We start from the raw sequence: 144179 nt of genomic DNA, 5'->3' as shown, positions 1-144179 counted from the left end.
TTAAAATATGTTAAGAGGATAGATCTCACGAGAACACATGTTAACCGTTCTTAAAAACAAAACAACGAAACAAAAACCTACAAAAGGACATTTTTGGAGGTGACATATATGTTTAGAACTTTAGTTAGGGTGATAGTATTTATCATGGTTGTCCAAATGTATGTCCAAACTCATAAAGATATATGCATTAAATGTGTGCATTTTTTAAAAGATTTATTTATTTGTTAGAGAGAGAGAGGGAGTGGAGGGAAGGGCAGAGGGAATCTCCAAGCAGACTCCTCACTGAGTGCAGAGCCCATTGCAGGACTCCATCTCACAGCCTATGGGATCATGACCTGAGGCAAAACGAAGAATCCGAGGCTCAACCAGCTGAGCCACCCAGGTGCCCCTAAATGTGTGCATTAAAAAAATATATCTATTATACCTCAAATAAAGCTCAAAAAAGGGTGATAATCTTGACATGTGGAAATTAGAGAAGTTGCAACTCATGCAGATAATAGAAGGCCACAGTCAAGACTAAAGCTTTAAATATTAGCAGAAGCAACTGAGTGGGGATACTTAATACATCCCAAAATTGGTACTTTTATAAACTTTTGCCAATGTGTTTGATGTGAAAGAATAATCTGAAGAAGAATATATTTAAACGTTTGCATCATCATAGATATCCATAGGTATTAGTAGATGGATTCACATATGTTCGATTCTTATATGTAAAGCATGAAAGATGATGTTTTAAAATAATTTAAAATCCTATCAAGTAATAACATATGAAGTAAAATACTATAGTGAAGTTCAAATTCTAAACTCTTTGGCACAAACTAGCAGAGGTACTATCTATTCTACCTAAGGTTAGTCCCTCCACTTCCACAGGAAACTTAAACCACCCACTAGCCCTTCTCTTTCTCTAATCTTTAATTGCTTACGTTTACTGCATCTTTTTAAACAGCTCTTAGATGTATTCAAGGGCTTCTCATGTTTAAAATAAAACAAAACAATAAACTGACCTTAAATACAAATACATTCATCTTGCTAAACCAAATTGTAATTATTTGTCAGATGTCATCTTAAATATTCCCTGCTTGTAAAATAGTTTCTGACTACCTACCTATATGTAATCACTCTATAGCTACGTAAAGCTTTTTCTTTATCCTTTGAAGCACTTAGCATAAATATTATTAATTGGCAATTTGTGAAATAATTTGCTTATTGAATGCTTCCTCTCCTGGGCTGTAACCTCAAATCAGCTGTTTATGGGTATAGCACTGAATTCTCAGTGCCTAGAACAGTGACTGGCACAAAATGGCCCTCAGTGGTTTTTGTTGCATAAGGGAATAAGCTACAGGGCCTAGTCTTTCTAACATGTGAAATTAATACATAGAATTCTGGACCTTTAAGATGCACCTGGTGCACAGAAGACTTAAACATTCTATACATGTCTTCAAACCTTATCTCTCTCATCTTTTCTCTTTTCTTTTTTGGTCCTGTTTGAATTCTGGATTTTGTATGTCCAGTTTGAAGAAAAAGAATGGCGAATAAAATATAAGAGAAACAAAAATAAGAATCTGGGAAAAAAAATGATGAAGAATGTGCCAGAATTCTTACTCAACTCCAACACAGACTCGGAGAAGTATTTCCTAATTACCTAGCGTGGTAGTTTGTACATGTGTTTGTAGCTTTATCAACTTTTAATAGTCCAGTCCTGTGACAGAATATAAGCACTAAAAATATAACTTGAGTGATCATTATTATAAGAGTATTTAGATTACTATATGATTGCTTCTGAACTCCCAGGCTCTAATAATTGCTAGATCTGTATGGTAGAATGATCTAATTGGGGGCATAAATAATTTAGCAGTTTTGGCTTTTCCATCATCATCCTGTTCTACCATGGTTGGTTGTAGGCCAAAGACTCTCCAGAATGTATGACTTGTTTCTCTCACAGACAATCTACTCACATCAGTTAGACACAGAAAGACACCAGACAAATATTTAAGTGGACATGGACTACATTATAAATAAAGGAAAAAATCTGTTGAAATTTCCCAGCCTCCATTTCTAGGCAACAGTCCTGCAATCACTGGGGCAGTTAGAATGAATTTGTTGACTCTCTTTTTAAGGGGTGCTGTGGTGTACAGTTAAAATAGAAAGTAAACTTTAGTGCAATTAAGATATGTAGTTTCAGCAGCTTTATATAGAGATTTAAAATAATTTTTAATTTTTGCTGATAGTTACAAAACTAAAATTTAGAATTTTATCTTAGTGATGGAGAGGATGCTCAGATTACTGAGGATAAAAACATACAATTATAGTCACCATAGTTATTCTTTCATAGTTTATGCCCACACAAAGGATAAAATAGAGCTTGGAATTCTACACAAATGAAAATAGTAGTTGGACCATTTAATATGGTCATTTAAATTTTAAAAAGCAAATTTGATATAGTCATGTACGAATGCATCTCTGTACATCTTATTTCTGATGTCTTCTGATGTGTACTGTCTAATTTCAGAAGTTGAGTGACTTGTTCTGTATGGTTGTGTTCTGCAAATTAGCATGAAACATAAAATATTTCTAATGAATTTAAACCCTTATTTGTTTGTGCTTAAATGCAATTTAAAAACTCCACCTCAAATTCCTGTGCAAGTTCATTGCTTTCAGTGGGTTATGATGCAGAGGCAATATGATGATCTGTTTTGCTTTCCAAAAAGTTTGAAAATGATCTGCTGTAAATTGTGGTACATTTGTCTTCCCTGCTTGATTACAGCCTGCTTTTTTCAGTTAAACCAAAATTACCTAGCTTATCAATGGAATTAGGGTTTGTTACCCACTTTGTTGGAATGACCAAAAGTACTTTTAAGAATATATTGTCTCTACAGAACTAAAGTAAATGATAAAAATGTATGAGAATTTCCTCCCTTTTCTAAAGAAGTTAATATCAAGGAGATGCTGAGTCACTTAAAGCATTTGAAGCATATTTTCATCTGAAGATCAAAATTAATGTAAAACATGATTTTACATGGCTTAAGAATGTGGACTATTCAATTCGTGTAGTAATACTCCTGTGCATAAAACCACACAGAGTACTTGGTGACATGCAAAAGATGTCAGTCTTATACCTGTAAGGTTTGACTTTCATGAACAGGAAGAAAAGCAATGTATATAAAGAGATTAATATGAGATGATATATGTTAAAACATCAAAAAGGGGGTACAGATAGGTAGTAAATACCGTAAAAGTTCCAAAGAGAAAAAAAACAGGTGGGTGGAGACTTCAAAGAAACTTTATTGAGATTGAAGGTCTTGGGCTGGGCTCTGAAGGATGAGTAAGATTTGGGTGGACGAAAGAGAGATTGGTTGAATACTCCAGGCCATAGCCCACTATAAGCAAACGCATAAAGACTGGAAAATGTATGAGAAACAGTAGAATCACACAGTGAGAGAAGAGGCTAGAAATACTTGGTTTCAAAACCCGGTCCATCATTTATTATTTGTGTGACCTTAGGCACTTTAATTTAATTTAATTTAATTTAATTTAATTTTTTTAGTCTCAGATTCTTCATATGCAAGTTGGGGTTATAAACCCACAGTTAGGGGTGCCTGGGTGGCTCAGTCCTTAAGCGTCTGCCTTCAGCTCAGGTCATGATCCCAGGGTCCTGGGATCAAGGCCCACATCAGGCTCCCTGCTCAGAGGGAAGCCTGCTTCTCCCTCTCCCACTCCCCCTGCTTGTGTTCCCTCTCTTGCTCTCTCTCTCTCTCTCTGTCAAATAAATAAATCTTAAAAAAAAAAAAAATAAACTCACAATTATGTGTATGGTCAGAAACAGTGTTTATTAACAAGTTTTTCAAAATGTCATGATGCTGAATAAATTTTGATTGCTCCATTTAATTCCTTTATTTTGAAGAAAGAGAAGATTTATATTGGAAGATAGAGTACATTTACTTTAGATTTTAGAAGACTTAAATGGCACACAAAAGGCATTCAAACTTTACCCTGTAGGCTATAGATAGATTTGGAAAGTTTTGGATCAATTTTGAAACAAATGAACCTGGTGAATATATGCAGGATTTATTAGTAATGTGTGAAGTTGAGTCAGATAGACTGGATAAAAGATTCATTTGATAAGGCCCAAATTAGGGTGCGTATAGTTACCTTTTTAGAATTGATGAAAGCAAGAAAAAGGAAAATAGTTTTGTGAGGTGAATATTAGTAATTGATAAGTTCTGACCAATGTCTTTTGTCATTGTCATATACCTCAGTTGGAACAAAGTTTCATGTAGGTCTCTCTACAATTCAGGGTATCAGCTTAGGTCCTTAACTGCAAACAAAAAATAAAAACAGACTCAATTTAGATGAAAGAAATTTAGGAAGAATATAAGGTAACTCACAGATTCTCTGAGGGGTTTGAAAACCTTAGTTGTAGAGACTTTTTCTTCAGACTCTATGCCCCAAATTGTACCCTAATCCCTTTCTAGCAGAGACACCACTGATACCATGGCTGGACACTAGATGTAAAGCTAGAATCTTGATACTGCTGCCTCTGGAAACAAGATGTACCTGCCTTGTTCTCCTGAGATTGGATTGCCCAGAGTCCCTCATTCTTTGTGTCACCAGCTTATCCATGAGCTCAAGTCACATTTAAGAGAACCTGGGAATTTGGCTTCAATGGCAGTAGGAAAAGATTCATAATGTAGGAAATTCCCCAAATACAAGAAGAGTGCTATTATGGACTGAATTGTGTCCCCTCAAAATTCATATGTTGAAGTACTGACCCGCAGTACCTCAGAATGTGGCAGTATTTGAAGAAAGAAACTTTAAAGAGGCAATTAATGCAAAATAACATCACTGGGTGTGGGCCCTAATCCAGTTTGACTGGTGTCCTTACAACAGGAGGAGATCAGGACACAGATGTGCAGGGAGGGAAGACCATGTGAAGATACAAGGAAAACATGGCCATCAACAAGGCTAAGAGCGAAGTCTCAAAAGAAATAACCCTGCTGACACCTTGATCTAGGATTTCTAGCCTCCACAATTGTGAGAAAATAAATTTCTGTTGTTTAAGCCACCCAGTCTGTGCTATGGCATCCCTAGCAAACTAATACAAGTATTCATAGATACTGAAAAGTCAAAAGTAATGGCATATGACAAATGTAAACTATGTTTATAAGAGGGGAATTTCCCAGGTGGGGAAACAAAAAGTAAGAAACATTAAAGAAAGCTGAGAAAGAACATCTTGGCTTGTTACATATAAAAGACAGGGAGTCAGAAAACCTTAGTACAGAGTGTTATTTGGGATATAAAAATATGAGTTTGAGACATTTTGAGTTTGAAGTGGTGGTGAAATCCAAGTGAACATGTTCAGTAAGCGGGTGGAGATACAGACCTAGAACACAGAAAGAGGTTCAAGCTTGATACATGAGCATAGGATCCTTCATGAAGAGGTCATTGAAGTCTAGAGAAAGAATCCATTGTAAGTGTATCTGGATGAAATGGGAGAGCTTCTCTAAGGACTAAAAAATGCCAAAGTTAGGGGAAGGAAGAGTCAGAGGAATTTCAGTGCCTGTGTGTTTCTCTCATAGCTCAGTGTCATATAACTGTGTGCCAATATTTGCATTTAAAAGAGTGAGTTCAGAGTGGCAAGGGACTGCAGACTTGGGTAAAGAGAGTACAGTGTTGGCAAAGGAAACAGTGAATCAGGGGAAAGTATGATTAGGGTGATAGGCTGGACAGTTTCAGTAAAACCAAAATTGATTACCTGGGAGAAGGGGCAATATAGCAGGAATTTTTGTGGTAGGAGCTTATTGTTTCAGAGATAAATGATTAATATGACAGGAAATAAGATAGACCAGCTCCCTCCTGCTGGATCTTGCTTTCTCAAAGCATTGTAGACAAGTAACCTGATAGTTACCGTGTCATGTGCCATGACACAGAACAAACATAGTGCCCGGGATGCTACAGGTGCCTCTGAGAGACAACCTGCCTGAGATTTCAGAAAGTGACATCTAAACTAAGATTATAAGAATGAGAAGGAGATAGCAGCCTAAGAGGTTACAGGGAGATGGGCATATTATGTAGTTTGGATTTGAACACACTATATGTAGTTTGGATTTCAAGTAGGGGAGTGACATAGTCAGATTTATGTTTTAGAAGGGATGGGACTGAAGGCACAGGGTCTAAATACATCATGCTGAATATATCATGGTAATGGATGATCATGCAGTGAAGTAGAAAGGTGATAGAGAGAAATAAATTCCCATTGCATGTAGGAAATACAGGCAACAGAATTTGGTTAATTGGATGTGGAAAGTAAAGGAAGAAATTAAAGAGCAGTTCAAAGTTTACCTCTTGTACAAGGGGGTGGACTGGATACTGTTCACTGAGCTAAGGAGCATAATAGGAGGAGAAATAAGCGTTGAAGGGGAGAAGATGAGTAAACTTCTGAACGGTTTAATTTAAGGTAGATGTGAAAACCAAGTTTCAAACTCATGCTAAAGAGAAAGATTTGGGCTAGAAAGAGAAGTTTGGAAGTCATCGTATGCTATCGCTATTACTACTAATATTACTACAAAGAATGCAATAGCAATTGCAGTCTGTGATGACCCAGTGGAAAGTGGTAGAAAGGAGAATATTTCAAGATAGTGCAAGTTGACTATACTGGAGAAGGAGGCTATAGATGGCCAAGCCAGATTCATAACACAACAAAAGGTTAGGACAAGGTCATGGGTAGAAGGATGCACATTATATCCAGATACAACATTAATTTCATGGTAATAAGGAAAAGGTAGCTATAAGTATATCTGTTAGTTTGGAAGTTGGGAATTAATGGTATTCATTTCTGGTAGCTCCTATGTTTATTTGTTGGAAGGTGCAGGGCTGTGGTGTAGGGGAGCTACAGTAGTACATTCAGGTGCAGAAAAATGTCTTTTGGTGAAGGTTAGCCTTATGAACTTATTTGCTCTAGCCCATGGTAGGGTTCTGTTTGGCTAAGGTTTCTAAGCACTGCACTGTAGGAATATACTGTTTGCATAATGGAGTTATTGTATAAGAGAAGGCTTGATATTCATGAATGTAAACAAGCCTATAAGGGTGTTAGATTAAAGCATTTGACCTCTAGTAATCTCGTAAAGCATCTCCCAAAAAATGGCAGTGCCAACACAATGTGAATTGAATTATATGTTATTTGATCCCACCTGTCTTTTCTCAGCCTTCATGAAGAACACAGATGTAAGGGACAGAAATGCAAGTATGTGAGAGAGCCATAGTAGTGCATAACGTTCTGAATCTTTGCATTCTTTAGAATATCTGTATCAGTACAGATTAGTACCTGTTTCGATTAGTACCTTTGACATTCTGGGTTCTCAATGAGAGGGAAAAAGAAGTCAAGAAGAAGTGGTGCAGTGTGGAGGAAGGTAAAAAAACTCTTTTCTTCCAGTGGGTTGACTTTATCACTAACTAGCTGTGGAATTTGAGGAAGATGACTTAATCTCACTAATTTGCAGTTTTCTAAGTTACAGGCAGCTAGGAATCTAATTTGTGAATGCTTCTGAATGTCATCATCTTTTTATAAGTTGTATATTTAAACTTCAAATGTATATTATTATTTCCATTTCCTAGATAAGAATATGGAAGCTCGGTTAAATTAAAACACAACTTCAAGTTTGAATAGCTTGGTCCTAAACCTAGGTCTTATCTGAATTCAAAGTCTCTGCATTTTCTATTACACTGACTAATATTCCACATGCCCTTCAGCCCAGAAGTCCTACATAGTATGAAGAATTAAGGAAGAGCTTTTTTTAATGTTGGTGACACTTTCTTCAGTTTATCTCTCCCTTTATCTATTCTTTGCACTTCCACATTCCTCTGTTTATTTTATAGTTCAATAAACGGGCCCCTTGGCCCACCTCTGTTTTCTTTACACCCTCTACCACTCTCCTAATTTTTCCTCTCTTTCCCTACTTTTAAATTAGCAGAGGATTCTGATTACCTGAGAAGGTAGCAGGCCATGGTCATAAAAGTACATGCCCAGTATTAAGGGCAGAATTGTACTATAAAAGAAAATTGTGTCATAGAATGAGTTCCTTTTTCACTGACCCCATTACCATGGTAAACTACTCTGCTTTATCTATATTCTTAGCTGTAAATGGACAGGCCATATTTCATAGGTTGCTTAAGCTAAAAATCTTGCTGGGCCCATCTGTTATGTAGAACCAATTTCCATCAGGAAATCTAAAATTCTACAGCTGGAAGGGACTCAAAGATCAGCTAATCATACGAGGTCATTTTAGAATTGGGAAATTGGGTTTCTGCAAGAATAAGTGCTTTCCCCAAGGTTACCATGAGGAGCAAAATTCATACCTGCCCAATGGAGGGTTTTGAATAAGCATGTTTGACTTGGAGTCTCCACATTTGATCAATTATTTAACTAGGAAGGGATGTGAAAGTCTTTGTATGTTCCCTCATGGGATAAATGGTTAAGGCCATACATCTTCGTGGTTGAGAGGATGTAAGGTTAAAGTTACAACTCTGCTGCTTTATATGTTAAACTCATGTACTCTACGAGTTCTGTAAAGGCAGTGATCATATATCTTTTGGTTATCATAGTATATGCTGTGCCTAGCATGAAACTGCTAAGTCAGGGATACTTGGCTTCATTCATTTGGAAGAATAAATGAATGCATCAGTAGTTTCTACCTCTTAAATTGTTGTGAGGTTTCAAAGAGAATTTAGCACACCAGACCAGAAGAAACACTAAGTGAATATTAGTTATTATTATTGCTAAAAACAAAGCTTAGTGTCCTCTTGCTTTATATTCAACATTTCTAAACATTGAGGATACTTCTGATCATGTTTAGTAAGTTCTTTAATCTTAAAGATTTTCCTGGGAGCCAAAGAATGCCTATAGGGCCCTTTGAAACCATCATTAGGCAAGCAGGACAAAAGAATAGACTATGTACTTGTTATAACATATGTGTATACAGATGGTACAAAGGGAGGTAACAAAAGGGTCTGTATGTTGGAAGGTTGTAGAGAGAAGGCCAACAATCAAGTTTCAACTGTGTGGAGACTGTTTTTGCCAGGCTTTTCCTGTCCTTCTTTCTTCTCTTAATGCTGAGCAGGAACAAATCTTGTATCAACATGAAGTGCTGGCAACTTGGTTTTCTGTAGTTCTTTGAAACTTCCAGTGAAACTACAAAAATTTAAGTTTAAGAGACTCATTTATTTGGCAGAAAAGTATAACTCCCTTGTTTTGAAAAAAGTGAAATCTGTTCCATTAATACCCAAGTCTATGTAAGCAGGCTGTCAACTATGGAGTGAAGGAAGTATACTGTGTTTATGTTGGCATTTAGTTTCTCAGTAATTTTGGGGGCATACATATATTGCATTAATAAATGATAGTAGTCTGGCACAGGGGTTGTGAAATTGTAGGTCTATATCATAAATGTCACATTTGTTTTTAGTATTTGTATTTGTATAGTTCTAAAATGTTTTCAGATTCTTAATAAAATTAGTCATAATTCTTCAAAATATATTGGTTTTAGCAGTTGACTATATTACGACTTTTTTTTTTTTTTTTTTTTTTTTTTTTTTTTTTTTTACAGTGTAGCAACAAGTTATTGGTTTCTATGAGGGCTTGGATCATATGTAATTGTAGAAAAATGGTGAGATGATGTCAGTGGCCAGTGAATTACTGTATTTCCCATAATCTAAACTCTTAATATGGCATTTACAAAGCTATCTATGGATCTTTAAAATATTGCTCTTGGGAGAGAATCTTCACTGGGGACAATGCCCTTTCAAATCCATTGCCTGTAAGTGTCCATAGAGAAAATATTTGAGGTCAAGAATAACCAAATCCTAGACAGTAAGTACAGTCTGTCAAAAACCAGGGCATCTGGAATCCTTATCTAGGTACTAGTGATGCCTGTTGCTACTTGACCCACTTTTTTCTCTCCTTATAAAATAATTCACGTTTGTTTCAGTGATATGAAAAGGAAGCAGGCTACAAAACATTTATTTTATTTTGAAATGTCTTAAAATAATCACAAAATCCGTTTTTAAATGTCAGAATTTATTCGGAATATATAACCTTATACAGGTAATTCAAATAGTAACTATACATATGGAAGACAGCCTCATTAAATTGGATTTTAAATGGATGGGGACACATGATCGCATCTGACACACAGAATTTCTCTTTCCACAAGAATTCACAAAATCTCCATCAGCCATGGTGAAATTCACGTGGGCTGTTGAGTCATTGATTAAGATCTGAAAATAGTTCCTGTATAACACAAACATTTTTCCAAGGACTTACTCATCTATAACATTTTATAATATATACACTTATATTTTAGTGACAGTGTTTTTGAAAATTAGTAATGCCATCTTATTTTTCACAAGTTACACCTTTTTCATAAGCTACACCTGTTTAATCGTACACGTTTATTGATGATCTTGATTTTTAAGAAACATGTAGTTATATTGGAGGCCTACTTCAGTGGTGTGGGAAAGATATGGCCTTTGGGGCATAGTGTTAGCACGAAGTAGACCTATCTCTGACAAACTAATTTAGAGAGAAAAAAGTCCAGAGAGTCCAAAGCATGATCAGGTCGGTCCAGGCAGAGGATATACATTAAGCCTGGCTTGTTTCTTCAATGTGGCAAAAATTAATTAAGTGGGAACTGTGGGGGAAAGAAGCTATTGCAGTCCTCTTTTGTGTATGTTCCTTCTCTATCGATGGATTAATTCTGTGGCCAACAGAATGAGGTGTTCCCTTCCTCAGCACCATTTTTCTGGTCTCACCTTTCTCTGGAAGCATTGATTACAGCTGTGGGACACCTGCCAAGAGTCCTGGCCAATACTGGTCTCCTTCAGTTTTAAGTGGACACATGGCATAAACATTCGTAAGGACTGTGCCTGGGCAGCTCGGTGAAACCAGAAAATTCAAGCCCAAACTCTGGAGCAGCTGCCCCTCAAGGGCAATCGATGCTGTGAGCTTCTAGATTGCCGCCTTGGCTTGTTTATGGTGTTCCATGAGGAGCACCTCAACACTCTTCAGAGTCTGTCTGCTGCTGTCTGCTTATTGAAAAGTTCCTAGAATTACCACTTAACCAGTAAAACTACTTAAAAAAATACTAACCTGGTCAATGGAGACACTTAATCTCTTAGAATTTCATTACCTATGTGAAATGCTTGACATAGTAACATGGATAATTTTCACTGAAGTTCTTGTATAGAAACAGTGTCTTAGGGTTTATAAGTATACTTCCTTGCAGTTTGTTTTCATAGAATTAAACATTAAATATTCTATTTTCAAGAGTTAAGAAACTGAGGAAAAAAGAGGAAGGATACACAATAGAGTTTAAAAACATCTCTCCCAGAAGCTTCTTTCATACGTATCAGTCCCTTAGAGTGAAATATATTTTATGGTGTCATAAGTGCAATGTATAAACCTATCTTTATAGATAGCATCAGATTCGCACTGGTCTATATTTCTCTTCGAATGGGAAATCTACTGGCCAATCTCCTCTGTTTCGAGTATACCAGTAGAATCCTTCATTAGATTAATTGGGTTTAGTAACAGGGCCACATTTTACAACCCATGTTTTCAGGCAGGTTTGTTTGTTTTGTTTGTGTTCGTTAGTTTGTGTGGCTAACGTATGAGACCGACTATACTGCTCAGTTAAATCAGTATCTCCTTGCCCCAGGACTGCCATTTGCTGCGAAATAGTGCAATGTGCGTGCTCTACTGCATACCTTATAGACCTAACATCCTTCATTTCTGCTGCATCATCCAGCATAAGCAGTTGTTGCTGTGAACGTCTTTACAAAGAATTACTCAGCAGAGGCCTCCTAAGAAGAAAAACTAATATTAGTGCAAATTTTTTTTCTGCCCCTAAGCTCATCTTTTGATCCAGCGTCTTTTAATCAGCGTTGTCACAAATGTACGTGAAGCGTGCATGAGCTGTATATACTATGATATAGCGATACAGGTTACAGAGGAAAGAGTGACGGAAGTTGTATTCAGTTTAAAGATATGTTCACTACTCTGCCTTGTCTGAAGACATCATATATGGCATAGTGGATGTACTGCATAATTAAAATATTTATGTTTGTAAATATAATGAAAGCCAAAAAACAAAACTTCATCAACATGATTGTGCAACCTCCCACACATGAAGCAGAACGATTCCACCCTGGGACTAGTAGGTTCTCTGGTGGTTTGAGTGAGTCAGCCTACGTATACACATGTGCTGAATTGTACCAAACTGACAAAATATTGACCATGTCTTCTGTATGAGTCATTCATTCTTTTGAATATTTACTGGATGCCAGGCATTGTACAGCAGAGTACAAGGCAGATGAAGTTTCTTCCTGCTTGATGTTTGCATAAGACTGGCAGGGGAATGCGGGACAAGAGAAATAGATACATACAAATAATGTTGTGGAGAGTGATGAGTGCTAAGAATGAGTAAGTGGAAGCTGCCATAGAGAATCACAAGGTGACTTCTTTCATATAGAAGGAAGTGCAGGGTGTAGGGTGACAGCAGAGAGGCAGTCTGTCTGCCTTCAAATGCTGACATCCCAGGGGGTGGCTGAGATGTGTACACTGGGAGCCATTACTCACTAGTGTGCTATTTCTCAACAGAGTTCTGCCAAACCCTCATTTTGCAAGAGAGATGTTAATAGGTATTTTATGAAAACAATGAAAAGTTCTGTGGTCATATATATCTAGAGAGCACTGCATAGCAACGTAGCTCCTTTTGAAAATGCACAATGCACAGCACAAAGCAGTGTGGGCTCTGAGAAGTCCAATAGTAATGAAAGTTACACAGATTTGCTTAATCCTGTATTTCAAAAATTATTTTGATTTCAGTCCAGTAAGTTCTTTACCTTTCAATGAATTTGAATGATACTGAAGAGATAAAGGTGCATAAATATCATGAGGTTTGGTAGCATAGATGTGTATTTTGTGAGTAAAAATAATAGGTGTAGGAAATTTGGAGATCATCATTCCTTGGTGATGGCATCATTGTCCAATGATCCTCAGAAATGTTTTCCTAGCGGAAATGATTTTGGAATAGTGTTTAGTTATTAGGGATACTAACATATAGAATGCCAATCTAATAAAAAGGGAAAATAATGATTTTCTTTCTATTTTGGCTATTCTAGGATTATTATAAATGTACTGCATATCAGTGATATGTTACAAATAAGGCTACTCCATGAAACTTTTGTCTTTTGATTCTTGGCAAAGTAATTCTTAGTCACATTAGTGATTAGTCCAATGGTACATACACATACACTTGATAGTTTGAGGTAATTTGCCAGAGGTGTTAGTGTAGATTAAAGAAACCTACAAGGGATTGAAATGCCCTGAGAAGAGTGACAGAATTGTCCTTACCATCGCTAGTTCTAACCCAAATGGGAAGCTGTATGGGGAGAGCTGCCTTAGATGAATGGTGCCTTCACTGTAGGGCTTCCCCCAACTCATAAACACCTGGCAGAAAGAGAGCTGGCGGGAAAAATATCCCAGCTTACACTCCTGTGCCCTCAAATTGCCAATGTGTGCCTCCTAATGGCTAAAAACAGCTAGAAGAGAAAGGGCAAAGGGGCCTGTTGATGACTTTCATATAGGTCAACCTTTGAGGCCAGAACAGAGTGAAGAAGAGTCTAAATTGATTTTGGGGAGGAAAATGGACTATATTCAGCACAGGGTCATTTTTATGTCCTTTATGAAAGAAAATTTAGATGCCAGGTGTGAATCATTTAATCTATTTCCACTGTTTATTAAACAGGAGTATTATATATGCATATAATATATATATGCATATATACACTGGCCCATTTATATTAAACAAGAAGAGTGTTCCCTATATGTGTGTGTGCGTGTGTGCGTGTGTGTGTGTGTGTGTGTGTGTGTATACCCATTATACATACAAGCCCGGTTGTGCTAAGTATTGATATGACTGAGTTTTAAAAATCTTGGTTTTTAGGTTAATGCCCAAACCCTGAAAAGTTTCCTACAACTTTGTGAACTATGAAATCATTATATTACATTATATTTCAGATAGCCATTATCATTTTACTAGTGGGGTCCATATCCCACTGTTTCTTTAAAATAAAGGTGGTGGCTAGTCTGTCTTCTTCCTGCATTGAAAGACAGCTATAAAGAAGGCTTTCTGGATAATCACTCAGAATAATTTGCTTCCTACTTAATTCTTCTTGCTTCCTAACTCTAGTAGGAGGATTCAGTTGGAGTTCTGCTCAGACCCCCTTGGATCTCTTTCTCTGAATAATGATTATTCACTCACAGAATAAGTCTTTGACAGACCATGGCAGGTTTTTTTTGTTTATTAGTTTGTTTTGTTTTGTTTTAGTTCAAACAAAATATTTTAGAATGGAATAAAAGTCACTTTTCCCTTCACAACATAATCTGTATGCATAAATTATATCCAATTTGAATCCTAATTCATATATTTAATAACAATAGTTTGACATGTTGGTGTGGTACCTTCCTGGAGCTGTAGAATTGATTCATTTATTGACAAATCAAACACAATTTTTATACAACCCTATATATAAAACATGTTAAGAGTCTGTCAAAATAACATTTTTTATCCACTAAGCCCATTAAATGTGTGTAGTATAGGGTATAACTAGTATCTTTGACATTTTCTAATGATCAATATAAGATAACCTGTCTTTTTAAAAAGAAGTAAAACATATTTGTTAATACTCATGTCACTGATACTGTAACTACATCAAAATTGGTTTTTAAGTATGTATTATACACACTGAAGACTCTAGCTTGATAAGCTAAATATATGTGACTTTATGTAAGAAGAGCTTTATAAGCTAAATAGTGAAGACAGATTTCTCCATATTTTCAAAACTAACATCATCATCCATTTAGATTCTCAGGATTATAACTTTTGAAAGCTACTGTGTCTTCTTATGGATGATGCTTTGTGCATCCATCACCTGTTTGGCTAATTCTGCAGCAAACTTCATCACTTCTACCAGGCAGCCCAGATTGTTATCAGCGAGTGTCTTAACCAGGAGTGAATCCCCAGCATCTAACAGTGCTGGGCTCATTGCAGACACTTCGCAAATATTTGTTGATTGAATGGTGAATTGTTTTGTTAATTAAATGATCCCCCAAGGAATCAAAATTAACTTTGACCAATCTATTCTTTATGGATTTTCCACTTCCAGGCTTAAAAACAATTTGCCCTATAGACATGTGAAGAGAAAACAATCTTTATTTTTCTATGGCGTGTAGAACTCCCACCTGTCAGTTTTTGCAAGTCTTTTCTCTAGGCTAAAGATTTGGAAACTATATATATTCTTTTTTTCTTTAGCATTAAAATGAGTAGGTTTCAAACTATTGGAAAAAGAAGTCAATTGCAGAAAATTTCAGCTTAGCCAGTGATTAATGTAACAGCAGGTAGATTACTTTCCTACTTTGTCAATCAGTTTCTATAGCATGAAAATAATGATATTTGCTCCTTTACTTTTCATAGATATGATGGGGAGATTAAAGGGGAAGCACTGGTCATGGATTTCATCTCTTGTGAAGCAAAGCTGCCATGACAATTTAGCTCCACGTGGAGCTATTTTATGCTCAAAATACTTCAACCTAGTCCTTAGCTACCTAATGCCCTTTACACTTCTGCTGCCAGTGTAAAGTGCTGGTCAGAGCTTTTATGTTTAAAATGACCACTATCTGGGGACAGAGAATTTCGGTAGAACCACTTGAAGCACCGTTGGCTCTCTACCTTCAGTAGAACCATAAATGGCCAGAAAAACCAGCCATCTCACTTTCACGTAGTTAAGGACGGCACTAGAGCTTCTCTTAGAGTTAGTGACGCAGCGTCCACTGCCACGGAATATGCTTGTGTTCAGGCGAAAACTGGCTCAGTGGTTCAGTCATTCCATTTGAAGTTCCTGTTCTCACACTGCATAGGGTAGTGCTGGTGTTAACGTAGAGGTCGATTAATAATTCTTTATTGGAAGGTGGCAACAGAAACGAGAAATGGCAAGAAGCGCAGAGAGATGAAATCAGATAGAAAGCAAAACTTAGAAATGTAAGAATCTGTCAAGAATGGGGAAGAGTTAGAGATGTTACTCAAATTGCAAGTTAAAAACTTGGTCTGCCACAACTTCATGGATGCTGGCAGAAGATACAGACTTTTGGGTTAGAGACAAAGGACTTTACAACTCCCAGAAGAGCCAGTGGCCCGAGCTTCAGTTTGCATTAGTTCTCCTGTCCAACAGTCCTGACGGGTGATGCATGGGGATGCTTTGAATTCAGTGGGTGTGTGTCACAGCTGAGGAATCCTGAGTTTAAAGAAATCCTAGTATTATGAAGTGGAACAAGCCAAGTTGCCCACTTTTGCCCTAGGGAGAGATGCTATCTTTCTTATTCTGGTCAGGAACAAAACTGCCTCGTGTATTAGATGAAGATCCTTCACCATCCAGGGTTCTTTGCTATAAAAACATCCTTGAAAAAATATAGTCAAGAACAAAAGCTATCAATGCCTCTGCGCAGAAGACATGCAGAAATGTGAAAGACCAATGGACGGTTGCCTCCCCCAAGTGTCATGAGATCCTGAGCTGGCTCTCCACTGTCCTTAGTTGCCAATGTTCTACCCTTTCTCGGGAGCAGCACCTCTCCACTGGTTGTGCTTTTGTACATATCTGTATTCTGGTAAAGTGCTCTGCATGATATAAAATATTTTTGATAAATGACTTTAAACAGTTAACCAAAGGTCTCATTTTCTGATGCATGTGTAAGTCACTATTTTCCCCTCAGGAATTCAGTTCTGCTCAGCCATCAATCACTCAACGGGAAACTTTGCAAAGGTGGCATATCAGATAAATTCATTAACCAATTTAATCCATTTTATGTATATACTAGAAATTTCAGGGGGATATTTTATTATATTTCCAGCCAAGAGAAACAATTTAATAATAAATTACATCTGTCATTTCCTACAGACTTCTGTATTTACCTTTTTTTGGGTCACTTTTGTTAGACTATTGATTCCCAAATCTTCTTGTATATCAAAATCTTTTGAGATCTTTTATCATAATCAGGTTCCCTGGCCACTCCCTTAGAAATTCCTACTCAGGATGTCTGGCATGTATTCTTGGAATACCTGATTTAGAGTGTTTTTCTGGGTGTTTTTAGCTATAGCTTGGTGTGGGCACTTGCAGATTTTAACTATAATTTCACAGTTATTAACACTTACTATTTATGACTTAAGAGGAAAACATTTAGAATCTAAAATTTTGTATTTTTGGTTTCATTGCTACCCACTCTAATCTTTATAGTTTCTTCCGCTTACTTTGGATTACGTTTTCTGTTCTTCGTCTAGTTTTTTAAGGTGGAAACTGACATCATTGATTTGACATTTCTTTTCCAGTAATTTACTATTTTAACAGCATCCCATAGATTTTTATACATTTTGTTATCATTTTCATTCATCAGAATACTTTCTGATTTCTCTTTTAATTTCTTCTTTAACCCATAGATTGTGATTGTTTACTTTTCAAATATATGGATATTTTCCAGAAATTTTTGTCTTATTTATTTCTATTATAATTACATTGGTCAAAGAACATACTTTGTAAAGAACATAATTTGTATGACTTGAATCCTTAAAATAAATGAGACTTGTTTGTGATAAAAAAAATCTAAAATGTAAGGAGCTAAGTTGTGATATTCTAATCACAACTGTATAATTTTAACTGGGAAAACAATACATGTTCTGAAGAAGTGTGGGAATAAATTATTTTACACTTTGAGCACCTTTGGTGTTTTGAGGACGTTTCTGGTCCAAGAATTATTAGAGCAAATTGAAAACTGTGAAAAAGCTGGCGATTTTAAAAGGCTGGAATTACCCACATTTCGATCAACACAGGGCTGTGGGTTTGGAAAGGACTGTGATAGGAGCACAGTGGCAGAGGGATGCCATTATAGCACCTTCTGGACAGGTGACTGGAGCTCGTGCTGAGAGTGTTGGTGGAAGGGACTAACCATGCAAAAGAAACAAGAGGAAGACTGAACAGAAATTTAGTATTTTGGCAGACTTTTGAAGAATAGTGCCAAATTTCAGAAGATTAAATATGGGACATTTCTAGATTCTAATTTTCAATTTAATCACTTTTGGCAGCTGCTGGGTGTACTACTACTGCTACTGCTGCTGCTGCTGTTGGTATTACTATTTTGATTATTCTCACCCAAGTCTCTGGCTATTTGGTTGAAATGAGGGGACGATGAACCCAATTGAGTTTGCAACAAGTTATGGTCCTGGTTCTATATCTCTAAGTAGCCTTGTGATCTCTGAGAAATGTGTTAGTCTCTCCTGGCCTTTGCTTCTAATTTAAAACAGGAGTTGTGTTCAGTTAGATCAGTGGTTTAGAAATGTCACCTCACGGACTAATGCCTGGCTCCAACAAGATTTTCAATAATCTAAAACAAAACCAAAAAAGAGAAAATAATAAAATTTGAAATACATATTTAAAAGAACAAAAAAGAGAAACTTTAAACTCTGCTTCTTTATTCTGAGATCATGTTTTTCCTGCCTTTCTGATGGCAGCACTTTGTTTTATATGTAATAGAAGAGACAATTTTTATTTATTCATTTTTAACGTCTTTGCTTCTCGGCAAAATTAGGAACAACCCTATGCTGATTTTAATGTGTGTGTGTGTTTGTTTGTTTATTATTTCCTGGTTTATTAAATTCAAAAGCCTGGGAATACTGTGGAAAACAGTTTGGTAGTTTCTCAGAAGGCTAACCATAGAATTACCATAAGACCAAGCAATTCTACACACATATATATATATATATATATGTATATATATATATATATCAGTGGAAAACAGGGACTCAAACAGATATTTGTATACCCATTTCATAGCAACAGTCTTTACAATAGCAGAAAGATGGAAACAGTCTAAGGTTCCATCAACAAATGAATGGAAAAACAAAATGTGTATATGTATACGATGGAATATTATTCAGTCATAAAAAAGGAATGAAATTTTGATATGGATACAATATGGTTTGACTTGAAAACATTATGTTTAGTGAAATGTCAGACTCACAGGGAGAAATATTATACAATTCCACTTATATGAAGCACCTAAAATAGTCAAATTCGTAGTGACAGAAAGTAGAATAGAGTTTACCTGGAGCTAGGGGAAGTGGAGCAGGGAGAGTTTTTGTTTAATGGGTATAAAGTTTTTGTTGAGGATCATGAAAAAGTTGTGGGTATAAATAGTACTGAAAGTTGCACAGCATTGTGAATATATTTAATACCATTGAATTTTATACTTATGAATAGTTAAAATGACAAATGTAATCTTAAGGATATTTTACCACAATAAAAAAAAAAGGCTTGAAAACTACTAGACCACATGGCCTTCCAATTTTTATGTCCTTCTAGTATTTCATTGTTAACCTGCCCTCGTGTAGTAATATGCCAAGGATTTTTGCCGATAGCAGATTATATGTAAAGATCAAGAAGAACTACTGTTCAATTATGATAAAGTCTATGGTTAATATTATATTTTATAGTATAGTCCCGACTCCCTAAAAAGTAATAAGGATTATTAAAAGTGTTTTCTGTAAATTATGGAATTTTGGTAGCTTTCTGTGTTTTCTAAATCTTAAGTAAACAATGATTTTTAAGTAAAATAAAAGCTATTAATACAAAGTTTATAAATAAGAATTTTTGAATTGGGGTAATATGGTAGGCAGACTTCTGAGATGGCCCCCTATTATCCTGTTTCCTGGTATTCATGGGTTTGTATATTCTCTTCCCTTTGAGCTTGGGTTGGACCTAGTGACTTGCTTCTAACCAATAGAATATGGCAAAATTTCTGCAATTAGATTATGAAAACTCTTACTCCAAATTTTCCAGCAGATTCTTTATTGACTTCTTGGTTTTCAGGTTTTGATGAAGGAAACTTACGTTGGAAATTGTGGTGGTTAATTTTATGTGTCAGCGTGCCTAGGCTATGGTGCCCAATTGTTTGGCTTAACATCAGTCTAGTATTGCTCTGAAGGTATTTTTTGGATGTGATTAACATTTAAATCAGTAGACTTTGAGTAAAGCAGATTAAGTAAAGTAGATAATGTGGGTGGGCCTTGTCCAATCAATTGAAGGCCTTAAGAGAAAAGACTAAGGTCGCCTATGGAAAAGGAAGTTCTACCAGCAGACAGTCTTCAGACTGGAGCTTAAACATCAACTCTTCTTTGGGTCTCCAGTCTGCCTAGTCTGCCCTGCAGATTTTGAATTTGCCAGTCTCCACAATGGCATGAGCCAATTCCTTAAAATAAAACTCTCTATAGTTGTATAAATCCTATGTGTTCTGTTTTTCTGGAGAACCCTGACTAATTCAGAGAAGTCTACATGGCAAGGAACTGAAGACAGCCTCAGTCCAATCACCACTGAGGAACTGAATCCCTCAATTCAACAGACTGAGAAGTACTGAATCCTCACAATAACCATTCAGTGAGCTTGGAAGCAGACCTTGCTCAGTTGAATCACGATTGCAGCCTTCTGAGAGACCCTTAAACAGAGGACCTGCTGAGCTGCAGTCTGGATTTCCTATCCAAAGGAACTGTAAGAAATAGATGTGTGCTGTTTTAAGCTGCTCTGTTTTGGGATAATTTATTATGCAATAATAGAGAACTGATATAGTTTTCTTTAAAAGAAAATATTTGTTAGCAAAATGAAAACATCTGGAAAAGATCTTGACTTTCTTGTATTTTCTGAAAAAGAAGTTTGCTCATAATTTGTTTACCTGCCACTAGTCACCGATCTCCTTTCCTTCAAATTTGCACTTCCAATCTGCTGTAAAACAGGACATTGATAGCTGGACTTTTTTAGCATTAATATTAAATAAGTTGTAAATAGTGAGGGTTTAAAAATTCTTAAAAAATAAAATAAAAACCCTTTGTGAGAGAGAGGGTGCATGATTTTGTTCCTAAACTTCATGTCATTTATTTTGGTACCTAGGTGCCATTTTATTTTCTTGAAGTTTCTTCACTGTGTTTTTGGGAAAGAAATATTCCAGGGTATCGTTAGAGTGTTTTTTTTTTCCTCTTTTATTAAAAAATTCAAAATGTAAGAGAGAGAGACAGAAAGAGAAAGAAATAACAAGTGAATTTCCTACATGAATTAGGAAAAAATGCTCACACTTCAGATTTGAGAACACATGAACCCTGAAGTAGTATTTTGGGCATCCTTAAATAGTTGCAGTATTTTTGTTTTCTTTTGTCTTCAGCTTCAATATTTTACTTTCACGTATTTTCTATCTTTGAGGCTATATCGTCTCCTAATATTTGAAGAAACCAGTGATTCAAAATGAGGGCAGAGATGTCAAATCGTGTTTTGAACAGAGCACAGTCAGCAGAAGGTCTTGGGAGTTATTTCTGCGTCCACAAGTGACTTGCGGTGCAGTAGGTCACAGTTCTGCTAAATCTCTCCAAAGATCACCAGTCAACAACATGGGCAGATTCACAGAGTTTTGTAGGGGCAATTCATGTTTGTAAATACTCCAGGACCCTTGACCTAAAGATGCTATTGAGGTGCAAAGTATTATTTTCAAGTGACTGAACATCTGGAACCTATGAACTCTACAGAATAAAGTGGTTTGAGTAGTTTACTTAACACTTCTTGTGTTTGGCTTTACTGATTGCTGGGCGTGAAAGAAATAGAGAAGATCCAAAACAAATGAGCAAAGGGAAAGACAAAAGAGAGAGGGAGGCAAATCAAGAAACAGACTTCTTAACTGCAGAGAACAAACTGGTGGTTCCAAGGGAGCGGGGAATGGGTGGAATAGGCGATGGGGATTTAGGAGGGCACTTCTTGTGATGAACACCAGGTGATGTATGTAAATGTTGAATCACTGTATTGTACTCCTGAAACTAATATTACACTGTATGTTAACTGTTACTGGAATTTAAATAAAAACTTCAAAGATAAAAAACAAATAAAGGAGAAGATCTGAATAAAGTTTTTCCATTCTTTTGTTTTAAAGAACATCATGCCACATAGTAGATTTCATACCTAATTTGAGGATATTCCTCTTGGTATTCTTCAGTTGTTCCTTCACTTTTCATGAATCTGTTTAGTTTTATGAATCTCTAGATATAGCTACAATTAAAAAAAAAAAAGTCGATGCACTAGAGATAGCCTCAGAATCACTTATTTCGCTGTGTGAGGCCACCAGGAGATTCCAGTATCAATCAGTGCAGCCTGTCATTGCCTTCCATTTGAAGCACACTGAAGAGAAGGGTGATGCTGAGGGCAGCATCTTCAGTGGTATTACACATTCCTGTCGTCTAGCTTCTCCTTGAATATGACTCTTTCAAAGGTATCCTCATCCCCTCAACTTTGCAAAAAGTGAGAAAGTGTGGCCAAGTGGCTTTCACCTAGCAGCGGGAAGGGAGGGGGCACATGTGTTGAACTTGTGACTGATCTAAGCTCCCTTTTTCTGTAGAATGTCTTACACATGGAGGCGAGATAGAAGGGGTTTTAGCACATATACTTCAGTAGGTGTTGAATTGCCTGCATAATTACCTTTCTCTGTATCTCTCATTGTTGAGAAAAACCTTACTTGTTGGCTTTTTAGCATATACTGTGAGTGTATTTTATGATTTTTTCCCCACTAGTGTCAGGTACTGTGGTTAGTTATTTGCTATACCTCACAGCCATTTGATTAGCCTGTATAAATGTCAGTCTGAGTGAATGGTTTCACTTTGTGTAGTGTCTGGAAGTCTAACTAATGGTACCATTATAAAGTGAGGAAAGGAAACAACTATAAGAATCACAGTCCTTCGTGGAAATTGTCTTGTTCCTTCTGATTTGTGAAGTCTACCAAGTGTTAAGAGCTCCTTGATTGAGCCTAACAGTCCTTGAACATAGGGATGGAGTTGAGTTTTAATGCTACTGAATCGCAAACTATACAGTATTTTGTAGACACATCGATTGGCAGGCTAGAAAATGAGGACTGGCAAAAAACTCACACCCATAAAACCTCTCTTAGGCTCATCTACCTCAAATGCTTTTTCTATCAGTGTTAGCACGTTTGTCCCAGCTCCCTGGACTCAAGTCCTTGTGAGGAATTACAACTGAATTTTTTAAGATCACCTCTGAATCACATCAGTCACTACTTTCTCTTATATCTTGTGCACAAGGTTTCTCTTTGTTGATCTTCTGGTGGTTCTCTACTCTTCTGACTTCTATTTTATCACTTCTAACCAGTTTTCATCCTACAATTCTGCCAGTTTCTTCTCTGCCTCCTTCTGCATTTCTTCTTCTTTATCCCTTAACTGCTCTGTTGCCTTATTCCTTCTGCTCTCTTCAGGCTACATTCCTTTTCTTAGAAATCTCATCCTCACTCATCATTTTATAATTGCTTAAATGCTAATGATTCCCAAATGTTTATATCTTGTCTTGACCACTCCACTGATGTTCAGATTTATTACAGCCTGCTCTATTTATCCATGTAAGTTGTGTAGGTGCCTCAGATGAGACATGTTCAAGACTGAATCTCCTTCGTTACTTTTCTTATCCCATAAACCCCACAATCCTTTCCATTTGATCTCTGAAATATTTCTAGAGTCTTTCCTTAGTTTTTCATCACTGTTATTCTGCACAGGTTAATGGTGTTTCACATCAGGATTATGTTAACAGTATCCCAACTAGGTTTCTTCTTCCTAGCCTCACCTTGTCCTAATTTATGCCTTAGAGGAAACTTCTGAAACACAAATCTGACCATAACACTCTTAAAATTAGAATGGTATTCTTTCATCTGTATAATCAATACCAAGCCCCATAAGATGACCCAAAAGACTGCATTTGTTCTTTGTATTATATTATGGTTTTCCTCCTCCACACTTATTCCTCCCTCCAGCCATTGTAATTCTCCCACAACCTTTAAGACTTAAGTTCAAGTATAACCTACTCAAGAGACCTTCCTTTTTCTCACCTAGGATGGGCTAAATGCCTCTTCTCTCACCTCCACAACAGCATATCCCCAACATTCTCATTGCACGTGTGAAGCTGGAAGAGTCCAGTGTAGTGCCTAGACCGAACTTGTGAACTGAGCCAGGATATTCCAGGTTCTTACGTTGTCAAACAAATGCTGCAGTAGCTTTATAACCAGTATCCTTGCCTCCAGTGCATTCTTGCTGCAATCCACCTTGCACACAGTTGAAAGGTGAATATAAATAGAGCACTGCTCTTATAATCTTCCTTCCTACTTAAGATCTACAAAAGCTTCCTAATGTTTTATGAAGATTTATGATCAAATTTATTTGTTTTTTCTCATGTGACTCGTCCTACTTTATCTATTCAAATACATCAACTGCTGCTTCTCAGCTGTCTCTTCCTAACTCACACTGGTCTCCTTTGCTATCACCACTCAGTTCAATCCTCATAAACCTTCAACTTTAAGTAAACTTTTGGCATTTAAAAAGAACTTTCATAGTGCATGCTTATTCCCTAATTTTTGATCTTCTTTCTGAGGATTTTGCTTTCTTTGTGTCCTAATTGAAATTCTGTTTTCTTGAAGGTTCAAATCACAATTATCACTCCTCTGATATCCACAAGGAAGAAATAGTCTTTTCCTCAGTCTGTATTTTTCTAATAAAAACAGGTAGTTATGCTTTTTACCATAGGGTTTCTTCTGCTATAAATATCTCTCCAAGTTTCCCTAATATTTAAAGCTGCATATTGTATCTTTCTAACTAGCATCAGAGTTTCTCAAAGGTAAAGACTAAAACTTCTCTCTATATATGTATTTTCATACATGGTCCTTGGAACAGAATAGATTCCCTCCGTGGGTGGCATTTACTAAGATTTTCTTCTCCTTCTGTGAAATAGTTTATTTTCTCCTCATACTTAAATTCATTCCTGGAAGATAGTTGATGTATCCTTAAGTTTCTTTTCTTGTAGTATCCTTGTAGTATTTTTGGACAGTCCTTCAAATAATGAGGAAAAATGATTTTTTCTGTATCATGACATTGATCTTGACCCGGTCCCCAAAATGAGATTTTGCTCTATAATCAGTGAGACTGCTATTCCATGCACAAATAATAATCTGTAACATAATACACCATATCAGCATGACAACAGGCTAATAAACTACCTGAAATAAAGGATAAGGTGTGTTGTTTTTGTTTTTTAATCCAGTTCAGTGAGGTGATAGAAACATATTTTGAAGAAAGGATGTTAGTTTACAGGTTTACTTTCTTTGGTTGCCTACCATGGATTTCTTTTTATTTTCACACAGCAGTATTATGTAGAAATAATAGGTGTTTATATCATGGAGACTAGGTCTTTGCCTTAAAAAAATAAAGCAAGTTTTAAATCGAACACAGTTGGGGAAAACAATGATAGTAATACAAAGATAAAGTACCATGTTCTGTGTAATGAGATCTACTGTTTAGCTAACAACCACTTTTTCACATGTTATAATTGGGTAGGATTTATGTTTCAGGTTAAAGCTTCACAAGCAAGCAAATTCTAGAGATTTTTAAAATGTAAATTTAGTGGTAACAATAAATCCCCCCAGGGAGTCCAGCATTATTTACAAAGTCAATTGGGCTATGACAGTGATCCTTCTTTTTATCTCTTATATAGCTCCAACTCCATTTTCCAGCTTTTTCTCAGACCTCTACAACCTATAACTTAAACAGCATATATCAGGCATACTAAAGTCTGCTCTTCTCATCAGGGGACTTCTGCAATTGACTCGCTGTCCTGGTGAGAAGAAGAGCAAATTGGTATGGGGCAAAAGGTCAATCTGCATTCATGGTGTGCTAATGTCTTTGTAGATGAAAAAATTATAATAACCCTCCTGGATATACCACACTATATGCATATCTCTCTCTCTTTTTTTAATAAAACACTTGTGCAAATTCTTTGAAGATATTTTAAGTGAAATTGAACTGGCAATTTTATCAGGGTACTACTTACTGATGGCCTTCTGCCTCTAATTTGAGAGGTACTTCCATGGGAAAGAATGTTATTCTGGAACTCTCCATTCAGACAGGACCCTTGTCAGATGTGGGCAGGCAGCTGTCACCATCTCTTTCATATTAATCTCATATCCAATGGGTAATAACTTAATAAGAGGGCTCACTGTTATTTAATTTTTAATGAACATAGCACATCTGAATTTCAAAACATTAAATCTTAGTGTTTGTTTCAATGTTCCATGTCCTGCCATATTGAAGGGATGTTTCTGGTAAAATCACTTAATTAACAGGCAGTCACGACAAGGGGCCTGTCATTCCGAGTTGAGTCAACATGCACCATATAAACATGATTAATAAAAGAACACCCTGGAGTAAAAGAGGTCAGTCTCTGCATCATGACATTAAAAATTGGACTGTGGCATGTCAACAACTTTAATTGAGTTAAGTGTTCCATGAAAAGAGTTGAAAAAGTCAGAATGAGAAACAGGAGCTTTCATTATTTCCAAAATTGTTGATGCAGGACTTTTTTTTTTTTTTTCAAGTGAAGGAATCTTGCATCCCTAGAAGAAATATCAAAGTGTTAGTTGATCTCTCTGAAAAAGAATATTAAATACCTCCATCAATAGAAAGGCTATAAAACATGATGTGATATCTATTGGATATCCAGTAATTCTTGTTCTTTTAATTTTAAAAGGATAGTAGTAATACAACAAGAGAATTTCAGAAGATAGTTATTTACAAATTCTAAAGAGGACTTTTAATAAGTATGGACTACTTTGCCTTTTATCAATCTGTCCCAAGCATTCTTTTTTTAGGTTACTAAAAAAGTAACTTTTGATTGCTTTAAAAAACTATGAATAATTTATACACAAAAAATGTATAGTTTTGAAGTGTTCCAATTTGTTGAGTTTTGATAATTGCATACACTTGTATAAAAGGTCGAGAATGTTACACCATTTCAGGAAGTTTTCTCATGACCTTTCTGTTAATCCTATAGTGAGGTGCAACCACTTATTTCTATCATCACAGTTTCGCTTTACCTGACCTAGAACTTTATAAAAACGGAATCACACCATAGGTACTCTCTCAGTGTTCTCAGATTCATCCATGTAGCAGTAGAAATACGGTCTGTATTGGTAGTTTGCTCCTTTTTATTGCTGATTATTATTCCATTGTGTGGGAATAATACAATTTGTTTTTCTGTTTTCCTGTTGTTTACAGATGTCTTACACTTTCAGAAATTGCTCTATTATTTTTCTTTGTAGAAATGCCCAGCCTCTCTACTTTGCTCTCTTACTGCCTGGGTGGCTAACGCTAGTTTCTTCGTTGTTCTGGGTGGAGGGGGGGGGGTAATTTTAAATCAGTAATGGGAGAAATATGTTTGTAATTGATTAAGAATTTAGCTATGACTATTAATGCCTTAGAACAGATGTACTTTTCTTAAATGGAACATAATTCATTAGGATTGTTATTTAGAATGTAAATACAGGCATATTTGAAAAACTATAAAGATAATTTATAAGATGTTGTAGTTTATACAAATGATGGGTATTTGGATAATACTTTGAAAAATACCTATTCCATGCAATAAAATGTTTCTGTTCTACTTAATTGAATTAAAATTTTTTCATTTATTAATGTGCTTTAATCTTTCTTTGTTCTAGAAGTTTAAGTAAATCAGGGTATGCAAAGATACAGATTTGTGTGCATGTATTTTTAGCTATCAAGAAAATGCATGTTCTAAAATCCCGTAATTATGTATAGAGCAATACCTCTGTCCAAAAGACTGTAATTATTTAGAATACAGTGGGCACACTGTTAACATAATTTACCTCATTGTTCAAAATAGCCATAGAAATGGTCCTACTTCAGATGACTGACAACTGCTTTGAAAGTCTCAAGGGATGGGCCCAAGTATCAAATTAAAGGCATGCCATAACACATTTTTTAGCTTGTCATTTGCTGCATCCAGTTTTACATTATGATTCTGATATGAAATTACATTTTCCATAATGGATGATTTTTTTCTTTCCCCCTTCAAACTGTTAGCTCTTGTGAATAAGGTTTGCTTTTTGTTCACCTTTGGATCCTAAAGTCAACTCCATTCCCCAGAATATGGTAAGTAATAAACATAATTATCCTTATCTGTCTACTTAAGTAAATGAAAACTATTTACCTTCTTATTCAAACTAGATTCCTATAAGTCATTATGGACCCTTCGTTCCTCCTATTCTTTTAACTTGTTAGCAAATCCTGTGAATTCTGCCTTCAAAATGTACCTTGAAATCGTCTACTTCTTTCCATTTTTCATCTGTTTCTATCTTGTTGGGGCCACCCTCATCTACCTTCTGGATTATAGCCATTCTCCTCACCTGGCCTCTTTTCCTTCTTTTTCCCCTTTAAATCTCTTCTCCACACAGCAGCATGAAGAATGAGATTTTTAAAACATAAGTTATTAAACTATATCATATTATTTAAAATCTCCCAATGAGTTGGGGGGGGGGATTCGTGAAATCGGTGAAGGGGATTAAGAGTACACTTATCATTGGGGCACCTGGGTGGCGCAGTCGTTAAGCGTCTGCCTTCGGCTCAGGGCGTGATCCTGGCATCCCGGGATCGAGTCCCACATCGGGCTCCTCCACTGGGAGCCTGCTTCTTCCTCTCCCACTCCCCTGCTGTGTTCCCTCTCTCGCTGGCTCTCTGTCACATAAATAAATAGAAAAATCTTAAAAAAAAAAAAAAGAGTACACTTATCATGATGAGCACTGAGTAATATATAGAATTGTTGGATCACTATAATGTACACCTGAAACTAATTTAACACTGTATGTTAACTACACTGGAATTAAAAATACATAAATAAAATCCCCCAATGACTTCTCAGTACACTTAGAAAAAGTCCAACTTTGTTGCCCAATCTATAAAACCATCCAAAATCTGGTCTCAATTTGTTTGTCTAGTTTTAGGTTTTGACTCTATTCCCCCTAATCAGATCATCAGGATTTCTTAAAACACATCAGCTTCTTTCCAATATCATGGTCTCCTTGCCATAGAGGGAATATAGTGTGATGCTTATATTCCTGTACTTTGCAGCCAGGATTTGCCTTCTGATCACACCACTTGCCAGCTGGTGGCTTTGGGCAAATCACTTAAGCTCCCTGTGATGACATTCATTTCCTCATCCATATGGAAAATGAGGGAAATAATAGTGTCAGTGTCAGAGAGTTGTCCTGAAAATCGGATGTAAAATATTTAGAAGAGCGCCCAGCAAATCCTAAGTGTTCAGTAAAACTTAGCTGTGAATATCAGGTACTGTATTTTGCCCAGCACTCACTTCCACCTCTTCTTCTTCTTCAGCTCTCACCTTTAAACATTATCTGCCTCAAAGAGGTTTTGAACACCTTAGCTGAAACTAGCCCTTTTAAAAATATTTCCATATTTCATTTTTTTCGTTCATGTCTATTATAGACACTTATAACACTCTGTATTTATTGTATTTGCTTGTTTGCTCTCTTCTCTATCTTCCTTCTTTTTGGTTGCTAGAATGCAAGCTCTTGGAAGACAAGGATCATGCAGCTAACTCAGTGCCTGGCACATGATAGGTGTTTAATAAGTATTTTTCTGAATGAATCAATGAATGAAATTCTAGCAGCTGAGAATTCACATCCACTTCCCAGTCATAATGGTAGTTACTCGTATATATTTATCACTTTCTCTTGGTGACAGTTGCCAACACCAGGGCAGAGATGAGAAAAGAGAGGCAAGTTCTCTAAGCATCCCAATTTGAGAGAACCTGTGACTCAAGAACCTCTTGATATCTACCTAGTTACAATGGAAATGCCTTAATGTTTATATCAGTATAGTAGGGATGTTTGTCTACATACTTCAACTTAAATTTATATGACTTACATTTAGTTTTATAATTCTCCTATATATGAGTATATATTTTCATTAGATTATTAGTTCTCAGCTTCTGTTGGAGATCATTATTCCCTCTTAAAGTGAAAAAAAATTAAACAATTTTTTAAACTCACTGATAATCTAATGATAAACTTGTATATGGAGAAACTGAAATAAGTCAAGTGAAGAAAGTCCATTTCCTGAAGATTTTCCTGTTTGTTTGTTTTTTAAAACAGATGCTCTGGTTTTAGATCTATGTATCTAGGACAAGAGAAAGGGTTTTCTGATACAGATACTTTCTGTGTTGGTTAATAATTGACTGTGATTTTTGTGATGCAAGTAAAAAATGATAGCCAACCCCATGTAAGACCATACCATATATTTATTCCACAAATATGGATATTTCACCTAAATATTCTCACTTTTAAAAACTAAATTTATTCATGTAACTATAACATACATAAAGAGAAGGTCACAAATATTAAATGTACCTGTTGGAAAGATTTCTCAAAGTGAATGCTTCCATGAAACTATCATCTGATTAATAAGTAGAATATTACAAACATTGCAATCTCATCTCTCCTCCCCCTTCCCCTTCCCAGTCATGCTCCCTGCCCCCATAGGTAAACACAATCCTGAGTTCTGAAATTATAGAAAAGTTTGCTCTGTTTTTGAATTTTATGTAAGTGGAATCATACACTGTGTGCTTTTTTTGTGTCTGGCCTCTTTTAGTCAATATTTCCTTCATGAGATTAATCCATATTGTTGAATGTAACAGTAGTTATTTCTTTTAAATTGATGTATATGTTTCCATTTTATTGATATTTTATACATTAGAGCTTATTTCAGAGATTTTATAGAGATACCATAATTTATCTATTTTGCTGTTGATGGGAAATTTCTTTCAGTTTTTGGTTACTATGAACAATGATGCTATAAGCTTCCATGTTCATGTTTTTAGGGCATGTAGGTACTCTTTTCTGGGTATATACCAGGAATAGAAATGTTGTCTCATACGATACAATTTAGAAGACTTTGCCAAAGGGATTTTCAAAGTCATTATACTAATTTGAGCTTCTATCAGCATGTTGAAGTGTACATTGATATTTAAGTTGGGAGTTTTCATCAATACTCAGTATTGTAAGTGTTTTTAATTTCATCCATATAAGTGGAAGTATACTGAAATGTCATTGTGTTTTTACTTCATTTTATGTTTTATTTATTTTTTTTAAAGTTTTTATTTTAATTCTAGTTAGTTAGCATACAGTATTATATCAGTTTCAAGTGTACAATGCAGTGATTCAACACTTCCATACAACACCTGGTGCTCATCATGACACCGGCAGTCCTTAATACCCATCACCTAATTTATGCATCCCCCTGCCCACCTCCCCTCTGGTAACCATCAGTTTATTCTCTACAGATAAGAGCCTGTTTCTTGCTTTGTTTCACTCTCTCTTTTTTTCCCACTGGCTCATTTATTTTGTTTCTTAAATTCCACATCTGAGTGAAATCATATGGTATTTGTCTTCCTGTGACTGAGTTATTTCACTTACAATATACTCTCTAGCTCCATCCTTGTTGTTGCAAATGGCAAGATTTTGTTCTTTTTTATGGCTGAATAATATTCCATTGTATATATACACCTCATCTTCTTTATCAACTCATCAATCAGTGGACACTTGGGCTACTTCCATATCTTGGCTATAGCAAATAATATTGCTGTAAACATAGGGGTGCATATATCCCTTTGAGTTAGTGTTTTTTGTATTCTTTGGGTAAATACCCAGTAGTGAGATTACCACATGGTAGGGTAGTTCTATTTTTAACTTTTTGAGGAAACGCCATACTGTTTTCCACAGTGAGTGCACCAGTTTGCATTCACACCAATAGTGCAAGAAGGTTTCCCTTTCTCCATATCCTTGTCAACACCTGTTGTTTCTTGTGTTGTTGATTTTAACTATTATGATAGGTATAAGGTCATACCTCAGTGAAGTTTTGATTTGCGTTTGCCTGATGATAAGCGATGTTAAGTATCTTTTCTTGTATCTTTTGACCATCTGTATGTCTTCTTTGGAAAAATGCCTATTTATGTCTTCTGCCCATTTTTTAACTGAATTATTTGTTTTTTGGATACTAACCCTTTATGAGATATGTCATTTGCAAATATCTAGGTTGTCTTTTAGTTTTATTGATTTGTTTCCTTCCCTATGCAGAAGCTTTTTATCTTGATGTAGTCCTAATAGTTTATTTTTGCTTTTGTTTCTCTTGCCTCAGAAGACATATCTAGAAAGAAGTTGCTATGGCTGATGTCAAAGAAGTTATTGCCTGTGTTCTCTCCTAGGATTTTTATGGTTTCAGGTCTCACTTTTAGGCTTTTATTTTATTTTATTTTATTTTATTTTATTTTATTTTAAAAGATTTTATTTATTTATTCGACAGAGATAGACAGCCAGCGAGAGAGGGAACACAAGCAGGGGGAGTGGGAGAGGAAGAAGCAGGCTCCCAGCGGAGCAGGGAGCCTGATGTGGGGCTCGATCCCATAACGCTGGGATCACGCCCTGAGCCGAAGGCAGACGCCCAACCACTGTGCCACCCAGGCGTCCCTCACTTTTAGGCTTTTAATTCATTATGAATTTATTATTGTATATGGTGTCAGAAAGTGGTCCAGTTTCATTCTTTTGCATGTTGCTGTCCAATTTTCTCAACACCATTTGTTGAAGAGACAGTATTTTTCCCGTTGGATATTCTTTCCTGATTTGTCAAAGATTAATTCACCATATCATCGTGGGTTCATTTTAGAGTTTTCTATTCTGTTCTCTTGATCTTTGTGTCTATTTTTGTGCCAGTACCATACTGTTTTGATTACTGTAGCTTTGCAATATAACTTGAAGTCCAAAATTGTGATGCCTCCAGCTTTGCTTTTTTTTCTTTTCAAGATTGCTTTGGCTATTCAGGGTCTTTTGTGGTTCCATACAAATGTTGAGATTGTTTGTTCTAGCTCTGTGAAAATTGCTGGTGGTATTTTGATAGGGATTGCTTTAAATGTGTAGATTGCTTTGGGTAGTATAGACATTTTAACAATGTTAGTTCTTCCAATCCATGAGCATAGAAAGTCTTTCCACTTCTCTGTGTCATCTTCAGTTTCTTTCATCAGTGTTTTATAATTTTCAGAGTACAACTCTTTCACTTCTTTGATTAGGTTTATTCCTAGGTATGTTAAAATCTCAGGATCATGAGATCAAGCCCCATGTCAAGCTCCATGCTCTGTGGGGAGTCTGCTTGAGATTTTCTCTCCCTCTCCCACCGCGCCCCCTCCCTCCCAGTAAATAAACAAATTTTAGAAGTGGTGAGAGTGGACATCCCTGTCTTCTTCCTGAATTTAGGGGAAAAGCTCTCAGGTTTTCCCCATTAAGGATGAAGTTAGCTGTGAATTTTTCATTGGTGGTTTTTATTATGTTGAGGTCTGTTCCCTCTAAACCTACTTTGTTGAGGGTTTTATCATGAATGGATGTTGTACTTTGTCAAATGCTTTTTCTGCATCTATTAAAATGATCATATGGTTCTTATTCTTTCTTACTGTTGTGATTTATCATGTTGATTGATTTGTGAACCACCCTTGCAACCCAAGAATAAAGCCCATTTGATCGTGGTGAATGATTTTTTAAATGTATTGTTGGATTTGGTTTCCTAGTATTTTGTTGCGGATTTTTATGTCTGTGTTCATCAGAGATATTGGCTTGTAGTTCTCTCTCTCTCTTTCTTTTCTCTCTTTTCTTTCTCTCTTTTCTTTCTTTCTTTCTTTCTTTCTTTCTTTCTTTCTTTCTTTCTTTCTTTCTCTTTCTTTCTTTCTTTCTTTCTTTCTTTCTTTCTTTCTTTCTTTCTTTTGTGGTGTCTTTATCTGGTTTTGGTATCAGGTTAAGGCTGGCCTCATAGAATGAATTTTCCTTCCTTTTCTATTTCTTGGAATAGTTTGAGAAGAATAGGTATTAACTCTTCTTTAAATGTTTGGTAGAATTCACCTGTGAAGCCATCTGGTCCTGGAATTTTGTTTGTTGGGAGTTTTTTGATTACTGAGTCAATTTCTTTGCTGGTAGTCAGTCTGTTCAATTTTCTATTTCTTTCTGTTTCAGTTTTGGTAGGTTATATGTTTCTAGGAATTTATCCATTTCTTCTAGGTTTTCCGATTTGTTGGCATACAGTTTTCATATTATTCTTTTATAATGTATTTCTATGGTGTTGTTTGTTATTTCTCCTCTCTCATTGTAATTTTATTTTTTTGAGTCCTTTCTCTTTTTTTCTTGTTAAGTTTGGCTGGAAGTTTATCAATTTTACTGAGTTTTTCAAAGAGTCAGCTCCAGGTATCATTGATCTGTTTTTTGGTTTTGTTTTGTTTTTGATTTCTATGTTATTTATTTCTGCTCTAATCTTTATTATTTCTTTCCCTCTGCTGGTTTTATGTTTTGTTTGTTCTTCTTTTTCTAGCTCCTTTAAGTTTAAGTTTAGCTTGTTTATTTGAGATTTTTCTTGCTTCTTGAAGTAGGCCTGTGTTGCTATAAACTTCCCTCTTAGAATTGCTTTTGCTGCATCCCAAAGGTTTTGAACCATTGTGTTTTCATTTTCATTTGTTTCATGTACTTTTTAATTTCTTCTTTTTTTATTTCCTGGTTGACCCATTCATTATTTAGTGACCTATTAATTAACCTCCATTTATTTGTGATCTTTCTAGATTTTTTTCTTGTGGTTGTGAAACATTGTAATTTTATGAACACTTGTCTGATGGCTAATGAAGTTGAGTGTCTTTGCATGTAATCATTGATCATTTGGATATCCTCTTTTGTGAACTGCTTCCCCAAGTTTTTTGTTCATTTTTCTAATGGGGGTTCTGTCTTTTTCTTGTTGACATTTTAGAAGTTCTTTGTATATTCTGCACGTAAATCCTTTGTGAGCTAAATGTATTATACATATTTCTCACTCTTCAGTTTGTTTTTTGACTCTTGATAGGCTGTTTTGGTAAAAGGAAGTTCTTATTTTCAATGTAGTCTGATTTATCAGTCTTTCTATTTTTAATACTTTTTATGTTCCATTTAAAATTTTTTGACTATCTCAAAGTTGTGAAGATATTCTTCTATGTTTATCATATAAAATTTTCCTATCTTTTAGATTTAGATTTATAATTTACTTGAGTTGATTTTCAGATATGGTTAAGATTTACTTTTGACTTTTTATCATACACACATATATATATATATGTATATATACATAATATCTTGTTTACTTTACACAATTTGCTGGAAAGACCATCTTATTCTGCTAATCTGTGGTGCCCATTTTTAAGAAACCAAGTGTTTATATTTTTCAAATAATGTCAGGAACATATTTTAAAGAGACAATATCATCATTAACATCATCAGCCACATTTAGTACTCTAGAACAGTAAATGTTAAAATGTTCGATAGTAAATGTTAAAAATGTTAAGCATACTAACATTTTTTTAACCTTTCTTATATCAAGGTGACAAACTGATGAAAACTTTGAACTCTATTTACAGGAAAATGCACATTACACAAAAAATTTTAATATTCTAAAACTGTTTGTTAACACCCACAGTCTATGTATTCTGATTTTTGAACCCCTGAGTTCTAATATCCCATGAAGAAACGATGCCATTCAGCTATGTAACATGAAAATTAAAGTGGAATCTTTAGGTAGAAAAGGAATGAATGGAATTTTTGAGCTTGCATTTATATTTTTTTCACAAAAATATTTAACTTTGTGATGGAAGTGTGTTATACCTATATTATGTACATTTATATTTTTCAACAAATAGTTATTGATATGTCCTATGCAACTAGAACAAAGGAAAGAGTGAAGAGTTTGGGTTCTAGTGTGAGAAACCAAACTTCAGTCAAATAGTAATTTATCTTTTGTAATAAAATGATATGAAAAAAGCAGTTGTTTTAAGAACATGTTATTAGTAACCTAAGCTAATTTGTGGGTATTAAGGGTGAGTGGTGGGCAAGAGTCATGGAAGCCTTGCATAAGAAAAGGACATTTTAGTTGAGTCTGAGTCGTGGATATGAATCATTAGTTAGAAGGTTGGGTGGAGCAGAAGAGCAAGCATCAAGAGAAGCAGCATCACATATGATGTCCATGTGGGAGGGGATAGCATGATCAGTTCAAGAAGAAAAAAATCCAACCTGAACTGTGCCCCCAAAGCAGGGAAGTGTGGCACCTGGCAAGGTTGGAGAGGTTGACAGGATTGTGGCCTTTCTCTAAGAGCCCTGGGAAGCAAGAGTGGACTGGGGAGACCAGCGTAGTCAAGAGAGATGATGGTGCTTGGCTTTGGGTGGTGTCATGTGAGACAATGAGAAGGGTGGGATATGAAACAGATTGACCTTGAGAAGAGAATATATAGAATGTGGTGACAAAGATTTGGGTATTTGGAGAGAGGGACTGGCTTCTAGGTTTTTGGTTTACACAACTAAATAAATGGATAATTAATTTATTGAGATAGGAGCAACTGTAAGACATGCCCAATGGATATCTTCTTTCCTTTTGGATAGGCAGAAATAGAGTACAGAGACGATGCATTTAGCTTTGGATTTGTTGAGTTCAAACTGATTTAAGGTGAGGTTGATTTGACAATATTTTGATTGTTTTGGAGGTCAGGGAGATGGCCTGGCCAGAGGGTTGACATTTGGAGGTTAGAGGAATTTAGGTGGCACTGAAGGCTAAGTGTGGAAGAGATTGTCAAGGAAGGCCTTGCAAGATATGTATTAAGAGAGTGGTCTTTATTTTTCTTGGTTCAGGTTGGCTCTATCTGAAATCAGCTAATGAAATATACTTTCACTTGAGAGCAAATATGTAACAGCTCTCTTGGTCACTGATAGTTTATCAAGTTTGTTTAGTAGGGTAAGAGGCCTAAGCAGAGTTGGTAGGCTTTCCATTAAGAAATTAAGAAATAACAACTTCGGGAGTATATTTTATTTAAACCATTAGAAAGAGAAATATCTTATTCCCCCCCCCCCAAAATCAGAATTTGACACCCTTAAGGGCTTATAATAAGCGTGGATTATTTGTGTAGGAAGATACGCATGTGTGTGTGAATTAAACTGAGTATTAAACACCTAAATATATATCTATACTACTTTGTGTTTATCCTTTCTCTACCAAAAATCTCACAATTTTATAAATACAGTTTAATGCAATAATATATATGTACTCAAAAGATTAGATTTTCTAGCTGTCTCCAGAACTAGAAAAATGAGTCCTGAGAAAATGAGCCATAGGATAAAATATGCTATTTCTTGGGTTGTTGTGAAAGAAGTTCAGAACAATGTTGGTTGGTTATCTGTGGAATGAGTTTACCACAGGACCCTGCAGTTGCTAAAAACATTAACATGGGACAGCATCAGTGTTTTGTCTCAGGTTAATCCTACACGTTCCAGTGTCTGGCTCAGATGGTTACATGTACCGGGCAAGCTTTACTACAAGCATCTCTCAACCCTGGCACTATTGACATATTGGCTGGATAGTTCTTTATTGTGTGCTGTCCTGTTCATTGTAAGATGTTTATCAGCATCACTAACTCATATGCTGTTAGATGCCAGTGACACCCCTACCCTAGTTATGACAACCAAATGTTTCCAGATATCGTGTAATGTCTTCTTGGGAAGGGGTAATTGGGGGAGGAAGCAAAACTACCTCTAGTTGAGAACCATTGATTTATTTAATGAGAAACCTTTTCTTTCCAACAGGGCTATTCTGAGTCCTTCTTGTCCTTTTCACCTATATCTGGGAGGGTGGAAAGGTCTTAATCTCTGGACAGTATGAGAGGAAGAGCCTGTCGGTCACCCTGTTGTTGGAGGCAGAGGTCTCAGATCAAGTCAGGTGCTGACAGGAACATTTAGTGAGGCAGGGTTCAAGGCTGTGGATTGTCTGTTCAGAAGCCAGGGTTCAATGGGGGGTGCACACGCATGCCTCTTTTATTTTCTCTATGCTTTATGAATGAAGGTTTTCACAAGATGACAGTGGAACCCTTGTGAGATATCTTAGCAGATAGGTCAGAGGCCGACTCTAGAGGTTAAAAGTTGCCTTTTAATTGACTCCTTTCTCTTTAGGTCAGATTGCTTACAAAGAACAGTCTGAGGAATAAGGGAGTGAAACTGCCATTTCATGAACATGAAGTTTCCTTTGAAAACGTACAATTTAATGACAGAATAAAAAGTAGTTATGAACCTTCAGTTCGAATTTGCTTATGTATGTGACTAGTAATATTATCTGACATATTTCTCTTCTGGCTAGCCTTAAATGCCAAACACATCAGCAGACGTCTGCTGTAGAGCACAAAAGGTTACACAGTACTGGATTGAGGCTGTAAGTCTTTATCGTCCCTCTGCTTTATACATATATATTCTTTCTGTAAGGGTTGCATTGAAGGAGACAGTGTATAGGCCTGGAAGTGCACGATAGTTTCTTAGAATATCTCTGTCTGGAGGAAGGAAACAATATGCTCTTCACCAGCATTTTTCTGGGTATCTTTGACCATAGATAATATCAGACTTCTTTGCATAATTCTAGAAAACACAGCCGAACTGGCTCCTAGTATGACATGCCTTGACATAGGATAGCAGCCAAGTGGAAATGTGTATTGTTATGACAATAGAGAGATACAAAATCATGCTGGCTGCCAGCAGGAGTGGAAACCTAGTAACCTAAATGAACTCAACCAGAAATCCATTAAAAGATTTAATTTTTGGTCCATTCAGCTATTGATTATAGTGTTGGAGCAGCAGCAGTAGCAATATCAAAAGCAGCAGTAAAAGCCTGAGTAGAATTATTAAGAGGAATTAACTACCGTATAAAGTGAGTTGGCTATGAAGGGGTTAGAACAACTAGAACAATAATTTTCTGAAAGGGCTGATTTATTCCCTGTGCAATGAAAAAAAATAGATTTCTACAGATTGTTCATGTCAAAACATCAGAATATAACAGGTGTCTCAACATCTGAATGCACTGTGATGTTCAACAATTTTTGCCTTTCAAGAAGAACGAAAAACAAATGAACAGTAAGTTCATGTACAGTAGACCATGAGATCATTCATGCTGGAGAGGCTGGGTAAGGTACAAATACTGCATGACATGGGAGTGACAATATGTAGTTATTGCAAGACTCGAATTTACATTCAGAATATTAAATGTAGTAGAACCTATTCCTGGTAAACTCAGCTGTGTTATATTATTTGTAGAGTAACAGAGAAACATGTCTTTTTTTCTTTCTTTTTCAGTGTTGTCCTATACGCAAGCTGTAACTAGCTTTAAAACAAAATCCACAGATAAGCAAACAAAGTTCAGGCCTTTTATTTCAGGAAATGGAAAAATAGGATTATGACAGAGTCTCACTATAATTTGAGGTATTGCAAGGAGAGAAGCATGGGTAGAATTCCATAAAAATCCTTTTCCAGATTTATGGAAGAAGTCTTAAAACATTCATAGAACTTATTTTTACATTTCTTTTCTTTTACTAAGAATAAAACACAGAGAGAATCCAACTGTTTTGGCTTTGTGAGGACCATGCTCTTGTTAGTATGGTAGAGAAGGATAGAAAAAAGGCTCATGTAATTGTGATATTTTATTTTCAATGACTCTTAGACAGGCAAAGTTTTGTCTTTGTCTTTCACTAGCTATAATTGGAGAGAAAGCAGAAACATGCAACCTGTGAGCCACTGAACTATGACAGAGACTTTATTTTTTTGTAAGCATAGGTTGATCAATCTTTGATCCAAATATAGGATAGATTTTTATAATCAACTATATCCCTTTTTCCATTTCAAAGAATGTTTTTAGCCACGAGATAAAAAGCACAATTAATTCTGAGGTTCGGCTCAGACTAGTTGGCCTTCCACAACACCTGCCTTGGTTCTGGAAGCAGAAATGACCCTGTTCTCTGGTAATACATTCTGGTGCAGATCTTCCTATTGGCCTTGGTTATGTTCTAATCGTTTAAGTAACAGCAATAGTCATCGTCACAGGGGGAATCTTTTCCTTTAGAGACTACAGATTTTCACATCGTTAATTATTCTTCCAAATAAAATCAGGACATTTATAGAAACAATGAAGTGAAAGCTTTTTAGTCTGGGTAGTAAGGAGTGAAACTGGCTATGGGTAGTGATTAAGAAGTATAGTGATTAAAGTTGAAGAGACAGATTTTCTGGATTCAAATGATGACTTTGCTGCTTTTAAGTCCTAAGATCATGGGACATTTTTTCTCTTTTTTGTCTCCTTTTTGTCCTTATCTGTAAAATGAAGATAATGCTTCACTCAGCTTTTGGGGTTATTGTGAGCATTAAATATGTGGTTTTTTTCCCCCCTGGCACATAGTAAATGCTCAATAGGAGCTAATTATTCATCATTGTTATGTTATTTGGTCACAATTTTAAAGAGAGCTGGATTTTAAATTCCTGGGTGGAAACATAATGGAAAGTTGTGATTCCTCTTGACTCTTGGAACCAAGATGAAGATATGAGAGAAAACTAAGATGTATCGAGGGTCTGCTATTCACCAGACATTTTGACATGTATTATTTCATTTAATCCTTACATAAAGGTTCTAAGGAAGATTTAATCACCCATGTATATAGATGAGAAGACTCAAAGTGAGAAAAGTTTTAAGTTATTAAAACTCACACATAGTAGCAGAAGGGGTTGAATCCAAGTATGCTGAGCAAAGTTTTTTCCACTTCACAGTGCCCTGTGGTCTTGGAATGTCAAGTCTCTCCAGAAGTGGTCTTCTACTCACAGAGCCACTGCAACAGGGATAGCCTCCAGCTGCGATAAACCATAGATACCCCAGGGATGAAATCGATAGGTGTGACTTAGACACAGTTGCTTCCTCTCCTGTCTTTCTCCCTTTCAAGTTCCCAGACCCTATCGGAATTCTTAGCAGAACTCTAAGGCAACAGTGCCCAATAGTTTTGGTGAACTGAAGTCAACCCCCAGAGTTCAGAGCTCAAGCGCTAGAGTTTCCAAGTCTCATTATTTAAAGTTCTTAGACCTAAATAAGTCTTAGAAGCTCTATCTAGTATGTTTTGCAAAAGATAGGAGGGTGTGACTTGGTTAGTTTAAGAAAAATGCAGGTAGTGCTAAACTAGATGGGACTGGTGAATAGGTTTCAAGTGCGCTCAAATCTGATGGCTTGGAGGTAGCTCCTTGCAATGCTATGATGAAGAAGGTTCTGAGGCTGCATTCAAGCATAGGAAGACTACTGTCATCAATTAGAATGTCTGCCAGGACCATGAACATGGGAATTGGTATCATGCAAACCGCTTCTTAGCCATCTCTGGGCTAGAAGAAGAAATAGAATATGCACTCAGTTTGATTGTGACTTTTATCATCCATGAATTAATTTTACAAATTCTCCTCACTGTTCAGGTGAGCCTTCTTTCCTCACTAATCTTTATGTACTCCTCCTGAAGATATATGCTCTCTTGAAATGATAAGTATCCTTTGGTCAAGTAGCTGCATTATTCTGCCAAAGGCAACAAAAACTAGCTTCTGAGAAGAAACTCCCACACACCGGTGTATTTATTTTAATCTGTTTTTGAGAGTGTTGGGAATTTCTCTTGGAATCTACAATGTATTACCAGTATAAATATCACATACTTAGGTAATGGCAGTAAATTATGAAAACAAAACAACAAGGAACATTTTAATAGTTTAGAACATGGGTTTGAAGAATGAGCCAATATTTCTACATTCTACAGGCAGAATCATCCTTTGAATATAGAGTTGTATAAAACTAATTTTTGCAATCAGGATCTTTCAAATATGTGTGTTTTATTTTGATTTTACTGTTCATGGATCATTTCCCAGGAATATATTAAATGATGGAAAGATTAATTCTGTGGAGAGTTTTTGAGGATTTTATTTCTGCATTGACTGATATGCTCTTATTCTTGAATGATATTGATCCATATTTAATAGCAAAGTGAGTATATTCTTTCTCAGAATACTCAAGTTGAGTATTAGCAATTGAAGGAAGCAAATATACAGATAATGTCCTTTACATCAACTGCAAGTGTATTGTTTCAGGTGTTAAATGATGGATTAAAGAAAGAAATCAGTAAAAGCAGGTGTGCATGCACCCTCTTTTTCATGAGCTAAGATGGCATTTCAGTTTAGAGACTTATTGAACATTTGAGGAAATACACGTGCCTTTTTTATGCTATTTTTTCCTTAAGTAAAAGCATCTTGGATTTGCTTACTTAAGCACTAAGTAAGTCCAAGGGAAATAAACAACTATTTTTATTTCCCAATGTTGCATCAAGTTATAGAGTGTTCATATCCCACAGAATTGTCTTTTAACAAATGAAGATTTGAAATTGATTAGAAGTGAATTGCTGTTTCAAACTACATTTATTATGGTCAAGCAAATTCAATACTTCTAAATCATAAAGCTTTCTTTTACATTTGGATCATCACATCTGCAGATAGAGAACTGCTCTGAAATAAATAAAGTTGGCTTCTTGTGCTAACGTGGCTGCAGAAGTCAGCATTTTCACCCCTCTCCTGCAAATCGTAAACAGAGCAATAAGAAGAATGGAAAACAAAGAAACACAGCCCTGCAAATTTCATCTTCAATTAAACCAGGAGACAGAAATAACACACATAGTTCAGAATATACATGGGAACTGCCACAAGCACCTGAGATGTGATGGAAGCTGTGAAGGAGGGATGAAAGGGAAGAAGCTACCCCAGAGTGGGGAGAGGACCAAGGAATTCAGGTTTCTGAAAATGGAAGCAAATATAACCTTCCTGAAGTGGGGAATGCTTTGTCCTCTGTTTTAACAATGTTACTGAACCTAGGGTGAGCAGGGCTGGAGGCAGAAGCCTTTCTGGGCTCAGTCCCAGAGGAGAGAGGTTTATGCAGAGGCTTATGCAGAGAGATGCAGTGCTTGCAGGAAGCAGGGGAACTGTGTTTGGGACAACAGAGGAGGGAATAGTGGCAGAATTGTCTGGCAGGTCAGTTGAGAGTCATCTGGGGCAATTTCAGCAAAAAGACTGCAAGTGAGCACTGAATATATTTGGCTCTAGAACAATGATTATAATAAATGTGGGTATGAGAAGGATGGTATAGAATCTAAGTCCCATTTGTTATCACAGGGGAAGAATGATTTCACTTAAAAGCATTGGGAGAGGAAGGGTGAAGACAGTGGGGAAACTGTGTTTGATAATGGCTTCATTTGTAATAACTGAGAGTCAAACTTTTATTGAAAGCTGGAAAATGTATTAGGTTGAACTATATGGAATTAGCATTTTATAATCCCCAAACAATTGAATATCAGAAATCTCATATAGTTCAAATCATATCTAAGGCGCTCTTAATTGTGAAATGCTCTATTTTGAGATCTACCGATGAGTAAGAAAAAATATACCTCCAATTATAGTTGTAACTTATCCTTGATTGTAAAGTGTATTTCAACTTTAGACACATTAATATATGAAAAAATGGGCTGCTTCTGTTCTGTAAAATGGGATAAGAGAAGAATAAATCATATGGAATAGCTGAAGGAAAATACATTGTACTATTGAAAATTACATGATAGAAGAGAAAAAAGAAAGAAAATGCTAATTTCTTCATTGCCCATAATACAAATACTATGTGCAAAAATAGAACTTGGTTATGCATAAATTATAAATAATTACAATCGTAACCACTCCATCAGAACTACTATACTTTCTAAATATCAGAAGAGCTAAACACACTATGTATTACTATAGTAACATACACAAAATGTAAAATGAATTAAATAACTACAAACCAAGGTACATGTTGTTGGCCATCAAGGGCTCTCCTAAATGCAGTAATTCAGGCACCCTGATTCCTTTAATTTTGTTGTTCTGTGATCTCTTCGAGCTCCATGATCACCTGCCAGCAGCCAGCAAATAGAGGACTGTGCAGGAGATGCAAACTTTTCTTCAAAGCCTAACCCAGAGGACCATCCCATGTTCTTTCATTTTCCGTTGGCTTGAAGTTGCACCATCAGGCATGCCTACCTGCACGGGAGCCTGGGAAGTGTATAGAATTGAATTATGTAGGTACTCAGGAAGAAGAGGAGGCAGGATTTGGTGAACATTTTATATTCTCTGCCACAGTCTTCAACTCAAAAAGCAGGGAAGGGGATAGCAAAATAATCTGAGGAAAATTAAAAGGAGAGAATAGAGAAAGACGAAAATCAGCAATTCATGAATTTGAAGAGAAAACGATTTTAGAACTAATTAATAAACCTCGGAAGCAAGGAAAGTTGTATGTTCTGCTACCATTTAGGTTAAAAAAAGAGTGAATAATGAAGGATATATGTTTGCATTCCTTGCATAAAAATACAGTCATGCTGGAAGGATAAATGCAAAACTAATGACAGTGCTTGCTGTGTGTATTTGAAAGGATTGGGATTAGGTGAGGGGACAAGGTGGCAGGTGGTCTTCTCACTGTATTTTTATATTCTTTTCATTTTTGAACCATGCTAATATACCACTTATTTTTTAAAATAACATTAATATAAACTAAAAGGAAATAAAGGGAAAAATTATTAATTAAGCAAAACTGAATTTGCAGACTTGAGTTTTGGGGTTACTTTCCATAATGGATTTTGAGGAGGAAACATTTTTACTAAGTACTTTCCAAACAATCACCTAATGAGGTACTGTTGTTATAAATAGCATAGATATTGCAGCTGTGAGACAATTCACATGAAAATTTGTAAGCAGAGATGATTTTCACACAGCGAAATGATGGTAACCAATGATATTTGGCACAGCAAATGGTGACTATGCTTCCATAGTCTGGTCTTTGGTGGATTGTCTCCCTAGAGCAGTGTTGAGAACTATTAGACTCCTATTTTCATATCTAGCTAATGCATTATGTGATGGGATTTTCATGCTTTGTGACAGTGAAAGTCCAGAAAATAGGAGTTCCTCATCTTGATATTTTATTCCCTGAAGTGATTATATTAAACTTCTTTGATGACACAAAATATACCTAATTAATTCTAGTTCCCCAGGATGTGAAAAATCTCAGGTTCTAAATTAATGCTAAATGACCATAGTGAAATGTGATTTCCTGGGGCAATAACTTAACCACAGGGTAAAACCAGCTCTGTCATTTTTTTGGAAGACAGTAGAGAAATCCTGGTGACTTATGAGAAACTTTGGGTACATTACTTCCATGTTCTTGTGGAAATCAAGGAAGAAAATGACTCAGTCAATATTAGAGCTCTCTGTGTCAGCTGGAGTTGCCTTGTTAACGGTCAAGAGGGAGTGATTGAAGACTGAAGACAGATATCAAAGAAGTAGTCAATGGGTAAAAAAGAGGCAAGTAGCAAGAAGTACTCTAAAAGTACATTCTAAATTGTTTCTTTTCTTTACACTGTATACTCATCTTTGACCCCATTTTGCCCTTTAAATATCTCAAGATACTGAAGGAAGAGAAGGAAGAGATACTTCAAATAATTCATTTTTGTTTTGGATTTGTTTTTCTCCCTCCACCTTTTGTTTTCTTTCTTATATAAGAAACAAGACTTTCTTCTGAACTTGAACATCTTTTTAAAAAAATGACCCAGCTGAGATGGGTTAGAGTGACAAATTAAAGAAAAATTTTTATGAGGGAAGTGAATAGCTCAGAGTCAATATTCTCCAACAGTTTGAGCAAAAGCAGCCCTCCACAGCATGGTTTTATATGACCTACTCAGGTGTGTCTATGCCTGTGGGGCTAATTTCCCCAGACTACCTTTTGTTGATTCTCATGAGCGGTTTAGTAGGTACAATCACAATGCATCCAACTTTGTGGTCATGACTCCCTCATTTGGGAAAACAGTACGTGGACAGACACTACTGAGATTCCATGCTGTTTGAGGCCAAAGCAGAAGAAAGACCAGTAATTGTGCACTTATCCATTCCCTTGGCTCTGATAAAACTGCATTGAAGTAGGGGAGGGAGAGCCAAGTTGAACTTTATCTTATTTTATTTTATTCTGGTGGCTGTTTGTTCCTTGGCCTTAGATTTAAATATGAGCTGTTGACTTTGAGGGCAAGGCAAAAGGAAATATCCTTTTGGTTCTAGGCCTCCTAGAGTGGTAATTTTGAGGAGGAAGTTTCCTTCATTTTTAAAAATGCTGCTGAGTTTCTCATAATTCTCAAATTTAGGAGAAGTACAAGAATGACTAGGGTAGCCATGCGTCCTGGATTGCCTGTGGCAGTCTTGGGTTATGCCTGTTGTTGCAGCAAAATTATCAGTAGTGCTTTCTTTTGTTCTCAAAAATGTTGTGGTTTGCATGGTCAATTCTATGGTGTCTCTAGGAATTACCAGTTTTGAGATTTGGAAATTCCGTCTGTGAGACTAGCAAACAACATATGCAAGTCCCTTTTTCTAACAATCCGATGAAAGAGTGGGTCTCCATAGACCTGATTGAGAATAAGACCCGTGGCATATATATTTATTTAAGACCATGACTGGAACAAAAAGAAATCCAGCATTTTGTGTCTCTATTTTCCAGTGAATTTAACAAACATATCACACATAAAATAAGTCATTTGAGAATTAACCAAATTCTATAATTCTGTTAAAATAGATTTTAAGCAGAAGACCCAAGATGGTGATAAAGTGTCTTCTTTCTGAGGCTCTGTAGCAGGGTGGGACAAGGAAGGTGGCCAGGGTTCAAAATTGAAGGCACTCACTTTCAGATGCATGCAGATGCCAACTGTGCACTTATGTTTGTTGGAGAACATTGACTTGTGCTTCAGGACAAGTCTCAAGCTTTATCTATTCTAGGAGGCTTTGTAAACTCTGTAGTATCTCCCTAGACTTACCTGAAGCTGGGTTATTGCCCCTCATATGTCCTCTGATTTTATCTTGTGCAAACAATTTTACTCATTTTTATATCCAGAATACCAGTGAGTGGGCCTAATGCATACCATGTGTTCAATGTTTATTGAACCATAACAAGAAAATGAATTATAAACAAGTAATTGATTCAATTATATTAATTAAAATTCTTCTAAAAGTTTTTTATTACACCCTCAAAGAATTTATTCCAATAACAATAATAATAAAAGCTAATATTTTCTGACCTTAATAATTAAATGGTTCAAGTCCAAGTTTTGAGATATTTAATACTTATATATAGAAGAAAGCCTGAAGAAATAATAAAATTTCAAGTGTTTTCATGAAACCTGCAGAGATGGATTCTCATTGGAATATCTTCTGAACACTTCTTCTGTTCCAGTGAAAAATAACATAAAGTAGTCTTTATTGTGGAGTGTTGACTTCTGACTCATTCAAAATGAATAGACTAGACTTTTATTCCTCTTTTGCTTTGCTGCTTCTTTTCCTGAGGAAAAATGCTAGGCTATTTTGGGGGAAAATTTTTAAGAACATGCCAAGTAAATGTGATAAAAGCCACATATATACAAGGTCAATAAATCATTTCTAAACTCAGTTTTTGAGGGTCTATGATGTCTATTGAATTAAAATATCTTTTCATTTCTATATTTGAAATATGACTAATTAGATGCATCAAAGCAGTATAAAATCAAGCTGGATATACTTGGTAGGGAGAATGGTTTGATTCAATTTTAAGTCCTTGATTAACATTTGAGTTTCTTCCTTAATATAGAGACAGACAAGACACAGTGTGAAACCATAAGCTTGGAAAGAAGAAAAAGAGATCACAAAGAAGTTAACTTTCAGGATCTCTATAATCATCTTATATTAATATAATCCCACACCCCTACTGCACATTTAGCAATGAATTCCTGACTAGGAGTTAAAGCAGTGAGTTGCATAATTACATATTATATTGAATGAGCTCCGGACAGTTCAAGTGGAAATGAATCACAAAGCCTCAATTATCCAGATTGATTCTCCTGATGAAGACCAATTCACTGGATAATTGTGCACTTCTCCATCCCTTTGGCCTGATAAACTCCCATTGAGTTAGGGGAGAGAGAGCCATATTAAACTTAAATTTCTTTTGGTGGCTGTTTGTTCCTTGGTCTTAGATTTAAATATGAACTCTTGGCTTCAAACGATGCCTCTCTGGACTTATAAGATGGTTGGAAACTTTTGGGTTTTGTTCACCAGAGGAATTTTTTTTGAGTCTTGTTCAAACCTGGTTGGAATGATTTCCATGGGTCTGTTGTTAGCTGGTGTATCACTCTGTTTTGCGTGATCCCTGGACTAACCGTTGTATGAAAAAGCTGTACAGTGCTCCATTAGTGATTTCTGGTTTGTGTTCAGTTTACAATTTTTCTATAATATTTCTACTCAACTATAATTTTTTTCATAATATTAATACCCAACATTCATGATAAGGTATCAAGGATGAATAACATATGTAATATAGTTGTGGATGTTTAAATATTTAAATTACCAAAAGTTAAAAAGTTGTATGGAAATCTTCCTTCATTGAAATTACTCAGTGGATATATTTTCTCGGTAATGTGAAGTTTTTATAACATAGATTTATTGCACCGAAAGTAAATGCAAAACTGGAACTTAGGAGAACAAGACCTTATACTAAATATTTATAGTTGGAAAATAAATATTCTCATTAGTTTTGCTGTTTGAAACATTAATTATATTGGGGAAGGATGAATTGGTTTTCATTCCTTATATATCACTAACTTCAGAAGACATAAAATCTTTATTTACCAATTCATTTGAGTAACACTGAGAATCCTTATTCTCAGCACGAGAATGTATAAACATATAAAAGTAAGACACGAGAGATATACAGTTCTCTGCATGCAACAGAAGCTATGTGTGTTAGGGAAGAGAGGATTAGAGGCAGGGATTTGAGAACTGACTTCTAGTTCCAACTCTGCTATTCCATCAGCCAAGCTAACTTAGTGATTTTACTCTACTCATTTATAATATGGTGATCATATCTGCCCTGCCTACCTCAAAGGCTTTTGTGATGATCAAATAAAGTTTGTAAAGGTGCTTTGCAAACTATCAAACACTGTATAAATTTGGACACCGTTATTTTATTAGATTTTGGCACTATACAGTTGAGCCCCCATTGATTGATTATGGAATCATAAATTTCTGGGTATTTACTGAGAAAGCCTCGAGTGAAAAAAGACAGTCTCATCCCTTTTCTTTGATATGATAAGATTAAGACTTGGGAGAAAACTTAGAAAACAAATTTAAAAAGTCATTGCCTCAAGAACATACATATTATAAAGGAAAAAAAAGATGGTTCTTGAAAGCTAGTTCACTAGGGTAGGAGAATAGCTGTGTGTCTGCTAACCAAATCATGTACACTAGATTGTAGCAATTCGGTCAAGTGCTCACAAAAATAGGTGTAATGACTATTTAGCTGAAGGGAACAAACAGATTCAATGAAGTACTATCAAGGCTGTGAGTTTCTGCACACCTTGGAGGGCAAGTGAGAAAAAAGTTCAGAATAGAACTTTTAGCCTTTTAGCCTATAGAGATTTAAGTAAAAAAATGAATGTCATAGATCAATTGATGATGTTATGAAAGAAGCATCTCTCCATATATTTTCCCCTCTCTGTCCTGAAATAAATTAAATTTCATATAGACCATTATTTTTAATATGTGAAAGTTCTAGTATTTTTAAATGCAGACTTAAAAAAATTTTTTTATTAACATAGTGCACCTCAACAGATTGCTGGAATGCTACCTGAAACAATTAGTAATACAAATGGGTTAAGATTTTTCTGTAATCATTATCTTTTTTGTATATACACTTTTAATAAATCTGATTTAACTACTGGATTTCTATAAAATTGTCTGTTAACATTTTGGTGCAGTGCTCTATATGCCAGATTCCATTGCTAACAGTTCTGAATAGTAAATATAAATTCAGAGTGACAGTAAGCATTACGAACATTTGTTAAACCTGGAAAATGGATTCTTGACTGGTGCTATTTAACTTTGATTTGAGGTGGTAATACTTCACAGGAAAATCTCACACATCTTTGCTACAATGGTGGAGGAAAAGTACTCTTAACACGAATACTGCATTACGAACCATCAGGGTATCTAGTGTGATAGAGTATATATGTCTAATCTTCACGGAGGTAATACTTGCAAGAAGTGTTGGGTTTAATGAGTTTTAATTATTTAATCTCATCAGATATAATGCAAATTTCATTAATCTATAAGGGGTCAATCAGCTTCTTCCCACAATCTTTTTCCTGGCATTTTACAGCACCCACTATTATGATAGTAGGAAACATGACAGGATGGTTTAGAAATGGATGAACTCTATTATTTCCCTTTAGCAAGTAATATCAGGGAGTGAGCCTTTCTAATTGGGTATCTAGTGTAGCTGAACCTCTATAGTAAATACTGAGGAGAGTGTGAAGAAAGCTATGAATCCTCTTTTTTACGAAGTTAGAATTGTAATGGACAAAAAACTACCCCTGGTTACAAGGGTAATGACATCTTAAAAAAAATTAGTGTGTGTGATTTGGAGTCATCCTTTTAACTTTCATAGAATAGCTTATTAAAACAAGAACAACTTCTTTTAATCTAGTGCTTCTTTATTCTCATTCAGGTCAACACTCACTGGTTCTTGTTCAATTCTCTCATATTTTGCTTTGTGGTGCCTTGATATGTTATTCAATTAATTTTTAGAATTTCCATTGTGCATTTCTGAAAATACACAAATCTCATTGTATTAAAAATTAAGTAATTTCCGATTTAACTTGAAATTGCAGGATTCAATTTGTATTTTTACCTGTATCAGTTTACTTTCTTCAATAGACCATGTTTAGTTGCAGATTATTAATAGAAATTTATAGTTTCAAGTAGAAACTGCCAACTCTGATGGCGGGAGAAGCAAGCAAATCACGCCTGAATTCATTGTAGTAGAACCCATGTTTAGGTATCATCAGAGATGGCAGAAGGGAAGGCATGAAGGAGATAGAACAGCTTGGAATGTGGGAGAATTAATTTAGTTAGTCGGCATTTAATTTTTTTTCCCCCTGAATGTCTCAGTATCTTTTTAACACAGCAATTTGTAATCTTAGTTTAAACACTTTCAATTTGAAGCTCTAATTATAGTTTATATAATTCATGTTTTCCAAAGAACGCGGTTTCTTTTTACATGGAAACATTTGCGTATTTCTTTCAGCTGTTTAAATATTTCAGCATTGGTAATAGGGAAAAAAATCCTTATAATAGCCTTATAATAGCCTTCTTGAATGGAATGGAAACCACATATTAGAAGTTAAAAAAACCTAATTTTGAAATTTGACTGCATCATTTTTAGTGGGTTTTCATAAATGTAAAATGTATGTTTAAGCAAAAATGTATAATGTTTGCAGGCAGAAAAGCAACAATAATCACAGCTACATTGTATTAAATTCAGAAATCATAGTGATTATGGATATTTGACAACCTGAAAATTGCCTATTGCTTATAATTTCATCTTACAGTTTTCAAGAAGAAAAGCTGCTAATCTATTCTTCGGCACTTTGCTAGGAGAGATTTTACCCTTTATCGTAGAGTTATTTTACATTTTTGCCTTTTTCACCATTTGCTTTAGAATCACCATGCTCTCAAGAGGAATGGAAGAGCTTCTAGAAATCACAAGAGTGGTAACTGACAGTGAAAGTAAAATACATATCTCATAATTTATGGGGTATCAAAGATAGGACTTTTGTCCTTTAGAAGGAATTATGGTTTATTTATAAGTTGATCCGTCAAGTGAGAAAGATATGGAATTTTATTCTCTAGAGCACTTCTCATGGATAAGTCATCTCAAAGTGTTAGTGAATTGATTTATAAGATCCCATACAAATAGAAAGGGACTTGTGCAAATCATTTGGATGTTTCAAGGAAAAATAAGTAGGTTACTGGAATTATTCATGTATATGCCACTTTTGATTGCAGACAGTGATAAGAGGTAATTGGTCCACTGGTAATATTTAAACTATCTTTAATCTCATTGATGCTATTTTTTAGGGGAGTGGGGCAGAGGGAGAGAGAGAGAATCTTAAGCAGACTCCCTACCCAGTGCAGAACCCATTGCAGGGCTTGATCTTATGACCCTGAGATCATGACCTGAGCCAAAGTCAAGAGTCGGATGCTTAACTGACTGGGCCACCCAGGCACCCTCATACTATTTTCAGTTTCACCATAGACAATAAACACTTATTGTTGTCTTATATGTATAAAGCAGGTGTATGTGTGTATAAAGAGCATATGCATGTGGAGATAGACACGTGTATAATGTACATAAAGCCCTGGCACCAAAAAGCTACATACGCAATCCCTAACCCCGAGAAGCAACTTAATGCCTGGCATGGAGTACTATATAAAGTGCTCAATAAATGTTTTAAAGTAAGATGATAGATTTTAGTAGATGGAGAGATCAGTTTGACACTTTGAGATGGTTCCAATGACATATGATACATGAAGAGACAAAACTTGAGTTACGTATCAAAGGCAGAAGAGAAGCAGAAAGATACAGGAGGATGTTCAGGTGTATAGGGTGGAACATATCCTACCAGTACAGGCTTGGTCCCAAGGCAAATGGGTTTTCAAGCAGCAAGCATATAAGGAGGGGGAGGTAGGATGCTGGGAGAGAAGCTGCAGAAACTGGCCTAGCAACAGGATTCGCCCCTAAGTGGAATCACCACCAATCAAACTCAAAGGGCTAAGGGATATGGATGGCATGGTGAATGTGAACACATTTGTAGTTGAGTTTCGATATCTACAGGGAAAGGTAACTGGGTTTTCCAGAAAGTTGTGATGTTCACTGATCACAAATATCAGTTTTTGTTTTTGGATGATCAATATATTTTGGAAGAAGACCTCTGGCAGTTGTTCGCCTCACACCCTCTGCTAAGTTACCAATGAGCTGTGAAGCTGGCACTCACCCACAGTCAGACTGGGTACACCAGTCCCCATGATGGCAGGGGTCTTGTTCCCTCTTGCTCTGTTTCCCCACATGAAGACCTCCTGGATCATGTCCTGGTACATAAGTACTTCCTGGATGCCTCCATTTTATTTGTTGGCAGTTTTTGGCCCCATTTATCATCAGCTTCATGGCTTCCTTCTTTACCCTTACTACTCTATTTTACATGACTTATATTTATTCATTTCAGGTAACAGCTCTGCCCAGTTCAGCTCTGGACTTTAGGGCCCCACTCCACAGGCTTATATCTGCCCCCCTTAGATGGAGTCAAAATCCAGCTGCGGTGGGTTAGAGAACTAGGGCCCACGAGCTCAGCCTGCTTTGGACAGAAGCTGACAAGAGCCAGGCAGGGCATCCAGAAAACCAGAGCTCAGAACAGAACTTCGATATTAACAAGGAGGAGAGTTCAAATAAAAGCACTGAGGTGGAAGCTCTCCACCACTGGGTCATCATGTCAAAAGGCTCAGGAAAGTTGTGATTTTGGAGCCCATGATAGATTTTCATTTTATAAGGAGGGGTTCCAACTTCCACATCATATAAAGTGATTCTCCAGTTTTAGTTCAGGCATTAGGAAGGACTGAGCTCCCAGACTGAGGCAGTTTTCTGTACAACCGAAAAAGCCTAGGAGAAGCCCAGGCTGAGGAGTGTTTAAAACAAAAATGTGGAGGCATATTCCTGTCTGTGTACTTCTGAGAAATAAACAGAGAGTCACAGCATAGAGTAGAGTTGACTAGTAATAGCAAATAAGGTGAGGGCCAGGAATAGCAGGCCTTTAAATGGCAGGAAAGGGGTTTGGATTGCTTTTTGGGTAGGGGAATTACTGAATATTTTAAGTACTGATGTGTGTAAAGATTAGCTGGCAGTTGTCTGTGAGCAGAAATATAGCAAGAGAACAAGACATGAGCCCAATTAGGATACTCTTTATTCACTGAGACAGCAGTATGAGTTTTAGCTTTTCAGTGCCTGACATTAAGTAGGTGCTTAATAAATATTTATGTAATGAAAGAATAAAGTAATTAATTATAGAGTTAGTAGATAAATTCAAGTTCAACTAATCTAACCCTTTGTTTGTTGTATTAACTGATCAGACAGCTAATCTGACTATCCCCCTCCCTCCCTTTTTTCCCCCAGAGGAATGTATTGAATACACTGAAAGGGAGCAGCAGGCAGACAGCAAAGGAGAGACTGTCTGCCAGGGCGGGGGTGGGGCGTGGGCAACGAAGAGGTATGGGAACTTATGGAATTTTCCTTTTTTGGTATCTGTGCCCGGGTGTAAGTAGCCCATTGGTCAGCTAGGGCCTATGGATAACTTGAGGTGGATTGCTTAATAAGCCTGTTTGCATTCTGCCTGGTGGTCATTGTGGTCCCCTTTACCTTACTCAGGTGTCCATTGCTCAAGCCTGTTGCCTAAAAATGACCTTTGCACTCCCCCCTGAGAGACAGACAGTGACAAATCTTTGGCATTTGGGTGAAGGTCTCATCTTCAGTAGCTGCTTCATGCTGGATGTGTGTGGGCTGGAGGGGGCGGCTATCCCTACCTAAACTTGTCGGTCCATCAGGGGTCCTATGTGGTTATAGATGAGAGCATGGTATTATATTAAAATGCTGATAAGCAATTTGAGCGAAATTCCTTGATGGCCAGGTCCATGGCATTTAGTGGGGGGACCCTCTGATGGTATGGGCTGAATCCTTGTTGAATCACTATTATATGTGGAATTGTTGGATTTACTCAGACACGTCGGAACATATTTTGCCTGTAGATCAAGATGGCAGTTGGATCCTCAGGAACAAAAGGAAAAGGGGGGTCTGAAAGAAACAAGGTAGCTGAGAGTCAGCCAGCTTCAAGAAAGGGTCCCAGCCAAGTCCTTACTGTTTGTGGATTTGCCCTGGATGAGCTGCCGCAGCCAATTGCACTGAATGTTGGGAAGGGAGGCCTCAGGGGGCACAGAGTGGGCAAGGAGAAGAAAGGGGTTCTTTGCCCTCACAGGCACAGGCAGTCAGCCAGCTTCCCTGGCCACACGTGTTCAGTTGTCTGAGGAGTACTAGGGTTAGCCTGACAAAGGGACAAAAAGAGAAAGGAGAGGGAGGGAAGGATCCCTTCAAAGGGCAAGAGTGGGAAATGGCTCACCCTTTCGGGCGATGGCCGTCTGGCGGATTCCCCCTGTGGCTTTGGATCTTCAAGGAGTAACCCCAGCCAGAGGTCTTCAGTTCCCCAAGGAGTACTAGAGTTGGTTCACCAAGGGAAAGTCCCGAGAAATTCCTGGAGAATCTGGGGAGAGTCCTGGACCAGGCTTCCCTGTGAGGGCCACCAAATATGGGGTGACCCAGTTGGGTGGAGGCTGGCTGCACGGGTGGTAAACAGTTATGAGAAGTTCTCTGCCTCATGCACGACTGAATCCCCAGAGCTTAGCATAGTCCTGACACAGAATGGGTGCTCTGTGAATATTTATTCACTCTGCAATTTGCTATTGATTGTCCACAGTGTAAAAGGCACTATTCTAGACATCATTGTTACAGTAATATAATAGATGGAGACCCCTGTCATGATGGAGTTTCCATTGGGAGCAGGGGGGACACAAACAATACACATATACAAAATAATATTAAATATGTCCGTGGTCATAAATGCAATGACAAAAACTAAAACCTTGTAAGGGGACAGGGCTGGAGAATTCTACTTTAGAAATGGTGTTTAGAGTATATTCTCCACGAAATGATATTTGAGCAGAGGGTGGCATGAAGTGAAGGAGCAAGACAAGTAGACTCTTGGATACCTGGGAGAAGAGATTCCAGACCCACAGAAACTCTTGAACTGAGTTAATTCTTTGCCTGAGGAGAGCGTGGTATCTATTAGGGATCACAATCTTTTTAAACTTTCCAAAACAACTCACAAAGAAGGTCGAAGAGCAACTTTGTTGTTTGGCTGATAAGATCGTGTTTTCTTTGAAATTGGAATGAAGTTGGCATAGGATGGGATACACATGGGGGCACATCTGGGTTTCATGGAGCCCAAAGCTTAAATGGTTTTGGAGGACTTACTTAAGGGTAAATGATCTGTTTTCATAAATTTTACAAAACATATGACAATGTGAATATCGCCGGGGCCATGGAAAGTGAGAGATCTGAAAACGTCAGCTCTTTTAGCTTCGTGGCACCTCTACCGCTGGAAAGACTATGCATCCGTGAGGAAAAGAAATCATTACTTTTTTTATTGTCTCTTCTGTTTATGTCCTAATAAGGAAATGGCAGTTTGAGGTTAACATAGTGGTTTTTCTAGGCAAGCACCTAATAAATAATTGTACAATTCCATTCTAGCATGAGGAAACCAGGCCATTTTGGTGATGGGGATAAAGCACTTGGGTGAGATTCAAAGGCTCTAATTTTAGTTCTGTCATTTGCTAGCTGTGGGAACAAAAGACAGACCAGCCAACCAGTCTGACACTTTTTCCCCTTTTATGTGAAAACGTTGCATTACAGTAGTGCTTCCCTAAGTAGATTTAAGGTATTTACTGTGTTAGAACACTACCTGTACTACACTGTATAGTTTTACAAAATCATTCACAATATTTACTTAAATTGATTTAAAGTAGACCTATCATATCACTATTAATACTAGAAAGAATTACTGATACTGGAAACCTGGCAAAGAGCTTTGATAAAAATAATAATAATATTATTAGATTCTAGCTGTATTTCTAGCTTGAAAACATGTTTGAAGGTAAAGACTTTCTGTGTATATTAAAAAGGGAGATTATCAAGTATCAGGTTGTTGGTAAATATCTGCACCAAACTGAGCCTTTTTAAATAATATAATCAATGAATTGATAGAGAATTACAAATAAATAATTTAACACTTTATTATTCAAAGGTATTAAATGCCATGTATGTGCTCTATTTAAGACAATTTTGGGTACCATTAGATTATACATCCACAATCTAAGAACTAAATTATATAATCGAGTCTGGGGTTCACCTTTTTTTTTCCTTAAATTTCCATTAAAGCAGGGATCAGCAGACTGCAGCCTGTAGGTCAAATCTGACTAGCTGCCTGTTTATTGACTTTTGCGTTAAAAAGGAGGCTTATTTCCTTAAGCCTTATGGCTATATGGTGGTTGTGTTTTGTGTGATTAATATTAGTACAGTTTCAAATTTTTTAAGACTAAAAGCAAATCGTCTACACTTGGATGTCTAATATACATCTCAGACTCAACATGTGTAATACAAAATACCTGATCTTCTCCATGCCAAAACCTTTTCCATCTGCCCTTGGTGGCGTCTCCATTTTTCTCATTGCTAAGGTGAGAAACTTTGGAGTCATCCTTTACTCCTTTTCTTTTCTTATACTCATATTCAGTCCATTGGGAGAGTCTTGCCACTCCCTTTCAAATAAATGCAGAATCTGAGCACTTCTCACATCATTTGATACCTCTGTCTTCACTAAAACCTTTGTTATGTCTCCATGGACTTACCAATATTGCCTACCGGTTTTGCCTGACTCTCCATAATCTAATTTCAACAAAACACCCAGCCAAATCATTCACTTGTGTCCTTAAAATCTTCAATTCTATTCAGAGTAAAATCCAAAGGCCTTATAAGGGTTTGTAGGGCCCAGTGTGATGTGGTCCCCGTTACCTCTCTTGTTGCATCCTCTGTTGACCTTCCCTCCCTCTGCCCATCCACACTGGCTCCCCTCTCCTCCAGCGCATCAGCATCACTCCTTTCCTCCTGGCTCTTTCTTCTACCTGAACTGCTTTACTCCCTTACACCCACTGTTCTCATTTTATTTTTGGGTTTTTGCTTAAATTTTACCTCTTCATTGAAGCCTACTCTGAACACTGACTTTAAATTTGCAGTCTTTTACCCCAGTAATCTGCAGTCAAATGGTCTACCACTGAGCTGTACCCTCTTATCCCAGTAATCTGGATCCCCACAGCTTCTTTCCTTTTTATTATTCCATAGAACTCATCCTCTTTTAACATATAATATGTAATATATTATATGCAATATAGAAGTATATAATTTATTTATTTGTGGTTATGGTATTAGTCTGTTTCTCCTCAGTACAATGTAAGCACCATGAACATAAGGATATTTGCTGTTTGATTTACTTACATATTTCAGGCATCTCAAAAAGTGCCTAGAATATAGTAGACTATTGATGTATCTTTGAATTCATCTTTTGAGTAAATGAGCAAATCTAAAAGCTTTTTTAAAAATTTTTTTTCTAAAAGATTTTAATATCTAATTTTTAAGTAATTTCTTATAAGTACCAACCAGAAATTTTTCAGTATTTATTCAGGTTTTTCAAATTTTGAAGTGGAATAGATGAGAGATAGCAAAGTTTTCTTAAGTATGAAAAGGAGAGCTAAATTTTATATATGTAGGGTTAGATAATTCAGTTATTAAATATAAACAGATCATTTTTCTTTTAAGTCTCTCAATTTTAACTTTTCTTAAATGTATTTATAATTAGCAATACCTAGTTAAATCATTTGTAATCTTTGGGTGTCTCTTTCTATAATCAGGAAAGTATCCTAGAACTTCAGCTTTGTCTCAGAAGTTTCTTTGTATCCTGGCTCTTAAAGAAAGTAGGAAATCCCAAAAGGAAACTGCTTCCCCAGCATCCATCTCTAGTGAAGATTGCATTTTCTCTCATATCTCAAGTAACCTTATAGCTATAGGTAGATGTGTCTTTTTAGCTCTCCATTTCTTCTCTTTTTTGCAAAATCCTGTATAATCGAGACTACTGCCATCATTCTATCCCTTATTCACTGCTTTCACCTCCAAACATTGTAGAAATTCCCACTATTACTTGAAGACCTTAGGCTCTGGATCGCCTCTTTCTACTTCAGCCCAACAGCTGTCATTTTTGTTGGCTTCTTAATTCCTGTGTATCATCACACTAAACCCAGGCCTCCAGATTCAGGACTTCTGCCTCTCTCATGACCATTTAGTTAATTTTGTTTTAGCTACTCATCTCTACATCCTCAATCCTGACCTCCAAAATCTCAAGTACAAATGTCACACCAGATGATCACCATCTTCTGTGTGCCACAGTCCTTTCTCAGTAATCTCACACAAAAACAGTTTCTCAATAACATCCTGATCTCATATCCAGTGGTCCTACAAGTTTCTCATTATTCTGTAGTCATACCTCATTCCCTCTTATTTTTTGCTACAGCTTATGTTTCAAAACACATTATTATAATCTCTCACTTTGCATTATCTTCTCACTATTCATGTTTTTACTTCCATTCTTGGGAATGGAAGTAAATAAAATAAAATAAAATAAAATAAAATAAAATAAAATAATGGGCCATTATTCTATCACTCTCTTGACATATATCCCAATGACCTTACACCTTTTTTAGTTTCTCCATAAAGTACCAGCCATGGGTGAATTCAGTCATTCATCTCCTTAGGGCCTGCACTCAAGCACCTGCATGAAGCTGTATGTTCACCAGAACATTCCCTTCACTTGAAATTAATTGTCCCAAACATTTGACTTGATTGACCACTTCCTCACCTTAAAACACTTCTCTTTCTTGATTTTAAGACACCATATTCTCCTAGTTTTCCTCTTACCTAGCTGGCCACTTTATCTTAGTCATAATTGTTGGCTACTTTTTTTTCACAATGCATCTGCAAATTAGTATTTTTTTTTCATGGATTTGTTCCAGGTCTTCTTTTATTTTCTTTCTAAATTCTCCACCTAGAAGATGTCATCTGGTTCCCCAAATGTCAGTACTATCTACATCACAAAACCTTCCAGGGGTGCCTGGGTGGCTCAGTCCTTTGAGTCTGTCTGTCTCGATTTTGGCTTAGGTCATGATCTCAGGGCCAGGAGATCCAGCCCCACGATGGGCTCAGTGCTCAGCACAAGGTCTGCTTGAGATTTGCATTTTTTCTCTCTCCCTCTTCCCCTCTCCCTGCTTTCTCTCTCTCTCTCTCTCTTTTTTTCTCTCTCAAATAAATAAGTAAATAAATCAAATCTTTTAAAAAAATTCCAATTATATGTCCTGTCCTCTTCTAAGCTTAGGCGGTTCTTACTGACATCTCCACATGTGTCTCATAGGCTTGCCAAACTTATATGGCCAAAAGAAAAAAAGAGGGTTTTTTTCTTCTTTCAGTTTTATTGAGATAAATTGACATATAGTACTGTACAAGTTTAAGGTAAATAATGACTTGACTTACATAATTGTGTAAGCTAACTCTTGATTTCTCCCAAATTGAATCTTTTGTAAATATTCCTCATCTCAGCAAATGGCACCACTGCCCTCTTATTTGTTCATTCCTTGCTTTCTTTCTCTTTCTTATCCCCCACATACAATCTGGGTGCCAGCCCTACTGACTTTGCTTTTCATGCATACCTTGTAAGATACTATCCCAGCTCTCATCTCCTCTTGCTTGGGTGACTGTGGCAACCTCTGACTTAACGTTTCTTTTGTGATTCCTCTATCAACTAGAGCATCTTTTTATGACACATATCTTATATTGCCGCTTTCCATTATTCAAAGCACCTCCAGTGGTTCTTAGACCTATATTATTGAAACTGAGGGCCCCTGCTAATCTCAACACCCTCACCTCCTGCTCTTTCCCCCTTTCAACTACACTGGCTTCATTTCTGTTCTGTAAATACATCAATGTCTATATGGCTTCAGGGCTTTGCAAAACCAGTACCTCCCGTCGGGCCTTTGCACAATCCCCAATTTAAGACCATTGTATACACAATCTGTCCTCTCTTTTTCAAAGTGATCTCCTTCTCATCTATTGCATCTTGACTAAATAGCTCTTTCTAAGACAGGTCTTTCTATTGTGTCTTAGGAAGTACTGCTCCTACTTCCAAACTTGCTTATCTTTTTATCACAAAAACCTGCTCATTTCTTTTCTAGCACTTGTACGTGTTTTCAGTAATTTATTTCTTATTTGCTGATTATTATTATTTTAAATATTTATTTATTTATTTATTATTTATTTATTTATTTTATTGATTTGAGAGAGAGAACGAAAGCATGAGCAGAAGGAGGGGCAGAGGAAGAGGGAGAGGGAAAGAATCCCCAGCTCCTGTCGAGCATGGAGTCCCACTCAGGGCTCGATCCCAGGATCCCAAGGTCATGACCTGAGCTGTAATCAAGAGTTGGTTGCTCAACCAACTGAGCTACCCAAGCACCCCTGTTGATTATTGTTATTATCATGAAAGTTTGCTCATTTCTTTTCTAGCACTTACACATGTTTTCAGTAATTTATTTATTATTTATTTGTTGATTATTATTATTACGTGCTTTCCTCATTGTGTTGAAAAATATCTATGAAGGCAGGGTCATATATTTTACTAACCATGGCATGCTGGTTCTTAAACATAGTGTTTGACATTCAGTATTTGTTAATTAACATAGTTTTGAATCTGAATGAATATGTGTGTTTTTATAGAAAAAACCATAATTGATTAGTTATAAGTAAGTGGTAAGATTCATCTGACTGCTGCTGGGCTTCACAGACTCACTATAGGGGACTTAATTTTCCTTAGTATCATTTACTTTAAATTTTAGACATCCTGTCTAGAATAAATTCATCCTGCTAGTGTTGACTTGAAAGCAAAGATTGTAGATACAAATTCCCTCTTTTATTGTAACTCTACTTTTTCTTCAATATCAAATGTCTATTTCCTCTACCCTCTGAAAACTTTTTGGCCACCTTCGTCTATACTCACCTCTACTCCTTCCAGCTCCTATAGCTTTCATTCTCCATAATGCTTCTTCGGGATTTATATTTTGTTTTGAATTGTTGATCATATTTTGATACACATATGCCTTGATTTTAAACATAGAGTGTACTCATTTTTAATTCCCACAATTACTTTAGCACCCAATAATTGCTGTGTAATAGTCAGAAAATTGCATCGTCCATCACTTTATTTATGCTATTTATAAATGCCATTTGCGATCACAATCATCAAGTTAAGTCAGTGATAAGTAATTTCACACACATGTAAATTCACATAATCAGGATAAGGATATGATTCGAAATGAGGATATTATGGGGCAATATCCTTAACCAGCCTCTTGATATTACGTTACCTCATTAGTCATCCAGATAGCTAGGATTCATAATAAACAATGGACTTTGCTTCACACTCCATATCTCTCAACTGGTTATGTGTTTTGGGGTAGTTGTGGTTTGGGAGGTCCAGTGATAGTCTTTGTGTTATGTTGCAGGTAGTAACCTCAGTCAGATTCTGGCCCAACCAATGTTTGTTGAATAAATAAACAATTATCAGTATGAGACTTACGGTAAGATGCCTCATGGTACCACCACAGCCACTGCTGTTACCCCCAGTAGCAGTAACAGTAGCAGCAAATCCAACATTAGAGATCATTTGAAATCACTTGCAATGTTCCTGTCTTCTCTAGTCTGTCAGAGGATAACATCAGAGAACACAGTGTGCGTATTTCTTTATCTTTTGATCACAACCTCAATAATATTTGCCCGAGTCTTTCTGTTAATAGTGACATGCCTCCACTTCTTTTCACCTGTGAAGAACCTGTCTGCGAATTGATGGATCTGGACGAAAGGGTAGCCAATTAGGTAATGGCCTCCAGCAAGAACGGACTCTGTAGAAGACTCGCCTTTGAACTGTGTGGAGTTGAACTGAAAGGCGCAGCTGTTACATAAATCAGAGAAAAGAACAAGGTTACACCTGTAGGTTGACTCAACAGCTATATTTTCTTAGCTCAATAGTAGAGTAGTTTAATGATAGCTAATACAATACTCAGATTAATTAAGTAATCTTGACTTCAATTATTTAGATAAGTCAAAAAAGTGGGGAGTTACATCCAAAACTAAAGTGTTAGTTTCAGAAATGGAGACATTGTCTTAAAGAGTTCCTAACAGAAAAATAGCTCATAGGGAATCTGTTACTAAAAGTCTTAACAGTTTCATGGCAAAGAAAATTATCAGCAGGGCCCATAGTTATAAATTTAAAGCCAGGGATCTACTTTATTAAGCAGATACAGAGAACATCTCACAAATAAGTTTGTAAACATCTTTCTATGGGAAATTGTTTTCTAAATACCTGTTCCAATCTAAACTTGGCTCTGATTTGATAAAAGGAACTGACTTATAAACGGAACAGATGAAAGTCTGTGCCTAACTGGTCCTAATACATTACTGTTAAAATTTTTCCATAACAGATCATCCATGCCTTAAAATGGGTGCCAGGGTAGGTTACTAAAACTAGAGACGTGCTGTGACAAAAACTTCTTGCTATTCCCAAGTGTGTGTACACTTATCACAGGCATCCCAAGATCTAATTATTTTTTTTCACTGATGTGTCTCTTTTGTCTTCAAAAATACTTAAAATTAAAATATATGCAATAGTGTTATAATTGTAATGAGAAATAATACAATGTGAAAAGTCAAGTTTTTATTATACACTTACATATCTTTCTTAGCATTTAAGTACAGTGGATGTGATTTGCTGCTGACCCTCAGGGTCCAGGGAAAATTTTGCAAAGGCAACATCATACAGTTAGCTGTACCATGGTTTTATCATTTTAATTTCTCTCTGAAGAAATAAACTGGGCCCTTGGAAACCCAGTTCAATCATCCAAAGTATACAAAGTTCAAAGCATGAAATAAATGGCATCTTTCATCAATCCTATTAATTTTAAAATTTAAGATGCTCACCTTTATTATGCTCGTTTGTGCTAGAAAGTAAATGATGATGTGTTTAAGTTTTCACAGTAATATTTAAGATTCATATTCTTGGCATGTGAACTCATACTCAGTAAAGACAATCCAATACTGAACATATTGAATTAAAGATATAAGATCATACTGAAGAAAAAAACCTGAAAATATAAAATAAGCCCCTATTTGTGAGTGAATTAATACGTGTTACTTTTGGCACATACTGGGTATGCTGTATCTTAGATAATGATAATTTACACATGTGGTTATTTTCAGTTTACAAAGTACTTCTGTATATATTCTGATCTCCACTAAGCCCTACAGAGATGCCTAAGCAGATACTTTTATTATCTAAAAAGAAATTGAGTCTCAGAAAGGTTATTTGATCACTTCACACAGCTAATAGGTAGCAGAACCAGGATTTGATAGAACCAGAATCACTCTATAAATACCATTATATTCATTTTCTCCAAATACCCAGCAGTATTTCCATAAATGCTATTAATTGATTGACTATTTTAGAAAGGAATACATTCCTGAAGATTTCATCAAAGTTCGCCAAATAGCTTGGTAGATATTTCATGTGATATTTTGTGTAGTAACTTGTTTTTCACTAAACTGTATCCTCAAGATTTATATCTCTGTATTTAACTAGATGTATTGTTTCAAGGATTGTGTCCTCTGGCTTCCATCAGGGATAAGTGACAGCTGTCTGTGCATTAATGAAGCACGAAGGCTGTTTTCCATCAGAAGGAGGAACAGATCATCGCTTTTCACACTCATCCTTTGAACTATTTAATTTTACAGCCATCCAAGTCAACTTTTATTCTTTTAGTATGTGTTCTAGAATTTTAAAAGGAGAGAAGGCAGAGAAGTGCAGCACCTAAGTAGACAGCTTTTGTCAAATGTAACTCCTACATTGTTTTACAAGGTTCCTTTTGTTCTGTGGTAAATGGCAGTGTCTTTCACTGTAAAAGTAATTTATAAATATCTCCTTTTGGTTTAGACTTCTGTGTTCCTGATAGAACTCTTAAGTTTTGTTCAGCATATATTTTTCCCTTTCGGGAACAGGAGTAGAACATTTTATTCTCTGATATTAATTCAGTGTGTTGCTATCAACTGGTTGGTAGAATGGTGGAAAACAGACATGCAAAAATCATTCTTCAAATTTTTCTCCCATTTTAATTAAATGGTGTGGTTGGAAGAAATGTGATCTTCTGAGTTCTGACTGGCAAAGACAAAAGGAACAGCCCCTGACATTCAGAAGCCTGCCCGGCACTCACACACTAGGTCATATTATTCTCCAACTAGGCATAAACAATATCACAGAATACCAACCTCAGACAGGGTTACTGTGAGATCATGATAAAAGGAGATAAAGCAAAGCCACTTCATAATTCTGTCTAAACACAGAAACAGAGGCACGATGCCACCCACAAAATCTCAAACACCCCCTTATTCATCCAAAATGTGTGACTGGTACCTTTTTTTTTAATCAGTTACAGCTTTATCTTCATTCTAGTCTTAGCTTCTTTTCAATAAGGTTTATTGAGATACCTAATCACAGATGTTCCCGTGCTGTCTGACAGCATATAATGTTGAGTGAACCCCTGCCTCTCTAGATCCTCCCCCAAATCACCCAATCACGACAAAATCCTATGATAGGATCTCTCTCTCTCTCTCTTGTTAAAAATTTTATTTTTTTATTTGACAGAGAAAGAGAGAGCAGGAGCGGTGGTGGGGGTGGGGGAGGGGCAGAGGGAGAGGGAGAAACAGACTTCCTGCTCAGCAGGGAGCCCAACACGGGGCTCAATCCCAGGACCCCCCCACCCCAGAGATCACAACCTGAGTCAAAGGCAAACCCTTAACCAATGGAGTCACCCTGGTGCCACTATCATAGGTTCTTTCCAACCATCTTTCTTTGAGATACCCCATGATTCCCAATGTATTAAGTGTTAAATGAAACCTGCCCCCAACTAGACATATGTTCCTGGTGGTCTTTGGCTGCAGAACATTGACATATTTCTGACTTTTGTCTCAGCTTCTTACCAGTTACTTGAAATTGAGCAAATTATTTAGGCACTCTAGTCTTTGTTTCTTCTCTATAAAAGAAAGATATTTATATTTACCATTAGACTGTTAAGATACTAGTTGCGTTAAACAATATAAAATACCCTAATGGTGCTGTAACACAGAACATATTAAATATTGTTTTTTCCATTTAATATTATTTTTTATGTTTTCTTCCTTCTCTTTGATTTTCCCACAGTTCAGTCATAAGTCTTCTCGATTGTCTGATCTATGTTTCTTAACTCAAATGATTTAAAAAAAAGGTTTAAGAAATCTTCTTTTATAAAGTTTAATTTGGAACCAGAATTTTGACAATGGATTGGTCAAGTTTATAACCACTGTCCTGACTTTGCTTTACTATCATTGTATCTTGAGAAAAAAGATGTCACCAATCATTTACTGACCCTATGTTCCAGAGAGTAGGCTGGGCAGTGTGGACACAGAAATTAATTAGACATTGTTCTTCCATCAAATAATGCATATTTATCTCCAATATATTGCCAAGTATTGACCATACTAATAGTTCTCAAGCATGTTTCCAAAGCAGTGTGTCTGGGGTTTATGACACAGTCTTGCAGTCATGGTGCTATACCATGCTTCTCATTTGGTGAGATGAGATTCACTGACAAATATGATAATAAACCCAGAGGATAATCCAATTCCAATATAACTTCAAAATACTTAAATAGAAATCTGACAGATATTAAAGGAGAATGAAAAATCTACACTTGTTGGAAATTCTAATAGAAACTTATGGATTAAGCAGGCAAAAATGTTGAGAATGTATAGAGGATTTGAACAACACAAAAACTGTCTTCATCACATTTGTGTGTATGTATGTGTGTGTGTGTGTGTGTATGTAGCTTCTCCCAATAAACAGAGCAAATTCATAGTTTTTAGACATATTTGGAACATTTCATAAAATTTAACCCCATATTCCACAAAGGATTCTTTAAGGGATACTAAATAATTGGTAGTTTGTGGACAACCTTCTCTGGCCAAAATGCAATGAAAGTAAAAATAAACAATAGATATGGAGGCTTTTAAATTCTTATTCCAAACACAAGGACTTTGTGTGACTTTTTGAAGCTCTGAGCTACTGCTATTGAGGCCAATGGCTTTAAGAACCTAGTGCATGATAACACATTACCCACTTGCTTTGTCATCCTCCTCAAACATCCCCTGTATCTTGAAAGATTCCTGAAAGAAACAGCAAAAAATAAAAAGAGCACAGATATAAACCAATAGAAAAGGCAGTAGGCCAGTGCAAGCAGGGATGGATACAGCTTTGGTTGACATCAAGAGTTAGGTAGTATTCTTGGGTCTCCTATAACTAGAGCAGGAGTATTGTCTAAGAAGTAGTAGGACATTTACTTGAGCATTAAAACAAAAAACCAATCAAATCAAACAGCTTTGGGAAAATTTATACAGAACAGTTAAGGTTAGAAGCAGTGAACAATGGAGAACCACTTTGTTTAATGACATTATAAGATTGGGCTCTTGGGAAACTCGGTTTGGCATCTGTCTGCAAGATATTTCAAGGAGAAGAGATAGAACTTATGGGCGCCTGGGTGGCTCAGTCGTTAAGCGTCTGCCTTCGGCTCAGGGCGTGATCCCAGGGTCCTGGGGTCGAGCCCCGCATCAGGCTTCTCCGCTGGGAGCCTGCTTCTTCCTCTCCCAATCCCCCTGCTTGTGTTCCCTCTCTCTCTGGCTGTCTTTCTCTCTGTCAAATAAATAAATAAAATCTTAAAAAAAAAAAAAAAAAGAACTTAGCCTACTTACGAGATGATAAGTAATTGGCACCAAAAAATTTCCAGAGTCAGATAGGGAGCGTTTTAATGATAGTATGCACCTGTATGAGATACCAGTATTCTGGTTTTTGCTTTTAGGGTGATGTTCTCAAGTCACCTTGTCAATATTTCTATCTGGGCTAAGAGATTTAGTGAAAGCAGGAAGTTCACAGACCAGTGTGCAAAGGCAAGTAGAAAAGAGAGAAGCTCAGAAAGAAAAGAAAAAGAAAGAAAAACTGAGTTAAGGAGCCATTTTATCATTGATAATGCTGTGAGTACCACCATGCTTACCACCTCCACTTCTCACTCTGCCAAAACACACTAGCAAGTGGGAAAAAATGATGATCCAGGAAGAGGAATCTGTTCTTTCATCCACATAAAAAATAGAGTGTGATACTGAAGGGCATTTTGAATTTAATCCAATCTAGCTATAATCCTCCATTTTAGAAGCTTCCATTTGGCATCGAGAATACCAATGTTGATATCCAAGGAGGAAAGGAGGGAAATAATACTTTGGCAGTTTTGTTCCCCCAGTTTTTTTCTTTCTTGTACTTTTCCGCCCATAACTTATTCTTTATTTTCATATTTGAGTTGGGAAAACTAGAATGAAGGTGAATGGAAAGATGTGATTATTCTCTTTTTATTCTGTTGTATTTAAAAAATTAAAGATCTTGGAAAAGATTTAAAAAGATAATAATTTTTCTCTAATGTAGAAGCCATATGGATTTTAATTTGGTGTCTTACCATATATTGAAGATATGTCTTACAGAATAAATTCCACTCAAGTAATGAATTACTTAAGAGAAAAATTCAGGACATTGGGTATTTAGAAAAATGTTATTCTCTTTATTACATGTATATTTTATTGTGTTATAGATATTTAAAATACAAACATTATCACATTGATTCAATCATGTGTAATAAAATATAGTTCATAGTGACTGAAGGAAATTTAGAGCCTATGCTTTAATTTAATTTCCTTATTTGCAATATAAATGGGCAGTTAGTAAAATTTTGCTGTAAAGCAAAATGGTCTAAATAACTCTGCTTAACCGTATACTTCATATAATTTCTTTTTTTCTTATTCTTCTTACTTTAATCCAAAATTTCACAGAAGTATCATTTAATGCATATTTTAAACAGAAAGATATTTTCATAGCTATTATAGCTACTAGCTACAAAACACCTCTGAGCACCTCTATCAGAACAAAGTTTCCACATCATAACTAGCTCAATAAAACTGGTTAAACATTTACTCAGGAAAAGAAATGAAAACTGATTCTGTCTTCAATTTAAAAACAACAACAAGAAAACCCCCCAGAGCCTGAGGTATGCACATGATCAACAGACTCAGCTATCATTTAAAAAAAAAAATGTTCAGAAGTTAAAGTTTTTATTTAATTATCATTTGAACTTTGATAGTGTTTTATAAATCATAAGGCTGTATTAGTCAGGGTCCCAGCAGGGAACAGATACCACAATCAATTTGATAATTGAGGAGAGTTTAATAAAGGGACTACTGCCAAAGACATGGGCAAGACTTAGGGATATCAATAAGGTAATCTGAAGTGAAGTCCCCTTAGGCTACTGGCAGTTTGGAGTCATATTTACCCCACGGCTTGAAAGGATATGGGAGGAAGTGGTTCCTGGAACTCAGAGAAATAAAGAGGGTCATCTGACAGGAAACTGGTCTTTGATGGTAACTTATCAGGGTCAGAGCATGGAAAATACATACCCGGGTTTTCCCGCCCTTTGGTCTTCTTTGGTGCTTTCCATTGACCAAAGTCATAACTAAGCCATCGTGCAAGGGACCCTGTTGATATATTTCATGTTAGTCAGCTTCATTCTCAAGACACAGAGCTCAATGGAGAAGGATTTAACTTAGATCTTGGAGAAAACAAAACACAGCCGGCATATGGGCCCAGTGGATAATTTAGGCATTCACCCAGAAAATGTTTATTAAACATCTATTATATACTATGCTACTGTGCTAGGCATTGAGGATGCAAATATGAGTAGAACATAATTCTTGCAAGTGGAAAACCACCTGGGTTTGTTTTCTTTTCTTTTTTTCCTCTTTTCTTTTCTTGAAATTTAAGCGATTAAAAAAGGACTAAGGAAAACAAAAGTAGGAAAAAAATTCACCGTGAAGGAAAAGATATTATGAAGTATAAAATATTCATTCATAGAAAAAAATATAGAGAACTCCCCATCCCCAGTCTCCATCTGCCCTGAAAGATAAAGACTTATAAAAATTATTCTGGACCTAAAATTCCTATAAATGAATAGTAGGCCTAAGTTATATGAGGGGGCACAGAGAATTGATTCATGCTTAATAAACCCTGCAATTAATAAAGCCCTGTTCCGAGGCTACTCCCTCCTCTGGGGAGCTCTCAGTATTTTATAGCCCTTGTCTAAGAAGCCTTATAACTCCTCTCCGTTAGAAAGAATGGAATAAGTGTGTCAGTGGGGTGGGTATGTTTTCTCTTTTTTCCGTACCTTGAATTCTTTACTAGTCAGTGCTTTGCATCTCTAATTTTCCCATCTTATGGAATGACTACGGAGTAGCTCTTCTCTGCCTGCATTAACTGTGCCATAGCTGCTGGAGCTCACAAATCCTCAAGTAGTTAATTTTTTAATTAATTCAAAGAATATTAACTACACTGTGTATTTTTGACCCCAAAAAAATCTCAGTTTTTCCTTGAACTTCTGTTTGATTCTGTACCTGATAAAATGCTTTATGATGCATATCTAGACTGAGTGTGACATGGTTGGTGGTGATAAAAATGACCAACTTAATAATTGATTGTTTTCTTAGTCTAATCTCAATGGCTTAGAAAGACCTGGCTGCTGGGGTGCCTGTTTTGTGCAGTTAGTTAAGTGTCTGACTCTTGGTTTTAGCTCTGGTCCTGATCTCAGGGTCGTGAGACGGAGCCCCACATCAGGCTCTGTGCTCAGTGCAGAATCTGCTGAAGATTCTCTCTCTCTCTTTTCCTCTGCCCCTCCTGTTCATGCTCTCTCTCTCTCTCAAATAAATAAATGCATCTTTAAAAAAAAAAAAGACCTGGCTCCTTTTGCACATATTGTATCTGTGGGGATTAATTTTTATAGGCTCATAAAGCCATTGTGACTTTTTTTTCAGGCCATTCCTATTTAGCCTCTGTTAGAATTGTCATAAAAACTAGCAGTAGAAGCAAGCAGATGCCCTTCCCAGCCAGGCAAGACACTGTAGTGTTGTGTTGTTGTTTATCAGTTTTGTTTTCTTGAAACTAATAGATGGATAGAAGTTTCCAGCTAGGAATGAGATAACCTAGGTATCAATTGGGATTTCCTGACCTCTTGTAACTTGTATGGACATCTGTTCATGCCTAATGGAAGCCAAGGCAGTGCTCAGGGCTTCTGCAAGTTGAGGGGAGTGTGGTGCCCATGTTTTCTAGGTCCTTTTACCTTTCATTCTCTTATTTTCCTGTATGAACTTACTTTTTAAGAAAAAATTATTTAAGAGAGAGATTGAGAGAGAGAGAGTGAGCGTGCATGAAGAGGGAAGGACATAGGGAAAGAAAGAATCTCCAGCAGGTTGGAGCCAGAGCGGGGCTTGATCTTATGACTCTGAGATCATGACCTGAGCTGAAATCAAGAGCTGGATGCTTAACCGACTGAGCCCCCCAGGAGCCCCCCAGTCTGCACTCATTTTAATAGCATTTCTACAGATAGGAAGCAGACCTTTGCCCAAATTTTCCCATTATGCACCCCTCACAAAAAAGTATCTGCAAGAATTACAGAGTTGGGGAGGTGTGGGAAGATCTAAAGGGTATTTAGAATGGAAATAACTTTAAATTGAACCCTAGCACCTTAAAATATTCTTTTGGTCTCTTTATTTCCCAGAAATTTCTAGTGACCCTCCCCATCTAAGTACTTCTCCATCTTAGCCTCTTTCTTGCCCTCTCATTGGCTTCCTTCTTTCTTCATCCCCCCCCCCCCCCCGCAATGCTTTCCTCCTTCTACAGAAGAGAGAATCAAATTCTTTTCTTGTCCCAAAGTGGTTGTTAAACCTTCAGCTTTGTTGTAGCTTCTCCTACTGACACCCATATTCTCAGGGTCTTATATTTCATACCAAGTGATGTACAAGGTTCTTCCACAAAGAAAACCATTCTCTCTCTAGAGGGTATATGGACAATTATTAAGGTAATAGCAATTTCCACTTTGCTGTGGTGGGACATACACTTCCTAATAAGATAACCTAGTTTTTCCATTTTTTTTTCCTGTAAACTTGAGAGAGCAGAGAACAAATTCTGGTTACATAATAAAGTAATTACAGATTTGGCAGCTGTGTGTCTTTGACAGTGCAAGCTCATTATTTCATATTGCGCTGATAATGCCGTTTGAAACCTTGAGCATGTACACAGTTCTTTGGCTGGTGAGTTAAGGATAGTTTTACATAGATATGGGAACCAAGTAGGAAAATAGTTGTGCTAGGCTTAAATTGTGTAATTTTACATTTTTTCCTTTGATTTTTGAACCTTGGAGAATCTAGAACAATAGGGCAAGCAGTGTGATTCTTAAAGATCAGGCCCAATTTCCTACATGACTTAGAAACCAGATTTTTGGTGGCTAAAATCTCTTTCAACCGAAGCATGCTCTTCTGAGAATAAGTAATACTAAGATAGAATCCAAGGCAAAAATGAGTTGAACACCTGACAGAAAAGACAGCGAATGGACAAAGGAATGTTGAAAAAGAAAAGCAAAGCTGGTGGCATCACAATGCCAGACTTCAAGCTCTATTACAAAGCTGTAATCATCAAGAAGTATGGTACTGGCACCAAAACAGACCTATTGATCAATGGAACAGAATAGAGAACCCAGAAATGGACCCTCAACTCTATGGTCAACTAATCTTGACAAAGCAGGAAAGAATTTCCAATGGGAAAAAGACAGTCTCTTCAATAAACGGTGTTGGGAAAACTGGACCACTTTCTTGCACCATACACAAAAATAAATTCAAATGGATGAAAAACCTACATGTGAGACAGGAAACCATCAAAATCCTTGAGGAGAATACGGGCAGTAACCTCTTTGACCTCGGCTGTAGCAACTTCTTACTAGACATGTCTCTCTCAAGGCAGTGGAAACAAAAGCAAAAATGAACTATTGGGACTTCATCAAGATAAAAAGCTTCTTCACAGGGACACCTAGGTGGCTCAGTCAGTTAAGTATCTGCCTTTGGCTCGGGTCATGATCCCAGCGTCCTGGGATCGAGCCCCATGTCAGGCTCCCTGCTCAATGGGAAGTCTGCTTCTCCCCCTGCCCCTTCCCCTGCTCATGCGCTCTCTCTCTCTTTCTTGTTCTGTCTCTCAAGTAAATAAAATCTTTTTTAAAAAAGCTTCTGCACAATGAAGGTAACAATCAATAAAACTAAAAGGCAACCTATGGGATGGGAGAAGATATTTGCAAATGGCATATCAGATAAGGGGCTCATATCCAAAATCTATAAAATACTTATTAAACTCAGCACCCAAGAATAAATAATCCAGTTAAGAAATGAGCAGAATTCATGAAAAGACATTTCTCCGAAGAAGACATTGAAATGGCTAATACACATGTGAAAAAATGCTCAACATCACTCATCATCAGGGAAATACATATCAAAACCACAGTGGATACCACCTCACATCTGTCAGAATACTAAAATTAACAACACGAGAAATAATAGATGTTGGCAAGGATGCAGAGAAAGGGGGACCCTCTTATATTGTTGGTGAGAGTGCAGACTGTTGTATCCACTCTGGAAAACAGAATGGAGGTTCCTCAAAAAGTTATAAATAATGTGGCATCTGATTGGCTCAGTTGGTTAAGATCTGTCTTTGGCTCAGGTCATGATCCCAGCGTCCTGGGATTGAGCCCTGCATTGGGCTCCGTGTTCAGTCGGGAGCCCGTTTCTCCCTGTCCCTCTGCCACTCCCCTGCCTGTGCTCTCTCTCTAATAAATACATAAAATCTTAAAAAAAAAAAAAGTTAAAAATAGAACTATCCTACAACCTAGCAATTGCACTATTAGGTATTTATCTAAAGGATACAAAAGTGCCGATTAGAAGGGGCATGTACAGTGTTTATAGCAGTACTATCAACAATAGTCAAATTATGGAAAGAGCCCACATGTCCATCAATTGATGAAAGGATAAAGAAGTGGTATGGGACACCTGGGTGGCTCGTTTGGTTAATTGTCTGCCTTTCGCTCAGGTCATGATCCTGGGGTCCTGGGATCTAGCCCCGCATCACGCTCCCTGCTTAGCAAGGGGTCTGCTCCTCCCTCTCCCTCTGCTCTTTCCTCTGCTCCTCCCTGTGCTCATGTTCTCTCTCTCAAATAAATAAATAAATAAATAAATAAATAAATAAATAAATAAGATCTTTAAAAAAAAGGAAGATATATATGTGTGTGTCTGTGTGTGTGTGTGTGTATATATATATATACGTATATATATACACATACATATATATACATATATATAGTGAAATATTACTCAGCCATCAAAAAGAATGAAATATTGCCATTTGCAACAATGTGAGTGGAACTAGAGCACATTATGCTAAGTGAAATAAGTCAGTCAGAGAAAGACAAATACCGTATTATTTCACTAATATGTGTAATTTGAGAAACAAAGCAGATGAACATAGGGGAAAGGAAGGAAAAATAAAAACAGAGAAGGAGGCAAACCATAAGAGACTCTTAACTGTAGAGAAAAAACTGAGGGTTGCTGGAGGGGAAGTGGGTGGAGGGATGGGTTAAATGGGTGATGGGTATTAAGGAAGGCACCTGTTGTGATGAGCACTAGGTGTTGTATGTTAATGATGAATTACTAAATTCTACCCTGAAACCAATACTACACTATATGTTAAATAACTTGAATTTAAATAAAATCTTGGAAGTAAAAAGACTAAGGGGAAAAAAAAAGAGTTGAACTCCTGAAAGGGAGAAGAAATGGGTGAGAGGGGAAGGACTGAAATTGCCTATGCTAAAATCTCAGTTTTTGATGCACGGTGGGACTGCTAGAAAAGCTGCAGAAGTGAATGCAGGGCTAATGCCATTTGTGGTTGTTATCTTGTATCCTTTCAGATTCAACATAGGTATCAAATGGAGAAGCTCAGTGGTTGGTGGCAACGTTGATGACACATGATTTTTATATCCTATAACAGAAGAGAACATATGGCGGGGCTGCAGTTCCGATCTATTTTGGTGTTATGAGTGAGAAAGAAAAGGAAGATATCAGGGAGTGTAGAGGACTCAAGTTCAAACAGAAAGTAAATAGAAGCTGGAGGATATACTCTTGACATTTATGTTTTGCTTCTCTTTCAGTTTGATTTAAAATGAGTAATTTACCTCATGGACAAAAATGCTCTCATGGCCCACATTTCAAGATGTGTTCCACATTATAACTGTTGAGCTTGAAGATGCTCAAATTTCATAGCTACAAATGAAAAATAACAAGGCAACACGTATAAATCAGGACAATGGACAGCATCAGCTAAGGAAATCTTTGGCAAGGTTAGGGAGCTCTTCTTAGAGGCATTTTCAGCAAGTATCCTAAATATATTCAGCAGTCAAAGCCTTTTGCAGTGTGATTACACTGTTACAGGCTTGCCACATGGCTTCCCAGAGTAAAGCATAACAAGCTGTATTTGAAGAGATCCTTACAGCTATAGCTTGGCTGACCACGCTCAGCATATAGTTTACATACAGATCAATAAGGATTGAGTTCCAATCGAATCTGAGTCCTGGCTCCTAATTGTTTCCTCTAAATTATAAGTGGATCACTTTTGCATCTTCCTAACTGATTCAGGGATTTTAACTTATTTACTTCCAGAAACCGTGACCTAGGAGTATAAATGCTCACCTAACTGAAAAGCCTCGTGGACCACTTAGCAGAAAGCATTTTCCTTTCCTAGTGCTTACTTATAGAAATCCAATAGGGCTTTGCTACCCCAGCTATCACGGTGTGCTCTGGGCTTTAAAAGGTTGTCTTCATCTGTTTGATAACATCTGCTCCACACTCTGGTCATATGGTAAGCCCTTAGGAAACAGTTCTCTAAGTCAGAAGCATTTTTCATAAGATTCATATGAATTACAAACAAGAATTTTAAGTTGTATTGAGTACTTTCAGGGTGATTCATGCAAGAAAAATAAAAAAGATTTTCATTTGCATGCCAGTGAAAACCTACTGCCTTAGAAAACCATGCTAAATAAACTATGTAATTAATCTTTGTACATGGGGAAGGATTTATTTTTTCTTATTTCAGTCCCCAGGAAACAGATTCAGATAACCTTGGTCTCTGAGATATTTTAAACAGCCATGAATATTGCACCATGTGGTGTGAGGAGAGAAAAAATCTAGTCCTAAAAAATTTCCTTTTCTTTACTATAATTGCCCTATTGTTTCCCACCTCTTTCTGCCTTCCTTTCCTACTTTCCTTCCCTCTTTTTCTCCCCTTCCTCTTCTCCTTCTCCTACCTTTCCTTCTCCAGTATTGAAGTTTCCTTTTAGGAATACTTATGGCCTATGCTTGCTGTGTGTTGCAACTTTGATTTTGTTAACTTTCATGCTAGAATCATTCATTTTCACACTGTGAAACTAGTACTTTAAAAAAATGCTTTATTTTAAAGTTCCTTCAAATTGTAGCTATCTACTACCACGACACTTGGATTTCTAATTTTTAGATATTAAACTATTTTTATTTTTTAAATTTTTTTAAAGATTTATTTATTTATTTTAGAGAGAAAAAGAGAAAAAGAGAGAGAGAGAGCAGGGGAAGTAGTGGGGGTGGGGAGAAAATCTCAAGCATACTCCCCACTGAGCTCAGAGCCCAACTCAGGGCTCGACGTCATGACCCTGAGATCATGACCTGAGCCGAAAACAAGAGTCAGACACTCAACTGACTGAGCCACCCAAGTGTCCCTAAACTATTTTTTAAATGTTGGTCCCTTTGTCCAATAAACAGATACAGTAGAGAGAAGAAAAACAAACTAAAATTTGAGAGATACTTGTAACAGTAAATAGAAAGTACTTAATTCCTTGCGATAGATGCATGATAGAACTCAGAAAAGAAGTGATTATATGTCTTTGTGTGTTTGTATTTGAGTATATATAACTTGCATGTGATTTGTGTCGTGTCAGTGTACCTTCTTTTGGAGGACCAGAACCACTCTTCCTTTCTTCCACAGTCTTTTGTAGATTTTGGTTGGTATTAATGTTTTCCCTCCTACCAAAATGGGTATGGGTATATGACTGAGGCAGGTAAGAATAAAAGTTCTCCCTTCCCAAGGACAAAAGATTGGTTCTGGAATGTGTACCTGAGCTAACATAGGCCAGTCAGAGTTTTCCTTGGGATTTGTGCTGAGTTTTCAGGAGAGGCATGGCAATAAAGCAGGTAGGACTGGGACCGGCTATGGTTATCTTGCTGCCCGAGGATAGAGTTTATCAGAAAAATGTTACACGGCGGCAGGTTGAGTTGAGTGAGGGCAAGAGAAGAGACTGAGTGGGTTGATGCCATTGACTGCATTCTTGAAGGTTTATACATGGAGGGCATTTTCCAGATATATATGAAATGAGTGATGGAAAGGATAACTCTATGGGAGAGAGAGCAACCAAAACAATTTCAGGGAGGAAAAATGGAGCATGGCACTTCGGGGACTTCAAGGAGTGTGTAATGGCTGGGGGTTCAGGGTGTTCGCTGTTTAGTGGCAGGGATGAGTCGAAAGACAATAGGGGACTGATTATGGGAAAGACCTTGATTTCCAAGTCAAGGAGCTTGGATTTGATCATGAAGACAATGGGGACTCTTTAAATGCATTTAAGTAGACATCTGATATGGTTAGATTTGCCTAAGGCTGGCCTGTGTTGAGGAAATATATAAACTTGCAATGATTTTATTTTTTAAATTTTTAAATTTTGGGGAGAATGATTTTTAAATATCATCATTTCTGTATTCTATTCAGAAGCATCAAATAAATAATAGGAGCATTTGAAGGTCTAACTCTAACTCTTAAAAATCAATTTTTTTAAAACTGTGAGTTTTTCTTACCATTTATGATATTATAAAACAGCATGGAGACATTGTTATGAATATATCGATTTGATCTTAGACATTCCAGTTATATTAAAAAAGCTAAGTTAGCAAATAAAAAGCATTACAACGGCTGAAAACTAAATCAGTAGAAATAACTAAAGTTAGGAAATGAAAGAGCTAACTTTGCAGTGAAGTACTACCATGTAACTGGATTGGTTCTAATGCTTCAGAATAGATGTCCATATTCAAAAATCACGTAAACCATAAATGTTGTATAAACATTCTGTGTATCTGCAGTCAATTACTTCTGTATCAAATTCACAAAATAAATATTTTGTAGATATACTGTTTTTCTTATTTAAGATAATGTAAATTATAATACCTATATATCAAGTGTTGTCAACTTTGAATAATATTTTTTATGTTAATATGCCATGCTTTTCAGTTTGCAAAGTTCTTTTCTATCTATGTTTGCTACTCCCAACATCCCTGTTACAGACTCTGCAGCTTACTTTATAAATGCTAACACTGAGGCTCAAAGATGATGGTAGTAACATGCTCAAGGGCACACAGAGAAGCTGGCCACATTGGGATTTGCATCTGTGTCTGAATCTAAAGCCCAGGAATTTCTGGTTTGTCTTTGCTTCAAATACTGTATTCCTTGCTTTTCAAGGCAGCATAATAGGCTGATCCAGGCCAGCCAGTTAGCTCAGTCAGGACTTAGGCATCTAGCCTGTTCCACGGAGGCATGGGATGGGTCTGGCACAATCTAGTAGAACCAGTACCTTCTGCAGGTGAGCCTTGTCATCAGGCTTTTGATTACATTTCCTCTGCTGTTTTACTTCCCTGAAAGAGAATAATTTTGCCCTTGATTATTTGGAACTCCCAGATTCCACCATGTCTTGCTCCTGTGGGTGCCAGCAGGACCTTTCCTCCAAGTTACCTGGCAAACTCCTACTCCTTCTATTCTCAACTCATGCATCTCCTCCCCCCAAACCTTTCCAGACAGCATTAGGTTTAGGTTACAGACAGATTTAGGTTTCTTTTCTGTGAGTTCCCAATTGTGTTACAGTGGTTTCTGCATTGTACTGTAAATGTCTGTTTCTCAGAATCAGCACCTTCTTAGACGGAGGGGCCTGTGTTTTCATCTTTCTAGCTCCATTGACAGCAACAAGGAGTCTGGAGCTGGTAGAGGCTTGTCCGACTCAAGACTGACTGAATGAAAACAATGGGCCTTTGAAATAATGAAAGTACAAATCTTTAAATATATATCTTTCATGTATAGATATTTTCTGTGAATGACCTCTGCTTTTGGTCTTTACAGTTGTTGGAAGAGTCTCAGTGGAAGTGTACTAGGAAATACTGTAGCCAGCCATTCAGTAAAAGAAAATAAAGATAAGTGAATGAATATTTATTAAGGACCATGTCCTAGGACTGACTAGGACTGGCTTATGTATATGTTATTTAATATTTACAGCAATTCCATAGGCAAATATATTTTATCTTCATTTTATGGATGAATAAGCTAGGCTTTAAAGTTGAGTTACCTTCAGAAAATCTAACATTCAGGAAGTAGTAAAAATAGGACAAAAATCCCAGGAAACAAAGGGCTCAAAAGTCTGCTAGATTTAAATTTAAATGCTTGCTCTGCAATTAATATGTCTAAAATGTTGGGCAAGTATTCATTCTTCCTAAGACTCTTCTGTGTATGTGCACATCTGTGTGAATGGGCACATCTGTGTGCATGAACCATGGAGCCCAAGAATGCCTGATCATAGGCTTTTTGCAAGGACAAATGGGCGAATACACATAAAGTGTGTAGCAAAATGCCAGGTGTTAATAGCCTGGATGGTGATCATTCTGCTTTGATAGCCTAATAATTACTGAGTATACAGTCTTCTCTCATCACCATACCACGCTCCCATTAGAACAAGCAAATCACTGCCATATTGCAGATATCAGTAAACAGTGTATGGCTCCTAGCTAGCTGCAAAGTGGGCAAAGAAACATCTTAAAGAGAAATTTTACTACTAAGATATTCCTTAAGGAATGACAGGAATCAAGGCAGGCCTAGAAATAAGGTCCTATCTGTAATGTGCCAGGAAGATCCAACCCTGGTAGATTCTTACCCACTGTAGCCTGACATTTGGGCATCTGACTGCCTTGAATTATATTTGAATTATATTTATTGTGGTTTCTGCATGTTCGGAATTGTTCTAGGTATTCGGAATTCTCCAGAGCAGAGGATCCAGCAAGGTGTTCTCTAAGGATTCCCAAGCATAAGGAGATGCTCTCTTATCCTGTTAGTTCAGAGTTCACATTGAGATAGGTCTCAGGGACTATGTCTTTATTTTTGGAGGATAAGGCTCAAGCCTGGGCTTGGATTTTTCTCAGCTATTTCTTTAGCTTCCCTCAAACACGGAGTACCAGCTGACTAACTCACTGAGGCAATCTGCAAAAAACAAAAAGGAAAAAAAAAATGCCTACCTAGTACACATGGCATGCCAATACTACCTACATGTGGAAAAAGTTAAAAAATGTGACAAAGTCATAAAGTCTTTTATTTTTGTAAATTGGAGAAGATTCGTCAGACACAGTTAAGGGGAAAAAATCAAGGGAGATAAAAATATTTCTCTGTCTGTAGTGGCTGTCAAAGCATTGTGCTTACGGGTGCTACATTAACTGCCTACAGCGTGCTCCTGTGCTTCTTAAGGCGCTAGAAGCTTTCAGGGCCAAGTGGAGCTGCACTTCACAGTTCCTCTTAATGAAGTCAGTGAGAGCCCTCTGAATAAAAATGCCTCAAAGGATGTGGAATGGAATGAGAATCAGGTTCACCAAAAATGATAAAAAAAACATACAGATTAAGTAAAAGAAATTTTACCTCAGAGCATTGACAAGGATTGTCTCGGCTCCTTGGGGAGCTCAGTCCTGTGTCAGCAGCATTCATGGTAGAATTTCCTTTGTGAAACTTGGCTTTTTAAAAGCCGCTGTAACTTGAATCAAAGGGTCTTGTGAAAACGGAAGTTGGCATTTTTTTTTTAAACTTTCTGAGTTATTAGGGAAGCCCCTTCAAATGAAATTAACTTTAGATCATCATGGAAAACAGTGTTTTGCCTATGAAACACAATTCATGCACTTTGGATGAGCTAAAATACGGTATTTTTCCATTGAGTGGGTGGGGAGGGTTTAGGAATTACTTTAAAAAGAACTAAAACAGTTCAAAGCTATTTCTTAAAAATATCTTATTTCATTGTAGAAAGATCTCTCACTGCTCTTATTGAAGATTTGGTTCTGTTAGTAATGATTTCTTACCCTTACCTACAAATTCTATGATTCATTTCTGTTACAACGTTCTCTGTTTTATGAAAAGGTTTTTTTTTTCTTTTTAAATCCAATCTTACCTGTGATTAGTCCTGCCCTACTTTCCCATGTCACCTTCAACAAAGTGATAAAGCCCGAGTTTCCTCCAAAAATAGACATTATTTGAGTCTCCTTGTTCTTTAGCTGTGGTGTCATTAGGGACTTATGTGGCAGTGCAGAGATGAAGAAGAAATATGTCATTCGGTTCTGAGGTTAGCCTAGTCTGGGTAGGAAAGAGCAATCTGGTGGTGAAGCACCCTACAAACTAATATCTCTGATTCAATTCTCAGGAGGCTCACTGGGATTCAAAGACAACACCACCATTTTTTTCCCAGTAAAGACACCTGCATCTATGTGACCTAGATTATTGACCATTAAAAGTGGATATGCATGTTCTGCAAAGCACAATCATAAATTTGGGGGACTGAGAAGCACCTTAACAGCTTACTATTGCAACTCTTCCAGTTCTTGAGTCTGTCTTCAATAGCTTCTCCATGTGGTTCTCTAGTCTTTGTAGTTACATTCCCTAACGGGAAACCCCATACTTGAGATTGTGAGCTCTTTGAGGGCATGGGCACTAGGTTTTTGTTGTTGTTGTTGTTGTCGTTTCTGCCTTCACTATCTCCTGAATCTAAATAGTGAGTGGCACTTATTAAAAGCTCACTAAAGTTTTGTTGAATAAATTAATGAATGAAGGGCCATTTTAAACTACTCTTAACATAACTGCATACTAATTGGGACATAGAAGCATATAGACGACTTACCTTCTTTCTACTCCTTCTCTCTCCATCTCTTCTTCCCTTCCTCCTCCTTGTGGCACCCATGCTGGACATGAGAATCTAACACCCATGCTGGAAATGAGAATCTAACACTTAGCTCTTTGTACACTCAAGGTAACTTCTTACCTGTTCTTATCATTAATGCGATTGAAGGAGGCCTCATTTAATGCATGTTAAGGGTTTACTAGCTAGTTGACCATTTTACTTAAGTTCCACACATCTCAGTTTTTCCATCTGTAAAATGGAGATAATAATTGCATCTACTTGAGATGATTATGTGAAGACCCAATGCCATCCTGTGTATAAAGTACTTCGGAACAGTATCTGACCTATAGTAAGCACTCAGTACACATTAAAAAATTGATGCCTGTGAAAACCTTTTCTACATGTATTCATCTTTGACCATTTTGGTTATCTCTTGCTCTATAACTGCATCATTGTCTTTCATTTTTCTCACATTGGCTGAGCTCACATGTGTGATTGTCACTTGGGTTCTTCATATGTATGTGGGAACCCAGAGACATCTGAATATTTGCCTGAGTTGGATGTCTGAGAAGGCACACACCAAGGCTGGGAGTTGAAGCTGGCTATTGTCTGGGACCTCAACTGAGACTCTCAACTAAAGTGTCTACATTTAGCCTCACCAGGTGGTTTGAGCTTCTCACAGTGTGGTGGCTGGGTTATAAGAGGTATATCCCAAGACTAAGCATTGTAGGAAACCCGACTAGGAGCAACAAGGCTATTATGACCTAGCCTTAGAAGTTACACAGGACAACTCTACCATATCCTGTTGACCGTCCAGTCACAGGGCTTGCCTAGATTCAGAGGGGTAGATAAACAGATTCCATCTTTTAAGTGCAAAAACTGGAAGGTTTCATCAGCTACATTGACTATCATAACTTTTTCTTTCATATTTGAGATTAAGCTCACTTATGTATTATTTTCTTCTGAAATGTTTAAAGCCATGTAGAAAAGTTTGAACCCTCAAACCCCTTTCATAGGATAAGCTTTCAAAAGTCAGAAGATTGTTAATTGATTTTAGTATTACCCTGAATAAATTTTTATAGAAGCTTCAATTTTCTATACAAAAACAAGGTTTTAAAATCTTTTGATTTCATTCTTGGCCTCAGGGATTGGATATGGTGACTGAAATAGGTCAAAAAAGTGGTTAAAAGCAATATTATCAGTCATGGTTTGTTTCATTAGGTTGGGTTGAATGGTGTAGCTAGCTATCCATTTCACTCTTTTATCTTCAGATCAGCCAATAGGAAGAAATTTGAATCAAAATCATTCATACTGTGTATTACTTGGTTATTCATATTCGTATCTGTAGCCTATCATAGTTCCAAAATAATACGTAATATTTTATAGTCCTCTTTAGCTCATATAATGTTTTTACATAAAATATTGCATTTGATCTTTATAAGCAAGCTATGTTATCTAGTGTATTTTATTTCTGCCTTCCCATGAATGTACTAAAGCTCGGAGAGGTTAAAAGATTTTTCCAATAAGGGGACAAGGATATAGGTATCCACTTTGTGTAAGTTCAAAAATATTCATTTACTTATCAAATTTCTGATTCTTTTCCATAGAGTCTTCAAAATCAGTAGTAGGTCCAGCAGTCATTTTCAACATCTTTCCACTTGTTTAACACCAGTATAATATCTAGAAAAGCTCTAATTATTTTCCCAGCTTCCCTTGTAGCTAAATGCTATCATGTAACGTATTTTTGGCCATTAAAACATAAATGGAAGTCTTCTAGGTGGATTCTGAGGATATTTATTCATTGTTAAAGAGGAAAGATGGAGCTGATACTGTCCTTTGCACTTTCTTCCTGCCATGAATGTTGTGAAAATGTCCACATGCATTAAAAAATTACAGTTTTCTTGGTTTAAGCAGATAATGTTTGGGTATCATTACCAGCAACAGAACACATTTTTAGCTAAAATTGCCTGTCTGCCTGTTCCCCTTCCCTTCCCTTCCCTTCCCTTCCCTTCCCTTCCCTTCCCTTCCCTTCCCTTCCCTTCTGTTCTCTTCTCTTTTCTTCTCCTCTCCTCTCTTCCCTTTCCCTTTCCCTCTTATTCCTTTTCCTTTCCTTCCCTTTTTTTTCTTTTCTTCCACATGTGATGAGTATTGAAAAGTGTGAGTGATACTAAAGAAGAAATAAAGCTGTTTTAGAGGAGTTTGGCGACTATTGTTAAGAGATTTTACTTATAGACCTTTCATTTTTAGGAAAAGAAATCTACAAAAACAAAGCAATGTGAATGATAAAGTACTGAACCTAGACATACTCTAATTGGCTAAGAAGTTACAGAAATACTTTTTTTTAATCTTCTTGTTTCATTTACTCAGTAGGAATATTCAGTATGTTAACTGTTTAATAATTAGTTAATTATTTACTATACCAGTAGTAAATTGGCTATAAGTGAGTCATAAGATTGGGAAAGATATTTGGAAGTATTTTGTTGTTGTTGTTTTAAGAAAACACAGTGAACTACTGATTCACTGGTGCATTAGATAAACCATGCTGTTGTACCCAAAATATTAATGTCTGTAAAACTACCAAGAGGAAGTGTATGTTCTGATAAAGGTGGACGATGCATTCATCTCAGTTGGTTACATCTCTTTCCATTACCCTTTTCCTGTCTACACTTCAGCTCAGGGCATGTAGAGTTTCTTACTGGACACTTGCTCAGTGTAATTTCCTTTGCCTGGGATGTATTTTGTTTCTTCATTGGTTAGGTTCTGTTCATCCTGCAAATCTCAGTTAAGGCTTACTTCCTCTGGAAGATTTCCCTGATACATGAGGTTAGCTGGTTTTTCCATATGGTTCCATAGGGCCTTGACTTTCCTTTATCATGACTCACAGTTGCTTGTTAACTTGTCAATTTTTGCCATCATGACAGAAAGAATAATCTTTTCTTTCACTCTTTTTTATATTTAATACAGACTCCTGTCTAATTTCCCAAGGTCTTCTTTGACATTCTTTATATGCCAGAGAGCTATCAGTCTTCTCATTTCCCAAATCCTTGTTTGCCAAGTGTGAATGTTCAAAGCCAGAATAATTTCCACATAACATATACTGCGTTTTCCTACCTAAAAGATCAAAGAAAGACACTATGCTTGACATGATTTATTTTTGACAAATATGTGTAGCCTGCTTTAATATGTGAAAACATTTTTCATTAGGTTCCTGAGGGGGAGAATTATGTCTCACTGGATATGTATCTCCATTTAACAAAGCGTTACTCCTTCCAATTTTGTTTTGTTTTATCACCTAGTATCTCAAAAGAATACATATTCTTAAGTATAAATGTTCCTGAGATGGATTTCACAGTATGTAATATAGGTGATTTTAAAACCTCTAACCTCTAAACCTAATTTGAAATTCATTCTTGGATTTACTTTTGCAAGATTTTGTAAGATTTGCATAACATTAACTAATAGCCAAATCGATATTCTAAAACTCAAATTTCCTTTATTCACCTTCCAAAATAGCTAATTGATCTATATTTTCCTTTGTTAATCTCATATTTTTCAGTTCACTTACACAATTATTTTAATTTTCTTTTTGTGTTTTATTTTGCGCTGTGGCATCTCGTACATTATTCTGTTATTCATATTATTTTTTATGACATCTTGCAAATTGTGAGTCTTCAATTATTCAGCTCTTAGAAGAATTCAAAATTGAAAGTCATTAGCCTGCTTGCTTCTTTTTCTCCTCATATTTTTAGGGAATATATGACGATATGTATCTCCTTTTACCCCAGCACTCCTTTGCTAACAAAGAGCACCAGACACCATTGGGTTGCTTAACCAGTGGTTGGAAGGCAGTTATTTTTTTTTTTTATTCTTACCTTTCATTAACTCTCCATATGAAATAAATCTCAAAATTCTCTCCATGTGCTTCCTCAATGTCTCTTGTATTAGTCTATCTTTCCTCCCCACTGCTACTGTCCCACTGGGCTTTTGTCATTTCTTATCTAACTTAGTGAGAAGACCTCCAACCATTCCTTCTTTCCCATACCATCCTATCTCCTTCCAAGTGATCTTTCCAGAGATTGCTTTGGAAACTTCATCCTTTTAGTTCTCTTTATGCAATCACACAATTATTTACAACTCTGTGGAAAATAGTTAAAGTTGCTTAATGTGTGATTAGGCTCCAGTCCTACTGAATTTGTCTTCATGTCTTCAAATAAATCTTATTCTTTTGCCTTCCTGATCTTCTGACCTTTGGCATATAATGGTTCCTTTGGCTGGAAAACTCTCATCCCTAACCCCACTGCCCCACCCACTTTCTGTTTCTTCCCAAGGCTAACTCATCCTCAGGTCTCAACTTCAAAAAGCCTTTGAAGCCCACCCTTTCCTTCCAAGTAGGAGGTTCAGTGTTTTCCCTTGAAGTCCCCTACTTTCTTTCTCCTCCCTCTTAGTCCACTGAACTCTTATGGTCCCTTGTGCCTTCCACCTTATTGGAAATTCTGTGAGACCATCTATGTATTTTTTCCTGCCTGGTCCCTGATTCAGAGCACGTAACTGTTACTTATGAAATAAATTAATTCATAAAAGTTACTTCCTGAATAGTTTTGATTGTTTCCTCTTTTCCTCTTGGGAATATCTCTCAGAGAGAAACTATTCCTTTAAGGAAATAAAATGCTGTAATTTTTTTTCTATCAATGTTATGAGCTTTCTAAAATTATGAATTTGAAGTCTATATTTTTTTAATCTTTCTCACACCTCTTTTAGTATTTCAAACTCCACAACCTTATGATCACTATCTTCCAAATTGTCTTTCTTGAGAAAAATGAGTCACTGTTTGATTTTTATGTGCACTGACTGTGACCTTAAATTGTTACTTTATTATGCATAACTCATAGTGCCTTAGATTTATTTAATTGGAAAAGTCCAATTGTGTAGTTTCTAATTCTGCTAATGTAATGCTGTTGGGCCAAGGGGAGGTATAGAGAAGTTTTTAAATTACTTGCTATTTCTATTAATTAATAATTGGTTCAGTTCTCCTTAGTAAAATGTAATATCCCTTTAATTGTACTAAGATCCCTCTATTATGGAGTGAAAATAAGGTAAAAAGCTATATGACATGCTATTTTACAGATAAAGCCTTGCACAAAAAGGTTTAGAAAATTAGTAACTTTTGCTTTGTCAAGACATGAAATGATTACTAACTCTCTAATCTAATAGAGAATATTTTATATGATAAGAAAGTGAGATTAAATAATTGCTTCCTCAAATACAAGTTTTTCTTGACTTGGAACTACCAGTATGAGGGAGAAGAGAAGTAAATTTAAATTACACAGCATTAAAGACAATGATTTATGGTAACAATATTTCCTAGAGTTTTATTAGTGAAATTTCATAGTCTACAAGAACATGAAATAGGATGCTTACTTTTCTTTCCAACTTTAAATCCTTCAGGAAGATGAATTTGAATTTATTGACCCTGAATTAACTTACCAATAGCAACTCATAGATGCATGAAAACATATTAAGACATTGAACTCCAATATCTAGTCCCAAAGTGGCTTTTTAGGATCATTTGGCAGGGAGCTCACTCACTTGTCTCCTCAAATTCTTTCCTTTGTCCATCTAACTAACCACACATTATCAACTCTAGTCTTTTAGTACTTACGCATTAACCAACCTCTGCTTACCCAAGTCTTCATATCCATGTTGTAGACACTTATTCAGGTATCATCAGCAGAGCGTATCTTTTCTGCTCCCCAAGAGTAGGCCCTAGACAGCCGTGTTTCTGCTGTGTGGCTCTGCTCAATCACCTTCATGGCTATGACATGCCTGCCTGCTATGTTGAACCTCAGTATATCCAATACTTAGTACTATCATTGTACAGGGTAGGTGCTCAATTCTTTTGAATGAGTGCATAAATGAATGATTGGGTGCCTGACTAAAGCTGGACTCCTCAAATCCTCTCACTTGAAAATTACAACTGAGAAATGTGGAACTGGGAATTGGTGGCTCAGTCCCATTAATCACAGAGCTCAAGAGGGAAAAATCTACAAATTGCTGATTCTAAGTTAGCCTGTTCCACTGAAGTATGGTTCCTATTCCACTGAAGTAATGGCTGTCCAGCTCTACTTTAGAGTATATATCGGATAATCTATTGTGCAAGTTACCTTTCTTACAATTGCTAATTCATGTACTCTCAGGAATCATTTTGATCTTCTGAAAGTGTTTGTGTGTGTGTGGAGGGGTAGGAATAGATTGCGCATATGCACATATATATGAGTATGTATTGTGTTCCTCTAATTATAGCAGACAGAAAGAAAATACATAAGTCGGGTATTTGTGAATTCTACCTGTGAATGTGTGCTGTTAATCGACCTGAAATTACATGTAGATTATTACTTTTTGTATGTTTTTCTCAGCATTGGATATGTGTGTATCTGGACCTAAAAGTTTGGGAAGGCATATGTTTAAAATTAGTATGGGTTATGCACGTGAAGATAGATGTATTTAGGACAGTGTGTGATTTTACTCTAACTTACCATATATTATTTGTTTTCATTATGGATTGATAGCCACCATGCCCTTTTTTTTATCTTTTTCATATTATGGAGGGATTTTATTCCTCTGTTTATTTTGTGTCTCTGTGTTGTTTTTATTAATTTAAAGATCAATCTATTCTTTTAAAAGTTTTGACTAAAAACAACAAAAAGCAAGACATTTCTTAGCTACTTATTCTTTGCGTCTTCCTCTTTCTCCTCCTCCATTAGCCACATTTGTTCTGGTTCATTGGTCAAAGTAGGCATCTTAGAAGAAAGATGTTTCTATTTAGAGTTTCTTACACTTGAGAGATGAAAGTATTAAATAATGTCTAATTTTGAGGTTTCCATTTCCTTTTTATTATATTCTTTCATATTAAAGGATTGTAGCCATTTTTACTAATACCATTTTGATTAATTTTTCTTTAATATAGTAGACTGTTTTAAAAACAGAATATTCACAGTTTGCTGATTATAAAATGATATTTGGAACTCTAATTTCTGTTTATTTTTCATAAGCTGGAAATAATGAAGAGATAACAGATTACTCTAAATTTGTACTTGCTTCTAAAACAGAAACTTAAAACATTTCTAAATAATTATGAATATGTAATTATAAATATGAATGGATGTTTTCCTGATACGAAGGGTGTTTTTTAGATGCACAGACGAGAAATTCAGGATTCACTGAGTTTCTTGCAGGAGGTCCCATTCCAGGCTTGGTAATAATCCTTTAATGAAGAGAAGCTCCAAGGTTCTGGATCTCATATGGCTTAGAATTCTAATTGTATTGTTGCATTTTATTTTACCTGAGTGATGAAATGACTGCATGTGAATAGTTTGATGTTTTGTGCTAGAATTTTCCCATCTCTAGTCTCAGGAATAGTGCAGGATGTTCATTTTTCCCCAAACTTCAACATATTTTGGAGGTGATTTTTCAGTAGGGTAGGGATAGGAGTCATTCAAACGGAACTGGTTTATATTTTATTTTGGTGTGAGGAATAGGGTTGTTGAGGTCACGTGGTAAGCAGTTTTAATATTGGCAGTTTTTTATTTGAGTCTTTTCTCATCTTTCAAACTTACATTCATTATTTCATGAGGGGTCTTTAAAGGATGGAGAGACAATACAAAGGGTCACATTGTCAGATTAGACCCAGGGCAATCATAAGACACAGGCATTTCTTCTTCCTTTGGGGAAGTCCATCTCCACCAACTCAGCTCTGAAAATATCCTTCATCGTTAGCATTGTCAAAGCCAGTCACTCCCCACTAAATCCATGCATTCCATGTTTTTCTTTAATAAGTGACCTAGAAAAATCAAGTGTATCCCTCTAAAAGTATTTTATAGATAATTAGTCTAGTTAAGAGTCATATTTACATTGGCATTTGACTGGGGTCATTCTTTGTGGTTTAATCATTTTAGAAAAGTTTATCTTTCTTGGTTTCAGGTGGTTTATCATAGTAGTCTATCTTGCTTTGTTTTCTTTTAGGATATTCCAAGATGGGCCAGGAATTCAGGGTCTTCAAGGCTAACCTGGCATTCTGAAAGGAGGAGGGTACATTTCAAATGAGGTAAGACTGATTTAGGTGCTAAATTATGGTAGTCTGTGATGTAGTTTTGTTCTGTCACTGTGTATGATATCCTGTACCATCTTACAGCAAAGGCAAAGTTCATTATATAATGGAGATGACTGTATCAGAAATATGTAATAAATTCTGGTTTCTGCTTAAAAATGTTCTTCTCGAAGTTTTAAGACTGTTTTCAAGGAAAGTTTTTTTCTAAAGAAACAGGCCTTTACTGAAACATCAGGGAATAATGTCAAAAAATTGAGAAAAATGCCACAAGCTTATTTTTATTGATCATAGTTCCATGGATTTAAATGTAATTTTTAATTAGAGATATTACCCCCAAATACCCTTTTCTGTTTATTTTTAAAAATATTAGACCACACTTTGACCTTTTTGAGTAACACATTCTGTGAAGAGTTAGAAAAATTCAGGCTGTTATCTGCCTTTGACATGATTAGTCAGCTATTTCCTGTGTAAGTGATAATAAAAGTTAAAGAACTGGTTATACAGCTGATGCTTTTTCTCAAATCAAGTATATTAGTATTTAATTTACAAAATTGCTAAATTGTACAAAATACATTTGAAAAATCCACGACCATCTTCCCATACTTAATGATGTTGATTTTAGGAAAAGATCATCACGTATACACTAAGATACATTGATGAGTATATGTAAAGTATATAATTGTTATAGCTATCCAAATAATTTAGTGCAGTCATTATCTTTGCTTGATAAACTACAATAAAAATGGGCTATGAGAAATGTCTAAAATTTTCAGTGGTGCAATTTTTCTTTAATCTCAAAATTCTTTTTTTATTTTTTGTAGTGTGGCAATGAAATTTTATATGAATCTGGAATTTCAAGATAGTCTATTGAGTTTTAAATAGTTCAAAATTTGACAAGTTATTATATAAAAATGATATATATCTGTTTTGGTCCTGGGCCTGTTTCCCCTCAGATCAGTTCTTGTTTGTTTGTTTGTTTGTTTTTCCAGAAAGCAAAATCAAAGGGGAATTACCCCAACAGGAGGTGTTTCCTCTGTGTTAGCTGTCTTCTGGCCTGATTTATCTAATGAGAGTTATCAGTGGGCAACTGGAGGGCCCTGGAAAGGTTTATTTCTCCCATTTGCTCTGCTTCAGACAGTTTCTTCAGCTATAGGTGTATCTCCTCCATGGGCCCACCTTGGCCCCAGTCTCCTGGTAATCTAGGGCCCTGGGCCCAGATAATATCACCACTCCTTCCTGTTATCGCTCTAGTCTGTAGGTAGAAGTGGCCTCATGCTTTTGCTAATCTCAGTGTTGCTTCCTCTCACCTATCTGGTCATTCAGCAATTCCATCATATGTATAACCAATTCCCTGCTTTAAATTTTATCAGTTTCAGCTATTTAGTGATTTCAGTTTCCTGGCTAATCATTGGTGGAAACATTATTGATAATATGTTTTAAAGAATACTCACGTATAACACAAAATCTTTTTTTTCCCCCCAAAATTATTATTATAAATTGGAAGATTTCTGGTAGATCAGCACTTAAGAAGTCTGCATAAGGTTAGTTTAGATTAGATAATACAAAACCAAGAAAGCAATTGGGGAATTCATCAGTTTTATTTTATAACAGATTATTTGTTTCTCCATTACTGTAAAGTGTTGAAATTCTTTCTGCATGGAATTACAGTGCAGCTGGTGCTGGTTGTATGAGAGTTTTGTGTGTTTATGTGTGTACGTGCCTGTGTGCCTGTGTGTGTGTGATCACTTTCAGGAAGCATTTGTTTAGTAGGCTTTAATGCTATCACAGCTAACATTTGTGTATGTTTGTTTTCTTTATCTCAGCTCTGGTAAATCCATGAAAAACAGATGAAAGCCAAATCTTTCATTATTCCTAAATCCCTGATTATGACATGTTTCTCCTAAAATGTGTCCCCAAAGAGTGAATGAGGCATCTGTAAGTACGCACAGGTTATGGCGCAGTCCCCTCAGCACCATTTTGTCCATATGGAGCTTAATTCTGTAAACTACCTATCACTAGGTATAAAATTCAGACAGAAAATAGCAATTTATCACAAGTGTCCAGCTGGTTTCTTCTTCTAAGTGGTTATTTCCTAATCTGAAATCCAGCCCATTCACTGCCCACTTACGTTTTTGAGCTATAAAATCAATGATAAATAGCAAGAACATTCCCTGGAGAGATTAGCCATGCATTCCAACTGGGAAGAACAAGTGAAGGGCAATGCCATAGCACTTTGTGCTTGGATTTTAATGTAAAAAATAAAATGTAGAAAAATGGGAGTGTTCTTTTAATCAAGTTGATCAATAATGCAGTGTAAGATTAAATTTAAAATTCCCCCTAAATCCAGAAATGCTCCTTAAAAGCAAATTTTTAGAGAAATACGTTTTCAATTAGTATAATCTTACAAATGATTTTTGTGTCTTTTACTGACTTATTGATTTTAATATAATTGAAACTGATCAGTTCAAAATACACATTTTGAGCTCTCTTCAAATTGAAGACTTGCAATCCACCTTAAAATGTTGATATATTGCCCACTGAGGAAGTGCGTTATTACTTCCAAATGCAAATCCAGCAGAACTGTGCTGTCCAGAAATACTTCAACCCAAGATAATCAGTTTCTTAAAAAAAAAGAAAAAAAATCAGTTTCTTATCTGGCTTAATTATTTTTGTGTATATACAGATGTTTGAGAGTGTATTTTTGTTTATATAAACCTATATATATGAGTATACATGTACATTTATATATATATATATACTATCTATAAACTTAACTAAACATATATACAAAAATACATACATACATGCACATACACATAAAATTTAGCTTTAATTATTTAATGATAGAATATTATCTAACATGTTCTTATTTCTTTGGTTTACTCTTTCCCATAAATGTATTATAGGAAAATGAAATTACCAATCTATTATTAAGTAATAGATTTAATATTTCCTATAATTCTACTTTTTATAATAGTATATGAAATAAAATATAATAAAACTCTCTTTGGTTCTTAAGGGCTTGCAAACTAGGTGGTAAACATAAACATACAAAAATATGGGATTGTAGGAAAATCGTAGTCAATAAGTACCAATGCTATTTCACTGAAGTCTGACCACCACACTAGGAAATAGTTATTACTAATTTCACTTTAGAGATAAGGAAATCCATTCAGAAATTGATTTAACCAAAATCACATGGCTAGTATGTAACTTACTAGAAATTTGAACACAAATATGACCAATTCAAAAGCCCTATTCTTTTCAGCATATAATACTGACTTACATAATAAAAATTGATACAATAAAATGAAATATATTGGAAGGTAGCCTGTAATTAAAAGACAATCAAATACAATAGAAAGTAAACTAGCCATATTCAGAAAAGCTTGTGAAATTTTCATAAAAGAGAGGAAGTTTCATTATATCTTAAAAATTAGGTAAGGCTGTAAAGATGAGAGCAGCATTAATGTGAAAAATGTGGAAAGTGGGAAGGCGTAAGATATGTGCAAAGGAGCCAAGAAGAAAAATTTAGCTAGAGGATAAGATCCAAGAAGTTCAGAGTTTAGAGATATTGTTGAAAACGTTGATTATAGCCAAATTCAGAGTGATGTGAATTCCAGTTCATGAGGTTTAAATAATATCTTGGCACATAGGAAACACTCAATAGATGTTCTTAGATTGAATTAATTAATTTATCCTGTAGGCAAGAGGGAGTGTTGATGATTTTCAGTGTAGAAGCATGGCATGATGACAATATTGCTTCATAGTGATTAATCTCGTGGCATTATTCAGCATGGGCAAAACTAAGGTAAGGGACTTATGAGATAAAGTCAGAAGAATTTTAAGGAATGGGTGGATAAAGGACACATTTAGAAGTCATATCAGGAAGTCAAATGTTCTGAGTCTCTGGTAATGGAATAGTCTATTAAATGCTATTTAAAAACATATGCTGAATACCTACTAGGTCCTATGTAAACAAAAGGGAACAGGGTAATGAACAATGTGGGAAAGGTACAGGAACATAAGAGGTGGAGTGATTAACTATGTGAATAAGAGTAATAGGTAAGTCATAAGGGACAGCTGGTTTTAATAGACTTAACCTTGACTGAATACTGAACTTGTTCAAAGAATGCATAGTGCATAGTAGGAAACATCTGCCTTCCTGTAGTACACAGTTTTCTTGTAAAAAACCATTGCAATAAGATGAAAATACTGTAAAGCAATGCTATTTATATAATTAGATATATATGAGTGTGATTATTTCCAGATTCCTATAAAATGCAGTTTGTTAGCCATTTGTAAATTCTTTGAGAAGGAGAATTTGTTTTATTTTCAATTTCTATAATGGAATCCATAAAAAATTCTAATCTATTTAGGAATATATTTTACATGTTTATATGCATTAATATTTATATAGTTATATAGAATATTTATATAATACATATTATATAAAGTTAATAGTTATATATACTATTTATGTAATATATATTATATAAATAAGTATAACCTTGAATAAATTATATAAATAACTTTATTTTAATATTTGAACAATATTAGTGTATCTTCAGATTCTGTGAATTCAAAATTTTGATCTGTGATGCTTTGGAGTATGTACTTTATATATATAAACACTGTTCTTATACATAGAAATATAGATGACTTATATAGTATATAGTATCTATAATAAAATAGCACATCTATTGCATATTAGGTCTGTTAATATGTGGAGAAGGAGCTGTCATTAGAGGAGTAAATATATGAATTTATTTTGGGATTTAATTCAATTTAGGATTTCATTCAATGAACATTTAATGAATTCAAGTATGAATTCAAACAAAATATGATTTAATTCTTTGAATTCAATATTCATAGCCTCTCTTTTGTTAGAAGGTCCGTGATGTTTGATACTTGTTTCTAGATTGATAACTTTCTAGAAAAACACATTCAAACACTAAAAATGTCACCAGCATAATACCGTAAAAACCACATTTCAAATGCAACAACATGGCACATGTCTTTCAAATATAATTGCTAGATATGATTAAGAACGTTTATCCTTTCAGGGAATGGAAGTAGCAAACATTTTTCTTTTACAGAGGTGTCCCCTTTGTTCTTGTGAACAAATAGAGTGAATGCCTAATGAAGTGGTTTGTGTGTATTGTCAAGTAATAGTGTTCCCTAAACCTGCCTCTAAATTACTGCACTGAATTATGAATGTGACATGGTGATTTTCAGATGCTTCTGCTTAGTTAATAAGGAATTTTACTTATAAATTTTTCAGCTTACTGTTGAGAGAACTTAGAATTCCTAGTAAAATGCCCCCTTCTCATTCCATAATCAAAGGCTGTTAACCAAGTTGATAGAAATGTATGGAAAACAATAAAATCTGGCCTAGACTTTTTTTTTTTGGTAGAAGTGGATGAAGTTTCTCCTGTATTTCATTGCTTAAATGAATAATTAAAGAAAACAAAAGCGTTGATGTATTTGAAGGGTTGACAAGGGAGCAACTGGAGCGTGAATATGACAGTGGTAATCCCGTCCTGTTAGATGATGGGACCATATTTGCTTTCATAGGGTGATGTTATATTCCTTTAAATTTTGTGCAACCAAAATGCTTGAACACTGGCCATTTTTGTCTCGTACAATCTGAAAAGAGCAATTTGCTATCAGTGAATATAACATGAAGATGGAGGAAAAGTGCCCACCTTTATTCAATAAATAAGACCATGAACTAATTTCTTTGTATTTATTTGTCAGGATATTTCTGAAAGTACAATATAAAGCTATTACAGGAGGTGTTCGTTTAAAAGGAAAGAAAGCCTCTTTACTGCAACTTTTGGGAAAAAAAAAATGTTTTCTCAAACTAGCCATTAGAGATTGCATGGGCAGACTAATAAGTAACACAAAAAAATAAAATCTGAGCGGAAAATCAGTAAGGCCAACCAGGAGCAAAATACTCTCCCCCTCAAAGATGCGATTTCTCTTTTAGAAAAGATTTTTATTTTTGCATCTTAATGATGCTATATCTGGGGATTCTCTGAGAAAGTTTTACTTCCAATACTAAAATAACACAGTAGTTTCAAATATGGATCCCAAGCTCCAATGTTGCCTAAAAGTTAATAGTACCAAATAAGAGGTAGGAGTAAGGACATTAACCTTTTTTTTTTATATTAACTAAAGAATTTGATCCATGGACTATTCATAATCAAGATTTTGAAAGATAAAGTTTGAAAGTTAAATTGTTGCATTCCTTAAACATTTTATCACATAACAAGGGTTTCTTATTTATTAAATATATTGACGATTTAGTAAATGGCAGGCATGTTGCTGCTTGCTAGGAATTCAAAACCTTAGGAGATGATCCCCAGACATTGTTTGAAGGATATAATGAAAGTTCAAAGTCCTATTTGATTAAACATTCTCATAAATTAGAAAAGATGGACTTTCATTGCTAGCAGGCTTTAGAGAATGACACAGAAGAATACTTATATTTTACTACAAAGGGACAAAAAAATTAGCTGAACTAAATCATATGAACTTAATACAGCAAACCTATCATAAACTTTCTTGGTGCAAATGAGCTTCCAAGACCTCACTGTTTGATTTTTTTCAAGCTTTATTGTTTTATGCTAAATTTGGTATCTTAGTGACAGCATTAAAGGAATGCCCGTGTATGCTTCTAAAATGGGCTGCAGCTGCTTCTTTAAAGATTTTATTTATTTGACAGAGATAGAGACAGCCAGCGAGAGAGGGAACACAAGCAGGGGGAGTGGGAGAGGAAGAAGCAGGCTCATAGCAGAGGAGCCTGATGTGGGGCTCGATTCCGTAACGCCAGGATCACGCCCTGAGCCGAAGGCAGGCGCTTAACCGCTGTGCCACCCAGGCGCCCCCTGCAGCTGCTTCTTTAACTTCTTGGCTCAGTTTCCATGATTTTCTATTTGAACATGAAACAGTATTGGAGTCCCAAATACTGACTATTAATCCTCTCCCCTAAATATGTGGCAATTCTAAAATTCTGAATGACTTGCTTTTAAATTCACTCACTTCATTTGATTAATAATTGTTCTTTTTATGTACCTTAAACAATTTTTTTCAAAACTTTTTGTAGAAGGCAAGTCTGTTCCTACTTAAGTACTTTCATATTATAGCACGTTGTACATAGCATTTCCACTTCCAAATGTTGGAGGTATGGGAGAAGAAAAAAGACATCTTTTTAAAGTGATTGAGCCTATACATACCTGTGTGGTTGTTTTTTTCTGTGTTTATGTGGACACTTCATTAACCTTATCTTCCTGTTTGTATGAACTTTACCATCTAGAAATGGAAGATGGGTGGAAGAAGGGGCTTAAAGGTTGATTACTACTCTGAGATCTGAGGAAGCTCAGCCAAATTTTGCTTATTATTCTAGACTTTACCAATGTTTTAAAGTGGACACCAGAACTGATTATACAAAGGCTATATATATATATATATATATATATATATATATATATATATAAAAGCCAATTATTAGGTCAATATTTTTTAAACCATTGGTTTAAGAGTAAGCCATTTTCTAACAATAAGATAAATATATGACATATCATATTAATTCCTATATTAAGACATTCAGGGACCAGTATCTATATTATATGAGCTATAATGGACAAAGAAAATGTGAATTCTTCGGGTCATTGTAAAAGCATACCTGAGTGTAAAAGAAAACCAGTGATGATATCTGGGGCAGGTAGCTTTGTATACCTTCTAAAAAGTTGCCAGAAATAGGGGCGCCTGGGTGGCTCAGTTGGTTAAGGGACTGCCTTCAACTCAGGTCATGATCCTGGAGTCACAGGATCAAGTTCTGTATCGGGCTCCCTGCTCGGCAGGGAGTCTGCTTCTCCCTCTGACCCTCCCTCCTCTCATCTTCTCTCTCTCTCTCTCTCTCTCATTCTCTCTCTCTCAAATAAATAAATACAATCTTAAAAAAAATAAAAGATGTCAGAAATAGTTGAAAAAAGATAGATTTTTTTAAAAGTTATATTAATTCGGGGCATCTGGGTGGCTCAGCCGGTTGAGTGCTCAACTCTTGATTTTGGCTCAGGTCATGATCTCAGGGTCCTGGGATCCAGCCCTGTGATAGGCTCTGCACTCAGCGGGGAGTCTGCTTGAGGATTCTCTCCCTCTCCCTCTGCCCCTCCCCCTGCTGGTGTTCTCTCTCTCTCTCTCTCTCAAATAAATTCTATTAATTCTATAATTCTCATATTTGAAATTCTGGTAGAAAATGCAAAGAAATTTATTTGGCCTGTTTATTTCGGGAATTCAACATGAGATTAACATTTAAAAATCAGTGTAATTTACCGTGCTAGAAGAATTAAGGAGAAATGTATCATATAATTATTATAATAGATGCAGAACAGGTATTTGATAAAATCCAACACCTTTTCATGATAAAAAATTTTATCAAACTAGGAATAGAAGGAAACTTCCTCATTTTCATAAAAGGTATCAATCAAAACCTATAGCAAACATATCCTATTATATGATTAAATATTGAAAGCTGCCCCCTGAGACAAATGAGATAAGAATGTCCCTATCTCTTCTTTTCACCATTTTCCTGATGTTCTTGTCCAGTGCAATGGAAATAAATAAATGAAAAGTATTGAGAGAGAAGAACAAAATTGTCATTATTTGCATATCATTTTTAAAAACTAATAAAAATGAATGAGTAGATTCAGCTTCTGAATGCAATGTTTCTGTATATGATATTAACTGTAAACATAAAATTTATTTCTAATTTTAAGCAAAAGTTAGAATAATTATATAATGATAACTTTAAGAATAACTTTAAAATACATCAAATAACCGAGAATAAATCTAACAGAAGATTTGCAGACTGTCTACAAAAAAAACCTACTAGGTATGAGAGAAATTAAGGAAGACTAGATAAATGGAAAGAGGTACTGTATTCATAGACTGGAAAGATCCAATATTGTAATGATATGAAATGTACCCTAGTTGATCTATAAGTTTAATGGAATTCCTATAAAAATTTTATCTTGTTTTTTTTGTGGGAATTGACAAGCTGAATCTACATTGTATATGGAGAAGCAAAAGACCAAGAATAGAAATGATAATTTTGAAAAAGAATAAGTGAGGACTCTTACATGAGAAATATCTAGACTTATATATAAATCTTCTGGAATTTGGTATTCAGTACTTAATGGAGAATAGATAAATAAAGCAACACACAACACCAAGTTATAGTTACTTGAATTATGATAAAGTTCCATGTAAGTGCAATAGGGAAAAGATGTTCTTTCCAATAAATGGTTCTAGGTCAACTGGATATCCATAACCCCCCCCCCCAAAAAAAAACCCAACAACAACAACAACAACAAAACAATCTTTAGCCCTACTTCAAATAATTAAAAAAGAAATCATGTCTTAGTGAACTGTAGACCTAAATGTAAAGGTAAAACAATCCATCTTTAAAAGATGACAAAGGAGAATGTTTCCATGATTTGGGAGTTGATAAATATTTCTTAAATTATCTACCTGAAAACATTGCTATAAAAGTAAAAGACTTATAAAGTGGACTTTATTAAAATTGATTGCTTGTGTTCTTTAAAAGTCACCATTAAGAAAGAGAAAAGACAAACCAGAGTGGAAGAAGATGTTGGCATTATAATTATCCAAAAAAGGACTCACATCAGGAGTGTGCAGAGAGCTCCTTTAAATCATTAAGAAAAATATGGACAACTCAATTTTAAAAGATGGGCAAAAGTATTGAAGAGGCATTTCCCGAAAGGAGATATTCAGATGTCCAATGTGCATATACAGAGTTGCTCAACATCATTAATCATCAGAGAAATTCAAATTAAAACCCAAATGAGATACTATTAAAAATGAAACAGAATGAATTAACTTAAAAATGAAAGTTAAAAATTTTAAAAGATGAAAATGAAAATTTTTGATGAGGCTATTGAGCAACTGGAACTCTTGCATTCGGATGGGGGTTATGTAAAATGAGTCAGCCACTTTGGAAAATTGTACAGAAATATCTACTGAAGCTGGATATGCGCAAATGCCTTGACCTGGTGTTTTACCATCAGTATATACCTAGCAGAAATGAAAACCCGTGTGCATCAAGTCATATATACAGGAATGTTCATAACAACAACCTACAATCTGGTATGAACAAATGAATTGTGGCGTATTCACATAAAGTGGTGCCATAAAATAATGTCAGTGGAGGCACTACTGCTACCCGCAGTATAATGGATGAATTTCGCAAACACAAGGTGGATCAAAAGAAGAGTCATAAAAAGACTAGGCATAGTATAGACTTATTTCCCACACAGGTCAAAACCAGTTAATAAGAGATGGCCATAGAAGGCAGCCTATTGGCTACTTTTTTGGAAGTAATGTAATAACTTGAGCAGATAGGAAGGAGGTTTCTGTGATGCTGGAATTGTTCAATTTATTTATCAGAATGGGATTACTAGGTGTGCTCACTTTGTGATAATTCATCAGGCTCTACATGGATACCTGCTCACCTTATAGTGTATGGAATAGATTTCAATGAAAGTTTATTTTATTAAAAAAGAAAAGGTATTTGGCATTTCTATAAAGAAGAAGTCACTGAATTATTTCCTGAAAGTATATAAAAGAAAAAAAATGTATTTCAAACCAGAGGTGGTATCCTTGGGTAAACATTGGATTTGTGGGAAGGGTTATGTGACTTACTTGGTAGGTAAATAGAATCTGTAGTTTGTACAATTTAAAGTAATTTCTCCAGTGTCAGAAACAATTTTTGCTCCTTGTTCACACATGCTAAAATAAAACTATAAATGGGTTACACAAGTTACTAATCATCACAAGCAGGGGAATATGCAAAAAGGAGACAGAATTATTAAAATCCTACAAGCATTCTCTGTTCAGTCAGAAACTCTGTTGGCAGGTTCTTCCCTCTTTTAATTGGCATGACACTATTTTTTGAAAATTCTGATTTTAAAGGAGACAATGATCCTAGGTACTTCTCTCAAATATGAGAGCGATTTCCAGATGAACCTGTAGGCATTTTGCAGTTTGTAAACTGATGTTGCTTTTTAAACTGGTTTTGAACTTCAGAAAATTGCTCTGTAATATCACAGTACAGGGAGAATAGCAAAAAGGACCCTTTTCCTTCAACAGGCCATTGTGTTCAGTGTTCTGCAGCTGTTCTGTGCTGTGAACTTTATGTGGTTTTAATTATTATCCTTTACAATGATGATGTCTTAGTTGTTGATGTAGCACCCTGAGTTTCTTGTTGGAAACTTCATAGTAATTAAAGATATCATTAAGGTAGTTCCTGGAAAGTAAAGAAATAGCCAAGGCTCCTTAGGTAGGTTCTTGCAGGAGCTAATTGCACAAAGAATCAACATATTTTCTGTGGGACAATAGGAGGTAGGATTAAAAAGCACAATTTTATTTTATTTTTTTTTGCCGCCCAAAGCCCAGTCCCAGCTGCTCCCACTGCCTTTGTGACTAACAAGGTTTACTAATTTGTTTTTGTTTTCATTTTAATTGGATCAGCTCACAGTGTTACCCTCTCATACCCTAATGGCCTTGATGCCATTATCTCAGCCTGGGCAATACATGAAACATGTACTAAATACACATGTTTCAGCGGTGACATTTCTTTTTGATGGACATTTTAACTTTTTGGCAATATCTATTACTATGAAAAAAGTGGAATTTATATATTAATATATTTAATGGAGGAAAGAGTTTTGCAAAAATGTGAACATTTCTGTGCACTGTGGTTTGTTCATTGTTATTATTAAGCATCACGTCATAGTAGTTTCCATTGCTGTGAAAGTGATTTTAATTGAGGAATGCCTGGATGGTGCAGCTGGTTGAGTGTCTGACTCCTGATTTCGGCTCAGGTCATGATCTCAGGCTCTTGAGATCAAGCCCTGCCTGTGACTGTCTCTGAGCTGAGCGCTGAGCTTGGAGCCTGCTTAAGATTTTCTCTCTCCCTCTTCCTCTGCTCCTCCCCTGTTCTCTCTGTCAAACAACCAAACAAAAAAAAAAGTGATTCTAGCTGAAATTTTCATTTTTTGAAAAGTAATGTTTTATTTGTGCTTTTGTTCATGCTTTTTTTTTTTTTTTTTGAACAAGAAAATAGTGGTTGTTCTGGGGGAAAGCATGATGAGTGAGTATATTATTTCAAATGTCTTTTGGTACTTTCTACTAAAGTGCAGGCATTATTTAATGATTTCAGAAACTTTATCTGACCATATAGGTTAAATAATTCTTGTGTTCCTTCTGTTATTAAATTAATGACCATGCATTGGATATGATCATATGTAAATCAAAACTCTTGTTCTTAGGATTGGATTTTATGATGTCTGCCATAAGAAAAAGTTCTATCTAATATTTATTTATTGACTTCATTTCTTACAGGAAATAGCATATGAACTATCCCAACTGATTGATTTTCCAGGAAGATGAGAATATAAAATAGAATTTCTTTCTTTTTAGAGATCTTATACTATAAATAACCACGTCAGTCTCAACTTGAGAATCCTATGAACCAGCTAACAAATGTTCTGTTACTAGCCTTTGGATGTCTGACAACTAAAAATGAGTTAATTCTACTGATGATTACTTTAAAAACAAAAAAAGTCACCACAAAGTGGAATTTACATATCTGAGAACATGAAAATCATCAAAAACTTTTTAATAGAAAGCATTAGCAATTCTTACCGTAGTGCTACAATTTTATCCTGAATTTCTTTGAAGGATTAAAGATGAGGAGCTATAGCACCAAGATGTGTTTCACAGAGAATATTTAATATATCATATTTTAAATTTTATATTGATGAAATGATTTGAAAATATGCTTTTTAAAAGAGAATAACTTTATAGGAGAATAAATATACAAAAATTAATCTCCTAAGTATAATTCAAGCAGGTGAAAATGTACAAAATGCATACATTTCATTGACTTCCTTCTGAAGTGAACATAGCCATTAACCAATCACTGGAAAAATTGACTTTTCTATGTTCTGTCAGGGAGATAAAACACAATGGTGAGGAGACTATGGGAGTGTCTGGAAGAGATACTAGGAAAGAGATATTTGTCTTTATTTTCTTGATTGAGATCAACATTTTGCAAACTATTAATTCACCCGGATAGGGACAAGGGCAAAGTTCTGGAGAGCTCACTGAATATCCTATTTTGGACATTATTCTGTATCTTCGGAGTTTCAGTTTAATGACACCCATTCTAGCTGCATCTGAAGTTCTTTTTAATGGTACTCCAGGAATTTTCGAGCTATCGAAATGGCCAAATGGCCACTCCCTCTCCCCAAGTAGAATTGACCATTCCTTTGTTCTCCTGTGGTATCCTTTTTTGCAGCGTCTATCACATGTTGTACCCATTGGTTTATGCATTTATCTCTCGTCCCCAGATTGTAATGTGATTAAGCTGTGTCTTCACAGCCTCAGGCCTATCACAGTGCCTCACCACAAATGTGTGTTCGCTAAGTGATTTGTAAATGATTACGTGGATGAATAAAAGCTTTGGTAAACCATACCTCATTGACCCAGAAATGTGTATGTAACACCTTAGTGGCAACTCAGGAAGCTATTGTAGAGGATTATCCAAGAATTAAGTATAATCAGTTAACTCCTGGGTAGTTGGAAAGCAACTCAGAAAGCAACGCTGTCTAAGCAGTAAGTTACTGAGAGCATGTACACAACACCAATAGGAAATTAATGAACCATCATATGTTTTGGCTTTGAGTGTGTCAAATTAGGAGTAACTATGCTTAGAGCCACAGAGGTTTAATGAATACAGATTCTGCACAAAGTCTGTAAAATTGAATAATGGCTGTCAGACATACTTAGACTTCTATGAAAATATTTATCAATACAAATATAAGGAAATGCCTGGCATGCTGTGGCTTGGTGTTGGTCATAGATAATAGCTATACAGTGATGTAAAACAACCAGGAAACTTACATGAGACAAGCATCTTGAGAGAACCAAGACAGAGGCATCTCGTACAGCTGAGAGATGTCCCAATTCTGCAGGACCAAGGCACTACCCTTAATGTAAGAACTTCACTCTACACACATTTTCCATCAGAATTCCAACTCATTATACTTTTGTTTTGGAACTTTGATTATGACACTGGGAGGGTTTCTTATGATATTGAAGATGCAATTTTAATATTTCTCTTTTCTATACTAAGCCAACTATTTCTTTCTAGATCTTGCATGACAGTTAAAGGAGCAGTTCATTAGTGTAGTGGTTGGTAGGAGAGGAGTCAGAAATAACCACGCTCTTTGGAAGTAGACTTGGAGCATATCACAGTGGGCACAGGACCAGGGCTGCTGTGCACCAACCCTTAATGGGTGTTCTGGGTACATGATGGTAGGATTGGGGCTGATTATTTGGACCATTTGGACATCTGCCTTTGCCATACGGTATTGCTTTTTTGGCAGAAGCTGCCAGAGCTACTTTCCAAGTTTGCACCTGATCACGGACAGGACTCTGCTTCTTGTTCTTTTATGTCTTGTCTCTCTGTGCCCTATTATTGCACTCTGGATAAATGCTTTCTGTAGGTTCTGTGAGCTAAACCCTTTACTGCCCAATACTGAAAATGAACGTCGGGATTGAACCTAGTCCCTAACTCTCTATTGCATCCTTTAATTCTCTCACAGTTTTCTTATAACAAATTATGCAAGATACCAATGCAGAATAATAAAACCTGTGGTAAAGGGGAGAAGTTACACCTGTCAGACAAATGGAACCCAGACCATGTCTAATTCCCTGCACTCCTATATTTCTTTTCATTCTCATTTTTGATACTCTCCCTACGTTTCATTTCACTTTTGTACTTTGGCAAGCACACACATTCAGCTGCAGATATTTTTTTCCTTTGACCTTAATAAGAATGAATCCCAAATTTTTATTCAAATGAAAGCAGAATTTCCAAATATAGGGGTTGGAGTCAGTTATGAACACACAAAGTATAATGAAATGAATAAAATGAGAATGAAGAGTAGACAGGAAAAGAGGACAGAAAAAAACCCTACAAAGTTAATGAAACAAAATGTGAAAGCATATGATAGAATAATAAGTGATGTTAGCATGTTCATTGTAAATTAGGTGGCCTTTCTTCTCATGTCGGCATCTTCTCATCTCTGAACCTGTTATAGCTACACGGGTTCAGTTTGTGCTGGTTATTGTGGTAAGCCGATTAAGAGCTCTGAAACCCCATCCATCATTAAACCATCGCGATGTATTATTAAAACAACAGAATGACTTTTCCTTCAGGCAGACAATAAAACAAACTGCAACAACTTCCTGCTGTGTCTATACAACGGAGAATGAATGGAAATTTCTCACTCTCCACTTATTTTGATCAATGTGCATAACTAAATGAGAGAACGGGAACCACTCATTTACTTTGTGGCCTGAAGAACCTTCACAGTTGTCGTCTTGATCAGCACCAAGGGTGAAAATTTTTTGGTTGCTTTTGTTTTGGCCCAATTATATATTTCAGAGAGATTTTTGGTTTTTAAAATCAGTTATCTTTTTTTTTTTAATACACTGACCCATGAAATAATATGACAAAGGAAAATTTGGTATGTTTGAATGGAAGGAATGTAAAGAAATAATATGTTAAGAGATTCTTAGATCAGATGGTCAAAAGGATGTGGAAGAATTAGAGCACTTTGGGATCTGTTTTCTGCACCTCCATTATTTGTTCAATTGTAAAACATGAATAATACTAGGTACCTTCCAGGTACTTTTGCAGATACATATAGAAACTATAGTCCCTTCTATCAGCAAACTTAAAATCCAAAGACAGACAGAGAGAGAGAGAGACAGAAAAAGAAATGATTGCTTACAATCTAACAGGAAGGAATAATGTATGAGTCGTAAGATACTGTAGGATGAAATGGGGGTAGACTTAGGATTCAGAAGTTTCCCACTGAGGTTAATAATGATAATTATGAATGTTCACTATGTATGGGGCACTGGATTAAATTCTTTGCATGCATTAATTCAATTAATCTCCAACAAAATTTTGAGATGAGTACTGTCAGTATTTTCATTTCACATATGAGTAAACATGCTTAGAGAGACCTTTTCCCCCAAACCCTAAGTAGAAAAACATAATTCGAATCTAGGTCTGTCTTCTATGGTAGCCCTTGCAAACCTCACTTTCAACATACACAAATTCCTTAGAGACCCACTTTTCCCTAACCGCCACTAACTAAAAGGTATATAATCCTCCTCACAATCACAAGTGCAGCTCTTTCTGCCCACGGGTCCTGTTCCTGTGCTTTAATGAAAGCACATTTTTCACTGTGGAAAAAAAAAAAAACAAACTAAATACTGAAGGATGGCCTATGATTAATTTTCCACCAGGAATTGCAATTCTAGGTGTATAAATTAGGGGGTGCTTACTCGTATACATAAAGACTTGAGATAAGGAAGTTTACTGCAGCAATGTTTATTAAAAAAAAAAAAGACTTGTAATAAGCTGATTGTCTACTGATGAGGGAATATTTTTAAGGAATGGTAGTAATTTATAGAGAATCTTGTGAAATACTGTAGAGAAGAATCAGTCCATCTGGGTTCAAAACCTAGCTATGATATCTCCTTAGAGTGTGACCTTGGGGAAGTAGCTAAACTTTTCTTTGACTTTATTTTCTCATCTGTAAAATGACAAGGATAAGAGAATCTAACTTATTTGTGAGAATCAAAGGAAACAACACAAGTGAAACACCAAAAGTGTCTTGTACGTACATGTCCAACAAATATCAGCTAATATTATGTAACGGACCTTCTTCATAGTTATGAGGAACAGATATCAGTACTCAAATGAAAAGAAAGTTCTCAAAGATGTATTTCTAAACATAAATAAGCAAGTTTCAGACAGTTGACACAACATGATTTTATAAACTATATATTTGCATAAATACATATTATGTATAAAAGTACATTTAGCAGAGGACACCTGACAAAATCTCTGCCTTCCTCCACCCCCCAACAGTCCTTCAAAGCATCAATGCAGCTTTTATAACCATCTAGGTCATTACTAATTGTGTCTGTGCATCTGTCAGAGAAAAAAAGTGACTTGGGTGAGGTAAGGGGGAGGAATACTGTTAAAGTTACACTTTTCATTTGCTTTGACATAAACATGTACATACATGAATATGTGTGTGCCTTTCTCAAATTGGAGAAAGGCCAAGTTCTGTTGTTCCATTGAGAACAAAAATACATCCTGGAAAGTTTTCAAATGTGCTTCTGCCAAATATGGCTTTCATCCTATTTTCAAACAAATATTGATGTCTTTTGCTAGCAGGATTCTTTAAAAGAGTAATGAAGTATAAATGTTTTCCTATCACTAAAATTATATGCCTCTTTGGGAGATGTTTAGATTTTCTCAAGTTCCTTGGGATTTCTTAGCATTCATGATTTTGATGGGTATTTTTGGGTAATAGGGCTTCTTTTTTAAATTCCTTAATCTCTGTGGGTATAATTGTTACCATCATTAGCCCTTTGCCAGAATGCATGTTTTGTATACCCTTCTTAGGCATTAGAGCAGGGCCATGTTTTGATTGCTCTTGCAGGAAGGTATAGCCAGCCTAGCACCATTGCTTCTAGTGCATTCTTTCTCACCATACCAGTCATTTTCTTAGTCTAGAGGAGTCTCAGGAAGGTTTATGAAAAGCCTAGGCTCTCGAGAAGTGTGGGGAATGACCAAGTTCTGGAATGTCATAAGAAAAAGATTTTGGGGAAAATGAAGAAACTCTGGTATTATCTAAACTTTTAGAGGTTCAAGCAAATGAACATCTGTGTCTTGATGCTAAATTCATTACATTTTGGATAATGAATTCAGCATTCTATTTTCAAATTACCTGCTTTCCAGATTTCAAAAATTATTTTGGCAGAGAATGTGCATACTCATGCGCGCGCACACACACACACACACACACACACACACACAAATGTATAAATTGGTGTGTCTATCTGAGTGCCAAACATGGCTTATTTATTTATTTATTTATTTATTATCTATCTAAAGGATTTTATTTATTTATTTGAGAGATAGCAACAGAGATAGAAACAGAGAGCACAAGTAGGGAGGAGAGGGAGAAACAGGCTCCCCACTGAGCAAGCAGCCCGACATGGGGCTAGATCCCAGGACCCTGAGATCGTGACCTGAGCCAAAGGCAGGTGCTTAACCGACTGAACCACCCAGGTGCCCCGACATTTTTTTTTAATTTTAGAAGTTGACAATTTATTTTTAAAGGGGAGTAACTTTCCTTCCTCCCTCCCTCCCTCCCTCCCTTTCCTTTCCTTCTCTTCTCTTCTCTTCTCTTCTCTTCTCTTCTCTTCTCTTCTCTTCTCTTTTCTTTCTCTTTTCAAGCATATCTCCCAACTAGCAAGTATGCAGCTAGTCTACTGCATTTAGGACACTGAATCATTTGAGAGTTACTATTTGAGGTTGTAGGTAAAAAAGGGAGAAAATATTCTACTTCAGTATTTTTAATAGAATTAATAAAATAAGTATGTACTGATTTTACAGTTTACAGACTCTCTCACATTGTTTTGTGTTTTCATCTTTATGCAAAATTTATAAAATTGTTCAATTCCTTGTATCTTATTAGAGAATACTGATTATCTTTTTCCAAAGATAATCAAACTTTTAAAATCACATGTCATCCCTTCCCCAAGATCCTAATATTTCTGATAAATGAAGAAAACTTTTAAAATTAAGTCACTGCTTGAAGAAAATCAACAAGGAAACAATGGCTCTGAATGACACACTGGACCAGATGGACTTAGCATATACATTCAGAACATTTCATCCTAAAGCAGCAGAATAAACATTCTTTTCGAGTGCACATGGGGCATTCTCCAGAATAGATCACATACTGGGTCACAAATCAGGGCTCAACAAATACAAAAAGATTGAGATCATAGCATGCATATTTTCCAACCACAACACTATGTAACTTGTAGTCAACCACAAGAAAAAATTTGGAAAGATCACAAATACATGGAGGTTAAAGAACATCATACTAAAGAATGAATGGGTCAATGAGGAAATTAAAGGAGAAATAAAAAAATATATGGAAACAAATGAAAATGAAAGCATGATGTTCCAAAACCTTTGGGATGCATCAAAAGCAGTCAAAAGAGGGAAATATATAGCAATACAGGCCTACCTCAAGAAGCAAGAAAAATCTTGAATACACAACCTAAGTTGACGCTGAAAGCAGCTAAGAAAAGAACAAAAATGAAGCCTAAAGCCAGCAGAAGGAGGGAAATAATAGAGCAAAAATAAATGATATGGAAACAAACAGAAAAACAGTAGAACCAATCAATGAAACTAGGAGCTGGTTCTTTGAAAGAATTAATGAATTTGATAAACCCCTAGTAAGACTTAACAAAAAGAAAAGAGAAAGGACCCAAAAATAAAATGAGAGAGAAGAGATCATAACCGACACCACAGAAAGACAAACAATTATGAGAATATTATATATTTATATAAATTGGGCAATCTGGAAGAAATGGATAAATTCCTAGAAACATATAAATGACCAAAAGTGAAACAGGAGGAAATACAAACTTGCACAGACCAATAATCAGCAAAGAAATTGAATCAGTAATCAAAAATCTCCCAACAAACAAAAGTCTAGGGCCAGATGGCTTCCCAGGAGAATTCTACCAAACATTTAAAAAAGAGTTAATACCTATTCTATTCAAACTATTTCGAAAAATAGAAATGGAAGGAAAACTTCCAAACTCATTCTATGAGGCCAGCATTACCTTGATTCTAAAACCGGACAAAGACCCCACTGAAAAAGAGGTTTAAAGGCCAATATCCTTGATGAACATGGATGCAAAAATTCTCAACAAAATACTAGCAAATCGAATCCAACATTAAAAGAATCATTCACCATGATCAAGTGGGACTTATTCCTGGGCTGTAAGGGTGGTTCAGTATTCACAAATCAATTGATGTGATATACCACATTAATAAAAGAAAGAATAAGAACCATATGATCGTTTCACTAGATGCAGAAAAGGCATCTGACAAAGTACAGCATCTATTCTTAGTAAAACTCTCAAACAAGTAGGGATAGAGGGAATATACCTCAACATCATAAAGGCCTTATACAAAAGACCCACAACAGATATCATCCACAGTGGGGAAAAACTGAGAGCTTTTCTGGTATGGTCACGAACAAGACAGGGATGTCCACTCTCACCATTGATATTTAACGTAGTACTGGAAGTCCTGGTCGCAGCAGTCAGACAACAAAAAGAAATAAAAGGCATCCAAATCGGCAAGGAAGAAGTCAAACTTTCACTATTTGCAGATGACATGATACTCTGTGTAGAAAACCTGCAAGACTCCATGAAAAAATTGCTAGAACTGATACATGAATTCAGTAAAGTTGTAGGATACAAATCAATGTACAGAAATGTGTCACATTTCTATACACCAATAATGAAGCAGCAGAAAGAGAAATCAAGGAATAGATTCGCTTTATGATTGTATCAAAAGCCATAAGATACCTAGGAATAAACTTAACCAAAGAGGTAAAAGACCCTCTAAAAATTATAGAACACTGATGAAAGAAATTGAAGATGACACAAAGAAATGGAAAAAACATGCTCATGGATTGGAAGAACAAATATTATTAAAATGTCTATGTTACCTAAAGCAATCTACACATGCAATGCAATTTCTATCAAAATATCACCAACATTTTTCACAGAGCTAGAACAAACAATCCTAAAATTTGTATGGAACCACAAAATAGTCCAAACAACCAAAGCAATCTTGAAAAAAGAAAAGCAAAGCTGGAGGCATGCAATTCTGGACTTCAAGGTGTATTACAAAGCTGTAGTGATCAATACAGTATGGTACTGGCTCAAAAAAAGACACATAGGTCAGTGGAACAAAATAGAAAACCCAGAAATGGACCCACAGCTATATAGTTAACTAATCTTCAACAAAGCAGGAAAGAATATCCATTGGAAAAAAGACAGTTTCTTCAACAAATGGTATTGAGAAAACTGGACAGCAACATGCAAAAGAATGAAACTAGACCACTTTCTTATTCCATACACAAAAATAAATTCAAAATGGATGAAAGGCCTAAATTTGAGATGGGAAACCATCAAAATCCTAGAGGAGAACGCAGGCAGTAACCTCTTTAACCTCGGCTGTAGCAACGTCTTACTAGACATGTCTCCCGAGGCAACGGAAACAAAAGCACAAATGAACTATTGGGGCTTCATCAGGATAAAAAGCTTTTGCACAATAAAGTAAACAATCAACAAAACTAAAAGGCAGCCTTCACAATGGGAGAGGATATTTGCAAATGACATAGCCAATAAAGGGTTAGTATCCAAAATCTATAAAGAACTAACCAAACTCAATATGAAAAAGCAAATAATCCAGTTAAGAAATGGGCAGAAGACATGAAAAGACATTTCTCCAAAGAAGACATTCAAATGGCTAACAGACACATGAAAAAAATACTCAACATCACTCATCGTGAGGGAAATACAAATCAAAACTACAATGAGGTACCACTCACACATGTCAGAATGGCTAAAATTAACAACTCAGAAAACAACAGATGTTGGCGAGGATGCGGAGAAAGGGGAACCGTCTTACATTGTTGGTGGGAATGCAACCTGGTGTAGCCACTCTAGAAAACAGTATGGATAGTCCTCAGAAAGTTAAAAGTAGAGCTACCCTATGACTCAGCAATTGCACTACTAGGTGTTTATCCAAAGGATACAAAAATATGGACTCAAAGGGACATATGCACCCCAATGTTTATAGCAGCATTATCAACAATAGCCAAATTATGGAAAGAGCCTAAATGTACATCAGCTGATGAATGGGTAAAGAATATACATACATACATACATACAATGTATACACACATGTATACATACAAAGGAATACATACATCAGCCAAAAAAAGGACAAAATCTTGCCATTTGTGACAATGTAGATGGAGCTAGTGTGTTTTATGCAAGCTAAAGAAGTCAGTCAGAAAAAGACAAACACATATGATCTTATTCACATGTGGAATTTAAGAAACAAAATAGATGAGCATAGAGGGAAAAAAAGAGAGAGAGGGAGACAAACCACAAAACAGACTCTTAACTATAAAGACAAAACTGAGGGTTGATGCAGGGGTGGGTGGGGGATGGGCTAGAAGGGTGATGGGGATTAAGGAGGGCACTTGTGCTGCGCACTGGGTGTTATATGTAAGTGATGATCACTAAATTCTGCTCCTGAAACTAATATCACACTGTATATTAACTAAGTGGAATTTAAATAAAAACTTGAAACAAATTAAAAATAAATCATTGCTTTCCTTATAGTGATGTTACTTTGAGCAGAAGCCTTTTGGGTTTACATAGACCTGTAAGGAACACTAGCTTTGGAACAAGATTTACCTTAATATTTTTCTGTCATTAGCTGTAGACTTTGCAAATTCGTGTAACAACATTACATTTCATTTAAAATCTTTTTCAATTTAAAATTTTTCAAATTCTTTTTCTTTTTTTGGTCAAATTTTTTTGTTGTAGATTTTTCAGTCATCTTTTTGGAATCTAAAAATAACACTTATTTTTTTCTGATTTTTATGTCTAAAATACAAATCTAACTTTTTTCTTAGAAGATTTAGAAATTATAGAATGATGTAATGCAAGAGAAAATAAGTCAGAATTCTACCATCTAGAATAAAAAGAAAAGTTAATATTTTGGTTTATATATTTCCAGTTTTGTACATAGATATGGTTTTAAAAACACAGGTGTTATGAAGACTGTTTTAAACCCATGTTTTCAAATAATATATTGTAAGTATTTTCTAGGTCATTAGATAAATTTTAAAATATGACTTTAAAATTTTATGGCATTTTCTGACATGCCTGTATCAAAGTTATTTTATTTACTCCCTATTCCTTATCATTTAGATTGCTTGCTAATTTTGCTTTTAAAATTAGTGCTAAAATAAACATCTTTATGTATTCATCTTTTCCCACTTGTCTGCTTTGTTTTTCTATAAGACAAATCTGGAAAAGTGTCAATCTGAAATAAAGACTTCTATCCTGAAAAGGCACATTCAGCATAAGGCCATGTTGTTTCCCCAGAAAGACTACTAATTTACACTATCACCAGATTTCTTTTTAATTTTTTATTTGAATATAGTTGACACACAATGTTACATTAATTTCAGGTGTACAACATAGTGATTCACCTTCTCTATACATAATGCTGTGCTCACCACAAGTATAGCTACCATCTGCCACCATATTATGCTACAATAGTGGCATTGACTATATTCCCTGTGCTGTGCCTTTTAGTCCTTACTTATTCATTCCATAACTAAAAGCCTGTATTTCCCACTCCCCTTCACCCATTTTGCTCATCTCCCCCATTCCTCTCCCCTCTGGTAGTCATCAGTTTGTTTTCTGTATTTACAGGTCTGATTCTGCTTTTTGTTTGTATATTCATTTGTTTTATGTGTTTGTTTCCACATATGAGTGAAATCATATAGTATTTGTGTTTTTCAGTTTGATTTACTTCACTTAGCATAATACCTTCTGGTCCATCCATGTTGTTGCAAATGGCAAGATCTCATCGTTTTTTATGGATGGATAATATTCCTCTGTGTGAATGAATGTGTGTGTGTGTGTGTGTGTGTGTGTGTGTGTGTGTGTGTGTTCCTTATCCATTTGTGTATTGATGTCATTTAGGTTGCTTCCATAGCTTGGCTTTTGTAAATCATGCTGTAGTAAATATAGGTGTGCATATATCTTTTCAAATTAGTGTTTTCATTTTCTTTGGGTAAATACCCAGTAGTGGAATTATTGGGTCATGTGGTATTTCTATTTTCAATTTTTTGAGAAACCTCTGTATTGTTTTTCACAGTGGCCATGCCAGTTTATATTCCCACCAACAGTACATGAGGATTTCTTTTTCTCCACATCCTTGCTAGCACTTGTTATTTGTCTTTTTTATTTTAGCCATTTTGAACAGGTGTAAGGTGATATCTCATTGTGGTTTTGGTTTTCATTTCCCTGATGATGAGTGATGTTGAGCATCATTTCATGTGTCTGTTGCCCATGTGTATGTCTTCTTTGAAAAAAATGTCTATTCAGTTCATTTGCCCATTTTTTAATAGATTTTTTTTTTTTTTTTTTTTTTTTTTTTTGCTTTTCTGGTGTTGAGTTATAGAAGTTCTTTACATATTTTGGGTATTACCTCTTTATCTGATATGTTATTTGCAAATATCTTTTTCCATTTAGTAGGTTGCCTTTTAATTTTGTTAATGATTTCCTTCACTGTGCAAAAATCTTCATAGTTTAATGTAGTCCCAACAGCTAATTTTTGCTTTTGTTTCCCTTGCCTTAGGAGACATATCTAGAAACATGTTGCTATGGCTGATGGCAGAGGAATTACTTTCTGTGTTCCCTTCTCAGATTTTTGTGGTTTCAGGTCTCACATTTAGGTTTTTAATCCATTTTGAGTTTATTTTTAAGTATGGTGTCACCAACAAATTAAACACCAGTCTGCACTCATTCACACCTACACTGGTGTAAACATATTTTTTAAAAATCTTTGCCAATTTTTAAGTGAATAATTGAGCAGCATTGCTACTTTAATTATACTTTGATTCCTATTGAGGTATAGTATAACTAACATGAGACTTAATTATGCCTTCTTCACTGTTGAAAAAGTTAGACTCATTCTATTTGGTATTTTGGTTGGTGTAAATTTTGAAGTATGTATTGGTACAGGAGAAAGGAAAAGGTGAATTTCACAAGAAAGTAACAAGTTGCATTAAATTATAGGTAGAATTGATGAAACTGGAAGGAATGTAGTAAGTGTGATAGCTGGTATCCTCAGAAACATGAAGAAACGTGATGGATGTCCTGAATGGATAAATAAATATTGGAAAACATGAGGAACTTGTCATCTGAGAAAGAGGAAGTTACCTTTTCTAGAGAAAAAGCACTTTTAAATTGGCGTGATCACCTCATGTAACATCTTCTCAGTGAACTAGAGGTTAAAGAGTCTTTCGAAAGCAAAGATGTGGATCTGAGGAAAAGTAAAAGTTGCACTAGGATTCCTGATTGAGAAGTTCAAAAGCAAGTACTTCCACAGTGCTACAGAAATTCTACAACAGTAAATTTTGCAACAGTAAAATATGACAGGAAGCGGGGTGGAAGTGGGGAACAAACACAAAGAAAGTACGATAATCCTGAAGTTATTTAATGTGGTTGTTTTTATAGATCTGACAAGGACTTGATGAAAGTTGTGAATCCTCTTCTCAGATAAATGCATGTTCCTAATATTTTATAAAGAGTTTTAGCTAGTGAGATATTCTTCTACACTGAATTAAGAATCTTTACTCATTAAGGGAATATTTTTTAAAGGCCATTTCTCATTAAGGGGATATATAAGACCTTTTTCCTAAATTTGTTCCCAGCCTGGGGCTGCTGTCTATCTAGACAGAAGGTGGAATCTTAAGAAACATGATAATGTCACCAGTGTGGTGTGTAGGTTTAAATATTTTTAAAAAGTGAGAATAAATGGAAAGGCATAGAGACTCCTTTACTTAGTTTGGTTATTACTTTGTTCTGCTTCTGCTGCTCAGACTCCTCTTTGGGTGAGTTTTCTTTCTCTTCCTTTGTATCTAAACTTCTCATGGATGTAGGTATGTTCCTTTACTATAATTGCCTTTACCCTCAAGGTTAAGCATGAACTAGGTGGGACCCTATGAACATGAGAGATGGAAGAGTTTTTTTTTCAGGGTGGCTTCTACCTCAGACCTAAAGCTAAAAGTCCAAAAATGGGTTGTTTAGTTTCATCTATGATCCCACCCATGTATCTATAACAGGAGCACAAGCAGACATACTGCAACGAATAAAGGGAGTCCGTGTGACTCATATATACTTACTTTAGTCTGCAAAGATTGCATTGAGAATTGGTAAAGAACATGATTCATAATGGGAATTCCGTTCGTAATAAATCCCATCTCTTCATAAAGAATTGAGAGGAAATTAACTCATCATGGTATTTACTGAAAATGTTTGTGTCTTATCTAAGGTCATGTCTATCTGACTGAAAAAGAGCAGACTACATCATTTTCTGCTATACTAATGCCAATATTAATGTCAGTGTGGAGTTTTTCATGGTTGATTTGATCATTTCTTTGAAGATGGACCATTCTTATAAAATGATAACAGACAAGTGGAATCAATTGTAGTGTATTGACAAGGTTTATTGTCTTCTCAGAAATTATTTGAAAAGACAGACCTGTGAATTTCACTTAGGAGAAAACTGACTTTGGTTTTAAAATTTCTTATGCTCTTCGAGTCACCTGCCAGAAACATTTGTATCATTAAGAACATAGTTTAGGTATAATGTGATTAGGGTATTACATATATTGTAGAAATCCAGGTAAAAATGGAGATATTTGAGATTATAAAAGTAAGAAAAAGAAAACAAACATATGAAATGATAATCTCAAAAAAGTTATAACATAATTTTGACTATTTAGGTACTCTTTTGTCTCTAGATGTCCAGTGCTGAATCGTGTGAGCATTGTATTTTGACAGAAACTAACAAACCAGATGAAATCCCATTGAAAATTCAAATGCAGGTAAAGTCACCTGTCTCAAGCCTCTATGCAGAGATGCATATGACAATAGGATAAAAAGGTAGAACAGAAAAATTAATGGAATGACTGAAGCTTCCAGTGCATGTATAGAAAGGGTATCTGGGGATGATCCAACAGGAAGATAAAACAACTTTATATATTTATGCACCCAACATGAGAGCATCCAAATACATAAAACAGTTAATAACAAGAAACTCATAGATAGTTTAGTGAAGATCATCTAAACAGAATCAAAATCAACAAGGAAACAGTGGCTTTGAATGACACACTGGAGCAGATGGATTTGACAGATATAATCAGAACATTCTATCCTAAAACAGCAGAATACACATTCTTTTCAAGTGCACACAGAACATTCTCCAGAATAGATCACATATTAGGCCACAAAACAAGTTTCAACAAATTCAAAAAGATTGAAGTTATATCCTGCATCTTTTCTGAACACAACACTATGAAACTAGAAATCAACCACAAGAAAAAATCTGGAAAGAGCACGAATATTTGGAGGTTAAATAACATGTTACTAAACAATGAACAGGTCAAACAAGAAACTGAGGAAATAAAAAATTACATGAAGAAAAATGAAAATGAAACACAGTGGTCCAAAATCTTTGGGATGCATCAAAAGAGGTTCTAAGAGGGAAGTGTATAGTAATACAGGCCTACCTCGTTTTTTATTTCTTCTTTGATATTTACAATTGTTATTTTATTTTATTTTTTTAAATATTTTATTTATTTATTTGACAGAGAGAGAGAGAGACAGCCAGTGAGAAAGGGAACAGAAGCAGGGGGAGTGGGAGAGAAAGAAGCAGGCTCCCAGCAGAGCACGGAACCCGATGTGGGGCTCGATCCTGGGATCCTGGGATCACTCCCTGAGCCAAAGGCAGATACTTAACGACTGAGCCACCCAGGTGCCCCAATTGTTATATTTTCTTGTTGGATTATCCCCTTTATTAATATATTGTATCCTTCTTTGTCTCTTGTTACAGTCTTCATGTTAAAGTCTGTTTTGTCCAATATAAGTATTACTACCCCACTTTCTTTTGACATCCGTTTGATTGATAAATGTTTCTTTATCCCCTCCCTTTTGATCTGCATGTGTCTTTATGTCTGAAATGAATCTCTTATAGGCAGCATATGGATGGGTCTTATTATTTATTTTTTTTTAATTCATGCTGTCATCCTGTCTTTTGATTGGAGCATTTAGTCCATTTACATCCAGAGTGATTATTGGTAGGTATGTATTTATTGCCATTTTATTACTTAATTTGTGGCTGTTTTTGTAGTTTTTCTCTGATCCTTTCTTCTCTTGCCCTCTTTCATGATTCACTGGCTTTCTTTAGTGGTATACTTGGATTCCTTTCTCTTTATTCTTTGCATATCTATTACTGGTTTTTGATTTATGGTTACCACTAGGTTTGTGTACAATATTTTCTGCATATAGCAGTCTGTATTAAGTTGGTGATCACTGAAGTTTGAACTCATTCTTTACTCCTCTCCCCTCCCTGTCTTGGGTAAATGGTGTCATATTTTACATCCTTTTATTTTGTGAACCCTTGACTGATTTTTACAGATATACTTATTTTTACTGCTTTTGTGTTTCCTACTTTTCATACTCTTACTTAGATCTTTTCTTTCCATTCAAACAGTCCCCGTTTGTAGGTCTGGTTTCTTGTAGGTCTGGTTTAGTGGTCACAAACTCTGTTAGCCTTTGTTTGTCTGAGAATCTCTTTATCTCTTTTTCTATTCTGAATGATAGCCTTACTGAATAGAGTATTCTTGGCTGCAGAATTTTCGTATTCAGCACTTTGAATATATCATGCCACTTCTTTCTGGCCTGCAAAGTTTCTGCTGAAAAACCTGCTGACAGCCTTGTGGGGTTTCCCTTCGTATGTAACTGCCTTATTTTCTCTTGCTGCTTTTAATTCTCTCTCTCTCTCTCTCTCTCTCTCTTTATTTATTTATTTATTTATTTATTTATTTATTTATTTACTGGTTATTTTATTTTTATTCCAGTATAGTTAACATACAGCTGCTTTAAAAATTTTTTTTAAAAATTGTCTCTTTATCACTACTTTTTGCCACTTTAATTACTATGGGTCTTGGTGTGGACCTCCTTGATTGATTTTGTTGGGGAATCTCTGTGCCTCCTGGATCTGGATATGCTTCCTTTCCCAGACCGGGGAGGTTTTCAGCTATTATTCAAATGAATTTTCTGCCCCCTTTTCTCTCTCTCCTCCTTCTGGGATCCTCATAATGTAAATGTCCTTACACTTGATGGAGTTTCTGAGTTCCCTAAGTCTATTCTCATTTTATATATTTTTTTTTCCTCTCACCTACTTAGCATGATTACTTTCCATTACTCTGTCTTCCAGGTCACTAATTTATCCCTCTGTTTCCTGTAGCCACTATTTATTCCATCTAATGTATTTTTACTTTCATTTATTGTATTTTTAATCTCTGATTGGTTCTTTTTATCTCTTTTTTATGTTATGAGTCTCTATTGATGTCCTCTACTCTCTTTTCAAGTCCAGTGAGTATCTTCATGATAACTACTTTAAATTCTCAATCAGGCATGTTATTTATACTTGTTTCACTTAGATCTCTGGCTGTGACCTTATCTTATTAGTTCATTTGAGACAAATTACTCTGCCTTCTCATTTTGTCTAAGTCTCTGTGCATGCTTCTCTGTGTCAGGAAAGTCAGAAATGTCTCCTACTCTTGAAAGTAATGGCCTTATGAAGCATAAGTCCTGTAGTGCCTTGAAGTGCAGTGTTCCCTGTTCCCCAGAATGTGGCATTTCAAGGGGTGTCTCCTATGTGTCTTGCATGAACTTTGTTATTTTGTCCTGTCCACTTTTTCCTTCGGTTCAGACATCTGTAGAAGCTCTCTTTGCCTTTTGTGGGCAGTGTTTGGTCCCTGGCCAGGGTGAGTTGTGCAGTTTTAACAAGGTGTTAGCAGGTCTACTTGCGATATGAGATGTTCCATAGCCACTGCTGGGACCTGGGCCGTGTGGGTAAGCTGTGCAGTTTTAACAAGGTGCAATTCATTCCTTCTGCAGGGCCCACCACCACCGCTGGCAGGATTGAGGCCCTGCAAAACACACAGGTGGGGAAACACAGTGTTGGCAAGGTTTGTGCCAGTCTCCTGGGTGAGGGGACCCATAGAGTGGAACTGAGGCAAATATGACTGCAAAGGACAGATCCACCAAAGTGCAGTGGGGTGGAAGTCAGTGTAAGCAAGTTAGTTGGCATGTTGGCACTGTGCTTTGTGCTGGGCGGGGGGGGAGGGAAATGGCACCTGCCAGCTCCTTTGTTTTTGGAGGAGTCTCTCTCCAGGACATACTCTGGAATGAATAAACTACTCTCCCTCCTTTATGTCCCAGGTGTTTTTCACACTGCTGTTTCTACACTGTATTTCCTAGGGCTGTTTTTTTGTGCTATCTCTTTAAGGGTTGGACTTGGTTTCCTATTGCTCTCTGGGTTCTCCCAGAACAGAGCCCACTGATTTGTAAAATTCCAGGCTTTAAGTCCCTCTGGTTGTAAGAACTCAGGATATCTGGCCCCTCTCACTTTCAATGCCAAATGCTATGCGGATTTGTTAACCCCTTCTGGGCTCCAGTGTGATAGTAGGTTTCTTGCCTTTCTCCATACCTGTGGCTCCGTCCCTGCTCCACACTCCGTGGGTGGCCATTGGCCTTTTACTCCCCACCACATCTCTGTTCTTCCTACCCTCTTGGATGTGGCATCTTCTCTACCTTCAGTTATGGAGTTTGTTCTGCCAGTCTTTGGGTCATTTTCTGGGTTACTTATGCTGATGTGTTATCTAGTCGAATGCATGGAATGAAGTGAGCTTAGGTTTCTCTTACTTTGCCATTTTCCCAGCCTCTAACTCAAGAGTGCACTTATCTTGATGAGCGCTGAGTAATATATGGAACTATTGAATCGTTATATTAAAAGAAAAGAGGGATGCCTGGCTGGCTCAGTCAGTAGAGTATGTGACTCTTGATTTTGAGGTTGTGAGTTCAAGCCCCACATTTTATGTGGAGATTACTTATAAAAAATTTTAAAAACCCAAATGATATCTGCATTGATGTAATATCATAGGAAGAGTGATTAATTTTTTACAACAATTTTGTATTTTAATTATGCTTAACTTATAACCAAAAACATATATTATTTTAAAAAATCACTTATAATCCCCACCCCACATGGATTCATCTTGTATTCTCAATATAACAATTTGGTGGTAATAATTTAATGATAAGTCATTTATATAATGTCTTTGGAATTTTTGAGGACTTGAAAGATTAATTAAAATAAAACTATAGGACAAGAGAATGTAGGGATTATGGCACTGACACAAACATAGGAAAATAAAGAAGGGAGCTATAATTTAAGATATATATATATATATATATATATATATATATATATCCTCTACATTCTTTTGCTTGCTTTTAAGTTTCAATGAAACTGAACACTTTAACTCAGTAGCTTAATTAACAATCAAATAAAGCATATTTGCCCCATGAGCCAGAAACATGTGCTATAGGGACTGAAGGATGCTAAGGCAGGCCCAGTATTGGGAGATGTGGGACTCCTCTGATAGGCAGCTTTGACTTGAGGATGTGCCAATAACTTTGCCAAACTTCTTAAAACCCTCATCCTCTCTACTACCCTGGTACCCAGCTTTTTTTTCTTTCCTCTCCTCTCGCAAGGGGCTTCTTACTGAGTTTCCCTCAAAGATGTTTCCCCTAATAAAGTTTTGCACAGCTAATGCTGTCTTAGTATCATGTGCTTCTCAGAGTATCCAAATAACATAAGTGGTATCAGGAGTTATCCAACAAAACAAGCAATAAGACAGGGACTTAGGACTGGCTTCTTCATTGCCTGGTGGGTGAAGAGGACATTGTTCTGTTTGGCAGATGGGGCAACAGTACTCCTTTGTACAATCAATGTTAATTTATCAGGATTACACTGGTGGTGAATTTCATTGGTGGTGACAGGAAAATGTCTGGGTGGAGGTCAGTGCTGTGGCAGGATTTAAGGATTCAGGCATTTGAAAGTTTTGGGTTAACAGCGCCTACAAAGGTAGTGGAGTTGGTTGGTTACTTCCAAGTTGTATCGATGCCCTCCAGAGGGATAATAAGGGACTGAAGGCCGTCAACAAGCTTCGGTAGCTTATGAAGAGGTCCTTATCTTTTGTAGTGAAAGTACAGACAAATCTGTGCAGCAGGCTGAGTATCAAATAGAGTTGCAAAACTCCAGAGATCATTGAATGATCACCCAATGCTCTGCTTTGTTATGTGAAGGCAAAGGTGCTAGTTGGAAAAACTGGAAGCCCTGAAACATGAGATAGGACTGTCTTGACGGAGGACCATGAGGATGTGTTTACATATGCCTATGAACATTTTGAGATTTAGAGGTAGACTACCTTTCCTGCGAAAGAGCTATCATTCTTACTGTAGGCCTTGTGGTGGGCTGTGGAGTAGTGGCACAGCACTGCTCTCCTCCACCAGCAGCTGCTTGGTCAGGTGGTGGCTGGCGGCAGGCACTGTGTTCTGCCTGCTGGCCCTGTTGGTTCTGGTTAAACAGATGATGAGCTCGGTCCTGCAGGACATGAACTGTGTATGCCAGCCCCACTATGTGGCTCTCATATGCAGTGCTCGAGGTGCCAGTGCTCTTGGGGAGCTGCTCAGTGACCCTGTGCTGCTGGTCACTGGCCTAATGCTGGCTGGCTGGTCACTGCCCCTGCTCAGCCATTGGCTACCATGCTGTTCATGGGCATAGCCTGGCTGCCTCAGGTTTGCTCTTGTTGCTGGGTTTGCTGCTGTATCTGGTGGGTATGAGTGAACACTGCCTTCCCATCCATGCGGCCATTCCCTCCACCCACAATGGCCATGGTGGCAATGGCAGAGTCTTCAGCATCTTAGGATGGTTGTCTGCTCATTAATGTCATGAGACCACATCTGGCATCGCCATCCTCGTCTGACCCAGCAAGACCCACCTGCCTCAGTGTCCACATAACTGTGCCAGGGCATGAATGAGTGAGTGTGTGTTTGTGTGTGTGTGTGTGTGTGTGAGTGAGTGTGTGAATGTGTGTTCATGTATGCTCATGCATGTCATGAGGGGAATAGTGAGTATATGTGAACAGTATAGCCCTTCTGTGGGATTGAGTTATGTGTGATTAAGAGGCTATGAAAAACCACAACCATGGGAAGGGAAATATGTGTCCCCTTGGAACTTTGTATTTGTGTCCACAGAACTGTCAGAGTCTGTCTGTCTATATCTGGGGTCTCTAGGCCAAGAAGTATTTAGGATCTTTGAAGACTCTTGACCCCTATTGCCAGAACCCTTTAAATCTAAGCCCACTCTATACATCTGTTAGAAATTTCCACAAAAGTGACTCTTGGCCACCTCAGAGACTGCACCAATGATCCTTCATTGAGGAGAATAACTGGTAGCAAAGTGGAAAGAACATGGGCTCCGGAATGTCACAGATCTGTATTAGGATTCCCCCGTCTATTATTTACCAGCTGGGGAACTTGGGAAAGTGATTTAAGCCCTCTGAGCCTCAGTTTCTTGAAGGTCATGGTTGTAGTCATGGTGTGCTAATTGATTGGTAAGGATGCACTGACACCCAGTATGGAAGGACTGGGCACATGGCAGATGTGCAATAAAAATGGTGGCTACTGAAACAAAATAAAACAAACAGAAAAACTCTCCTCCCAAGGAGATTGGGAGCTCCAAGGAGCTCCCAAGGAGCTACCATCTTCACATCTGGCTGCAGGCTGGTCAGTCTCAGAACAGCCATATTGGGCCTGATAAAGAAAGAAGTACACCTTATACACTGAATGAGTTCAAATAATTAGCTAGTATTGCTGGTTTAAGCCAGAATATCTCTGTGATGGCACTTTGAAGGTGCTTCATCAAAGAGGCCAGAATTTAAGCCTATGTAAGCAAGTACTCTTGATGTGGGACCATTGATTTTCTTGGCACAAGGCATATCCTAGGAGACCCTAGGAGATGGGGCAAACTTGCTGCTGGGGTGACTCCTGGAGGTCTTAAAAAAGTGATGGCTGGCACTAAGTGAAGCAGAAATTCCTGGGTTGCCATATCAAATGTTAAAGGCAAGAACAAAGATGCTGAAGGAAGCAGGCATGCTAGAGTGGATGTATTATATGAGACCAGGAGATCCAGCAGACAGTTATGTTCCACAGGAAGACCCAGAGGTCACATTATTCCCCAAGGCCATCAACAATGTGCTAGTGAGAGAGATACCAGCATCAGAAATTCAGTGGTGGCCTGCTCTGTAGGCCAGGGCTGATAGTAGGGGAAGCAGATACAGTCTTCAGAAGCCAAGCAGCCAGGAGACCACAATTACCCTAAAGATTGGCAAGGTCAAAGGGGCAGTCAAATGAGCTTGACCTATGCGCATATATGAACATGATTAAGGAAACATGGTGTCTCTGGGAGCAAGGGTGCTGGTCAATAGTTGTAACAAGAATAACAATGCAAGGGCAGGGATAGAAGCTGAGGATGACTGCCCCCCCAAAAGTAACAGTCTCTGGCTCATTTCCCACATTTGAGCCAATTTTCAGATGCAGAACATCCAGGGGACAAAACTAACAATGAAAGAAGTGAAACAGTTGACCATGGGATCCACTGGTCACATAGTGTATCATCTGGAACCAGCCAGCCTCACAGAACTCTGGAATAGCTTCTAAAAAAATCAGCTGAAGAGCCAGCTTGGAGCAATGCTCTGGAATTAAGGGAGCCATCCTCAGGATGTGGTGTATGCATTAAATCAGAAACTTCTATACTATGCTGCGCCCCCAAGGGGAAGAATATATAGATCTCCAGACCATGGAGTAAAAGCAAGTACATCTGTAAACCATCACTGTCAGTGGCCAGCTAGGGATTTTATTACTCTATACTCCTGTTGACCTTAAAAAACAAAAGAGCCAGTTATTTTACCAGCAAAATGCGTTTTATGAATAGCTGGGGAATTGCATTTCGGGACAAGCAAACTATGGTGAACCATAGGCAAGTCTGGAGAACAGAAGAAGGGGCTTGCTTTTATAGGGGAAAGGAGGAAGATGGGAGGGGCTGTTTCACTGAGTTCTTACTGGCTGGACTATTGCTGGGCAAGGAGAAAATATTCCTTCCTCCTGCTTGGGTATGTAAAGTAGGCTTTTTCCTATTGGGGAGTGGGAGGTAGGCTTCACACAGCAAGTAGTAGTGTCTGAGAGCTCCCCCCTCAAAGCTTCCCAATTCCATTTTAAATGAGGCTTCCTTTATTTATTTTCACACGCCGTACTTGGAGTTTTGCAGAGTTAGAGGTCCTGGTGAGGAAAGGGGACATACTCTTGCCAGGGGACGTAGAAGAGATTCCACTGAAGTACACTTTATACCTGCTGCCTGAGTACTTTGGACCACTTGATCCGAGACCGTCAGGATAGAAGAGAAGTCATCAGACTGGCAGAAGCAATTGGCCCTGATTACAAGAGCACATGGGGCTACTTTTTATACAATAGCAGTGGGAAGGGATATGTGTGGAGATCAAGTGATTCACATGGGCCCCTCCTAGTACCCGCTTGCCCCACTGTAACTATGAATGAATATATACAGCAGCCCCACCTAAGGAGGGTATGATTGCCAAGGAAACAGACATCCCAGGACTGAAGGTTTGGTTCACAACAAGATACACCACCAGCAACCTGCTAAGGAGATCACTGAGTATGAAGGGATACTGAGTGGAAAGTAAAGGAGGAATGGTTTGAGTGTCATTTGCAGGTCTTGAGATCAACTGCATCAAAACTACCTCTTCTGACCTTCTCAGGAAGAGGGGACCGTGGGGACCATGGTTAAGCCACTCCCCAGTCTGTGAGGAAAAGTGGATCTGTGTGATGTGAGAGGCAGCCTGTGTCAGCCATTATTAGACTATGTTTCTTAGAGTTCCAGCTGAGGGGAGCATAGCTGAGCAGTGTCTCCAGCTGTTGCATTTAGAAATCCATTACCACTGTCGCACCAAGGCTGCCATTCCCAGTCATTTTATCTCAGTCTGTGCTGAGTGCACCAGCAGGGCAGGGTATTCCTGGGAGATGGTGAACTCCTCTGATGGGCTGCTTTGGCTCCATCCCTCCCATTGACCATTGACCTTGCCAAATTTTCTTAGAACTGCCTCCTTCCAATCAACCTTCACTGCTCTCCTTCTCCAGAGTCAAATAAACATCTTTGGTGAGGGCTCTCCAAGACCTTCTTGGTTCCCTCCCAATATTCTCTCATAGGCATTGTGCCTAATAGATCACCCTGTCTTAATCCTGTCCTAGCATCTCTTTATAAGAGAACATTTCATCAGCATTGATTGAAAACACAATTCAATTTGTGGCATTTAAGTAAAGTGTATCCTAAATCTAGGCTGCTTAGTAACCTAATAAGGCATGGGTATTTCTTTCTTGTGTGTACCAGCTAGCTTTCTTTCATTCACTAAGGATAACCTGTACTCTTAATCCATTGAGGAACCTTTCAATTCTTTCTCACTTAATATAAGCCAGGAAGGATCAGCCAGCAAGACAGCGGGAATATGTAGTTTCCCCACAATTACTAGAAAAGCATCTCAAAACATGTGCCCTTCTCACAATAGGATACTTCTTAGACAGGATCTATATTAGACAGTGAAGTAGGGATATGTATGAGGCAAAAATAATGAAAGTCAAGACCTCCACTTGCTTCAACTATCTGATATGTCTATTTTGTTTAGTCTTTTCATTGGCTTTGAATTCTAATAATTAAGGAAGCTCACAAAATGGTTTGCAGAAAGAGAATATTAGTGAAAGGCATATCACATACCTCGCCCACAAGTCTGTGGATCAGGAAGTACACATCTTACAATGCTAACCAAATTCTTGAATAAATAGATGCCTGTGATTGGATGAATTAATACATTCGTATTTATGTTACTAATATAATGATCAGCATAAATATTTTATAGCATCTATTATAGAAGCTTTTAGGCAACTAATGCTTCCAGAAATATTTGTTGACCTGACATGAATAGTATCTTTGAGAAATGGGTTTGATTCGATGCAGGCCTTAGAGGTAAAGCTGATGAGCTGATGTGACAGAGAAATAGTAGAGCAAGGTGTCACCAAACGAATCCTTCTGGTACTATGAGTGGGAGAAGCACAGCATTGCATGAGTGGCTTAGTCAATGATAAGTCAGCTGACATCCAAACAGCCTAAATGATCACCATGTTGTTATCACAAAGCAGTGGATAATTTGGAAAAAGGCAAATTCAGTGTGTATGTTTCAGGGTGGAACCCAGTCAGAGGACTCTACAGTGTTCAATATAATCATGATTTCCAGTTAGGTAGGAAGCAGGTTTCTGGCCTTTTCAGGTTTTTGACATCCTGAGAAAGAAAAAGTTCTTCAGTTTCATCCCATTTACCACTCTTCCCACAACTGTATCTCATAGTTGAGGTTAAAGGAAGTTAGTTACAGGGAATTTCTGTTAAATATGGTAATAGATAAAGAATAAAAGGGAAATGATGGCATATGCCAAAATTAGTGGGATGAGAATCCTTTTACGGATGTGTTCTGAGGAATCCAAACAGTTTTGTGACATTTTAGACAGTAAAAGTCATTTTTATACGAAGTAATGTAGGGTTTGTGCAAACCTTCATATCAGCTGATAAAGAAAAATATTACTTTCATAGGTTCACACAAGAAGTTCAAGTATTTCATCTCAGCTTCGATTTTTAAGCCATTTTCCTGCAAACTGGCAAATTTCTGCCTACAGCAAACTGATGAAAATTCATGGATGTTTTCATTCCCCTAGTTTAGGGAGGAATAGTAAAACTTTTGCCTTAGATCAAACTTTTGAATATTTGAGGGGGAGAAAAAAAAACACATCACTTCTTAAATGTGAATACCCAAAGTGAAATGTGGCCGTTTCTTACATTTTTAGATGCCTGGAAGTTTTCCACAAACTTCTATAACAGTCACTCTGCAGGCTTCTGCTATAAATGTTTCAGGAACTATCTAGGGAAATATTCTATTGAGAGGGAGAGGGAAGGCAGGATTATCTAGCAGATAGAGCGTGGAATTTGGACTTAGACAACCATCTGAGACCTGCACCTGCCTCTTTCATTGCCTTATGGTGCAGCACTGTATAAATGATTCAGACTCTCTTTGCTTATATTTTTCCCTGTGGCAATAGAAGGAAATGGGCTAAGCATTAGCCCCTTCTCAACAATCAGAGAATATCATAAAGGTAAATACGACATTTTCTATAAAGTGCTATGACCTGTAATCCAGAAAAATAGTGCAGAGATGTGAGGTCACAGAGTTTGTAGACATTTAGCATCCTCGCATGGAGACCTGCCTAGCTTTCCCCTCACTTCTGTGTCTAGTCAGGGGTCCCTATGACACAGTTGACAGTAAGTTATTGCCAGTTGCTAATTCCTTCAATAAACATCTTTCTTTCAGCATCTGGAACATATTAGCCTTCTCACAAAGTCAGTCAAGGGAGACAACCCATAACAGCCATCAACTTGCATCTATTGACTGTGTAATATGCAAAATGCATTCTACTAAGTATTAGACCTTTAATGAGAATCTATTAGAACAGTGACGGCATATAAAGTGGAGTTGCTGTCCTCAAAATGTTTGTAATTATGATCTAGTTATAAAGGAAGTAATTCTGGAGTGTAAAAATCATATAAAATGTACGTAGATGACAATTGATAGAAATAATGGTTCTAAGGAGTTTAGAGAAGGAAAGGTACAAAGGTTCAAGGTGACTCCTTTGCATATGATTTTAATTTGTAATTAGGAAAAATATAATACACAAACATAGAAAGAAAAATGTATACTCACTCAGAAGTATAAAAAAATAAAAGCGTATCTTTGGCAGTTATCATGCTACAAAAGTGATTCCTTGATATCGCTTCCATCATATATTTCACTGTTCTCACTGAATTTAAGCAAATTTGCTCTGTCTTATTGATTATTTCTTTCATTTGCTAAGCTTGAGAAATGTTGATGGCTTGTTTGAAACCCAGTTCAGTTAGTTAATATGAATGTGTCTTATGAAATAAATTCAGAGTTATGTGCTACAACAGGAAGAGAATGGAATGAAGATCGCAGTGATCTCACTCTGAACAATGGGCAGTCAATCTCTCAAGGAATCTGTGGGTTCATTTGTAAAATATAAGAGTTGGGCAAGATTTCATAGGCCAGTTCTAAAATTTTCTGGAAAGAAATGCTGCTTAAAAGTTCTGTGCTTCCTTATGTTGCTAGGGAGCTCATCTTGCTTTTGTATCTGTCTGGATCCACAACCATTTTTTGTCATTAAGATCAATATCTCAATTTCATAGACCATGGATGCTGCCGATAGAGGAGAAACAAATGGTAATACATTGCTTTCCAAAGCTGTTTTAACTGTAATTCTTAATTTAGTCATATTTAGGCTGGACATTCCCAAGCTCTATTAAATTTTAATACTCAACTCCAGAGAGCTTTGGTCTTGCCTGTAAGTACTAACTTAAATGAACAGGCTGGTTCTTGGTAATAGAACTTGTGTGTCAGTGAGCAAGGCATCTGTAAAACAGAACTTAGCACACGTGCTGGGGGTATATTGCCATACACTTCTATTTCAAAGCATATTGGCAAAATATTTGTAAATATGATAATGTGTATCACCAAAAGGATTGACAATGTCAAAACATCCAGTCAATTCAGAGAATATAGTAACCCAATTTTAAATGAAGTATGAGATATGTCATTTGGGTAAGTACAAAATCGGAAATTTTATTTTTTTTAAACTGGCATGTTTTAATGTGTCATGTTGACAGCCTATGAAAAAACTAAAATTTATTCATCCTGCATGGTATAAATAATGCAAATGATGTTGTATATGGAATAAAAGGTCAGCTTTGTTGAGCATAAAAGAGAAAATCACTTCTCCAAGAAATTTTCTAGACTTGTAGAAATATGTTTTTAAATAGCTAACATTATAAACTGTCAATAAATAACTGTGGCAAAAAAAAAAAAAGCCCATCTATTTTAACATATTTTGGAATGGGTTCACTTATTCATATGAGGGACTATAGTGTAAGTGTATGATGTATCCCATATGGTCTGGGTCAGCACTGTCCAATAGAAGTATAATGCAAGTCACATGTGCAATTTTAAATTTTGTAGTTTACACACTAAGAGAAGTAGAAAGACAAGTAAATTTCATTTTTTTGGTAAATTTTAACATAGTATATGTACAGTATTATCATCTCAACATAAAAATTATTGAGCTACTGTGTTTTTTTTAAACTAAGACTTCAAAATTCAATGTGTATTTGGCTTATAGCACAAGTCATTTGGACTAGCCACATTTCAAGTTGACGATAACTGTATGTGGCTAGTGACTATAGTATTGGAAGCCTGGGTCTAGATAGTGGGATGGATGCAATAATAAACAACACAGGCATGGCCACTACTTACAGAGAGTTCATAGTCTAGTATGGAAAACAGATTCTGAACACTAAATAAAAGTGTAAAATTTTATACTTTTTACAGTTTCTATAAAGGATTACATAAAAGTAATATTGTTAAAACAGGTATTTAATGTGTTTTTACTTTATGTATGTTATAGATAATGTATTCCCTATATTGGTGAGATCATTCTTGTCAAATGCATTCTAAATGAACTTTTTTGTAGTCCATTAATATGATTTTATATTTGTGCTTCCCATTTTTTCTCCATCAGTATTGTACTATAAGTTTAATGTTAAAGAATCATGAGCCAGGAGCATAATAATACTTTAATATCATTATATAGGGTTAAAAAATAGAGTAGCTAGGTACAAAATAAAGATAGGCTATCAGAGAGAACTTTATTAGGACAAAAAATTCAACATTTTTTACCGTGCCCTTCCTTAGCTTTATAATTTCTGTGATTTCTGCTGACATGTGTTTGCAAAGGCTTTCTACTACTAAGTGTATAGCTCTTCTCTAGGTTTATTAGAGAAGTGGTTTATTCCATATGAAATCTTGCAATTATACCTAATTTATACATGAAAACTGATGTGAAGAAAGTATTTAGGCATTAAAATAATGAGTATAAAACAATTAAAAATATAAAAAGAATAGTTTATACATGACATAAACTGTGTTGCTCAAAGATTTGCCTTAATGGATTCCATGTAGCTCAGGCTTAATTATGGACGGTGCTGAGAATGGTTATATATTTATTGAGATTTGAAGAATGCCAGAAAGCACAGATGAACTAGAAGTGTAATGTTCACGCATTTAACTAAAAATACATCTTTTCCCTTGTTGCTTCCTAACTAAAATTGCTATGGAAAGTCAGAGAAGATTATATGGACTGGAAGAGTCAATTCCATGAGAGAAACTTCCCTTAGCTGAAACTTAATGACTGGATAGAGCTGAATTTTTCAGGAAGATGTAGGCAGGTCTTTCTCACTTGGAAAAGCAACATAAATAAAGTAAAAGAGTTGACATTGGCAAGAGCTGTTGAGAGAATAAAGCAGATGGCATAAGTTTGAGAAATTATAGTGGAAGTTAAAAAAGGATGAGCAATCTAAGGCTAGTTAATGGAGACTTAGAATCTTAAACTTGGTCCAATAGGTGATATGGTACCAATATAGTTTTAAATCAGGGAAGTAGCATAATGAAAATGGCATTTTTGGAAGATTCATCTAGCAGAGGTGACAGGATTGATTTGAAGAGGCTGAAGGAAAATATCAAGAAGGTTGAGTTGAGAGACCAGATCCAATAATAGATGTGGAAGATTTAAAACAGGCCTTCTTAAAATGGGAGACTCATGCTTTTTTGACAGCATAGGAGATGGAACTGGTAAAAAGGGACAGTAAGAGAAGGCTGAGGAAAAATAGAATAAATGCATGATTAAGTGTATTCAGAAAGTAGGCTATAAAGTAGGATTCAGGGCTCTGGTTGTAGGGGGGGTGGACATAAAAAGAACAAAAGACAAACGGACAGTACAGCAGAAGGCAGTGATATTTTGAGCTGTAGAGGTGAGTTTTCCTAAGTTTCTCTTGTTCAGCATGAGATACAGTGGGGTTATATTTTATATTATTACTCTTAGACCTCATTCCTCAGAGCTGAAGTAAATTGAAAGTTGGTTGAAGAATTACTAAGTGAGCTATGGCGATACCTCCGTCTCCTTTCTAAAAACATACATATTTTGGGTTGAATTATTTAGGAATTACATAGCAAAACAGAATTTATGTTTGCTTTATTTTGACATATGGTTTGCATTTTGAAAACCTTGCCCTGGGATGGCATTGGATAAAATTTTGATGATAAAATTGGGCATGGTGAAAACAAAAATCACAAAATTCAGACCAGTAATAGACTTTATAAATCATGTAATTACATGGGTAGAAAAACAACAAACATTTATTGACTGTCTATCAGGTGCCAAGCCTATTGACGACATTGAATATATATATATATATATATATATATATATATATATATATATATGTAGGAAAAAAAAGAAAACAAAAAACTATTCTCTACAGTCTGGTGAAGGAAATGGTTGTTAAACAAACAAACGAACACATACAGAATTATACATTTTGAAAAGTGCATGTTATGAGTTGAATTGTGTTCCCTCCCTGGATTCATATGTTTAAGTTCTAATTCCCAGGACCTCAGGATGTGACCTTTTTTGGTAATAGGTTTGTTGCAGATGTAATTACCTTCAGAGGAGATTATGCTGGAGTGGTGTAGGCCCCTAATTCAGTATGGGTGATGTCCTTATAAAAGGGGAAATTTGGGTACAAACACGAACACAGGGAGAACGCCATGTGACGATGAAGGTAGATATCAGGGTGATATTTCTATAAGCCAGGAATGCCGAAGATTGCTAGCAAACCACCAAAAACTAGAAAAGAAAGACATAAAACAGTTTCTTCCTCACAGTCCTCAGAAGAAATCAGCTCTGCTGACACTTTGATCTTGGATCCAGAACTGTGAAACAATACATTTCTGTTGTGTAAGTTACCCAGTTTGTGGTTATCTTGTTATGGCAGCCCTAACAAAATAATACAGTATTGCAAAGAATTATTGGTGACACTGGGGGTGAGTAAGGGGATAGAGGCTTACTTTGGATTGGATGGGCAGTGGAGGCCTCTATGCAGAAGTTTTATTTAGTCTATACCTGCAAAGGGGGAGTGAACCAGCCATGTGAGGTAATGTGGGAGGAGCAATCTGGGCAGAAGAAAGAATATATGGAAAGGAAAGAAGTTGGCCCAAGTAAGACCGGTGTGTTCAGGAGCATAGCCAATGAAGGTGATGGTGGCACAGATGAGACTAGATAGACCTTGGTAAAGAATTGGAATTTTATTCTAACAGCAATAAGAAGACTGTCATGGGCTTTAAGTAGGTGGTGACATGACCCAGTTTACATTTTTTTAAAGATTTTATTTATTTATTTGAGAGAAAGCACAGAGGGAAAGGGAGATGCAAACTCCTCATTGAGTGGTGGAGAGCCTGACGCAGGGCTTGCTCCTAGCACACTGGGGCTCAATCGCAGAACCTTGAGATCATGACCTGAGCTGAATGCAGATGCTTAACCAGCTGAGCCACTCAGGTGTCCCCAATTTATATTTTAAAATAGATTCTAACTACTATGTAAAGAATGGTATGGAAGGGGAAGTGGAGAACATAATTAGAAAATGAAAGCATCAGACCAGAAATTCAGCCTTGAAATAGGTTTGTGACAGCAGAAAATAGATGAAGTTTGTCTGGCCAAAGAAAGGTCTAAGAAGACAGAAAAATGGAAGTTAAGTGAGTTCACGGTGACCACAGTGTATCAAACATTAATAGTTGAAGTCTTCTCATTCTCAGTCCTGTGTCCTTGCAACCTGCACACGTGTAGTCAATGACTTTATAGTATTATTTGAAGTAGATAGTAAGGGGCTACTTTCATGGGTGGTTTTGAGAATAAATGCACAAGCATCCGTGTGGTACATAAAAAGGCCAAAATGGATGGAAAGTAGTGACACAATGTCAAGAGCACGGAAATTAGTTCCCTGCTTGGAATCTACTTTTGGCCTTGCCACTATTTGTTAATTGTGCCTCAGAAAGAGAAGGTCATAGTGTCAGATAATTTCTAAGATGCCTATTAATTTTAAAATTTGATGTCTCCCCAGCAATTGCACTTCTGGGTACAGGGCCTAATAATATTCTCATATATTTGCACAAGGGGATGTGTATAAGGATCTGCACTAAAAACATTGTTTAAAACAGCAAATATACAGGAACTTAAGTGTGCACCAACAAAAAGAAATAAAATATGCTATGTTTATATAACACAATCCTATTTAGCTGTTTAAAAGAATGAGCTAGATCTATCTATCTCTATAAAATCACAAATACAGAATGTTGAATGCAAAAAGAAGTAGGTCTTAGAATGATACTTGAAATCGTTTACCTTTTATAGAATCACATGTACGTAAAAATGCTAAAAGTAGCTAGGAAACAAGCAATTCTGGTTAATTATTGGGCTGGAGAAGGAAACCAGACTGGGAATAGGCTATAAAGAAAGCTCTTCAATGGGACAATGCCTGGGTGGCTCAGCTGGTTAAGCATCTGCCTTCAGCTTAGGTCATGATCCTGGGGTCCTGGGATGGAGCCCTGCATAGGGCTCCCTGCTCAGCAGGGAGCCTACTTCTCTCTCTCCCTCTGCTGCTCCCCTGCTTGTGCTCTCTCTCTCTTTCTCTCCAACAAATAAATAAATAAAATATTAAAAAAAAAACTTTTCAAATTAATGTTTTATATAAACTGATATTTAAACTACATGTAACTGTTTAAAAAGTTTGTTATACTATTCTTTGTATATTTAAATTAAATTAATTTTATGACTCCATAATTAAGTTAAAATAGATTATTTTCATTTTTATCATGGAGAATAAAAGTCTCATTTTGATATATTGTATATTTTAATAACAAATTTTAATACCATTAATTTCCTAACATTAGAGAAATCATTACATAACTTCCACTTATATCTTTCATAACTCCTTAAAGTTGGTGTATCATTCAGTTAATATATAGTTTAAATATATTAAACACAATGCTCACATATTTTATCTATAAATGCTGTAAAAATTTTAAAATGCACATTAGTAAGTGAAGGAGAATAAATAACATTAGCTATTCCATTTTTTTTTTTTTTTTTTTTTTTTTTTAAAGATTTTATTTTTATTTATTCGACAGAGATAGAGACAGCCAGCAAGAGAGGGAACACAAGCAGGGGGAGTGGGAGAGGAAGAAGCAGGCTCACAGCGGAGGAGCCTGATGTGGGGCTCGATCCCATAACGCCGGGATCACGCCCTGAGCCGAAGGCAGACGCCCAACCGCTGCGCCACCCAGGCGCCCCTAGCTATTCCATTTTTTTTTAATCATAGAAAAACTAATTTCCATGTTATGCTCTGGTTCTGTTTTTCTGAATATCTTTATAGCTATTACAGTTTTATTCCCCTTTTTGGTGACTTAATAGAATGTGGTCATTTTTTTATGTTAAAATGGACAAAGATTTTGCTGTATTAAGGAACAGAAGTGTTTCACTGTTATGGAGGGTGTAACTTTATTGGTTGATTTTTTTTTTTTTTTAAGAAAAAGTATAAGACGGCTTCAAAAAAAACCGCTACAACATATTTGACAAGAGGTTCACAAATGTAACTTTACAGTCATTTCAATGTTTGCTTCTCTCTTTCTTGTCTTCTCAGCCCATTGTCCCCATTCCTCATCTTACGGTTTTTGTTATACTTGAATGATGAGCTCAAAGCATGAAAAGCTGTTCTCAACCTTTATTAATGTTTCCCAACTTATTTCCCTGTTTGCCTGTTGACAGCCTGCCAAAATCACCCTCAGGTGAATTGTAAAAAGATTGGGGTAGCAGTCATGGGACCCAAAATGTGTTGCAGATAATTAGTAGATCAGATCTTTGTCACAGCAGATACTTGGCTACCCACACGTCTCTATTTTTAAGCCTTGTGTGTCACACAATGTGTATTCATTGTCTGCTTTAGTGTGAAGAGCACATCTCTGCATTGTATATAACAGAGCTGCATTGAATGAGAAATGCTATTATTCTTCTGTCGTTTTGTACTGTCACTGGTTAACACGGGAGATATACATATTTGGTGAATAATTGAAACCACCTTTTAGCTTCTAAGTAGCTTTAGAAAAGGGGAATTACCTATTTTGCTCCTCCTGAAGTAATCCAACCACTACAGCCTTTGTTTTCCAATAAAGGCAGGAAACAAAAATCTCCTTAGATGATCACATTTGTTTCCATGCTAATTAGTTCCGACTAATTTGATTGGCAAGAATAGGAGGTCAGGATATTAGTTCTTGAATCACTCAGAATAGAAGAGCTTTTTTTCAGTATAAGATACAAGGTGATAAATTGAGGTAAAAAGAAGAAATTAGATTTTAGGATGATGAAAATGCCAGGGTTATCAGCAGACTTTCACAAGAATAGATTGCAGAATAGCAGGTCATGAATTATTACCTAGGGATGTGTTCCCTTTAAATACCGTCTAATGGCACAGCCTCTGTGTGCGTGTGTGGAGTTTGTGTGTGCGCGTGTGTTATATTAAAGAGTTGCACTTAACACTTCACCGTTTCATAGTTCTCTTACTACTTGTGCCAACCTGTATTTCAGTAGCAAAGGAAATCTATCAGTTTATGTAGTATCGATGGTCTCAAGGTAGGATAGTTTCGTAGTATGATATAGCCAAGTAGTTGCTATAATATTATAAGCAGAAATGACTTATTCTTAAAAAAGTAATAACACCAAAATCTGTCGTAGAGTCCGAAAAAAGCAGGAAAGATCATGCTTTCTCCTATAACTGAGAAGGTTAACTTGGAGAAGCCACACAAATTCTAAAAATTATAGATTCCTTATCTGTAAAATGGGCACAAAAATCTTACAAGATTTTTATTAGGTATAATTGAATTGATATAGGTAAAACCCCTTTGAAATTTCTTAGGTATTTTTTACAAGTGTAAGGCATTATTAATAATAATCTAAATATTGACCTTGGCTGCTTCTTTCCTAAATCAGCATTCATTCATTTTTCAAAAATTAATTGGTGCCTACTATTTTTCAAGTATGTACTGTTCTAGGCATTGGGAAGATAGCAGTAAACAAAACAGAAAATAAATCTAATAATTCTAATTCATCGACCTTAAACTTCAGTAAATTAAAATAGCAATAATAGGTAAAATTTATAATGTCAATTGGTGATAAGTGCTATAAAGTAAAGTAAGATGAAGAGGATGCTTTAAATAGGAGTCATTTGTAAGATTAATTCAAAGGAGACAATGGCCTAAGCAGTGGGTGAGGGCCAGATTATTTATTGAAATACTAGTTTAAAGAAAATGTTCGTTCTTGAATGGTCTTTCATTATTCAATCAAAGCCATGTGTTTGACTTCTCAATGTTTGATTTAAAAAAGACTCAGCCAAGGGGCGCCTGGGTGGCACAGCGGTTAAGCGTCTGCCTTCGGCTCAGGGCGTGATCCCGGCGTTCTGGGATCGAGCCCCACATCAGGCTCCTCTGCTATGAGCCTGCTTCTTCCTCTCCCACTCCCCCTGCTTGTGTTCCCTCTCTTGCTGGCTGTCTCTATCTCTGTCAAATAAATAAATAAAATCTTTAAAAAAAAAAAAAAAAACTCAGCCAAGTGGGTTAGGCATTTAAAACTTTTTTCTCACCCCATGCTTTTATATTTCAAATAAAAATTTTAGAACTAATGCATTCTTCCTCCACGTCTTTGACATGCATATGAAAATTAGTTGTATAAGAAAATGAATGAAATGGCTTTTTTTGTAGGGTCATGTGAGTACAATGTAACAAAAATTAATTTGGGATTTAACATATGCAAAGTCAAGGGTATATCCACTCTCCAAAATAATAATGCACTTGAAAGTTTTTTTTAAAAATGTTGAATTACCCTCTCTCACACACACATACACGCAAAACAAATGGGCCCATTCTTGGCACAGTTGTCCTAGAAACAGGTTTAAAGGCAAAACTTTATGTGCTAACATTTCATTGGGGAGGCAAATACTTAATTCCCTAATTAGGAGGGAAATTCCTAATTTCATTAGGGAGAGAAGGAAGGAAGAAGTGCATTACTAAATTGACCACAATGTCTTAGGCATGGCTGATTGCTCCATGGCTTCAAGAGACATCGTAGGAGAGTTCCTGTGAATTTCTGAACATTCTCAAAGTCTATTGAGGTGGTGCATGAAGAGTAATAAAATAGAATTTATTTGGTGTATCCCATCTCCCATTGCTGTTCCCATGGAGCTCTTCTGGGTTTGACCATCTGAAATACCAGATGCCAAGACAGCAGCAATGGCATCTGGGACCTAGAGTGCTTTACTACTCATGGCATTGCATATCTGCCCACCTACATTTTGCAGCCTCATGGGGCAGGCCAGATGAGCCAGTCACCTTGTGTGTGTGTTGAGTAGATCCTGTGGCTCTCATCTTTCAGTGGCAAGAGAGAAGGTTTGAGGTAGGAGCCTAGAGTTGTGTTCGAGGAAGTGGGGAGCTGTCTGATGGTGCCCATGAGAAATAAGAGAACCTGGGATCATCCACTGTCTCAAATCTGGCCTACTGAACAGATGGAGGATAAAATAAACCAGATAGAATTGGACCTCAATGAATTTCCTGCCCCTAAAAGTCCCATCTTCTCCATTGTCTACAGGAATGTGACAGATGTTAGGTAATCTTAATTGGGGGTAGGGGGAGATGGCATCAGTAATATTGAGTCAAAACTATGGCCCAGTTATTCCAAGAGGATCATAAATTTGTCTGGGACCTAGGTCTTATTGCAACCTATTAAATTATAAGAAATAAAACTCTCAACCACATTAGAAATCTATAAAATATAAATTAAACCAAAAAGGCAAAGTTGTCTTTTAAAATATCTATCAAATTGGTTAAGATAAAACATCAATATACTGTAGCATATTTTTTTATATAAGGACATATTTTCCTATAAAGCTAATGATTATTTTAGTTGATTTGACTTTTATAGAAATATATTTCATTTTTTAAGATTTTTCATTGCTACAGAATAACATCTATTCTGTCTCTCTCACACACACACAAACACACACTCATACACACAGAAAAACAATAATTATGGATTAGATTAAGTCCCATATTTCTCAGAAGAAAGTAGCCACATGATCTGGGAAAAATATTGTGTAAGTTATTTCAGCTGTTCTTGGTTCCCAAATTCCTAATGGGAGTACACAACCACTCACAGTGAGGTATATGAAGAGTTGGGCCCTTCCAGATTGGGAAAACCCATTTATTTAATGCACAGTTCCTTTATACCAGGTGTAGAGAAATTATGGCTAAAGACTAACTCTGGGTCACTGTATTATAAATAAAGTTTTACTGGATCATGGCAACTCTGATTCATTGACATATTGTCAATGGCTGCTTTCCGAAGTTGAGTAATGGCAACAAAGACTACATAACCTATAAAACCTGAAGTATTTACGTTTGACCCTTTACAGTAAAAGTTTGCTAACTTTGTTTTATATTATTGACTTACATTAAAATTCTTGAAGACTATATAGTCACAAATAATATACACCCTTACAAAGAGTATTCATAGACATTTGAAGTGTTTCTGGGTTTCATGGTAAACTTAGCGTTAGCAAAACCTATCCCTGTTGAGGATGGGTCAAAACGTTCCAGGTTCCCAGACACCTAGGAAACTCATTTTCTCATAGTCCACCCCCCTGACTCTAACTTAACAACTGTTTGTACAAGGTCATCTTAACTAAAGATCAACCAAATATCTAATCATAAAATTGGGGGTGCCTATACATATATATATATATGTATATAGGCAAACTGTGTAAAATGCCTTTTGTTATAGCACATTCATCTCTGTGAATTTATGGTGAAGACATATTTGTGTACAATTTTGCTAAAAGGTTTTTCATTCATACATTTGTATTAGAGAAATAAAAAACAGTTCTCAGTGTTCAAAGATTGGTAAAATAAATTCTATTACTATTATGTTATAATTATTATAGATCATATATTGTGTAAAATGGCAAAATAGTTTATTATGAGTATGTAGAAGATGGTCACATTTTTCCAGAATTATGTTTCGAATAATATTGTGAAATATAATTGATGTCATTTTCCATTCTTGGTAACTATGTTTTAATCCCTACCCCCTCCCACCATTAACACTAGACTACAAAGTAGATACTTATTGCTCTAAGGAGAAGAGTGAAAACATCTTACAAAAGTGTTTGGTTCTTTTTTTTTTTTTTTAAGATTTTATTTATTTATTTGAGAGAGAGATAGAGCACGAACAGGGGGCAGGGAGAGGGAGAAATCGGCTCCCCATGAGCAGGGAGCCTGACAACTTGGTGCTCGATCCCAGGACCCTGGGATCATGACCTGAGCTGAAGGCAGACACTTAACTGACTGAGCCACTGAGGCACCCTGAAAAGTGTTCAGTTCTTCCTTTAACTTTCAGCATAGAGTTTTAAAATTCAGTTACCTAAGGAATAATCTGCAAACCAAAACGTGTTTGATATGTAAGAACTAGAGGGTTAAGGAAGAAAGTTTTTCTATGAGTTTTCCTATGAGTTGATATGGAAGATCATAAGCCAGAGCCTTGAGGACTCAGACCTGAGAAAAATCACTGAATAGGGATGAGTGCATGGTAGGACATAAAATTATAATGCTCTGCACTGGGTGAAATTAACTGCTGCAAGTATTTTTCATATATTAAGCTGTTGAATTCTTGTGAAGTAGGTGCTATATTATTACTGCTATTTTGTAGGTAAGAAACTGAGGCACAAGCAGGTTAGTTAACTTGAACATTATATACAACTTGTAAGTAGTAGAGCTGTTATATACAGGTTGAGGCGTGTATATACTTGTTATATACAACTGGCAAGTAGTAGAGTTGGTATTTTAATTTGGGCAGTTTGGCTCCAGAGTATATGCCATTCACATCTATGCAATGCAGCTTCTCCAAGATATGGTAACATTTCTTCTGCTACAAAAAAAAAAAAAAAAAAAAAAAAAAAAAAAATCCAGGCACTTAAGGACTAGAAAGAGGAAAAGAATCAGAATCAAAAAGGAGATCAAAAGAGAGAGTGTAGATGCATGCACATGATTGAATCTTGGCTCTTCCTTCTCCTGGGTTTGAACTATGCTATGGACTTAATACATGTGTCTTTTCATAATTCATATGTTGAAACCCTAATCCCCAAAGTGATGGTGTTGGAGATAGGACCTCTGGGAGGTAGTTATTTTATGAGAATAGGACCTTCACAATGGGATGAATACTCTTATAAGAAGAGACCATAGAGAGCTTGCTTCCTTTTTGTCTGCTTTCTTCCACGTATCTGCAGCAAGGAGGCAGCCATCTGCAAATCAGGAGGAGGACTTATCACCAGAACCTGACCATGCCAACTCCTTGATCTTGGCCTTCCCACATTCCAGAACTTTGGGGAATGTTTCTATTTAAACCATCCTATCTATTGTGATTTGTTATAGCAGCCCAAACTGACAAAAACAAACCCTAAGGGCCTGGGTGTCAGTGGGGCATAGAAATCTCTTTTTCTACTAAAGAAATTCTAGAAGGAAACCCAAGGAACAAATTTATGATACATATGAGACCATATATCTCCATTTCCCTCGACAGTCCTGGTTTCACCTATAATCGCACTACTGTAATTATCAGTAGCACCTCTTTTCGCTCTCAAAAGCAAGTTAGCTTAGAGAATAAATTGTTTAGACTCCTTATTTATGCATCTATCACCACATAGGACTGGTGTAGGAAGCCAACCCATAGAGCACCCTTCTCCAACACCAGCAGAGTAGAACATAGAAATGGTGGCAGTGAAGGTCCAGACAGAGAGAGGACTTGAGATAGCCATCACCCTGACTGTGTCAGTTACCTATTGCTGTGTAACAAACCATCCCATGATATAATGGCTTAAAACAACAACCATTTGCTTAGCTCTTGATTCTGTAAGTCCCAGTTTGGTCTGGTCTCAACCACATTTACTCTTTCTTCTGTAAGCATCTGCCAGTTCTGCGATCCATTGGCAGATGGTTGCTGGGTGCTTGCTGCTGTCAGGTGGCCTCACATGTCTGGCATTTGACTAACTGTTGTCTGTGACAGCTCTAGTCTTTTAATGTGGCTCCACGACTTCCAGCAGAATAGCTTGTATTTGTTCACATAGTGTTCTTAGCAAGTGCAGCAAAAGAGAGGACATGCCCCAACCCGTGAGCGTATTTCCAACCTCTGCCTAAGCCAAATTTATCAAACGAAGTCACACCACTGAGCCCAGAAACAGTCTAGAAAGATCCACAGAGTTAGCGGATATGTTATTAGAAAGAGGGGAAGAATTTGAAAACTTTTGGGATGGAGGAGTTAAGTAGTTACCATGTACCCCACTGTGAGAGGGTGCAGAAAATAGTGGGGCATCCCATTTGTCAGGGAAATAATCAATATCTTTGAGCACAGGGACTGCTCAAACTGGGACCTGAATGGGAGTTCAAGCGCAGGCCAAGGTGACAACCTCGTCAGCAACTGGACATGATACCAGGGAGCTCTGCAGGAGAAGCTACCATGTGACAAGGGAGCATCAGCAGCAGATGCATCAGGAGCACGCACACATTCCAGCACCACGTCTGTTGAGACCCCTTAGCCAAGCACCATGTCTGTGTGCAAGCTGGGGCCTTCCCACCATGCCATCTGTCTTAGTCTTCTCAGGTTGCTCTAACAAAGTGGTCTATAAACAGCAGGAATTTATTTCTCACAGTTCTGGAGGCTACAGTCTACTCTCAGGGTACCAGCATGGTCAGGATTGCAGACTTCTAGTGATAGGTGGTAGAGGCTCGGTAACCCCGTGGGGACTCATAAGGGCTCTGACTGCATGATCTAATCACCTCTCCAAAGACTCCCACTTCTAATAACTGTCACACTGGGGACCAAGTTTCAGCATATGCATTTTGAAGGGGACAAATATCCAGATCATAGCAACATCATATTTTGGAGAAAAAGGAAAGAAAAAAAGGAGGAAGAGTTTGAAACTTTGAAATAATGAGAGTGAACTAATGCGGAAATGATTAAGTTAAACAAAAGTGTTTCCATCATTTTAATATGGAAAATTCAAGTTTGTTTTCCATGGCAAATGTGAAAAGAGAGATTTCTGAACAATTACAGTTATAAAGAAATAAAATCAAATGCCTGCACCTCTAAGTAGTGACATTAAATTTTAAACTACCTCTATTTTTATGCCCATATATAAAAAGAAGTGAGTATACTCACCCAAATGTTAAGAGTAGTAATCTTACGTGGTGAGCTTATGGATGACTTCTGTTTCTTTAATTTTTGTATGTTCTCTAATATCCTCAGATGAACGTGTATCAGTTTTTCAATAAGGAAGGAAATTTTGTTTTAGAACAGATGCATTTGTGCCTTCACCCATTCTGTGCTCGATGAAGCTAGTTAATCTGAAAACTATTCCACCTTGAAGTGTTAATGAGCTAATAAGTCATTTCAGGGTGAGTTACTTTTCAAAACTGCTGAGATCGTACCTCTAACTGCACTTGTATTCTGTCTACTGGTAGCAAGGGCCTGGCTCCAGAGGATACTACCTAATGTATGAAAACATGAATAAATATGCGTGCTGTCTACACAAATTCTTATAAACATCCAATTAATTGAAATAATTCCATTTTAATTAGTTGGTAACTACCCTTTGCTTCCACTCATTTCTCTATGTGAGGCCTTGATAGAATATGGCTTAATCTTTCATAAAATAGCAATAGAGTTCAAATTGACTTACATTTATTCTCAAAAACCTTGCCAGATATTAGTACACAGTTTTAAATTGATTAATTTAATTGGAATTTGAAAGAGTGAAATATAAACTAGGCTGTGAATAACTATAGATGAGAAGCTTACGATTAACTGTGATTGTAACATTATAGGAATGCCCCCAAATCTTGTAATATAAAGATTGTACCTAACCATAAGGTTAAAAATCCAGAGTATTGGTTGTGCAAAATACCAGTTGATGTGAATTTTAGCTTTAGAATGATTGACTTACACACCAGTGTCTGCACATACTTGCATATGAACTCATACACACACACACACAGACACAGACACACACAACCACTCCAATACCACCCACACCATGACCATACACAGAAGAATGGAGAAAGAGGAGAGATTTGTTTTTGAGTTTTCCCATTGTCCCTATATTTATGTCTTTTCCTAGGTTGTCAGGACACTCTGATTCACTCTCTTTCCTGTTTCTTCCTTAATAATTCCCACAGAAATGTTTTTCACTGTTATTAAACTCCTTTAGTAATTAACTATTGGCTGTAAAATGAAAAAGGTAATTTTATAGCTATCACATTCAAGGTAGAATGAAACAGATTAGATAAGATGCAATAAATGATAAATAAAATCATGAAAATGCTTGATTTAAAACATCAGCTGGTTAAGAAATGCTACATCCTTCAGAGATAACAAACCTGGTATATTAGTTAAAAATGCTTTATGTTGCAAATAGTGAAAATTCAACCTAACCTGGCTGTGAAGTTAATTTCATGTATCAAGTTGACTGGGCCAACAGGCATCCAGATATTCGGGTCAGCATTATTCTGAGTGTGTTTATAAGGGTGTTTCTGAATGAGG

General features: G+C 36.4%; 1 pseudogene; it reads left to right on the top strand.

Annotated features, from left to right (window-relative positions):
• The first annotated feature begins 54992 nt into the window (after nucleotides 1–54992).
• On the top strand, nucleotides 54993–122401 carry LOC113260725 (transmembrane protein 125-like; annotated as a pseudogene).
• The last annotated feature ends 21778 nt before the right edge of the window (nucleotides 122402–144179 follow it).

Source organism: Ursus arctos, unplaced genomic scaffold (assembly GCF_023065955.2).
Source record: "Ursus arctos isolate Adak ecotype North America unplaced genomic scaffold, UrsArc2.0 scaffold_15, whole genome shotgun sequence".
In the NCBI taxonomy this organism is placed as follows: domain Eukaryota; kingdom Metazoa; phylum Chordata; class Mammalia; order Carnivora; family Ursidae; genus Ursus; species Ursus arctos.
The sequence above is the reverse complement of the archived record's forward strand: the minus strand, read 5'-3'. Positions and strand labels throughout refer to the sequence as shown.